This window comes from Gorilla gorilla, chromosome 20 (assembly GCF_029281585.2).
Source record: "Gorilla gorilla gorilla isolate KB3781 chromosome 20, NHGRI_mGorGor1-v2.1_pri, whole genome shotgun sequence".
Lineage (NCBI taxonomy): Eukaryota > Metazoa > Chordata > Mammalia > Primates > Hominidae > Gorilla > Gorilla gorilla.
Window position 1 is genome coordinate 75,822,841 of NC_073244.2, and position 144,179 is coordinate 75,967,019.

The following is a 144,179-nucleotide window of genomic DNA, read 5'->3' on the forward strand; positions in this document are numbered from 1 at the left end:
GGTGTAGATATTTCCAAGTTCATAAGATGGCAGTCTATGTATTTCAATCTTTATAGAGATGGCAGTGTAGATATTTCCATGATTATAGAGATAGCGGTGTAGATATTTCCATGTTTTTACAGATAGCAGTGTAGGTATTCCCATGTTTATACAGACGGCGGTGTAGATATTTGCATCTTTAGAGAGATCGCGGTGTAGATATTTCCATGCTCATAGTGATGATGGTTTAGATATTTCCCTGTTTATAGAGGTGACAGTGTAGATATTTCCATATTTATAGACATGGCGTTGTGGATATTTCCTTGTTTAAAGAGATATCGGTGTAGATATTTCCATGTTTATAGAGATAGTGGTGTAGATATTTTCATGTTCATACAGATGGCAGTGTACATATTTCCATGTTCATACAGATGGCAGTGTAGATATTTCCATCTTTATAGAGATAGCGGTTTAGATACTTGCAATTTTATACCGATGGTGCTGTAGATACTTTCATATTCATACACATAGCGGTGTAGATATTTCCATGTTTATACAGATGGCGGTGTAGATATTACCATCTTCATGCAGATAGCGTTGTAGATATTTACATGTTTATACAGATAGCACTGTAGATATTTCCATGTTTATGCAGATAGCGGTGTAGATATTTCCAAGTTTATACAGATAGCGGTGAAGATTTTTCCATGTTTATTGAGATAGCGGTGTAGATATTTCCATGTTTATACAGATAGCGGTGTAGCTATTTCCATGTTTGTACAGATAGCACTGTAGATATTTCCATGTTTATTCAGATAGCGGTGTAGATATTTCCATGTTTATACAGATAGCGCTGTAGATATTTCCATCTTTATACAGGTGGCGGTGTAGATATTTCCATGCTAATACAGAGGGTGCTGTAGACATTCCCATGTTTATAGAGATAGCGGTGTAGATATTTCCATGTTTATACAGATATCGGTGTAGATATTGCCATGTTTATAGAGATAGCGGTGTAGACATTTCCATGTCCATACAGATAGCGGTGTAGATGTTTCCATGTTCATACAGTGAGCGGTGTAGATATTTCCATCTTCATACGGTTGGCAGTGTAGATATTTCCATGTTCACACAGATATTGGTGTAGATATTTCCATGTTTATAGAGATTGCGGTGTAGATATTTCCATGTTTATGAAGATGGTGATGTAGATATTTACATGTTTATTCAGATAGCGGTGTAGATATTTCCATCATTATACAGATAGAGGTGTAGATATTTCCATGTTTATACAGATGTCGGTGTAGATGTTTCCATCTTTGTAGAGATGGCGGTGTAGATAATTCCATGTTCATACAGATGGCAGTTTAGGTATCTCCATGTTTATAGAGATGGTGGTGTAGATATTTCCATGTTTATAAAGATGGAGGTCTAGATATTTCCATGTTTATACACATAGCACTGTAGTTATTTCCATGTTTATGGAGATTGCGGTGTAGATATTTCCATGTTTATTCAGATAGTGGAGTAGATATTTCCATCTTTATACACATGGCGGTGTAGATATTTCCAAGTTCATAAGATGGCAGTCTATGTATTTCAATCTTTATAGAGATGGCAGTGTAGATATTTCCATGATTATAGAGATAGTGGTGTAGATATTTCCATCTTTTCAGAGATAGCGTTGTAGATATTTCCCTGTTTCACAGATAACTGTAGATATTTCCATGTTTATACAGAGAGTGGTGTAGATATTTCCGTGTTCATACAGATAGCGGTGTAGATATTTCATGTTCATACAGATGGCGTGAAGATATTTCAGTGTTCATACAGATGGCTGTGTAGATATTTCCATGTTCATACAGATGACGCTGTAGATATTTCCATGTTCATACAGATGGCTGTGTAGATATTTCCATGTTCATACCGATGGTGGTGTAGATATTTCCATGTTCATACTGATGGCGTTGTAGCTATTTCCATGTTTATACAGATGGCAGTGTAGATATTTCCATGTTTATAGATTTAGTGGTGTAGATATTTCCATGTTTATAGAGTTAGTGGTGTAGATATTTGCATGTTTATACCGATAGCGGTGTAGATATTTCCGTGTTCATACAGATGGCGGTGTAGATATTTCCATGTTTATAGAGATAGTGGTGTAGATATTTCCACATTTATACCGATTGCGGTGTAGATATTTCCATGTTTAAAGAGATGGCGGTGTAGATATTTCCGTGTTTATACAGATAGCGGTGAAGGAATTTCCATATTTATACAGATAGCAGTGTAGATATTTCCATGTTTATACAGATAGCGGTGTTGATATTTCCATGTTTATACAGATGGCAGTGTAGATAATTCCATGTTTATAGATATAGCGGTGTACATATTTCCATGTTTATACAGATAGCGGCGTAGATATTTCCATGTTTTTGCAGATAGCGGTGTAGATATTTCCATGTTTATACAGAGAGCACTGTAGATATTTAGATGTTTATAGAGATAGCGGTGTAGATATTTCCCGTTTTACAGATAGCAATGTAGATATTTCCATGTTTATACAGATAGCGGTGCAGATATTTCCATGTTTATAGAGATAGCAGTGTATTTATTTCCAAGTTTATACAGATAACGGTGTAGATATTTCCATGTTTATACAGATAGCAGTGTAGATATTTCTGTGTTTATACAGATAGCGGAGTAGGTATTTCCATGTTTACCCAGATAGCGGCGTAGACATTTCCATGTTTACACAGATAGAATTGTAGATATATTCATGTTTATAGAGATGGCCGTGTAGACATTTCCATGTTTATACAGATAGTGGTGAAGATTTTTCCATGTTTATACAGAGAGCGGTGTAGATATATCCATCTTTATATGGTTGGCGGTGTAGATATTTCCATGTTCATACAGATGGCGTTGTAGATATTTCCATGTTTATGGAGATGGCGATCTAGATATTTCCATGTTCACAGAGATAGCAGTGTACTTATTTACATGTTTATAGAGATAGCGGTGTGGATACTTCCATGTTTATACAGATAATGGTGTAGATATTTCCATGTTTATACAGATCGCGGTGTAGATATTTCCATGTTTATACAGATAGCAGTGTAAATATTTTCATGTTTATACAGATAGCGGTGTAGATATTTCCATGTTTATACAGATAGCGCTGTAGATATTTCCATCTTTATACAGATGGCGGTGTAGATATTTCCATGTTTGTACAGAAGGCCGTGTAGATATTTCCATGCTTATACAGATGGCAGTGTAGATATTTCCATTTTTTTAGAGATGAAGGTCTAGATATTTCCATGTTTATACAGATAGCGTTGTAGTTATTTCCATGTTTATTGAGATAACATTGTAGATATTTCCATGTTTATACAGATAGTGGGGTAGATATTTCCATGTTCAAATGGATAGCGGTGTAGATATTTCCATGTTCATACAGATAGCAGTGTAGATATTTCCATGTTCATACAGATAGCGGTGTAGATTTTTCCATTTTCATACAGATGGCAGTACAGATATTTCCAGGTTCATACAGATGGCGGTGAAGATATTTCCATGTTGATACAGAAGGCGGTGTATATATTTCCATGTTGATACAGATGGCGGTGTTGATAATTCCATGTTCTTACAGATGGCGGTGTAGATATTTACATGTTTATAAAGATATCAGTGAAGATATTTCCATGTTTATACGGAGAGCAGTGTAGTCATTTCCAAGTTTTTACCAATAGCGGTGTAGATATTTCCATGTTTATAGAGATAGCAGTCTAGTTATTTCCATGTGTAAACAGATAACAGTGTAGATATTTCCATGTTTATGCAGATAGAGGTGTAGATATTTCTTTGTTTATACAGATAACATTGTAGATATTTCCATGATCATACAGATGGCGGTGTAGATAATTCCATTTTGATACAGATGGCGGTGTAGATATTTCCATGTTTATACAGATGGCGGTGTAGATATTTCCATGTTTATAGAGATAGCGGTGTAGATATTTCCATGTTTACACAGATAGCGGTGTAGATATTTCCATGTTTATACAGATAGCGGTGTAGATATTTCCATGTTTATTCAGATAGCGGTGTAGATATTTCCATGTTTATATAGATAGCGGTGAAGATATTTCCCTGTTTTACAGATAGCATTGTAGATATTTCCATGTTCATACAGATAGAGGTGTAGATTTTTCCATGCTCCTACAGATGTCGGTGAAGATATTTCCATGTTGATACAGATGGCGATGTAGATAATTCCATCTTCTTACAGATGGCTGTGTAGTTATTTCCATGTTCTTGCAGATGGCGGTGTAGATATTTCCATGTTTATACAGATAGCGGTGTATATATTTAAATGTTCAAACAGAAAGCGGTGTAGATATTTCCATGTTTACAGAGATGGCGGTGTAGATATTTCCTTCTTTATAGAGATATTGTTGTAGATATTTCCATGTTTATACTGATAGCGGAGTAGATATTGCCATGCTTGTACAGATAGCGGTGTAGATAGTTCCATGTTTATACAGATGGCAGTGTGGATATTTCCATGTTTATAGATATAGCGGGGTAGATATTTCAGTGTTTATAGAGATAGCGGTGTAGATATTTCCATGTTTTTACAGATAGCGGTGCAGATATTTCCATGTTTATACAGAGAGCAGTGTAGATATTTCCATGTTTATAGAGATAGCGGTGTCAATATTTCCATGTTTACACAGATAGCAGCGAAGATATTTACAAGTTTATACAGATAGCGGTGTAGGTATTTCCATCTTTATACAGATAGCGGTGTAGATATTTCCATGTTTATACAGATAGCGTTATAGATATTTCCATGTTTGTAGAGATAGCAGGGCATTTACTTCCATGTTTATACAGATATCGGTGTAGATATTTCCATGTTTATACAGATAGCAGTGCAGATATTTCTGTGTTTATACAGATAGCCGTGTAGATATTTCCATCATCATTCAGCTGGCGGTGTAGATATTTGCAAGCTGATACAGATGGCGGTGTAGATATTTCCAAGTTTATAGAGATGGCGTACAGATATTTCCATGTTCTCACCGACGGCGGTGTAGATATTTCCATGTTTATAGAGATGGCGGTGTAGATATTTCCATGTTTATACACATATCGCTGTAGATATTTCCATGTTTATTCAGATAGCAGTGTTGATATTTCCATGTTTATACAAATAGCGGTGTAGATATTTCCATGTTTATAGAGATAGCGGTGTAGATATTTCCATGTTTATAGAGATAGTGGTGTAGATATTTCCATGATTATAGAGATAGTGGTGTAGTTATTTCCATGTTTATAGAGATAGCAGTGTAGATATTTCCCTGTTTCACAGAAAGCACTGTAGATATTTCCATGTTTATACAGATAGCGGTGTAGATATTTCCATGTTTATACAGATGGCAGTGTAGATATTTCCATGTTTATAGAGATGGCGGTGTAGATATTTCCTTGTTTATACAGATAGCGGTGTAAATATTTCGATGTTTATAGAGATAGGTTTGTAGGTATTTCCATGTTCATACAGATAGCGGTGTAGATATTTCCATGTTCATGCAGAAGGCGGTGTAAGTATTTCCATCTTCATACAGATGGCGGTGAAGTTATTTGCATGTTTATACAGATGGCGGTGTAGATATTTTCATGTTCATACAGATGTCGGTGTAGATATTTCCATGTTCACACAGATATCTGTGTAGTTATTTCCATGTTCATACAGATGACGTTGTTGATATTTCCATTTTCATACCGAGGGCGGTGTAGATATTTCCATGTTTATAGAGATGGCGGTGTAGATATTTCCAAGTTTATACAGATGGCAGTGTAGATATTTCCATGTTCATACAGATATCGGTGTAGATATTTCCATGTTTATGGAGATATCGGTGTAGATATTTCCATGTTTATACAAATAGCGGTGTAGATATTTCCATGATTACACAGATAGCGGTGTAGATATTTCCATGTTTATATAGATAGCGGTATAGATATTTACATGTTTATACAGATAGCGGTGAAGATATTTCCATGTTTATACAGACAGCGGTGTAGATATTTCCATGTTTATACAGAGAGCATTGTAGTTATTTCCATGTTTATAGAGTTAGCGTTGTAGATATTTCCCAGTTTTACAGATAGCAGAGTAGATATTTCCATGTTTATACAGATAGCAGTGTAGACATTTCCATGTTTATACCGATAGCGGTGTAGATATTTCTGTGTTTATACATATAACGGTGTAGATATTTCCATGATCATACAGATGGCGGTGTGGATATTTCCATTTTGATACAGATTGGGTGTAGATATTTTCATGTTTATACAGATGACGGTGTAGATATTTACATGTTTATAGACATGGCGGTGTAGATATTTCCATGTTTTTACACATAGCAGTGTCGATATTTCCATGTTTATGGAGATATCGGTGTAGGTATTTCCATGTTTATAGAGAGAGCGTTGTAGATATTTCCATGTTTATACAAATAGCGTTGTAGATATTTCCCTGTTTTACAGATAGCAGTGTAGATATTTCCATGTTTATACAGATAGCGGTGTAGATATTTCCATGTACATACAGATAGCGGTGTAGATATTCCCATGTTTATTCAGATGGTAATGTAGATATTTACATGTTTATAGGGATGGCAGTGTAGATATTTCCTTGTATTGACAGATAGCTTTGTAGATATTTCCATTTTTATACAGATAGCGCTGAAGATATTTCCATGATTATACAGATAGTGGTGTAGATATTTCCATGTTTATACAGACAGCAGTGTAGATATTTCCATGTTTATACAGATAGCGGTGTAGATATTTCCATGTTTATGGAGATGGCATTATAGTTATTTACTTGTTTATACAGATGGCGGTGTCGATATTTCCATGTTCATACAGATAGTGGTGTAGATATTTCCATATTTATACACATGGCGGTGTAGATATTTCCATGTGCATACAGATGCCGGTGTAGATATTTCAATGTTTATAGAGATGACGGTGTAGATATTTCCATGTTTATACAGATGGCGGTGTAGATATTTCCATGTTTATACCCATAGCGGTGTAGATATTTCCATGTTTATACACATAGCGGTATAGATATTTCTATGTTTACAGAGATATTGGTGTAGATATTTCCATGTTTATAAAGATAGTCGTGTAGATATTTCCATGTTTATAGAGATAGCGGTGTAGATAATTCCCTGTTTCACAGACAGCAGTGTAGATATTGCCATGTTTATTCAGATTTCGGTGTAGATATATCCATGTTTATAGAGATAGCGGTGTAATTATTTCCATGTTTATAGAGATGGCAGTGGAGATATTTCCATGTTTATAGAGATGGCGGTGTAGATATTTCCATGTTTATACAGATGGCGGTGTAGGTATTTCCATGTTTATACAGATAGCGGTGTAGGTATTTCCATGCTTATACAGATAGCGGTGTAGATATTTCCATGTTCATACAGATAGCATTGTAAATATTTCCATGTTTATACAGATAGCGGTGTAGATATTTCCATGTTTATAGAGATAGCGTTTTAGATATTTCCATGTTTATACATATAGCGGTATAGATATTTCCATGTTTAAACAGATGGCGGTGTAGATATTTCCATGTTTATACAGGTGGCGGTGTAGTTATTTCCATATTCATACAGATGGCGTTGTAGATATTTCAATGTTTATAGAGATTGCGGTGTAGATATTTCCATGTTTATACAGATGGCGGTGTAGGTATTTCCATGTTTATACAGATAGCGGTGTAGGTATTTCCATGCTTATACAGATAGCGGTGTAGATATTTCCATGTTCATACAGATAGCGTTGTAAATATTTCCATGTTTATACAGATAGCGTTGTAGATATTTCCATGTTTATAGAGATAGCGGTATAGATATTTCCATGTTGATACACATAGCGGTGTAGATATTTCCATGTTTATAGAGATAGCGGTGTAGATATTTCCAAGTTTATAGAGATGGCGGCTTGGATATTTCCATGTTTATATATGTGGCGGTGTATATATTTCCATGTTTATGCAGATGGCGGTGTGGATATTTCCATGTTTATACAGATGGCGGTGTAGATATTTCCATGTTTATACGGATGGCGGTGTATATACTTCCATATTTATACAGTTGGGGCTGTGGATATTTCCTTGTTTATACACATAGCGGTGTAGATATTTCCATGTTTAAAGAGATGGTGGTGTAGATATTTCCATGTTTGTACAGGTAGCGGTGAAGATATTTCCATATTTATACATTTAGCGGTACAGATATGTGAATTCATTAAACCTCTTTTTCTTTATAAATTACCCAGTCTTGGGTATGTCTTTATCAGCAGCATGAAAATTGACTAATACACTCACTGTCCATGAATGATACTCTGTTAGCCCTTTTGCATTGTTATAAAGAAATACCTGAGGCTGGGTTATTTATAAAGAAATGAGGTTTATTTGGCTCCTTGTTGTGAAGGCTGTACATGAAGCATAGTACTGGCACCTGCTTCCAGGGAGGGCATCAGGAACCTTCCAATCATGGTGGAAGGTGAAGGGAAACCAGCATATCACATGGTGAGAGAGGAAGCAAGAGAGACAGGGAAGAGGTGTCAGTCTCTTTTAAACAACCAGATATCGCATGAACTCACAGGGTAAGAACTCATTCATTACCAAGAGGACAGCACCAAGCCATTCAGGAGGCATCTATCTCCAACATTGGGGATCACATTTTAACGTGAGATTTGAAGGGGACAAACATCCAAACTATGTCAGATACCAAAGCTGACAATGCTTAGGATCTTTAGCTGTTCCAGGTTCTGGGAAAAGGGAGAGAGTTAGCTTCCCTCGTCTATGCTGTGCTACTCCATATTATATTAGTAATTATTGTTCTCTAAAGGTTCTTAAAAGCAAATAAACAAATGCAAGGCAAAATATACGAAATGCAAGGCAAAACATACGAAATGCAAGGCAAATGCATTAAAAACTTTTGAGTGTTAATATATAGATTTTATTTTATCTTTTTAATTTCTTTTGCTTAACCAAATAGATTATGTAGTTTTGATTAACTGGCCATGAAATAGCTCTGCCTACATAGAATTTCCCATGAATAATTGGTTGTGGAGACTTTTATGTGTGACCCAAATCCTCCCTCAAAACTGAAGTTTGCCCAGCTATTGGGAGTGTTGGCAAATCATGCCTCTCAGCTGATTCTCTCTAGAATTTATTCTCAGGAGATCTAATTAATAACTTGTCAAGCTGATGTCCATCCTTGGGGACAACTCGTATCTGAAGAATGGCCAGTGAAAGGTATTAGAACTCCATACTCCTGCCTCAATTTAGGGCAACTCTGAAGGGTCACCCCAGCTTCTCAGCTCCCCCTTGAGATTAGCTGAGGTATTTGTTGTGACTGCCTCACATCTCAACTCCCTTTGTCCAATTCAGCTTTTTCGCCACAGTTGTTGGCTCCTAGGATTTTACCCAGGTAAATGTTCTCTACACAAATCTCTATCTCAAATCTGCTTTACAGGGAATGTGGCCTCAGACAGGTTTTCATTAGGTTCTGGACATAACTCTCATTAGTCATTGATATGATTCGGCTGTGTCTCCACCCGAACCTCACCTTGATTGTAATTATCCCCGCATGTCAAGGATGGAGTCAGGTGGAGATCATTGAATCATAGGGGCGGGTTCCCCCTACTGTTCTCCTGGTAGCGAATAAGTCTCACGAGATCTGATGCTTTTAAAATGGGAGTTTCCCTACACAAGCTTTCTTCTCTGCTACCATTTAAGATGTGCCTTTGCTTCTTTTTTGCCTTCTGCCGTGACTGTGAGGCCTCCCCAGCCATGTGGAATTGTGAGTTCATTAAACCTCTTTCCTTTCTAAATTACCCGGTCTTGGGTATGACTTTATTAGCAGCATGAGAACAAACTAGTGCAGTCTGTTCTATAAGCCCAAGTCGGATCACAGAGTCCCGCTTTCCGTTTTTTTTTTCTAGCCCATATTTCTACTAAAACTTGACTCATATAGACTTAAAACAAAATAATTAAGCATGGCTAGTATTTATTTAATATTTTATACGTGTCAGGTACTGTATTTTGTAACTTATCTTTTAATAATCTTTCCAAATCTCTAAAAGGAGAATTCTGCTCTTTTATAGAGAAAATAAGGATGGCTCAATCTTTTGATTTTTATTACAAGCTTTATTTTGTATAACATATAATAAACTAAAAATATTGAAAGTTTAGAAACCATCAGCACGCAATCGAGGTGATGGAATTATACTTCACCTCCAGTTTCCTGATGCCTCTTTATAATACATTTCTCTGGCCCCTCATTCCTGGCCCTTAAAAACCACCAAACTGCTTTCTGTCACTGGACAGTAATTTATACAGTCAAAAAATATATATAAATAAAATTTTACACTATGCACTTTTTTGTCTGACATTTTATGTTTTTTTCTCTGCATGTTTTACCTCTAGAGTCTGCCTTGTTTCACTTAGTATAGTTATTTTGAGATTCATTCATGTTATAGTATGTATCCATAATTAATTCGGAGAAAGCAAGTTAATTCATTAATGTATTGATTGATATTTAGACTGTTTCTAGTTTGGGCTATTATGAATACATGTGCTATGAACATTTGTGTTGATATCATTATATGAACACCTACTTTTATCTCTCTTGGGTAAATACCCAGGAGTGCAATGGCTGAGTCTTACGGCAGAAGTATGTTTAACTTTTTAAGGGACTCTTAAACTGTTTTTCAAAGGTTACACTTTTTTGTATTCCCATCAGCAGTGTATGAGAGTTTCAGCTTCTCCACATCCAAGCCAGTGCTTGGCTGTTATCAGTCATGCTAATCTTAGCTATTTAAAAATAGATAGTGGCGTCTCATTTTGGTTTTAATTTGCATTGCCCTAAGCATTCATTATGTTGAGCATATGTGCTTATTTACCAAACAAATGTCTACTTTGTAATGTCTGTTCCAGTCTTTCACCCAAGTTTTAAATGGGGTTGTTTGTTTTTCATTATTAAATTTTGAGCTTTTAAAATATATTTTTGATGCAAGCCTTTCATCAGATATATGAATTGCAAATATTTTCTCCCAGCCTGCAGCTTGTCTTTTCAGTCTCTTAATAGATTCTTTTGAAGAGCAGATTCTTTTTTTTAAATTGGATGAGTTCTTCTTATCAATATATTATTATATAAATCATGCTGTGGGGTCATATCAAAGAAAGCTTTGCCTGACTCAAAGTCCCAAATGTTTTCACATCTTCCCTCTCCTCTCCTTTGGGAACTGAGATTACACGTAAATTCAGTTACTTGAAATTTACTGTCTACTATTGCTCTGTTCATGTTTTTTAAAAGTTTATTTTCTCTCTCTATTTTATTTTGAGAGGTGTCTATCTTTTCTTCTTTAATGACTAATGTGCTATCAGCCTACCATGTAGCTGGGACTACAGCCGCATGCTACTATGCCCCGCTAATTTTTGTATTTTTAGTAGAGATGGGATTTCACCATATTGGTCAGGCTGGTCCTGAACTCCTGACTTCGTGATCCACCTGCCTCGGCCTCGCAAAATGCTGAGATTACAGGCGTGAGCCACTGCGCCCAGCCTCCTTTAGTGTATCTTGCATGTCTCTATTTTAGAACATATAGAATACTGTTTCAATAAGCATTTGAATGTTCTTAACTGATAACTCTGGCACCTTGATTTACTCTGGATCAGTTCTGACTCAGTGATTTTTCTCCTTATTATGAGCCACGTTCTTCTGTCTTTTGTTGTTACTGTTGTGTCTCTGCTAAACTGTGTCTGGATGTCAGATATGGTGACTTTTATCTTATTGAGTGCTGGAAGTATATATAAATATTCTTGATCTTTGTATTGGTATGTATTTAAGTTTAGTTGGAAAGAGTTTGACTCTTTTTGGTCTTGCTTTAAAAATTCATTAGGTGGGATCAGACCAGTTCTCATTTTAGAGCTAATCACTCCCAACTAGTGAGGCAAGATCCTTCTGGGTATCCCTGGGAATCTTGAGGTGTTTCTGGTTTGGCTGATAAAATAAGCACTATTACTGGACCTTGGTGAGCATGTGTACTGTTACTTTTCATCTTATCTGTGTGTTGTTTCCCCAACCGTAGGTACTTTTCTCTAGGCCTGTCCTAACAATTACTTAGCTATGTACTTTAGGGGGACCCTTTGCAGAGCTCTGGAGTTCTCTTTCTGTGCAGCCCCTTCTTCTCGGAAACCTTGTCCTGAGAGCTCATGTCAACATGGTTTCTGTGGACTCTCAGCTCTGTCCCCTCAGCTCAGGGAGAACGATGGGCTCCTCTTGGGCTTTTCTTCTGGAGTAGTGTGCTTGAAAACTTTCTCCAGGCATAAATTAGGGCAGTTGATAGGCTCACCTTGTTTGAGACTGACTTTACAGGGTCTTGCAAACTTTTGTGGCATACATTTTGGCCATTTTTTTGGTTGTTTCAGGAGGGAGAGAAAGTCTAGTTCTTGTTACTCCATCATGGTCATTGCAGAAGTCAACCTAACTGATATTTATCAATACAGTCTGTTGCTACACATTGAACTTGCTTAAGATAATTTTTAGATGGCACAGAACTTTCTGTCCATTGAATGAGACTCTCTGCTTATTTTGCAAGTGCTCATTTGTATGGAGACATTTGTATGGAGAAACTTCAAAAAGTTTGTGGAAAAATGAAGTTAAAAGATAAACATTGAAAATGTGATCTTCGGTTTTCATCCCTAAAGAGCTGATGGTCCTGGGAACTTAACAATGTCAATGCAGTCTCTTATACATTATTAACTTAAGAAAAATGGGTGCCCTTTCCACATTTGTTGAGATTGGGAAACAAAAAGAAGTCAGAAGGAGCCAAATCAGAGCTGTAAGGTGGATGCCTGACAATTTCCCATTGAGACTCTCACAAAATTGCCTTTGCTTGATGACAGGAATGAGCAGAAACATTGTGGTGTTAGAGGACTGTCTGCTAAAGCTTTCCCAGGTATTTTGCCCTAAAACTTTGGCTAACTTATTCAAAACACTCTCATGATATGCAGATATTATTGTTCTTTGACCTTCCACAAAGTCAACAAGCAAAATGCCTGGAATGTCCCCAAAAAACTGTTGCCGTGACCTTTGCTCTTGAGTGATCCCCTTTAGCTTTGACTGGACCACTTCCACCTTTGGTAGCCATTGCTTTGATTGTGTTTTGCCCTCAGGATCATACTGGGAAAGCCATGTTTTATCTTCTGTTACAATTCTTCAAAGAAATCCTTCAGGATCTTGACCCTAGTTCTTTAAAATTTCCATTGAGAGCTCTCCTCTTGTCTGCAGCTGATCTGAGCACAACACTTTTGGCACCCATGCAGTGGAAAGTTGGTTCAACTTTAATTTTTTAGTCAGAACTGTGTAAGCTGAACCAATTAAGATGTCTACGATGTTGGCTATTGTTTGTGCTGTTGATTATCAGTCCTCTTCAATTAGGGCACAAACAAGATTAATTTTTTTCCTTGCAAATTGATATGGATGATCTGTCCCTGTGGACTTCATCTTCCACATCATCTCGTTTCTTCTTTAAAAAAGCTGTCCGCTTGTGAACTACTGATTTCTTTGGTGCAGTGTCCCCTCAAGCTTCTTGTAAAGCATCAGTGATTTCACCATTCTTTCACTCAAGCTTCATCATAATCTAATGTTTGTTCTTGCTTCAATTTTAGCAGAATTTACATTGCTCTGCTAGGGGCTCTTTTCAAACTAATGTCTACTCCTTCTTACTGTCTCAAACTAGATCCTGTTCAAACATGCTATAATAAATTAGTATGAGTTTATTTTGCTGCCAAAATTGAAACCTTTGCATAGTTTTTTTCATAATATACATTTTCCATGAACTTTTTAAGGCCTCTCATGTATCCACAGGTAGAGTGCCTTACCTATTCTGACTTCAGTCAATTATTCAAGACCTTTCCTTGTCAGTGATACATTAGAAAGGTAGAGTATTGAAAAATAAGAGTAGCTTCTGCTGATTAAGAAATACTATATCTTTTTCTACTTCTTTCTTTTTTTTGAGACAGCATCTTTCTCTGTCACCCAGGCTGGAGTGCAGTGGTGTGATCTCAGCTCACTGCAACCTCTGCCTCCCAGGGTCAAGTGATTCTCCTGCCTCAGCCTCCCGAGTAGCTGGGACTATAGGTGCCTGCCACCACACCCAGCTAATTTTTGTATTTTTAGTGGAGACAAGGTTTTACCATATTGGCCAGGCTGGTCTTGAACTCCTGACCTTGTGATCTGCCTGACTCGGCCTCCCAAAGCGCTGGGATTACAGTCATGAGCCACCGTACCTAGCTTTCTACTTCTTTCTTATTATTTTCCTCCTCTCTCATTCCTATATTCTCTCCTTTCTCCTACTTTCCTCCCCACTCCCTGTTTCCTTCCTTTCATCTTTCCTATTTTCAAGACTTAATATTTCTTGAACCTCCGATGTTATCATAGTATGTTATTTGTTTAATTTTCACATAACAATAATAGTTTAAATACAAATAATATTTATTTTCATCCCCATGTTATCAGTATAACAGTAAAGATGTGGAGAGGCCAGCTGGGCATGGTGGCTCAAGCCTGTAATCCCAGCACATTGGGAGGCTGAGGTGGGTGGATCATGAGGTCAGGAGATCGAGACCATCCTGGCTAACACGGTGAAACCCCATCTCTACTAAAAAATAGAAAAAAATAGCTGGGCGTGGTGGCGCGTGCCTGTAGTCCCAGCTATTCGGGAGGCTGAGGCAGGAGAATAGTGTGAACCCGGGAGGCAGAACTTGCAGTGAGCCAAGATCACACCACTGCACTCCAGCCTGGGTGACAGAGCGAGACTCTGTCTCAAAAAAATAAATAAATAAATAAATGAAAATAAAATTAAAAAAATGATGTGGAGAGGCCAAACCAATGGCTCTTATATCCACGTTATTTCTTCTAAATGATTTCACCTTAGTTTTGGTCTGCATCTCTAACCATAGCTAGTTGCAGTAGGACCTTCTATCTGGCCTTGCTGCTCTCATTTTTGGACCTCCTCACTGAAATCAAATTGATCTTTCTAAAATGCAAACCTGGTCTTAGTATTTTATTACTTAAAACCCATTGGTGGCTTTCCATGATTTATGGAATAAAGTCAAAATTCCTGTTTTTGCCCATGTTTCTGTGTGCCTCTCATCCCTACATTTACTGATTCCTGTGTGCCATAAATTGCCAGTTGTCCAGAGTTCATTCTCTTTTTGTACTTGGGAGGACTTCTGCATCCTGCAACTTTTCCCCTGAAACGTGCTTGGAAAATACCTACTCATTTTTTTCAGATTCAGGTTAGTTTTTTACTTCAGTTTCTTTTCCTGAAGCTTATACTGACTGCTCCATATGGCTTTGGGGATTAGCTACTCATTCCTTTGTGCCCTTTGTAGATACACATTTATCATGGAGTCTTTTTTTTTTTTTTTTTTTGAGACAGAGTCTCACTCTGTCACCAGGCTGGAGTGCAGTGGTGTGATCTCAGCTCACTGCAACCTTTACCTTCCAGGTTCAACTGATTCTCTTGCCTCAGCCTCCCAAGTAACTACAGGCGTGCACCACCGTGCCCAGCTAATTTTTGTATTTTTAGTAGAGACGGGGTTTCACTATGTTGGCCAGGATGGTCTCGATCTCTTGACCTCGTGATCTGCCCACGTTGGCCTCCCAAAGTGCTGGGATTACAGGCATGAACCACCGCTCCCAGTCAGTCATGCAGTCTTTATACTTACTTGTTTACTTGCCTGTGAGCTCACTGAATGCAGGGACTATTTCCTTGTTGCTCTAGCACCTACACCAGTACCTGGTATCCAGAAGCTGTATGCTAAATGTTTGTTGAGTGGCTGTTTGACTGAATGATTGTACTCCTAATTAGTAGATAGAAAGCCATGAACTTCCCAGTTCATCATTCTTTGTGCTCAATTCTGGTTTCTTTATTGTGTTCAAAAGAGTTCCTTAGTGACATAAAACTATGGAGCTAGTATGTCAGCTCATTTAAGCAATGATTGGTTTATGTATATAAGAGACTTCAATAATTATATATTTTTATTTCAGTTTCAATAAATGATCAATTTATTAATTTTCTCTGTTTTGGCTTATTGTTCACATTTAATATCAAATAAAAGTGTTTTACTTAAAATTATTCATGCCAATTATGACAGTTAGGTGAATATTACTTTGATTTACATTCCAGTAGTAGTTTTGGTTGAACCCTGAATATGCTAAGACGTCCCTTTTCTTTTTTCTTATGAACAGGCTACTGTGTTTACATATATTATTAAAATCTTCTTTGAAAATACGAAGAATGTTACATTTCTTATATTTAGTTCTCTGTGCTTCAGAATTCCTGTGATACTTGCACTTAAGTCCTTCTGAGCAGTTGATGTTGATATTTATGTGGTTAATTTCATGAAACGTGGTGGTTTTCATTTCTATCATTAATTTATACAGGAGATAGACTGTTTTCCAGGTGTAAGCTCAGTCATATAATTAGAAAATTTATAAGCAGAAAGGAGTTACTTGGTCTAACCCATTTATTCTACAGATAGAGAAATTAGAGTCCAGAAACTCTGTCTTCTTTAAAGTCTTACAGGTATTTAAGAAAAAAGAATAGACTTGAGGTTTCTGTGCTCTGAACCCAGTGATCTTGACACTGTAATGATCTTCATCCACATTATTCACAGAAGTAAATATAATCACATATTAAATAAGAAACAAAAATACTAAGGAGATATTATACTGAAAAATGAAATAATATTATCTTAATTATTTTGATCAGATTCAATCTATAGCAGCTTGAAGGCTAATAATTCCAATGATTCTCTGAATGAACCATTTTTCTAATAAGATTACAGGTTTTAGTAATCTAATTATTTTGACTGATGCAAATGTTACCCCGCCAGTCTGAAAAATGTGTTTATTTATATGTCATAAAGAATAATTTATTCCAAAAAGGCTAATTTTCAAAATATATGTATCTTCTGAAACTGTATCTATTTTTTCCACACGTTTTCTAAATATATTTTAGAGGGCATTTGTAGATTTTCATGGTGCTGAAAAATTAAGGTATAATGGTCTCATGAAGGAGAATAATGTCATTTAGACATTGTAATTTTGGAGGATCACAATACTTTTTGGAATGTGGTTGTTGCAGCACTGGTCACTTATACTAATTATATAATAACATTCTATACTAATGCAATAATATACCATATGAAATTATTCAGTGGTAAATTTGTCTTAAATCCTCTAGAATACTGCAAAGAAATAGTTTATATAAGAAAGAGTACCATAGCATATGTGAACACAATATTTCCTATTTTTTTCTTCTTTTTTATTTTTTTGAAGACAAGTTCTCACTCTGTTGCCCAGACTGGAGTTCAGTGCCATGTTCATAGTTCACTGCAACCTCAAACTCCCAAGCTCAAGTGATCCTCTTGATTCAGCCTCTGAAGTAGCTGTGCCTATAGGTGTGCACCACCACACCGGCTAATTTTTAAAATTTTTTATAGATATGTTGCCCAAGCTGGTCTCAAATTCTTGAGCTCAAGAGATCTTCTCACCTTGGCCTCCCAGAGTGTTGGGATTACAGGCATGAGCCACCATACTCAGCCAATATTTCTTTTGTAAAAGACATTTTCTAACATACTTCTCATTTTAACTAACATAATATTCAAAGTGTAGATCTGAGAAAGAGATAGTGCCTGCAGATCTGGGATCCTACATGCTAATATTATGGGATGCATTCAGATTTGATCAGCAGATATTCCATTTATTCTAGAACACCACCAGCAGAAGAATGTAATTACGTCTATCACTAAAACTTTGTGTCAATACAGACTACTGTATTTGTTATCATAGATGGTCCTTGGATGGCAGCCTTAAGCAATTTTAAACCTAGACAGGTGATGTACTTTTTCTTCTTGGATAATTTTCATGGTTTTATCTAATTTGGTTGTAACTAATGTGTTTAATATGGCTTGCTTGTTTTTCAAAAAGTTGTTCAGTATCCTTAGAACTCAGTGCTGATTTCTTTTTCTAGCAGGCCTTTTATATAGGACATCTCACTTTCTCCTGGCTCTCTACTACTAGCATGAGGTCTCTGAAAAATCAAGACAGCAAAATAATTTGTTATAGAATAGCCTATGTAGAGGGACAGGGGAGGAGTTATATTCCAAGAGGGAAAGACCTTTGAGCCAGGCTCAATTTGTAGAGGCTGTTGAATGAAAATGAGAGAGAGAGAATGCACACTTTATTGCACTATTAAAGCAAAATTCTGACAATAACTTCTAAAAATGATTCAACTCTTATACACTGAGAATATGACAGACCTTCCAAAAGTATAATTTCCTACATGAACGTCCAGGTATATAAGGAAAAATAGCTATTTCATACCAATATCTCCAGCCGCCTTTATTGTTGGTTCACCACATAGGTTTTTATCAGAATCGCAGAACATTAATTTTTTAAAGTAGCTACCATTACAACTAGCTTGAGAAGAACTTTCTTTTTAATAATTCGACCCAGATGCATTCTAGATACTCCAGTGTTATGAATCGATGGCTTCATGAGGAGCCGCTGTTGACTCATGCTATCTCTGGACACACTGACAGGAAATGTTTTCTTACACCTGTTTTCCTCCTGCTTTTCCTTGGTAGGACTTAGTTCCTTGGCATAGTTCAGTATCAATGGCAGTCATAGAGAAGTGTTACAGAAACCCAGCTTATTCCAACTTGTGAATTATTTGGCACCCAGGAACCAGGTCTTACAATCTTCAACCCACTTTTTCCTAACATGGCCCCTTTTCTGAAATGTTTATTTATATATGATGTAGGCCTGGGGAAAGGACATGGACTTTCAAAGAAAATATTCTCCAATAGATCTCTCAACTCCAGAGAACCTTCTGACTAAATCTGAAAGAATTCCACTGTGCTCTGATAACATCCTTTAATAATGAAGGAAAAGATATTTTTCCCCCAGGAGGATTTTGTAGTGAAAGAGATGGCATAATTTTTTTAAAAAATGTTGTTTATAATCTCATTTGTTTTTTCATTTGTGGGGTGTGTCTTAAATCCTAAATGGTACATCCTTTTTAAAATACTTCTAGTAATAAAATGTTTCTGAAGTTATGTTGTAAGTATCATTGGACTATGTTTAATAATGTTAAGTTGATCCCACTTCCCCTGAAATTATATACATAAATGCTGAAAGTATAAATTTACATATACAACTTCATGGAACATTTTTCTTCCAAGTGTGCATTTGCTAGAATTTGCATTGAAAGGTTTTGGAAGGAGCCTGTTGGTATGAATCCTGTGTGAGCAACACTCAGATTTGTTGCATACTGAACAGCATGCTAAATCTCACTTCACAATCTTAGATTTCTCATCTACCATCTTGAGCTGAATTTAAAATGTAACTGCAGTTTATTATGCCACCTGTTCGTCAAACACTGATGCAAAGCTTAGTTTTCAGTGTGAAGAACCCATGACTAGAGAAGGGAAGAAGAAAGGGTCAAGCAGACCTCATTAAAGAGTGTATGGGCAAGAAAACACATCAGATGTCTTGATAGGTTTTTTAAAGTCCTGTTAGACTTGTCATGATTTCCAAAACACTAAATGCCATCTAGTATTTTGGACCCTCCAAAATTACAGTAGAATATTATTATGGGTCATCTTAATTGGAAATATACAGGGAAATCCTGATGATTAATGTAGACTAGTGATAGCTCTCACACATTTATATAACCTATGTTGAAAAGAAAGAAGAAAGGCAGGAACGAAAGAAGGAAAAAGAGCGGAGAGAGAGGAACAAGAAAACACGTGGATTTGTGGAAATGAAAATTTTTAAATTACTAACTTGCAAGAATGGGTAAGAAAAATACCGAGTATGAACATAAATGCTTTCAATTCCGTTTGTCTCTTAATCCTTCTCAGTCCGTGGCCAGTTTTGAAACTTGGTGTAACTTCCTTCCTTTATTCCTCCCTCCCTTGCTCCCTCCATCCCTTCTTGCCAGCCTCCTTCCCTTCCTCTCTCCTTGAGTTTCCTTCTTCTTTCTTGTTCCCTCCCTCCCTCCCTCTCTCTTTTTTTCCCTTAGTTTCCCCGGAAGCACATATACCAGCCATTTGAATGCTTTCTGCTCATAGATACTGCCAAGCCCCCTCACCCAGACTGCTGAATAGATTTGGTAGAATGGAATGAGAAACATAGACTTTGTGTCTGTGACGGCCACCTCTGATGTTGCAGACTTTTGCCGTGATTATGCACTCCAGCCGAGGGACGCTAGAGAGGTTGAAATTTCAACTGTGGGATTTGCCATTTTGGAATTTGCAGAAATGTACTGGATATGCTAACAGCAGCCTGGCTAGCCTCCACTTCACAAGGAAGTATTTAAATATACACGTGTAATATGAAGAGAATTGCATTAGATCATAAGGGATGAATTATTTTGTAAATGACTATACCATCAAATACCATACCTGATATCAATCATCTTCATCAGACAGTATCTGTGTATGTAAGTAGATAAACAAAAAAGCAGGAGTTTATTTCTCTCTAATGTATCCTTGACTCTCTAGCAGTGACCTCTGAAATGTCTCTTCTGATCCAGACTTGTTTGAATCATGTGCAACATTTTAGATTTGTCTTTTCTCTGCAAGTTTTTTTTCGTTAAGTACCATAACATATTGAACCAAATAGTTTTGCTTGCTTTCTATTGATGACACATGATTTTGGCTTTTATCTTCAGTGGAAAATCAATGTGTCACACGGAGTTCACTAAGAAAAAGGTATGGGGCCTCTTTGTAATTCTTTGTCAGATGATTGCTTTATCTTGATTTATGTCTTCAAACTTTTTCCCATTCAGCAGAAAATATTGTGTCGCTATCTGTGAGAGCAAAGCGATCTATACCAATTTATGCTCTAAGTGTAGCCTCCTTCCAGAACTGCTTATGGAACATATCAACTCACTATAGATTAGGGACATAATGGATTCTTCTTTCTTAAAAGTGGCAGATTGACAATTTTAGTTCATATACAAGCTTTTATATTAACATTAAAACAATATTTCTATGTAAAGTAAAATATTGTAGTTGATTATTATTCGAGGGCCTCCCAGAATTTCAAGGTCTGAAAATAAATTCAGTGTTCCTGGTGGTAACAAAATTGCCCCTACTTCCTTGTATCAGGACTGCCATTTGGAACTGCTGGGGAAGCTCTTTTCAGAAATTATTTTCAAAACAGCATTGTTGCCTTTTGCCAAACTGAAATTTGGTTGTAAACTTTTGAAAACTAGTTCCTTGGAATGGAATTCAAGTTGTCTTCTAAGCAATTTTTTTTAACTCAAACATACATTCTATCTTGCTTTATTATGTCGCTATTTGTGTAGGAAACATATTTCTATTTTTACCATTTTCAATTTATTTACATTTACATTTACATTTGCGTGTATATATATACACACATACATACACTTTAAGTTCTGGGATACATATGCAGAACTTGCAGTTTTGTGAAACAGGTATACATGTGCTGTCGTGGTTTGCTGCACCCATCAACCCGTCATCTACATTAAGTATTTCTCCTAATGCTATCCCTCCTCTTTCCTTCCTACCCACTGACAGGCCCCAGTGTGTGATGTTCCCCTCCCTGTGTCTATGTGTTCTCATTGTTCAACTCCCACTTATGAGTGAGAACATGTGGTGTTTGGTTTTCTGTTCTTGTGATAGTTTGCTGAGAATGATGGTTTCCAGCTTCATCCATGTCTCTGCAAAAGACATTAATCCATCCTTTTTTATAGCTGCATAGTATTCCATGGTTTATATGTGCCACATATTCTTTATCCAGTCTATCATTGATGGGCATTTGGGTTGGTTCCTAGTCTTTGCTATTGTGAATAGTGCTGCAATAAACATATGTGTGAATGTGTCTTTATAGTAGAATGATTTATAATCCTTTGGATGTGTACCTAGTAATGAGACTGTTAGGTCAAATGATATTTCTAGTTCTGGATCCTTGAGGAATTGCTACACTGTCTTCCACAATGGTTGAACTAACTTACACTCCCACCAACAGTGTAAAAGCATTCCTATTTCTCCACATCCTCTCTAGCACCTGTTGTTTCCTGACTTTTTAATGATTGCCGTTCTAACTGGCGCGAGATGGTATCTCACTGGACCAGGGGTGATGAGCTTTTTTTTTTTTTTCTTCGAGACAGCCTCACTCTGTCACCCAGGGTGGAGTGCAGTGGCACAATTTCGGCTCACTGCAACCTCCACCTAATGGGTTCAAGCAATTCTCCTGCCTTAGCCTCTTGAGTAGCTGGGATTACAGATATATACCACCACGCCTGGCTAAAGTTTTTTTGTGTGTTTTTGGTAGAGACAGAGTTTCACCATAGTGGCCAGGCAAGTCTCAAACTCCTGACCTTGTGATCCACTCGCCTTGGCCTCCCAAAGTGATGGGATTACAGGCGTGAGAGACCACGCCCAGCCTATGATGAGCTTTTTTTCATGTGTTTATTGGCCACATAAATGTCTTCTTTTGAGAAGTGTCTGTTCATATCCTTTTCCCACTTTTTGATGGGGTTGTTTTTTTCTTGTAAATTTGTTTAAGTTCCTTGTAGATTCTGGATATTAGCCCTTTGTTAGATGGATAGATTGCAAAAATTTTCTCCCACTCTGTAGGTTGTGTGTTCACTCCGATGATAGTGTCTTTTGCTGTGCAGAAGCTATCTTTAGTTTAATTAGATCCCATTTCTCAATTTTGGCTTTTGTTGCCACTGCTTTTGGTGTTTTAGTCGTGAAGTCTTTGCCTATGCCTATGTTCTGAATGGTATTGGCTAGGTTGTCTTCTAGAGTTTTTATGGTTTTAGATCTTATGTTTAAGTCTTTAAACCATCTTGAGTTAATTATTTTATAAGGTGTAAGGAAGGGGTCCACTTTCAGCTTTCTTCATATGGCTAGCCAGTTTTCCCATCACCATTTATTAAATAGTCAATCTTTCCCCATTGTTTGTTTTCGTCAGGTGTGTCAGAGATATGTTGTATATTTCATGGTACAATGCCTTCTGTCAATGGGGAAAAATAACAAGCATATATGGGATGAATGAAGTCTGCTATGGTTAAGGTTAAGAATATTTACTGATCCTTGAGTTCAGTCTCCAGGAATGTTGGAAATAGAGAATGGAGATAATGGAGATAAAGAAAAGTTCTGAAAATGACACTTCCCATAGTGTCAAAATTGTGATCTATTGGAGAATTCTGTGATACATCAAAATCTCTGTTTATACTGAGGTTTGTTATTGTGTATGAGCATATCTTTATCAGGTGTAGGCTATTTCTATACTTTCATGTCTTTAAATCAATGTTTCTATTCACATATGTATATGTGCAAATAGAAGCATGTTAATATTATATATATATTTTCTGTCATTACCATGATTGCTATGATTATCATTAGCATGTATTATTAGTGTGACCGAAGTATCATCAGTATCAGTTTCTTTCTAACTGCAGTGCTCCTGTAATGCTTCATTTCTACAGAGCCAACCTACGCCCACCGTTTCCCTGACTATAACTTTACCTAAAGTATAAGCCCTTATAAAGCCATGAAAGCCTACCAAGAATTGTCATGTGCAGTACTTAACTACTTGTTTTAACCTCTAAGATTTTGCTCTCCTATATTTCTATCCCCTGGCTTTCTGATATTTCATGTGATTATATTTGAAATTTTAACTTTGCTTTTCTTTTTGGAATCTCTGATATCTCTGCTGCCACAGGTAATGACAGGTTCCTCTCTAACTGTTGGTGTTATCCCTGGTCAGATTATTACTGATGACAGAAGTAGATGTTTTACGTGGATTCTCTCAATATCAGAAACAAATACAGATATCACAACTCAAAAATGACAGACTGATAACCATTATGAACTTAGATGCAACATTCTTAATACAATATTAGCAAATTGAGTCTAGGAATATTTAAAAATGATAATGTGTTTTAACCAAGTGGGATTTATCTCAAGTTGGTTTCAACAACTGAAAATCTACCATGCTGACAGAAAAAAGAAAAATCACGTGACACTCTCAATAGATGCAAAAAAGGAATTTACAAAATGTAACACATTTTTTAAATTAAAAACTCCCAGCAAACTGAGGATAGAAAAGTACATTTTCAAACTGATTATGTGTTTACAAAAAATCTATAGCAAACATCTTACTTAAAATGGTGAAAGCCTTAATACTTTCTACATAAGATTATGAAAAATGCAATGATGTCCTCTCTCCCTAGTTCTTTAAAGTATTGCATTCAATATTAAATAAGTGGAAATATATACCAAGTTCATTGATAAATATTCAATACTTATGAGATGATAATTCTCCTGAAATTGATCTCTAGATTCAGTGGAATTCCCATGAAACCTTATAGGTCCTTTTGGATAAATTACAAAACTGATTCTAAAACAGGGAGAAAGAAAGAAGGGAAGGAAGGAGGAATGGACAGAAAGAAGAAATAAATAAAGAGAAAAGAAAAGAAAATAAGAAATAAGTGACACCCAAGTTGGGAAGAAAGAAAAATACTATTCTCACGTGATGTAAACATATACATAGAAAATCCTTAGGCATCTGCAGAAGTGTGCTAGAGGTATGAAGTGAATTTAACAAAGTTGTAGGATGAAAGATCAATAAATAAAATCAATTGTGTTTCTATACACAATCAACACCAATTAGAAAATAAAATTATGTAAGCAATTTAACTTATAATAGCCTCAAAAATAATAAAATAATTCAGAGTAAATTTAATAAAAGGTATGCTGATCCAAAATTTCTAAATCACTAATACGAGAGATTGAATAGGTAGAAATATGTATCAAGTTCATTGGTAAATATACATGTCATACTTATTAGATGATAATTCTTCTGAAACTGATCTCCAGATTTGGCACAATCCCAATCAAACCTATAGGCCTTTTTGGAGAAATTACAAAGCTGATTCTAATTTTTTTTTTTAAATGCGGAAGTCCTAGAATAGCCAGAGCATGTTTTAGAAAGAAGAATAAAGTTGAAAAACTTTCCAAATGTCAAGACATATTGTAAAGCTACACTAACCAGTACAGTAAACTTACTGGCATGAAGAAGACATATATATCAGTGAAACAGAATAAATAATTTAGAAATATATCCTGCCTTACATGGCCAAAGTTGCCAAAATAATTCAATAAGGAAATCAATGTCTTTATAAAGATGGTACTATTAAAATTGGATATTAAATGGAGAATATGAACTTCAGAATTACCTCACACCATATCCTCAAATTAACTCAACATGTATTTTATACATAATGTAAATATAAAATGTATAAAGCTTACTGAATAGGAAAAATTTTTAATAATCTTACTATAGCTAAAAATTTTTTAGATAAGAAAAGGATGGATGAAAATGGAAAAAAATAGTAAGTTGGACTTCATGAAATTAAGACTTTTGCAATTTAAAACATAGCATCAAAAAATGAAAAGGCAAACCACAGATTGGGACAGAATAATTTTAAATATGTCTGATAAAGAACTTTCATCTAGAATGTACACATAACTAAAAAACTAAATAACAAAACACAAATAACTCATTTAACATAATATTTTGACCTAAATGGGCCAAATATTTGTACAGATATTTTAATTTAAAAAGAGATGATGTCCAATACACAAATGAAAAGATACTTAACATTACCCGTCATCAGGGAAATGCAAGTTAAAACCACATTGAGGTACCACTGTACACCCACTGGAGTGGCTGACACGAGCAGAACTGACCATACCACATGATGTGAAGAATTGCTATTCACACCTGGCTAGTGGGACTTCAAAATGGTACAGACATTTTGGAAAGCAGTTTGGCAGTTTCTTTTAATGTTAAACTTAGTACTGATCATATAGCCAAATAATTCCACTGCGACTCAAAATAAATAAAAACATATCCGTACCAAGCCTCATCCTTGAAGTTCATAGCAGATGTGTCCATCAACTTGTAAATGGATAAACCACTTGTAGATGGAGTACCACTCAACAATAAAAAGGAGCAAACTGATACAACAGCAATATAAATGAATATCAAAAGCATTATGCTCAGTGAAAGAAGCTAGACATGAAAGACACCAATGTATCATTCCACTAATAGGATACTCTAGAAAATGCAAACTGTAGAAACAGAAGCAGATTAGTGGTTGCCTGTGTTCAGGAATGGAGAAAAGATCAAATGCAAAACAGCAAAAGAAAACGTTTTGTGATGATGCAGATTTTCTGTATCTTGATCATGATTGTGGTCAAATGATGATATTCATCTGCCATAACCCATTAAATTGCACATTGAAAAGGGTGAATTTTACTGTGTGTACATTATACTTAAATGGAGCTGTAAATATGTTTGGAGCTTATCTGTGAACATTAGTTGCAGAGCAGGAGTTACTTTTATAGAGTGGAAATCTGCTGAGTGCCAACTTGAGAAGGGTTGAAAAAAATTAGAACCTTCTTCCAACACATTTCAGTTAGAACACTCTTAGGATGTCGTTACAGCTGCGTTCTCTATTGGAGTCTCTGATGAAATCACATGTCTGACGATCTCAGCATGCCTTTAATCAACAGAATATACACGTGTTTTCTTTTTTTACTATAAAGGATATACCAAACAACTTTTTCAAGACTTTACTTCAAAAAGGCACGTAGTTTTGCAACATTTTTGGTAAGTCTTTAATTATTTCAAAATGAAAAATTGAAAATAAAATGCAATTATTTACTCAGGCCCCCCCAAAAAAGGTCTGTACGGGGAATGCATGTGGTGTGTGTGTGTGTGTGTGTAAGTGTGTGATTTGAAGAATTGAAAAAATTTTAGTGGGGTTTTGTAGCATCACTTTGATAGCATCCTGTAATTTTGTATTGTGTTTGAAATAAAAATAAAGTGAATACACTGATAAAAGAATTTGAAAAGAATTTGCATTATTGCCTAAATTATGTGTGGTTTCCACAGTGGCATGAATCGAGCATCTTTAACCTACATAACAATATATCAGAAGTATTAGGTAAAAAATAAGTAAACTAGTATAACAAAGTTAAATATTTCTAAAGTAAAATTATAGCTATATTTTTTTTTCCTGAAATGTTTTGAGGAGATATTTACACCAAAAGATATTATCACTGATCAATGAAACTTTTTCAGAATTTGCTTGTGTCCCACCAATATTTGATTACATAGTGCTTCTGTGAGTTCCATTTCATTAATTTAGCTTTGACAGGAGAGAAGGCAATGGCTCTGCAGCCTCTCTCGGTGTGGCATGATCCTGGTTCCGCTGGCTGATCTCTATTAGAACCATGGCCTTAATCATGCCTTTCATGCTTCTAACTTGATTTGCATTTGTTGTGTGATCCAAATTTATTCTCTCGTTTAGTCGCTTCCACCCATAGAAAAGCAGGTCTTTTTCATTTCTCCTTCACCATTGCCCCCATTTTTTCTTTTTGTCCTCCCATGATGAAAAACAAGACAGAAAACAAACTATAACAACAACAGACACCTTTTGTCTGTGGTCACCAATGCATTGTAGCACTAAACTTTGTTCAAAATCTCTAGATCTGACCTCTATATCTGCTGTTCCCAGAGTTTTTCAATGTGTTCTCTAGACTGCTGTGACCCACTGACAGAAAGTCTAGCTATATTTAATTGAAAGTTATTACTGTCTGATATGGTTTGGCTGTGTCCCCACTGAAATCTCATCTTGCACTGTAGCTCCCATAATTCACATGTTGTGGGAGGGACCCAGTGAGAGGTAAGTGGATCATGGGGGCAGTTTTCCCCACACTGTTCTAGTGGTAGTGAATAAGTCTCATGAGATCTGATGGTTTTATAAGGGGAAACCCCTTTCGCCTTTCACTTGGTTCTCATTTGCTGTTTGCCTGCTGCCATGTAAGATGCGCCTTTCGCGTTCTGCCGTAACTGTGAGGCCTCCTCAGCCATGTGGAACTGTGAATTCATTAAACCTCTTTTTCTTTATAAATGAAGCAGTCTTGGGTATGTCTTTATCAGCAGCATGAAAATTGACTAATACACTCACTGTCCATGAATGATACTCTGTTAGCCCATTTGCATTGTTATAAAGAAATACCTGAGGCTGGGTAATTTATAAAGAAATGCGGTTTATTTGGCTCCTTGTTGTGAAGGCTGTACATGAAGCATAGTACTGGCACCTGCTTCCAGGGAGGGCCTCAGGAACCTTCCAATCATGGTGGAAGGTGAAGGGAAACCAGCATATCACATGGTGAGAGAGGAAGCAAGAGAGACAGGGAGGAGGTGTCAGTCTCTTTTAAACAACCAGATATCGCATGAACTCACAGGGTAAGAACTCATTCATTACCAAGAGGACAGCACCAAGCCATTCAGGAGGCATCTCTCTCCAACATTGGGGATCACATTTTAACGTGAGATTTGAAGGGGACAAACATCCAAACTATGTCAGATACCAAAGCTGACAATGCTTAGGATCTTTAGCTGTTCCAGGTTCTGGGAAAAGGGAGAGAGTTAGCTTCCCTCGTCTATGCTGTGCTACTCCATATTATATTAGTAATTATTGTTCTCTAAAGGTTCTTAAAAGCAAATAAACAAATGCAAGGCAAAACATATAAAAGGCAAGGCAAAACATACGAAATGCAAGGCAAATGCATTAAAAAACTTTTGAGTGTTAATACATAGATTTTATTTTATCTTTTTAATTTCTTTTGCTTAACCAAATAGATTATGTAGTTTTGATTAACTGGCCATGAAATAGCTCTGCCTACATAGAATTTCCCATGAATAATTGGTTGTGGAGACTTTTGTGTGTGACCCAAATCCTCCCTCAAAACTGAAGTTTGCCCAGCTATTGGGAGTGTTGGCAAATCATGCCTCTCAGCTGATTCTCTCTAGAATTTATTCTCAGGAGATCTAATTAATAACTTGTCAAGCTGATGTCCATCCTTGGGGACAACTCGTATCTGAAGAATGGCCAGTGAAAGGTATTAAAACTCCATACTCCTGCCTCAATTTAGGGCAACTCTGAAGGGTCGCCCCAGCTTCTCAGCTCCCCCTTGAGATTAGCTGAGGTATTTGTTGTGACTGCCTCACATCTCAACTCCCTTTATCCAATTCAGCTTTTTCGCCACAGTTGTTGGTTCCTAGGATTTTACCCAGTTAAATGTTCTCTACACAAATCTCTATCTCAAATCTGCTTTACAGGGAATGTGGCCTCAGACAGGTTTTCATTAGGTTCTGGACGTAACTCTCATTAGTCATTGATATGATTCGGCTGTGTCTCCATCCCAATCTCACCTTGATTGTAATTATCCCCGCATGTCAAGGATGGAGTCAGGTGGAGATCATTGAATCATAGGGGCGGGTTCCCCCTACTGTTCTCCTGGTAGCGAATAAGTCTCACGAGATCTGATGCTTTTAAAATGGGAGCTTCCCTACACAAGCTTTCTTCTCTGCTACCATTTAAGATGCGCCTTTGCTTCTTTTTTGCCTTCTGCCGTGACTGTGAGGCCTCCCCAGCCATGTGGAATTGTGAGTTCATTAAACCTCTTTCCTTTATAAATTACCCGGTCTTGGGTATGACTTTATTAGCAGCATGAGAACAAACTAGTGCAGTCTGTTCTATAAGCCCAAGTCGGATCACAGAGTCCCGCTTTCCGTTTTTTTTTTCTAGCCCATATTTCTACTAAAACTTGACTCATATAGACTCAAAACAAAATAATTAAGCATGGCTAGTATTTATTTAATATTTTATACGTGTCAGGTACTGTATTTTGTAACTTATCTTTTAATAATCTTTCCAAATCTCTAAAAGGAGAATTCTGCTCTTTTATAGAGAAAATAAGGATGGCTCTGAAAATGTTAGCATTAGGGGAAGTAGGGTGAGGGACATAGGGGGCACTTTGTGTTATTTGTGCATTTTACTATCAATCTAAAATCAGGTCAAAATAAAAATTAAAAAAATGGGTAGTAGAAGCAGGTTGTTAAGATTTTCAGTGTGACTCTAGAATTTTTTTGTTTGTTGTTTGTTTTGGAGTGTAGTGGTAAGATCTCTGCTCACTGCAACCTCCACTTCCCAGGCTCAAGCAATTCTCCTGCCTCAGTCTCCCAAGTAGCTGGGATTATAGGTGCCCACCACCACACCCAGCTAAGTTTTCTATTTTTTTTTTTTTTTAGTAGAGATGGGGTTTCAGCATGTTGGCCAGGCCAGTCTCCTACTCCTGACTTCAAGTCATCCACCGCCTCAGGCTCCCGAAGTGCTGGGATTATAGGCATGAGCCACCACTCCTGGCCCAAAGTTCATATTTTAACTACTAACCTAAATTATTTTAAAAACAAAAGCCTCCTTGGACTCAAACCAGGTCAGAGTGACATGATCATGTGCCTGTTTTGTGCAGGGTGAAGTGAGATTATTATCTAGGAAATAGCTGAAATGTCTTGTTGTGGGCATACATATTTCATATAAATTCTAAGCTTCATATTAGCACTTAGATTATAATTATCTAAAGAATAGAGAACAATATCATATAATTTTCAGTGTATCAGGCGAATCAAAAGTATACATACAAGCATGCAGATGAATTTCAGTGAATATAGTGGTGACAATGCTCAACAGAATATGTGTCCCCCACCCAACCCTGCTTCTTGCTCTTTCACTGTCCTAAAGATAGAACAAAATGGTTCAGGCATCCAGCTTGTCCCCTCCACACTTCACACTTTTACTTAATAGCAGCTTATCTTTAACACTTTGTCATCTTTAAGATGTTGCTAATTCTTCCTGGTAGATCCCAGGACTGAGGATGAGGAAGAATGATTTTATTTAAATAAAGTTGCTTAATTAAAAAACACTTTTTTTAGTTTTAAAATATTTTCATTATTTTATAAAATTTTTGTGGGTACATAGGAGGTTTATATATTTGTGGGGTACATGAGATGTTTTGATACAGGCATGCAGTGTGAAATAATCACGTCATGAGGAATGGGCTTTCCATCCCCTCAAGCATTTATCCTCTGAGTTAAAAACTATTCAATTGGCTGGGCGCGGTGGCTCACGCCTGTAGTCCCAGCTCTTTGGGAGGCCGAGGTTGGCGGATCGCTTGAGGTCAGGAGTTTGAGACCAGCCTGGCCAACATGATGAAACCCCATCTCTACTAAAAATACAAAAATTAGCCGGGTGTGGTGGCGAGTGCCTGTCATCCCAGCTACTCGGGAGGCTGAGACAGGAGAATCATTTGAACCTGGGAGGTGGAGGTTACAGTGAGCCGAGATCATGCCATTGTACTCCAGCCTGAGTGACAAGAGTGAAACTCCATGTCAAAAACAAACAAAAATCAATTACATTCTTTAAGTTATTAAAATTAAACATTGTAAATGATTTTTTTTCCCAAAGCTTTTTCAAAGAAAAAAAAGTAGAAACAAAGACACTTTCTACTGATTTCCAATATGGTGACTCTGTATTTCTAGCATGTGTTAAGGTGAAAAATTGATTTTATGTTTAATACAAAACATAGCATAATGTAATGAAAAGCAAGATTGTAATGATAAAGGAAAATAACACTAGTGCTAATTTTTTTCAATTTGAAGCATTGGATTAAAATGAATTAGGTTATATTCCAACATGTTTATATTGAATTTCTTTTTTCTCCAATTGGTTTCTTTTTATTAATGGGGGAGTGTTGCATTTGTATAAGGTTTCCCTATTATATTCAATTGTTTTGAGATGCTTTTAATTTGAAGTTTTTATGTTTTCTTTTTGATGTATACATGTTATGCTTTTATGCTGAATTTGATAATTGGTGCTGTATATGCAAAGCAAATGTAATTTCCCAGCTTTTATTTTTTAAAGCCCTGGGAAGCAACATAATAAAGTAGAAATAGTATCAAGACAGGAGTTAGAATACCTGGATTCTAAAATTTAAATTAAATTAGGATCTAGTGACATTATAGGTGTTCCTTGATCTTCTGATGACCTGATTCCTCAAAAGAAAAATAAAATAATCTATAAATTGTTTCTAATTCTAAAACTCTATAAATCCTATTTTTAAAATTATAATTAGTTGAACTCTATAAGGTCACAAAAATCCCTATTAAGAAACTAAAATAAAATTTTATCATATCTTAATAATACTCTGATCTTTTTTTATATGCTGACATGAATTCTAATTATTTTTGAGCCCCTAAAAAACATTTAAGATCACAGTTTATGTTTTATTATTGACTTTCAGATAATTAACATTTTACTGATAGATATGAACAAATCTACTCTAACAGAGATAGTCATTAGTTTATTTCTCTCTTTTCAGTATCAATAAAAAGTATCGATTTACCAATAACAATGAATTAATTGCCTGAAATAAATGAAACGTAAGCAGCAAAAGTGAACTGTTTAGTATAACTCTTCTTGTAAACATTGACTTAGTTCAAAGGGAGCTTATCTTTAAAAAAAAAAGCGCTAATTCATGTCTATTGGTATAGATATAATCTTTTGTTCCTTGAAAATAGATCCTACTATACTCCAGACACTATGCCACTAGGTGCAGATATTAACACAAATAGCAGGTGATCATTGTCCTTATGGAGTTTATTTTAAAGAGAACAAAGTGAGACAAAGGCACACAAGCAAAGAACTACAATACAAAGGGGATGGCATCTGACTCAGCATGGAGGTGTCACGGAAGGTGTTGTTTTGCTTAGGTTTTGAAGTGTGGGTAGGAGATGGCCCATGTTGAGAGTGGGAACTGGGAATTAAAAAGATGAGGAGGTCTCTGCAAATCTACATGGATGGGAAGTAGCATGCTGATGTGGGAAACAACTAAAAAGTTCCAGAATGCATGGTTTATAAAGCGTGAGTCAGAGAGGGCTAGACCAGTAGCCAGATCAAGGATATCTCAGATGTTATAGTCATGAATTAGTGCATTGATCTGCAGGCCATGGGAGTCACTGAAGGTTTCAGTCAGGTAAGTGAGCTGATCAGAACAGTCCTTTAGATAGGCCGCTCTTTTGGCTGTAATGGGGACACGTTTGAAGTAGGGCTATAGCTAAAAATATACAGACACTTCCTCTTGTCTACAGCCCTGCTGGCATCTGTTATATTTTGACTTTTTAATAATAGCCATTCCAACCGGTATGAAATGGTATCTCATTGTGTTTTGATTTGCATTTTTCTGATGATTAGTGATTCTAAGCATTTTTTTTTCGTGTATTTGTTGGCCATTTGTATGTGTTCTTTTGAGAAGTGTTTGTTCATGTCCTTTGCCCATTTTTTAATTGGGTTATTTTTTTTTCTAATTGATTTAAGTTCCCTGTAGATTCTGGATACTAAAAAACAAACAAAAACCAGAAGTAAATAAATTCTCAGGACACACACACCCACACCCACACCCACAGAGAGAGAGAGAGAGAGAGAGAGCGCGCGCCTAGGTAAGAGGCCACCAACCACCAGGGTCTAAACTGGGAACACTTTCTAGTACAGAATGAATGGAAAGGATTCATGAAATATCTAGAAAGTAACGTTAATGAGATTTACATGTATGGAGTGAATGAGGAGAAACAGGGATCATTCAGGATTCTGGTGGGAATAACAGGGGGAGCCATTAGTTGAAATTTTGAAGTGGGAGAAGGAGAGGGAGTTTTAGGGAGAAAGATGAGTTGTTTTTTTAGGTATTTCAAACCCTTGAAGCTTCTATGGGACATCGAAGTGGAAATAACAGTCTGTGGGTTGGGACAATAAAGAAAGAAATTGGTTGAAGACTAGGGGAAGAGTATAGAGCAAAGAAATATTTAAGATAATAAACATATAGAGATAGCTGAAAATGTGGGACTGGATTACAAAGGAAGAATGATTTAGTTATGAAGCCCAAGGGCTGACAGGAATGGGTGACTAGTCGAGGAGTTCATATGCATCTGTTATTGTATGAATAAAAAAAATTATCTGTTCCTTCCTAAAGATATCTTCAACCTGTTTTTGGATACATATGGGCACTGCTTTTCACTCTCTTAGCCCCATTTCTTATTTTAGCCTCTGCTGTAGCGATCAGTTCTGCACAGGCTTTGACCCAGGCTTTGACTAGTTGGTGCAGGTGTGATATGACACTTACCTGGAATGGCCCACAGTTTGTGGCTGCTCTTACTTAAGCAGGTGGGATGCTCATGTAGGTGTAACCTAGCAGCTTGGTAGAGTTTATGCCCATGGGGCAACCTGTGACCACTCAAAAATAAAGCCCTTTCCTCCTCCCAGATTGAGGAGTCTTGCATTATGTAATAAAACTCCTTAGAAGGCCTATTAGGTTCCAATACAGCATTAGGCAACTTGATAAGGTATCCCATCATCAGCCTTCCTTTCTTCCCTCATTCCTCTGCCTCTCACTCTTTCTTCCTAAGTTAACTTCTTAGATAAAATGCCAACTTTCTATATTGTGTCTCACATCAGGGAAAATAATTGTATACCCCATTTCAAAAGCACATAAAAAGGTTACTGTATAGAAAATTTGTCTTTAAGAGATTAAGCTGTAATTTTCCAAATACTTTAAAATTTTATTTCAGATACGTTTTTCATTTTTATAAGCTTCATCTAAAAGCAGAGTTCACCTAAGAATATACCTAAGAGCATATTACATAGAATATATTTTATATTTCAGTAGTTTAGCTAGGATTCTTTCAAAATTGAGAGGATCTACAAATATTTCTAACACATTAGTTTTCAGTCTTAAGGCTGAGTCAAGAACAAAGCTCCTAAACTTTGCATTGGTGATTGAGAACATTTTAAAATTGTTATTTAATTCATCAATTTATTTTTAAAAAATTTTCACATTGTAATTATATAGATTTATAGGATACAATTTGATGTTTCAATGAATATGTATGTTGTCTAATGATCCAATAAGGATAGTTAGTGTATTAATTACCTCATGCATTCATCATTTCTTTTTAATAAGAAATTTCAAAATCCTTTCTTCTAGATACTTTGTAATATACAATACTTTACTTTTAACTATAGTCACCCTGCTTTGCAAAGAACACTACAACTTATTCTTCCTATATAATTGTGATTTCATAACTGTTAACCAATCTATCTCCATTTTGCCCTCCCCACTTCTTCCTCACTGTTTGGTAACCACTATTCTACTCTACTTCTCTATTAACATTTTTTTTTCTAAGATTCCACATATGAGCGAGATCATGCGGTATTTGCTTTCTGTGTCTGGCTTATTTCACTTAACATTGTATCCTACAGGGTCATCCATGTGGTTGCAACTGGCAGAATTTCATTCTTTTTTTATGGCTGAATAGTATTTCATTGTGTGTGTGTCCATATATATATATATATATATATATACATATATAATTTTATGTATAATTATAATTACACATAAAATTATATATAATTATAATTAATTTTATGCATAATTATAATTACACATAAAATTATATATAATTATAATTATAATTATATATAATTATATATAATAATAATATATATTATATGTAATATATAATATACATAACATACATAATGTATATTATATATAATATACATAACGTATATTATATACATTATACATTATATATATTATAATATACATAATATATATTATGTATATAATATACATAATATGTATTATATATAAAATATACATAATATGTATTATATATAAAATATACATAATATATAATGTATATTATACATATAATATATATTATATATTAATAATATATTAATATTAATATTAATTATTATTAATTATTAATAATTATTAATAAATAATTATTTATTATTAATATTATTAATATTAATATATAATATAAATATTAATAATATATTAATATATAATATATTATATTATATATAATATACATATGTATTATATATAATATACATAATATGTATTATATATATATAATTCACTTGTTTGTTTTTATACACATAGGTTGATTCCATATCTGATTATTAGAAATAGTGCTACAGTAAACATAAGAGTGCAGATATTTTTCAAACACAATGATTTCATTTCCTATGGATATATACCCAGTAGTGGGATTGCTGGGTTATGTGATCGAATGATTGTTTTTTTTTTTATTTTTTATTTTTTAGCGAACTTCCATAAAGTTTTGCTTAATGGTTGTACTAGTTTACAACCCCATCAACAGTGCGTAAGTGTTCCGTTTTCTCCACTTCCTTGCCAACTCTTGTTATCTTTTACCTTTTTGCTAATAGCCATTCTAATGGGTGAACTGGTATCTCATTGCGGTTTTGATTTGCATTTCCCTGATGGTTAGTGATGTTGAACATGATTTTATTATATATTCGTCTTGACCCTTTCTATATTTTCTCTTGTGGCATTTCTTTTAGTTTATTTTGTCCTTTTTTTTTTTTTTTTTTTTGCGAAGGAGTCTTGCTCTGTTGCCCAAGCTGGAGTGCAGTGGTGCAATCGGGGCTCACGGCAACCTCCATCTCCCTGGTTCAAGCAATTCCCCTGCCTCAGCCTGCTGAGTAGCTGGGGTTACAGGCACACGCCATCATGTTTGGCTAAATTTTTGTATTTTTAGTAGAGAAATGATTTCACCATATTGGTCAGGCTGGTCTCAAACTCCTGACCTCAGGCAATCCGCCTGCCTCAGCCTCCCAGTTTTGCCCATTTTTAAATAAGTTATTTATGTTTTTGCTGTTGAGTTGTTTAAGTTTGTTATATAATCTGGGCATTAACTCCTTAGCAGATGTATAGTTTGCAAATATTGTATCCCATTCTGTAAGTTGTTTTTTCACTCTGTTAAGTTTCCTTTGCTGTGCAAAAGCATTTTAGTTTGATGAAACCCCATTTATCTATTTTTGCTTTTGTTGCCTGTGCTTTTGACGTCTCATTTAAAAAATCCTTGTAGAACCCAAAGTTATAGAGAATTTCCCACATGTTATCTTCTAGTAGTTTTTCATAGTTTTCAATCTTACCTTTAGGTCTTTAATCGCATTTGAGTTGATTTTTGTATAAGGTAAAAGATAGGGGTCTAATTTCATTATCCCACATGTAGATATCCAATCTTCTCAGTACCATTTAATGAAGAGACTGTCTTTACCCCTGTGTGTGCTCTTGACTCCTTTTTGGAAAATCAGTTGACTTTAGGTATGAGAATTTATTTCTGAGCTGTATATTCTCTTCCATTGGTCTATGTGTTTGCTTTATGGCAGTGCCATGCTGTTTTGCTTACTATGGCTTTGTAGTATATTTTGAAGTCAGGTAGTGTGGTGCCTCCAGCTTTGTTATTTTTGCACAGGATTGCTTTGGTTATTTGGGGTCTTTTCTGGTTTCATACAAATTTTAGGGTATTTTTTTCTATTTCTGTGAAGAATTTCATTGGTATTTTGATAGGGATTGCATTGAATCTGTAGGACATTTTGTTAGTATGGTCATTTCAATAGTATCAGTTCTTCCATTCCATGAGTATATAGTGTCCATTTTTTGTGGATCGTAAATTTTTCCATCAGTGTGTTATAGTTTTCATTGTAGAGATCTTTCACGACCTTGATTAAATTTATCTGCAGATTTCTTGGTAGCTATTGTAAATGGAATTCCTTTCTTGATGACTTTTTCAGATAGTTCACTATTAGTGTATAGAAACACCACTGAATTTTCTGTGTTGATTTTGTATACTACAACTTTACTGAATTTATTTATGATTTCTAGTAGTTTTTGGTCAAGTCTTTAGGGTTCTCACTCTATATAAGTATATATAGAAAGAACCCTAAAGAGAGAGAGATCATATATATCTATATGATCATATATATAGATGTATACATATGTATGTGAGATCACATTTTCTACAAACAGAAACAATCTGACTTCCTTCTTTCCAGTTTGGATCCCTCTTATTTATTTCTTTTGTCTAATTGCTCTGGCTCTGACCTCCAGTACTATGCTAAATAGAAGTGGTAGAAGTTGACATCCTTGTCTTCCTCCATATCAAAGAGGAAAAGCATTTAACTATTCACCATAAATAAGATGTTAGCTGTGGGTTTGTCACCTATGGCCTTTACTGCGTTGAGGTACACTCCTATACCTACTTTCTTGACAGTTTTTATCATAAAGGAATGTTGACTTTTGTCAAGTGTTCTTTTTGCATCTGTTGAAATGATCACATGGTTTTTGTTCTTCTTTCTATTGTGGTGGTGTATCATATTTACTGATTTGTGCATGTTAAGCCATCCTTTCATCCCTGGGATGAACCCCACTTGATTATAGTGAATACTCTTTTTAGTGTGCTGTCGAAGTCAGTTCACTTGTATCTTGTTGAGAATTTTTGTATCTATGTTCTTCAGGAATATTGGCCTGTTATTTTCATTTTGTGCGTGTCTTTGTCTGGTTTTAGAATCAGGATATTGCGAGCCTCATGAGATGTGTATGGAAGTATTCCTTCCTCATTACTTTTGTGGAAAAGTTTGTGGAGAATTGGTAGTTATTCTTTAACTGTTTGGTAGAATTCAGCAGTGAAGACATCAGGTCCTGGGTGTTGGTTGTTGTTGTTGTTGTTTTGATGGAAGATGTTTTATTATTGATTCAATTTCCAAACTCATTATTGATGTGTTCAGATGTTATATTTCCTCACAATTTAATCTGGGTAGTTGTATGTGTGCAGAAATTTATTCATTTTATTCTACATTATCAAATTTGTTGGCATATAGTTATGAGTAATGTCTTACAATCCCTTCTATTTCTGTGGTGTATCAGTTGTAATGTCTCCTTTTTCATCTTTTATTTATTTGAATTTTCTCTCCTTTTGTCTTAGTTTAGCTAAAGGTTTGTCAGTTTTACCTTTACACTTTGTCTTATTTATCTTTTGAAATATTTTTTAGTGTCTGTTTCATTTATATCTGCTGTGAGCTTTATTATTTCCTTCCTTCTACCAATTTTGGGTTTAGTTTGTTTTTGATGTTCTAGTTACTTGAAGTGTATAATTTTGCTTTGTGATTTGAAAATCTTTCTTCTTTTTTGGTGTAGGCTTTTATTGCTATAAATTTCCCTCTTAGAACTGCTTTTGCTACGTTCCATAGGTTTGGGTATGTTGGATTTTCATTCTTACTTGTCTCAGTGACTTTTGAAATTTTCCTATTAATGTCTTAATGAGACCTATTGATTTCTTGGGTGCGTGCTATTTAATTTCCATTTTTTTATAAAATTTCCAAGGGCTTTCCTGTTGTTGATTTCTGGCTTTATATCCCTGTAATCAGAAAAGATACTTCATATGATATCTGTCTTCTTAAGTTTGTTAAGACTTATTATGTGTCATAATGTATGATTGGTCCTAGAGAATGTTTGGTGTACAGTTGAGAATAATTTGTATTCTGCAGCTGTTGGATGATGTATTAGTCTGTTTTCATACTGCTGATAAAGACATACCCGAGACTGGGTAATTTACAGAGAAAAAGAGGTTTAGTGGACTCATAGTTCCACGTGGCTGGGGAGGTCTCCCAATCATGATGGAAGGCGAAAGACACATCTTACATGGTAGCAAACAAAATAGAATTGAGAACCAAGTGAAAGGGTTCCCCCTTATAAAACCATCAGATCTTGTTAGACGTATTCACTACCACAAGAACAGTATGGGGGAACCGCCCCCATGATTCAATTATCTCCCACTGGTTCCCTCCCACAACATGTATGAATTATGGGAGCTATAATCAAGATGAGATTTGGGTGGGGATATACAGCCAAACCATATCAGGTGAGATCTTCTTTACCTGCTAGGTCCATTTGGTCTATGGTATAGTTTGAGTCTGTCATTTTTTGGTTGATTTTCTCTTCATAGAATCTGTCCATTTTTAAAGTGGAGTGTTGAAATTTCCTACTAATATTGTATTGCAGTCTATCTCTACCTTTAAATCTAATATTTGCTTTATATATCTGGTTGTTCTGGTGTTGGGTACATATATAGTTACACCTAAGTAATATATATGTTATGTCCTCTTATTGAATTGGGCCTTTTATCATTTCATTATACAGTGACATTCTTTTTTTATATAGTTTTTTTTATTTAAAGCCTTTTAAAATATGACATGACTGTGGCTACTCCTGCTTGCTTTTCATTTGTTTGCATAAAATATATTTTCCATCTCTTCACTTTCAGTCTATTTGTATTTAATAGTGAGGTAAGTATCATGTAGGCAGCATATAGGTGGGTTTTGCTATCCGAATCCATTCATCCACTTTATATCTTTTAAGTAGAGTTTAATCCACTTCTATTGAAGTTTATTATTGATAAATTAGGACTTCCTTCTACCATTTTATTAGTTGTTTTTTAGATTACTTGTTCACTTCTTCCTTTCTTATTGTTTATCCCTCTAGTTTGGTGGTTTTCTGTGGTGCTAAGCTTTGTTTCTTTTCCCTTTTTTGGTGTGTGTGTGTGTATCTGCTGTAATTTCTTTCTTTCTGGTTAGTGAAACTAACATACAGAGTCCTGTATTTGTAACAGACTATTTTACACTGATAACAACTTAACTTCTGTCACATAAAAATACTCTTGACTTCTCCTCCCCACACACACAATTTATATTTTTGTTACCTTACATTGCATCTTTATGAATGGTAGACTCCATGGAACATAGGATCTATGTCACAACTAAATCAATTATTTAATGGCAGCATTAAAGCAGCCCAAAGAATGTGAAAAACTGGTGTGGGTGTATTTAACTTTTTAAAAACTATGTTTCATAATGTTTTCATTAAAAAGTCTTTATCAGTTTGCTAATGCCTAATTTTTACAACCAGCCACCATAGATTTTACAGGATAAATATATTATTTCAGTGGTAATTGAAGCAGAATTTTTGTTGCTCTTCTTACCCTTAGAGATTGTGTATTATCCTCAGACGTAATTCTTTGATTTTTTTTTCTTTTCATGTTGTTACACATAGTTACCAACAATCAACGTGAGAATAACCTTTGAATATTTTCAAGCATTAAGATTTGTTTATACAGCTGCACAATTAGACAACCAACACTCTTGGGTCTTTACCTCTCAGCATACACCTGATTATTAACTTAAAGGTATGATGGGAAAAGTATCAATTTTTGTTGGTCACCTAGATTTGGAAATATGTAATAATTATAAGCTTGGGTCTGCTTCTTCAGAAGACTAGGAATTGGAGTGATGGTTCTCTGAAGAGGCTGGAAACAAAGTATGTGTTTCCAGAAGGCTTAATAGAATATGTTGAGACATAGGCCATTAACACAAAAGTGAAAGAAATGCAAAAAAGTATAAAAGTAAGGATTTGAGAAGGGAAATTTTATTTTTAAGTCTAAGATTCCTATGAATTATATGAAAGTAAATGTCCTATCCTTAAAATTAGCCAAAGGAAGCACTTTACTTATCAATATGATATGACTTTTCATACTCTTATCTAAAGATATCCTAAACTAAGATCCAGTTTTCTAAGTAAAGACCTTTTACTCATGCTTTAAAGCATGTTAGATGATTCCTACCACATCACATCATGTTGTTTACATGTATGATTTAAACTGCATTTATTCTTCAACTCACTGGTTCCTTAGGCTTCTTATCTTTCCTTGCACGCTTAGATAATTTTATGTAAAATTGATTTTTAGAAGTTTAGTTGCTGGGCGTAGTGGCTGTCGCCTGTAAACCCAGTACTTTGGGAATTCAAGGCAGGTGTATTGCTTGAGTCTTGGAGTTTGAGGCCTGCCTGGGAAAGATGACAAACCCCATTTGTACAAAAATAAAAATATAAGCTGGATATGGTGGCACATGCCTGTGGTCCCAGCTACTCCAAGGCTGAGGTGGGAGGATGGCTTGAGTCTGAGAGGCAGAGGTGTGAGCCAAGATCATGCCCTGCTCTTCAGCCTGGGCAACCAAGCCAGACCCTGTTTCAAAAAAAAAATCTAGTGAGATTTGATTTCTATTTCTATGTGATTCAAAACTAGGAGAGCTTCAAGGCTAATGACTATTAAAAAATGGCCATTGCTACTTGCATTTTCTATGAAGCCAGCATACACAGCAACGTGCAACCTAAAAACCAAGCTATTTAATATGTAGCTTAGATTTCAGGTTTGATTGTCTTTGAGGTTTGATTATTGCAGAGATAAATTGCCAGACCAAATATAGTCTATTTCTGTATTTGGTCTTTTTATCATATGAAACAACCCAGCCTTGGGTATAAATTAAGAGCAAATACAGACATTTATACCGATAGCGGTGTAGATATTTCCATGTTTATACAGTTACCGGTGTAGATACTTCCATGTCTATACAGATAGCGGTGTGGATATTTCCATGTTCATACAGATAGTGGTGTAGATATTTCCATGTTTATAGAGATAGCGGTGTAGATATATCCATGTTTATAGAGATAGCGGTGTAGATATTTCCATGTTTATACAGATAGCGGTGTAGATATTTCCATGTTTATACAGATAGCATTGTAGATATTTCCATGTTTATAGAGACAGAGGTGTATATATTTCTATATTTATAGAGATAGCGGCGCACATATTTCAATGTTTATAGAGACAGCGGTGTAGATATTTCCATGTTTATACAGATAGCGGTGTAGATATTTCCATGTTAATACAGGTAGCGGTGTACATATTGCCATGTTCATACAGATAGCGGTGTAGATATTTCCACATTTATACAGATGGCGGTGTACATATTTCCATGTTCATACAGATGGCGGTGTAGATATTTCTATGTTTATAGAGATGGCGGTGTAGATATTTAAATGTTTATACAGATAGCTGTGTAGATATTTCCATGTTTATAGAGATGGCGGTGTAGATATTTCCATGTTTCTACAGATGGCGGTGTAGATATTTCCATGTTTATACAGATGGAGGTGTAGATATTTCCATGTTTTTACAGATAGCGTTGTAGATATTTCCATGTTCACACAGATAGCGGTGTAGATATTTCCACCTTTATACAGATGGTGGTGTAGATTTTTCCATTTCCATACAGACGGCGGTTTAGATATTTCCATTGTTATAGAGATGGCGGTGCAGATATTTCCATTGTGATACAGATGGCGGTGTAGGTATTTTCATGTTGATACAGATGGTGGTGTACATAGTTCCCTGTTCATACAGATGGCGGTGTAGATATTTTCATTTTCCTACCGATGGCGGTGTAGATATTTCCATGTTTATACAGATAGAGGTGTAGATATATCCATGTTCATACAGATGGCAGTGTAGATAATTCCATGTTCATACAGATGGAGTTGAAGATATTTCCATGTTTATAGATATGGCGGTGTAGATATTTCCATGTTTACACAGAAGGTGGTGTAGATATTTCCATGTTTACACAGATAGCGGTGTAGATATTTCCATGTTTATACAGATAGCGGTGTAGATATTTCAATGTTTATAGAGTTGGCGGTGTAGATATTTTCATGTTCCTACAGTTGGTGGTGTAGATATTTCCATGTGTACACAGATAGCGGTGTAGGTATTTCCAAGTTTATGCAGATAGCGGTGTAGATATTTCCACTTTTAGGCAGATAGCGGTGTAGATATTTCAATGTTTAAACAGATAGCGTTGTAGATATTTCCATGTTCCTACAGAGGGCGGAGTAGATATTTACATGTTTATAGAGATGGCGGTTTAGACATTTCCACGTTCATACAGATGGTGGTGTAGATATTTCCATGTTTATACAGATAGCGGTGTAGATATTTCCGTCTTTATACACATAATGGTGTAGATCTTTCCATGTTTTTAGAGATAGCGGTGTAGATATTTCCATGTTTACACAGATAGCGGTGTAGATATTTCCATGTTTATACAGATGACTCTGTAGATATTTCCATGTTTACAGAGATAGTGGTGTAGATATTTCCATGTTTACAGAGATATAGGTGTAGATAATTCCATGTTTACACAGATAGCGGTGTACATATTTGCATGTATATAGAGATAGCGGTGTAGATATTTCCATGTTTACGCAGATAGCATTGTAGATATTTCCATGTTTATACAGATAGCGGTGTAGATAATTCCATGTGTACACAGAAAACGGTGTAGATATTTCCATGTTTATACAGATGGCGGTGTAGATATTTCCATACCCATACAGATGGCGGTGTTGATATTTCCATGTTTATAGATATAGAGGTGTAGGTATTTTCATTTTTACACAGACAGCGGTGTAGATATTTCCATGTTTACACAGATAGCGGTGTAGATATTTCCATGTTTATAGAGATAACGGTGTAGATGTTTCCATGTTCATAGAGATATCAGTGTAGATATTTCCAGGTTTATACAGAGCGTAGTGTAGATATTTCCATGTTCATACAGATAGCGGTGTAGCTATTTCCATGTTCATACAGATAGCGGTGTAGATATTTAAATGTTCATCCAGATGGCTGTGTAGACATATCCATGTTCATACAGATGGCGGTGAAGATAATTCCATGTTCATACAGATAGCGGTGTAGATATTTCCATGTTCATACAGATAGTGGTGTAGATATTTCCAGGTTCATACAGATAGAGGGGCTGATATTTCCATGTTCATACAGATAGCGGTGAAGATGTATGCATGTCTACACAGATAGCCGTGTAGATATTTCCATGTTCATACAGATAGCGGTGTAGATATTTCCATGTTCATCCAGATGGCTGTGTAGATATATCCATGTTCATACAGATAGCGGTGTAGATATTTCCATGTTCATACAGATAGTGGTGTAGATATTTCCATGTTCATACAGATAGCGGTGTAGCTATTTCCATGTTCATACAGATAGCGGTGTAGATATTTGCATGTTCATACAGATAGCGGTGTAGATATTTCCATGTTCATACAGATAGCGGTGCTGATATTTCCATGTTGATACAGGTAGCGGTGTGGGTATTTCCATGTTTATACAGATAGCGGTGTGGATATTTCCATGTTTATACAGATAGCGGTGTAGATATTTCCAGGTTTATACAGATAGCAGTGTAGATATCTCCATCTTAATACAGATGGCGGTGTATATATTAATATGTTCATACAGATGGCGGTGCAGATATTTCCATGTTCATACAGATGGCGGTGTAGCTATTTCCATGTTCATACAGATAGCGGTGTAGCTATTTCCATGTTCATGTAGATAGCGGTGTAGATAATTCCATGTTCATCCATATGGCTGTGTAGATATATCCATGTTCATACCAATGGCGGTGAAGATATTTCCATGTTCATACAGATAGCGGTGTAGATATTTCCATGTTCATACAGCTAGTGGTGTAGATATTTCCATGTTCATACAGATAGCGGTGTAGCTATTTCCATGTTCATACAGATAGCGGTGTAGATATTTCCATGTTCATCCAGATGGCTGTGTAGATATATCCATGTTCATACAGATGGCGTTGAAGTTATTACCATGCTCATACAGATAGCGGTGTAGATATTTCCATGTTCATACAGATAGTGGTGTAGATATTTCCATGTTAATACAGAAAAAGGGGCTGATATTTCCATGTTCATACAGATAGCGGTGCTGATATTTCCACATTTATACAGGTAGCGGTGTAGATATTTCCATGTTTATACAGATAGCGGTGTAGATATTTCCATGTTTATACAGATAGCGGTGTAGATATTTCCATGTTTATACAGATAGCGGTGTAGATTTCTCCATCTGAATACAGATGGCGGTGTAGATATTTACATGTTCATACAGATGGCCGTGCAGATATTTCCATGTTCATACAGATAGCGGTGTACTTATTTCCATGTGTAAAGAGATAGCTGTGTAGATATTTCCATGTATATGCAGATAGCTGTGAAGATATTTCCATTTTCATGCAGATTGCGGTTTAGATATTTCCATGTTCAAACAGATAGCGGTGTAGATATTTCCATGTTCATACAGATAGCGGTGTAGATATTTCCATGTTTATACAGATAGGGGTGAAGATGTATGCATGTTTACACAGATAGCGGTGTAGATATTTCCATGTTCATTCAGATAGCGGTGTAGATATTTCCATGTTCATCCAGATGGCTGTGTAGATATATCCATGTTCATACAGATAGCGGTGTAGATATTTCCATGTTCATACAGATAGTGCTGTAGATATTTCCATGTTCATACAGATAGCGGTGTAGCTATTTCCATGTTCATACAGATAGCGGTGTAGGTATTTGCATGTTCGTACAGATAGCGGTGTAGATATTTCCATGTTCATACAGATAGCGGTGCTGATATTTCCATGTTTATACAGGTAGCGGTGTGGGTATTTCCATGTTTATACAGATAGCGGTGTAGATATTTCCAGGTTTATACAGATAGCGGTGTAGATACCTCCATCTTAATACAGATGGCGGTGTAGATATTTATATGTTCATACAGATGGCGGTGCAGATATTTCCATGTTCATACAGATGGCGGTGTAGCTATTTCCATGTTCATACAGATAGCGGTGTAGCTATTTCCATGTTCATGTAGATAGGGGTGTAGATATTTCCATGTTCATCCATATGGCTGTGTAGATATATCCATGTTCATACAGATGGCGGTGAAGATATTTCCATGTTCATAGAGATAGCGGTGTAGATATTTCCATGTTCATACAGATAGTGGTGTAGATATTTCCATGTTCATACAGATAGCGGTGTAGCTATTTCCATGTTCATGCAGATAGCGGTGTAGATATTTCCATGTTCATCCAGATGGCTGTGTAGATATATCCATGTTCATACAGATGGCGGTGAAGATATTTCCATGCTCATACAGATAGCGGTGTAGATATTTCTATGTTCATACAGATAGTGGTGTAGATTATTCCATGTTCATACAGATAGCGGTGCTGATATTTCCATGTTTATACAGGTAGCAGTGTAGATATTTCCATGTTTATACAGATAGCGGTGTAGATATTTCCATGTTTATACAGATAGCGGTGTAGATATTTCCATTTTCATACAGATAGCGGTGTAGATATTTAAATGTTCATCCAGATGGCTGTGTAGATATATCCATGTTCATACAGATAGCGGTGTAGATATTTCCATGTTCATACAGATAGTGGTGTAGATATTTCCATGTTCATACAGATAGCGGTGTAGCTATTTCCATGTTCATACAGATAGCGGTGTAGATATTTCCATGTTCGTACAGATAGCGGTGTAGACATTTCCATGATCATACAGATATCGGTGCTGATATTTCCATGTTTATATAGGTAGCGGATTGGATATTTCCATGTTTATACAGATAGCGGTGTAGATATTTCCATGTTTATACAGATAGCGGTGTAGGTATTTCCAGGTTTATACAGATAGCGGTGTAGTTATCTCGATCTTAATACTGATGGCGGTGTAGATATTTATAAGTTCATACAGATGGCGGTGAAGATATTTCCATGTCCATACGGATAGCGTTGTAGATATTTCCATGTTCATACAGATAGTGGTGTAGATATTTCCATGTTCATACAGATAGAGGGGCTGGTATTTCCATGTTGATACAGAGAGCGGTGCTGATATTTCCATGTTTATGCAGGTAGCGGTGTAGATATTTCCATGTTTATACAGATAGCGGTGTAGATATTTCCATGTTTATACAGGTAACGGTGTAGATATTTCCATGTTTATACAGATAGCGATGTAGATATCTCCATGTTAATACAGATGGCGGGGTAGATATTTATATGTTCCTACAGATGGCCGTGCAGATATATCCATGTTCATACAGAAGGCCGTGTAGATATTTCCATGTTCATACAGATAGCAGTGTAGTTATTTCCATGTGTAAAGGGATAGCTGTGTAGATATTTCCATGTATATGCAGATAGCTGTGTAGATATTTCCATTTTCATGCAGATAGCGGTTTAGATATTTCCATGTTCAAACAGATAGCGGTGTAGATATTTCCATGTTCATACAGATAGCAGTGTAGATATTTCCATGTTTATACAGATAGCGGTGAAGATGTATGCAAGTTTACACAGATAGCGGTGAAGATATTTCCATGTTCATACAGATAGCGGTGTAGATATTTAAGTGTTCATACAAATGGCTGTGTAGATATATCCATGTTCATACAGATAGCGGTGTAGATATTTCCATGTTCATACAGATAGAAGGTGTAGATATTTCCGTGTTCGTACAGATAGCGGTGTGGATATTTCCATGTTTATACAGATAGCGGTGTGGATATTTCCATGTTTATGCAGATAGCGGTGTAGATATTTCCAGGTTTATACAGATAGCGGTGTAGATATCTCCATCTTAATACAGATGGCGGTGTAGATATTTGTATGTTCATACAGATGGCGGTGCAGATATTTCCATGTACATACAGATGGTGACGTAGCAATTTCCATGTTCATACAGATAGCGGTGTAGATATTTCCATGTTCATACAGATAGCGGTGTAGATATTTCCATGTTCATCCAGAGGGCTGTGTATCTATTTCCATGTTCATACAGATAGCGGTGCTGATATTTCCATGTTGATACAGGTAGCGGTGTGGGTATTTCCATGTTTATACAGATAGCGGTGTGGATATTTCCATGTTTATACAGATAGCGGTGTAGATATTTCCAGGTTTATACAGATAGCAGTGTAGATATCTCCATCTTAATACAGATGGCGGTGTATATATTAATATGTTCATACAGATGGCGGTGCAGATATTTCCATGTTCATACAGATGGCGGTGTAGCTATTTCCATGTTCATACAGATAGCGGTGTAGCTATTTCCATGTTCATGTAGATAGCGGTGTAGATAATTCCATGTTCATCCATATGGCTGTGTAGATATATCCATGTTCATACCAATGGCGGTGAAGATATTTCCATGTTCATACAGATAGCGGTGTAGATATTTCCATGTTCATACAGCTAGTGGTGTAGATATTTCCATGTTCATACAGATAGCGGTGTAGCTATTTCCATGTTCATACAGATAGCGGTGTAGATATTTCCATGTTCATCCAGATGGCTGTGTAGATATATCCATGTTCATACAGATGGCGTTGAAGTTATTACCATGCTCATACAGATAGCGGTGTAGATATTTCCATGTTCATACAGATAGTGGTGTAGATATTTCCATGTTAATACAGAAAAAGGGGCTGATATTTCCATGTTCATACAGATAGCGGTGCTGATATTTCCACATTTATACAGGTAGCGGTGTAGATATTTCCATGTTTATACAGATAGCGGTGTAGATATTTCCATGTTTATACAGATAGCGGTGTAGATATTTCCATGTTTATACAGATAGCGGTGTAGATTTCTCCATCTGAATACAGATGGCGGTGTAGATATTTACATGTTCATACAGATGGCCGTGCAGATATTTCCATGTTCATACAGATAGCGGTGTACTTATTTCCATGTGTAAAGAGATAGCTGTGTAGATATTTCCATGTATATGCAGATAGCTGTGAAGATATTTCCATTTTCATGCAGATTGCGGTTTAGATATTTCCATGTTCAAACAGATAGCGGTGTAGATATTTCCATGTTCATACAGATAGCGGTGTAGATATTTCCATGTTTATACAGATAGGGGTGAAGATGTATGCATGTTTACACAGATAGCGGTGTAGATATTTCCATGTTCATTCAGATAGCGGTGTAGATATTTCCATGTTCATCCAGATGGCTGTGTAGATATATCCATGTTCATACAGATAGCGGTGTAGATATTTCCATGTTCATACAGATAGTGCTGTAGATATTTCCATGTTCATACAGATAGCGGTGTAGCTATTTCCATGTTCATACAGATAGCGGTGTAGGTATTTGCATGTTCGTACAGATAGCGGTGTAGATATTTCCATGTTCATACAGATAGCGGTGCTGATATTTCCATGTTTATACAGGTAGCGGTGTGGGTATTTCCATGTTTATACAGATAGCGGTGTAGATATTTCCAGGTTTATACAGATAGCGGTGTAGATACCTCCATCTTAATACAGATGGCGGTGTAGATATTTATATGTTCATACAGATGGCGGTGCAGATATTTCCATGTTCATACAGATGGCGGTGTAGCTATTTCCATGTTCATACAGATAGCGGTGTAGCTATTTCCATGTTCATGTAGATAGGGGTGTAGATATTTCCATGTTCATCCATATGGCTGTGTAGATATATCCATGTTCATACAGATGGCGGTGAAGATATTTCCATGTTCATAGAGATAGCGGTGTAGATATTTCCATGTTCATACAGATAGTGGTGTAGATATTTCCATGTTCATACAGATAGCGGTGTAGCTATTTCCATGTTCATGCAGATAGCGGTGTAGATATTTCCATGTTCATCCAGATGGCTGTGTAGATATATCCATGTTCATACAGATGGCGGTGAAGATATTTCCATGCTCATACAGATAGCGGTGTAGATATTTCTATGTTCATACAGATAGTGGTGTAGATTATTCCATGTTCATACAGATAGCGGTGCTGATATTTCCATGTTTATACAGGTAGCAGTGTAGATATTTCCATGTTTATACAGATAGCGGTGTAGATATTTCCATGTTTATACAGATAGCGGTGTAGATATTTCCATTTTCATACAGATAGCGGTGTAGATATTTAAATGTTCATCCAGATGGCTGTGTAGATATATCCATGTTCATACAGATAGCGGTGTAGATATTTCCATGTTCATACAGATAGTGGTGTAGATATTTCCATGTTCATACAGATAGCGGTGTAGCTATTTCCATGTTCATACAGATAGCGGTGTAGATATTTCCATGTTCGTACAGATAGCGGTGTAGACATTTCCATGATCATACAGATATCGGTGCTGATATTTCCATGTTTATATAGGTAGCGGATTGGATATTTCCATGTTTATACAGATAGCGGTGTAGATATTTCCATGTTTATACAGATAGCGGTGTAGGTATTTCCAGGTTTATACAGATAGCGGTGTAGTTATCTCGATCTTAATACTGATGGCGGTGTAGATATTTATAAGTTCATACAGATGGCGGTGAAGATATTTCCATGTCCATACGGATAGCGTTGTAGATATTTCCATGTTCATACAGATAGTGGTGTAGATATTTCCATGTTCATACAGATAGAGGGGCTGGTATTTCCATGTTGATACAGAGAGCGGTGCTGATATTTCCATGTTTATGCAGGTAGCGGTGTAGATATTTCCATGTTTATACAGATAGCGGTGTAGATATTTCCATGTTTATACAGGTAACGGTGTAGATATTTCCATGTTTATACAGATAGCGATGTAGATATCTCCATGTTAATACAGATGGCGGGGTAGATATTTATATGTTCCTACAGATGGCCGTGCAGATATATCCATGTTCATACAGAAGGCCGTGTAGATATTTCCATGTTCATACAGATAGCAGTGTAGTTATTTCCATGTGTAAAGGGATAGCTGTGTAGATATTTCCATGTATATGCAGATAGCTGTGTAGATATTTCCATTTTCATGCAGATAGCGGTTTAGATATTTCCATGTTCAAACAGATAGCGGTGTAGATATTTCCATGTTCATACAGATAGCAGTGTAGATATTTCCATGTTTATACAGATAGCGGTGAAGATGTATGCAAGTTTACACAGATAGCGGTGAAGATATTTCCATGTTCATACAGATAGCGGTGTAGATATTTAAGTGTTCATACAAATGGCTGTGTAGATATATCCATGTTCATACAGATAGCGGTGTAGATATTTCCATGTTCATACAGATAGAAGGTGTAGATATTTCCGTGTTCGTACAGATAGCGGTGTGGATATTTCCATGTTTATACAGATAGCGGTGTGGATATTTCCATGTTTATGCAGATAGCGGTGTAGATATTTCCAGGTTTATACAGATAGCGGTGTAGATATCTCCATCTTAATACAGATGGCGGTGTAGATATTTGTATGTTCATACAGATGGCGGTGCAGATATTTCCATGTACATACAGATGGTGACGTAGCAATTTCCATGTTCATACAGATAGCGGTGTAGATATTTCCATGTTCATACAGATAGCGGTGTAGATATTTCCATGTTCATCCAGAGGGCTGTGTATCTATTTCCATGTTCATACAGATAGCGGTGTAGATATTTGCATGTTCATACAGATAGCGGTGTAGATATTTCCATGTTCATACAGATAGCGGTGCTGATATTTCCATGTTTATACAGGTAGCGGTGTGGGTATTTCCATGTTTATACAGATAGCGGTGTGGATATTTCAATGTTTATACAGATAGCGGTGTAGATATTTCCAGGTTTATACAGATAGCGGTGTAGATATCTCCATCTTAATACAGATGGCGGTGTAGATATTTATATGTTCATACAGATGGCGGTGCAGATATTTCCATGTTCATACAGATGGCGGTGTAGCTATTTCCATGTTCATACAGATAGCGGTGTAGCTATTTCCATGTTCATGTAGATAGGGGTGTAGATATTTCCATGTTCATCCATATGGCTGTGTAGATATATCCATGTTCATACAGATGGCGGTGAAGATATTTCCATGTTCATAGAGATAGCGGTGTAGATATTTCCATGTTCATACAGATAGTGGTGTAGATATTTCCATGTTCATACAGATAGCGGTGTAGCTATTTCCATGTTCATACAGATAGCGGTGTAGATATTTCCATGTTCATCCAGATGGCTGTGTAGATATATCCATGTTCATACAGATGGCGGTGAAGATATTTCCATGCTCATACAGATAGCGGTGTAGATATTTCCATGTTCATACAGATAGTGGTGTAGATTTTTCCATGTTCATACAGATAGAGGCTCTGATATTTCCATGTTCATACAGATAGCGGTGCTGATATTTCCATGTTTATACAGGTAGCAGTGTAGATATTTCCATGTTTATACAGATAGCGGTGAAGATATTTCCATGTTTATACAGATAGCGGTGTAGATATTTCCATGTTTATACAGATAGCGGTGTAGATTTCTTCATCTTAATACAGATGGCGGTGTAGATATTTATATGTTAATACAGATGGCCGTGCAGATATTTCCATGTTCATACAGATGGTGGTGTAGATATTTCCATGTTCATACAGATAGCGGTGTAGTTATTTCCATGTGTAAAGAGATAGCTGTGTAGATATTTCCATGTATATGCAGATAGCTGTGAAGATATTTCCATTTTCATGCAGATTGCGGTTTAGATATTTCCATGTTCAAACAGATAGCGGTGTAGGTATTTCCATGTTCATACAGATAGCGGTGTAGATATTTCCATGTTTATACAGATAGCGGTGAAGATGTATGCATGTTTTCACAGATAGCGGTGTAGATATTTCCATGTTCATACAGATAGCGGTGTAGATATTTCCATGTTTATACAGATAGTGGTGTAGATACTTCCATGTTCATACAGATAGCGGTGTAGCTATTTCCATGTTCATACAGATGGCTGTGTAGACATATCCATGTTCATACAGATGGCGGTTAAGATAATTCCATGTTCATACAGATAGCGTTGTAGATATTTCCATGTTCATACAGATAGTGATGTTGATATTTCCATGTTCATACAGATAGAGGGGCTGATATTTCCATGTTCATACAGATAGCGGTGCTGATATTTCCATGTTTATACTGGTAGCGGTGTAGATATTTCCATGTTCATGCAGATAGCGGTGTGGATATTTCCATGTTTATACAGATAGCGGTGTAGATATCTCCATCTTAATACAGATGGCGGTGTAGATATTTATATGTTCATACAGATGTCCATGCAGATATTTCCATTTTCATACAGAGGGCGGTGTAGATATTTCCATGTTGATACAGATAGCGGTGTAGTTATTTCCATGTGTAAAGAGATAGCGGTGTAGATATTTCCATGTATATGCAGATAGCTGTGTAGATATCTCCATTTTCATGCAGATAGCGGTTTAGATATTTCCATGTTCAAACAGATAGCGGTGTAGATATTTCCATGTTCATACAGGTAGCGGTGTACATATTTCCATGATTATACAGATAGCGGTGAAGATGTATGCAAGTTTACACAGATAGCGGTGAAGATATTTCCATGTTCATACAGATAGCGGTGTAGATATTTAAATGTTCATCCAGATGGCTGTGTAGATATATCCATGTTCATACAGATAGCGGTGTAGATATTTCCATGTTCATACAGATAGTGGTGTAGATATTTCCATGTTCATACAGATAGCGGTGTAGCTATTTCCAAGTTCATACAGATAGCGGTGTAGATATTTCCATGTTCGTACAGATAGCGGTGTAGATATTTCCATGATCATACAGATAGCGGTGCTGATATTTCCATGTTTATATAAGTAGCGGTTTGGATATTTCCATGTTTATACAGATAGCGGTGTAGATATTTCCATGTTTATACAGATAGCGTTGTAGGTATTTCCAGGTTTATACAGATGGCGGTGTAGATATCTCGATCTTAATACAGATGGCGGTGTAGATATTTATAAGTTCATACAGATGGCGGTGAAGATATTTCCATGTCCATACGGATAGCGTTGTAGATATTTCCATGTTCATACAGATAGTGGTGTAGATATTTCCATGTTTATACAGATAGCCGTGTAGATATTGCCATCTTCATACCGATAGCGGTGCTGATACTTCCATGTTTACACAGGTAGGGGTGTACATATTTCCGTGTTTATACAGATAGCGGTGTAGATATTTCCATGTTCATACAGATAGCGGTGTAGATATTTCCATCTTTATTCAGATAGCGGTGTAGATATCTCCTTCTTAATATAAATGGTGGTGTAGACATTTATATGTTCATACAGATGGCGGTGCAGATATTTCCATGTTCATACAGATGGCGGTGTAGATATTTCCATGTTTATAGAGATAGCGGTGTAGTTATTTCCATGTTTAAAGAGATAGCTGTGTAGATATTTCCATGAATATGCAGATAGCTGTGTAGATATTTCCATTTTCATGCAGATAGCGGTGTAGATATTTCCATGTTCAAACAGATAGCGGTGTAGATATTTCCATGCTCATACAGATAGCGGTGTAGATATTTCCATGTTTATACAGATGGCTGTGTAGATATATCCATGTTCATACAGATGGCGGTGTAGATATTTCCATGTTCATACTGATAGCGGTGTAGATATTTCCATGTTCATCCAGATGGCTGTGTAGATATATCCATGTTCATACATACAGGTGGCGGAGAAGATATTTCCATGTTGATACAGATGGCGGTGTAGATATTTCCATGTTCATACAGATAGCGGTGTAGATGTTTCCATGTTCATCTAGATGGCTGTGTAGATATATCCGTGTTCATACAGATGGCGGAACAGATATTTCCATGTTCATACAGATAGCGGTGTAGATATTTCCATGTTCATACAGATAGCGGTGTAGATATTTCCATGTTCATACAGATGGCGGTGCAGATATTTCAGTGTTCATACAGATGGTGGTGTAGGTATTTCCATGTTCATACAGATAGCGGTGTAGTTATTTCCATGTTTAAAGAGATAGCTGTGTAGATATTTCCATGTATAAGCAGATAGCTGTGTAGATATTTCCATTTTCATGCAGATAGCGGTGTAGATATTTCCATGTTCAAACAGATAGTGGTGTATGTATTTCCATGTTCATACAGATAGCGGTGTAGATATTTCTATTTTCAAGCAGATAGCGGTGTATATATTTCCATGTTCAAACAGTTAGCGGTGTAGATATTTCCATTTTCATAAAGATAGCGGTGTGGATATCTCCATGTTTATACAGATAGCGGTGAAAATGTATGCATGTTTAAACAGATAGCGGTGTAGATATTTCCATGTTCATCCAGATGGCTGTGTAGATATATCCATGTTCATACAGCTGGCGGTGAAGATATTTCCATGTTCATACAGATAGCGGTGTAGATATTTCCATGTTCATACAGATAGCGGTGTAGATATTTCCATGTTCATCCAGATGGCTGTGTAGATATTTCCATGTTCATAGAGATAGCGGTGTTGATATTTCCATGTTCATCCAGATGGCTGTGTAGATATATCCATGTTCATGTAGATGGCGGAGAAGATATTTCCATGTTCATACAGATAGCGGTGTAGATATTTCCATGTTCATACAGATAACCGTGTAGATATTGCCATGTTCATACCGATAGCGGTGCTGATACTTCCATGTTTATACAGGTAGCGGTGTACATATTTCCGTGTTTATACAGATAGCGGTGTAGATGTTTCCATGTTCATACAGATAGCGGTGTAGATATTTCCATGATTATACAGATAGCGGTGTAGATATTTCCATGTTTATACAGATAGCGGTGTAGATATCTCCTTCTTCATACAGATGGTGGTGTAGATATTATATGTTCACACAGATGGCGGTGCAGATATTTCCATGTTTTACAGATGGCGGTGTAGATATTTCCATGTTTATAGAGATAGCGGTGTAGTTATTTCCATGTGTAAAGAGATAGCTGTGTAGATATTTCCATGTATATGCAGATAGCTCGGTAGATATTTCCATTTTCATGCAGACAGCGGTGTAGATATTTCCATGTTCAAACAGGTAGCGCTGTAGATATTTCCATGTTCATACAGATAGCGGTGTAGATATTTCCATGTTTATACAGATAGCGGTGAAGATGTATGCATGTTTACGCAGATAGCGGTGTAGATGTTTCCATGTTCATACAGATAGCGGTGTAGATATTTCCATGTTCATCCAGATGGCTGTGTAGACATATCTATGTTCATACAGATGGCGGTGAAGATATTTCCATGTTCATACAGATAGCGGTGTAGATATTTCCATGTTCATACAGATAGCGGTGTAGATATTTCCATGTTCATACAGATGTCTGTGTAGATATATCCATGTTCATACAGATGGCGGTGAAGGAATTTCCATGTTCGTACAGATGGCGGTGTAGATATTTCCATCTTCATACCGATAGCGGTGCTGATATTTCCATGTTTATACAGGTAGCGGTGCAGATATTTCCATGTTTATACAGATAGCGGTGTAGATATTTCCATGTTTATACACATAGCGGTGTAGATATTTCCATGTTTATACACATAGCGGTGTGGATATTTCCATGTTTATGCAGATAGTGGTGTAGATTTCTCCATCTTAATAGAGATGGCGGTGTAGATATTTATATGTTCACACAGATGGCGGTGCAGATATTTCCATGTTCATACAGATGGCGGTGTAGATATTTCCATGTTCATACAGATAGCGGTGTAGTTATTTCCATGTGTAAAGAGATAGCTGTGTAGATATTTCCATGTATAAGCAGATAGCTGTTTAGATATTTCCATTTTCATGCAGATAGCGGTGTATATATTTCCCTGTTCAGTTAGCGGTGTAGATATTTCCATGTTCAGAAAGATAGCGGTGTAGATATTTCCATGTTTGTACAGATAGCGGTGAAGATGTATGCATTTTTACACAGATAGCGGTGTAGATATTTCCATGTTCATCCAGATGGCTGTGTAGATATATCCATGTTAATACAGATAGCGGTGTAGATATTTCCATGTTCATACAGATAGCGGTGCAGATATTTCCATGTTCATCCAGATGGCTGTGTAGATATATCCATGTTCATACAGATGGTGGTGAAGATATTTTCATGTTCATACAGATAGCGGTGTAGCTATTTCCATGTTCATACAGAAAGCAGTGTAGATATTTCCATGTTCAAACAGATAGTGGTGAATGTATTTCCATGTTCATACAGATAGCGGTGTAGATATTTCCATTTTCATGCAGATAGCGGTGTATATATTTCCCTGTTCAAACAGTTAGCGGTTTAGATATTTCCATGTTCATAAAGATAGCGGTGTAGATATTTCCATGTTTATACAGATAGCGGTGAAGATGTATGCATGTTTACACAGATAGCGGTGTAGATATTTCCATGTTCATCCAGATGGCTGTGTAGATATATCCATGTTCATACAGATGGCGGAGAAGATATTTCCATGTTCATACAGATAGCGGTGTAGATATTTCCATGTTCATACAGATAATCGTGCAGAAATTGCCATGTTCATAACGATAGCGGTGCTGATACTTCCATGTTTATACAGGTAGCGGTGAACATATTTCCGTGTTTATACAGATAGCGGTGTAGATATTTCCATGTTCATACAGATAGCGGTGTAGATATTTCCATGTTTATACAGATAGCGGTGTAGATATCTCCTTCTTAATACAGATTGCGGTGTAGATATTTATATGTTCATACAGATGGCGGTGCAGATATTTCCATGTTCATACAGATGGCGGTGTAGTTATTTCCATGTTTATAGAGATAGCGGTGTAGTTATTTCCATGTGTAAAGAGATAGCTGGGTGGATATTTCCATGAATATGCAGATAGCTGTGTAGATATTTCCATTTTCATGCAGATAGCGGTGTAGATATTTCCATGTTCAAACAGATAGCGGTGCAGATATTTCCATGTTCATACAGATAGCGGTGTGGATATTTCCATGTTTATACAGATGGCTGTGTAGATATCTCCATGTTCATACAGATGGCGGTGTAGATATTTCCATGTTCATACAGATAGCGGTTTAGATATTTCCATGTTCATCCAGATGGCTGTGTAGATATATCCATGTTCATACAGATGGCGGAGAAGATATTTCCATGTTCATACAGATGGCCGTGTAGATATTTCCATGTTCATGCAGATAGCAGTGTTGATATTTCCATGTTCGTACAGAAAGCGGTGTAGATATTTCCATGTTCATACAGATAGTGGTGTATGTATTTCCATGTTAATACAGATAGCGGTGTAGATATTTCCATTTTCATGCAGATAGCGGTGTATATATTTCCCTGTTCAAACAGTTAGCGGTTTAGATATTTCCATGCTCATAAAGATAGCGGTGTAGATATTTCCATGTTTATACAGATAGCGGTGAAGATGTATGCATGTTTACACAGATAGCGGTGTAGATATTTCCATGTTCATCCAGATGGCTGTGTAGATATACCCATGTTCATACAGATGGCGGTGTAGATATTTCCATGTTCATACAGATAGCGGTGTAGATATTTCCATGTTCATACAGATAGCGGTGTACATATTTCCATGTTCATACAGATAGTGGTGTATATATTTCCATGTTCATACAGATAGCGGTGTAGATATTTCCATGTTTATACAGATAGCGGTGAAGATGTATGCATGTTTACACAGATAGCGGTGTAGATATTTCCATGTTCATACAGATAGCGGTGTAGGTATTTCCATGTTTATCCAGATGGCTGTGTAGATATATCCATGTTCATACAGATGGCGGTGAAGATATTTCCATGTTCATCCAGATGGCTGTGTAGATATATCCATGTTCATACAGATGGCGGAGAAGATATTTCCATGTTCATACAGATAGCGGTGTAGATATTTCCATGTTCATACAGATAACCGTGTAGATATTGCCATGTTCATAACGATAGCGGTGCTGATACTTCCATGTTTATACAGGTAGCGGTGAACATATTTCCGTGTTTATACAGATAGCGGTGTAGATATTTCCATGTTTATACAGATAGCGGTGAAGATCTATGCATGTCCAAACAGACAGCGGTGTAGATATTTCCATGTTCATACAGTTAGCGGTGTAGATATTTCCATGGTTATACAGATAGCGGTGAAGGTGTATGCATGTTTACACAGATAGCGGTGTAGATATATCCATGTTCATACAGATCGCGGTGTAGATATTTCCATGTTCATCCAGATGGCTGTGTAGCCATATCCATTTTCATTCCGATGGCGGTGTAGATATTTCCATGTTCATACAGATAGCGGTGTAGATATTTCCATGTTCATGCAGATAGCGGTGTAGATATTTCCATGTTCATACAGATGGCTGTGTAGATATATCCATGTTCATACAGATTGCGGTAAAGGTATTTCCATGTTCATACAGATAGCGGTGTAGATATATCCATGTTCATACAGATAGCGGTGTAGATATTTCCACGTTCATACCGATAGCGGTGCAGCTATTTCCATGTTCATACAGATAGCGGTGTAGCTATTTCCATGTTCATACAGATAGCGGTGTAGATATTTAAATGTTCATCCAGATGGCTGTGTAGACATATCCATGTTCATACAGATGGCGGTGAAGATATTTCCATGTTCATACAGACAGCGGTGTAGATATTTCCATGTTCATACAGATAGCGGTGTAGCTATTTCCATGTTCATACATATAGCGGTGTAGGTATTTCCATGTTCATCCAGATGGCTGCGTAGATATATCCATTTTCATACAGATGGCGGTGAAGATATTTCCATGTTCATACAGATAGTGGTGTAGATATTTCCATGTTCATGCAGATAGTGGTGTAGATAATTCCATGTTCATACAGATAGCGGTGTAGCTATTTCCATGTTCATACAGATAGCGGTGTAGATATTTCCATGTTCATCCAGATGGCTATGTAGATATTTCCATGTTCATACAGATAGCGGTGCTGATATTTCCATGTTTATACAGGTAGCGGTGTAGATATTTCCATGTTTATACAGATAGCGGTGTAGATATTTCCAGGTTTATACAGATAGCGGTGTACATATCTCCATCTTAATACAGATGGCGGTGTAGATATTTATATGTTCATACAGATGGCGGTGCAGATATTTCCATGTTCATACAGATGGCGGTGTAGATATTTCCATGTTTATAGAGATAGCGGTGTAGTTATTTCCACGTGTAAAGAAATAGCTTTGTAGATATTTCCATGTATATGCAGATAGCTATGTAGATATTTCCATTTTCAAGCAGATAGCGGTGTAGATATTTCCATGTTCAAACAGATAGCGGTGTAGATATTTCCATGTTCATACAGATAGCAGTGTAGATATTTCCATGTTTATACTGATAGCGGTGAAGATGTATGCATGTTTACACAGATAGCGGTGTGGATATTTCCATGTTCATACAGATAGCGGTGTAGATAATTCCATGTTCATACAGATAGCGGTGTAGATATTTCCATGTTCATACAGATAGCGGTGTAGCTATTTCCATGTTCATTCAGATAGCGGTGTAGATATTTCCATGTTCATCCAGATGGCTGTGTAGATATTTCCATGTTCATACAGATAGCGGTGTAGATATCTCCATGTTTATACAGGTAGCGGTGTAGATATTTCCATGTTGATACAGATAGCGGTGTAGATATTTCCATGTTTATACAGATAGAGGTGTAGATATCTCCATCTTAATACAGATGGCGGTGTAGATATTTATAAGTTCATACAGATGGCGAAGCAGATATTTCCATGTTCATACAGATGGCGGTGTAGATATTTCCATGTTTATAGAGATTGCGGTGTAGATATTTTCATGTGTAAAGAAATAGCTTTGTAGATATTTCCATGTATATGCAGATAGCTGTGTAGATGTTTACATTTTCATGCAGATAGTGGTGTAGATATTTCCATGTTCAAACAGATAGCGGTGTAGATATTTCCATGTTCATACAGATAGCGGTGTAGATATTTCCATGTTCAAACAGTTAGCTGTGTAGATATTTCCATGTTCATACAGATAGCAGTTTAGATATTTCCATGTTTATACAGATAGCGGTGAAGATGTATTCAAGTTAACACAGATAGCGATGTAGATATTTCCATGTTCATACATATAGCGGTGTAGATATTTCCAAGTTCATACAGATAGCGGTGTAGATATTTCTATGTTCATCCAGATGGCAGTGTTGCTATTTCCATGTTCATACAGATAGTGGTGTAGATATTTCCATGTTCATACAGATAGCGGTGTAGATATTTCCATGTTCATACAGATTGCGGTGCTGATATTTCCATGTTTATACAGGTACCGGTGTAGATATTTCCATGTTTATACAGATAGCGGTGTAGATATTTCCATGTTTATACAGATAGCAGTGTAGATATTTCCATGTTTATACAGATAGCGGTTTAGATATCTCCATCTTAATACAGATGGCGGTGTAGATATTTATATGTTCATACAGATGGCGGTGCAGATATTTCCATGTTTATACGGATAGCGGTGTAGATATTTCCATGTTTATAGAGATAGCGGTGTAGTTATTTCCATGTGTAAAGAGATAGCTTTGTAGATATTTCCATGTATATGCAGATAGCTGTGTAGATATTTCCATTTTCATGCAGATAGCGGTGTAGATATTTCCATGTTCAAACAGATAATGGTGTAGATATTTCCATGTTCATACAGATAGCGGTGTAGATATTTCCATGTTTGTACAGATAGCGGTGAAGATGTATGCATGTTTACACAGATAGCGGTGTAGATATTTCCATGTTCATACAGATAGCGGTGTAGATATTTCCATGTTTATCCAGATGGCTGTGTAGATATATCCATGTTCATACAGATGGCGGTGAAGATATTTCCATGTTCATACAGATAGCGGTGTAGATATTTCCATGTTCATACAGATAGCAGTGTAGATATTTCCATGTTCATACAGATCGCGGTGTAGTATTTCCATGTTCATACATATAGCGGTGTAGATATTTCCATGTTCATCCAGATGGCTGTGTAGATATATCCATGTTCATACAGATGGCGGTGAAGATATTTCCATGTTTATACAGGTACCGGTGTAGATATTTCCATGTTTATACAGGTAGCGGTGTATATATTTCCATGTTTATACAGATAGCGGTGTAGATATTTCCATGTTTATACAGATAGCGGTGTAGATATCTCCATCTTAATACAGATGGCGGTGTAGATATTTATATGTTCATACAGATGGCGGTGCAGATATTTCCATGTTCATACAGATGGCGGTGTAGATATTTCCATGTTTATAGAGATAGCGGTGTAGTTATTTCCACGTGTAAAGAAATAGCTTTGTAGATATTTCCATGTATATGCAGATAGCTGTGTAGATATTTCCATTTTCATGCAGATAGCGGTGTAGATATTTCCATGTTCAAACAGATAGCGGTGTAGATATCTCCATGTTCATACAGATAGCAGTGTAGATATTTCCATGTTTATACAGATAGCGGTGAAGATGTATGCATGTTTACACAGATAGTGGTGTAGATATTTCCATATTCATACAGATAGCGGTGTAGATATTTCCATGTTCATACAGATGGCGGTGAAGATATTTCCATGTTCATACAGATAGTGGTGTAGATATATCCATTTTCATACAGATGGCGGTGAAGATATTTCCATGTTCATACAGATAGTGGTGTAGATATTTCCATGTTCATGCAGATAGTGGTGTAGATATTTCCATGTTCATACAGATAGCGGTGTAGCTATTTCCATGTTCATTCAGATAGCGGTGTAGATATTTACATGTTCATCCAGATGGCTATGTAGATATTTCCATGTTCATACAGATAGCGGTGCTGATATTTCCATGTTTATACAGGTAGCGGTGTAGATATTTCCATGTTTATACAGATAGCGGTGTAGATATTTCCATGTTTATACAGATAGCGGTGTAGATATCTCCATCTTAATACAGATGGCGGTGTAGATATTTATATGTTCATACAGATGGCGGTGCAGATATTTCCATGTTCATACAGATGGCGGTGTAGATATTTCCATGTTTATAGAGATAGCGGTGTAGTTATTTCCACGTGTAAAGAAATAGCTTTGTAGATATTTCCATGTATATGCAGATAGCTATGTAGATATTTCCATTTTCAAGCAGATAGCGGTGTAGATATTTCCATGTTCAAACAGATAGCGGTGTAGATATTTCCATGTTCATACAGATAGCAGTGTAGATATTTCCATGTTTATACTGATAGCGGTGAAGATGTATGCATGTTTACACAGATAGCGGTGTGGATATTTCCATGTTCATACAGATAGCGGTGTAGATAATTCCATGTTCATACAGATAGCGGTGTAGATATTTCCATGTTCATACAGATAGCAGTGTAGCTATTTCCATGTTCATTCAGATAGCGGTGTAGATATTTCCATGTTCATCCAGATGGCTGTGTAGATATTTCCATGTTCATACAGATAGCGGTGTAGATATCTCCATGTTTATACAGGTAGCGGTGTAGATATTTCCATGTTGATACAGATAGCGGTGTAGATATTTCCATGTTTATACAGATAGAGGTGTAGATATCTCCATCTTAATACAGATGGCGGTGTAGATATTTATAAGTTCATACAGATGGCGAAGCAGATATTTCCATGTTCATACAGATGGCGGTGTAGATATTTCCATGTTTATAGAGATTGCGGTGTAGATATTTTCATGTGTAAAGAAATAGCTTTGTAGATATTTCCATGTATATGCAGATAGCTGTGTAGATGTTTACATTTTCATGCAGATAGTGGTGTAGATATTTCCATGTTCAAACAGATAGCGGTGTAGATATTTCCATGTTCATACAGATAGCGGTGTAGATATTTCCATGTTCAAACAGTTAGCTGTGTAGATATTTCCATGTTCATACAGATAGCAGTTTAGATATTTCCATGTTTATACAGATAGCGGTGAAGATGTATTCAAGTTAACACAGATAGCGATGTAGATATTTCCATGTTCATACATATAGCGGTGTAGATATTTCCAAGTTCATACAGATAGCGGTGTAGATATTTCTATGTTCATCCAGATGGCAGTGTTGCTATTTCCATGTTCATACAGATAGTGGTGTAGATATTTCCATGTTCATACAGATAGCGGTGTAGATATTTCCATGTTCATACAGATTGCGGTGCTGATATTTCCATGTTTATACAGGTACCGGTGTAGATATTTCCATGTTTATACAGATAGCGGTGTAGATATTTCCATGTTTATACAGATAGCAGTGTAGATATTTCCATGTTTATACAGATAGCGGTTTAGACATCTCCATCTTAATACAGATGGCGGTGTAGATATTTATATGTTCATACAGATGGCGGTGCAGATATTTCCATGTTTATACGGATAGCGGTGTAGATATTTCCATGTTTATAGAGATAGCGGTGTAGTTATTTCCATGTGTAAAGAGATAGCTTTGTAGATATTTCCATGTATATGCAGATAGCGGTGTAGATATTTCCATTTTCATGCAGATAGCGGTGTAGATATTTCCATGTTCAAACAGATAATGGTGTAGATATTTCCATGTTCATACAGATAGCGGTGTAGATATTTCCATGTTTGTACAGATAGCGGTGAAGATGTATGCATGTTTACACAGATAGCGGTGTAGATATTTCCATGTTCATACAGATAGCGGTGTAGATATTTCCATGTTTATCCAGATGGCTGTGTAGATATATCCATGTTCATACAGATGGCGGTGAAGATATTTCCATGTTCATACAGATAGCGGTGTAGATATTTCCATGTTCATACAGATAGCAGTGTAGATATTTCCATGTTCATACAGATAGCGGTGTAGTATTTCCATGTTCATACATATAGCGGTGTAGATATTTCCATGTTCATCCAGATGGCTGTGTAGATATATCCATGTTCATACAGATGGCGGTGAAGATATTTCCATGTTTATACAGGTACCGGTGTAGATATTTCCATGTTTATACAGGTAGCGGTGTATATATTTCCATGTTTATACAGATAGCGGTGTAGATATTTCCATGTTTATACAGATAGCGGTGTAGATATCTCAATCTTAATACAGATGGCGGTGTAGATATTTATATGTTCATACAGATGGCGGTGCAGATATTTCCATGTTCATACAGATGGCGGTGTAGATATTTCCATGTTTATAGAGATAGCGGTGTAGTTATTTCCACGTGTAAAGAAATAGCTTTGTAGATATTTCCATGTATATGCAGATAGCTGTGTAGATATTTCCATTTTCATGCAGATAGCGGTGTAGATATTTCCATGTTCAAACAGATAGCGGTGTAGATATCTCCATGTTCATACAGATAGCAGTGTAGATATTTCCATGTTTATACAGATAGCGGTGAAGATGTATGCATGTTTACACAGATAGTGGTGTAGATATTTCCATATTCATACAGATAGCGGTGTAGATATTTCCATGTTCATACAGATAGTGGTGTAGATATTTCCATGTTCATACAGATAGCGGTGTAGCTATTTCCATGTACATACAGATAGCAGTGTAGATATTTCCTTGTTCATACAGATAGCGGTGTAGATATTTCCATGTTGATACAGATAGCGGCGTAGCTATTTCCATGTTCATACATATAGTGGTGTAGATATTTCCATGTTCATACAGATAGCGGTGTTGATATATCCATGTTCATACAGATAGCGGTGAAGATATTTCCATGTTCATACAGACAGTGGTGTAGATATTTCCATGTTCATGCAGATAGTGGTGTAGATATTTCCATGTTCATACAGATAGCGGTGTAGATATTTCCATGTTCATACAGACAGCGGTGCTGATATTTCCATGTTCATTCAGATGGCTGTGTAGATATGTCCATGTTCATACAGATGTCGGTGAAGATGTTTCCATGTTGATACAGATATCGGTGTAGATATTTCCATGTTCATACAGATAGCGGTGTAGATATTTCCATGTTCATACAGATAGCGGTGCTGATATTTCCATGTTTATACAGGTAGCGGTGTAGATATTTCCATGTTTATACAGATAGCGGTGTAGATATCTCCATTTTTATACAGATAGCGGTGTAGATATTTTCATGTTTAGACAGATAGACGTGTAGATATCTCCATCTTAATACAGATGGCGGTGTAGATATTTATATGTTCATACAGATGGCGGTGCAGATATTTCCATGTTCATACTGATGGCGGTGTAGATATTTCCATGTTTATAGAGATAGCGGTTTAGTTATTTCCATGTGTAAAGAAATAGCTTTGTCGATATTTCCATGTATATGCAGATAGCTATGTAGATATTTCCATTTTCATGCTGATAGCGGTTTAGATATTTCCATGTTCAAACACATAGCGGTGTAGATATTTCCATGTTCATACAGATAGCGGTGTAGATATTTCCATGTTTATACAGATAGCGGTGAAGATGTATGCATGTTTACACAGATAGCGGTGTAGATATTTCCATGTTCATACAGATAGTGGTGTAGATATTTCCATGTTCATACAGATAGCGGTGTAGCTATTTCCATGTTCATCCAGATGACTGTGTTGATATTTCCATGTTCATATAGATAGCGGTGCTGATATTTCCATGTTTATACAGGTAGCGGTGTAGATATTTCCATGTTTCTACAGATAGCGGTGTAGATATTTCCATGTTTATACAGCTAGAGGTGTAGATATCTCCATCTTAATACAGATGGAGGTGTAGATATTTATATGTTCATACAGATGGCGGTGCAGTTATTTCCATGTTCGTACAGATGGCTGTGTAGATATTTCCATGTTCATACAGATAGCAGTGCTGATATTTCCATGTTTATACAGGTAGCGGTGTAGATATTTCCATGTTTATACAGGTAGCGGAGTAGATATTTCCATGTTTATGAAGATAGAGGTGTAGATATCTCCATCTTAATACAGATGGCGGTGTAGATATTTATATGTTCATACAGATGGCGGTGCAGATATTTCCATGTTCATACAGACGGCGGTGTAGATATTTCCATGTTTATAGAGATTACGGGATAGATATTTTCATGTGTGAAGAAATAGCTTTGTAGATATTTCCATGTATATGCAGATAGCTGTGTAGATATTTCCATTTTCATGCAGATAGCGGTGTAGATATTTCCATGTTCATCCAGATGGCTGTGTAGATATTTCCATGTACATACAGATAGCGGTGTTGATATTTCCATGTTTATACAGATAGCGGTGTAGATATTTCCATGTTTATACAGATAGCGGTGAAGATGTATGCATGTTTACAAAGATAGCGGTGTAGATATTTCCATGTTCATACAGATAGCGGTGTAGATATTTCCATGTTTATACAGATAGCGGTGAAGGTGTATGCATGTTTAAACAGATAGCGGTGTAGATATTTCCATGTTCACACAGATAGCGGTGTAGATATTTACATGTTCATACAGATAGTGGTGTAGATATTTCCATGTTCATACAGATAGCGGTGTAGCTATTTCCATGTTCATACAGATAACGGTGTAGATATTTCCATGTTCATCGAGATGACTGTGTTGATATTTCCATGTTCATATAGATAGCGGTGCTGATATTTCCATGTTTATACAGGTAGCGGTGTAGATATTTCCATGTTTATACAGGTAGCGGTGTAGATATTTCCATGTTTATACAGATAGCGGTGTAGATATTTCCATGTTTATACAGATAGACGTGTAGATATCTCCATCTTAATACAGATGGCGGTGTAGATATTTATATGTTCGTACAGATGGCGGTGCAGATATTTCCATGTTCATACAGATGGCGGTGTAGATATTTCCATGTTTATAGAGATTGCGGTGTAGATATTTCCATGTGTAAAGAAATAGCTTTGTAGATATTTCTATGTATATGCAGATAGCTGTGTAGATATTTACATTTTCATGCAGATAGCGGTGTAGATATTTCCATGTTCAAACAGATAGCGGTGTAGACATTTCCATGTTCATACAGATAGCGGTGTAGAGATTTCCATGTTCAAACAGATAGCTATGTAGATATTTCCATGTTCATACAGATAGCGGTGTAGATATTTCCATGTTTATACAGATAGCGGTGAAGATGTATGCATGTTAACACAGATAGCGGTATAGATATTTCCATGTTCATACATATAGCGGTGTAGATATTTCCATGTTCATACAGATAGCGGTGTAGATATTTCCATGTTCATACAGATAGCGGGGTAGATATTTCCATGTTCACCCAGATAGCGGTGTAGATATTTCTATGTTCATCCAGATGGCTGTGTAGCTATTTCCATGTTCATACAGATAGTGGTGTAGATATTTCCATGTTCTTACAGATAGCGGTGTAGATATTTCCATGTGCATACAAATAGCGGTGTAGATATTTCCATGTTCATACAGATAACAGTGTAGATATTTCCATGTTCATCCCGATGACTGTGTTGATATTTCCATGTATATATAGATAGCGGTGCTGATATTTCCATGTTTATACAGGTAGCGGTGTAGATATTTCCATGTTTATACAGGTAACGGTGTAGATATTTCCATGTTTCTACAGATAGCGGTGTAGATATTTCCATGTTTATACACCTAGCGGTGTAGATATCTCCATGTTAATACAGATGGCGGTGTAGATATTTATATGTTCATACAGATGGCTGTGCAGATATTTCCATGTTCATACTGATGGCGGTGTAGATATTTCCATGTTTATAGAGATAGCGGTTTAGTGTACTCCATGTGTAAAGAAATAGCTTTGTAGATATTTCCATGTATATGCAGATAGCTATGTAGATATTTCCATTTTCATGCAGATAGCGGTGTAGATATTTCCATGTTCAAACAGATAGCGGTGTAGATATTTCCATGTTCATACAGATAGCGGTGTAGATATTTCCATGTTTATACAGATAGCGGTGAAGATGTATGCATGTTTACACAGATAGCGGTGTAGATATTTCCATGTTCATACAGATAGCGGTGTAGATATTTCCATGTTCATACAGATAGTGGTGTAGATATTTCCATGTTCATATAGATAGCGGTGTAGCTATTTCCATGTTCATACAGATAATGGTGTAGATATTTCCATGTTCATCCAGATGACTGTGTTGATATTTCCATGTTCATATAGATAGCGGTGCTGATATTTCCATGTTTATACAGGTATCGGTGTAGATATTTCCATGTTTATACAGGTAGCGGTGTAGATATTTCCATGTTTATACAGATAGCGGTGTAGATATTTCCATGTTTATACAGATAGACGTGTAGATATCTCCATCTTAATACAGATGGCGGTGCAGATACTTATATGTTCGTACAGATGGCGGTGCAGATATTTCCATGTTCATACAGATGGCGGTGTAGATATTTCCATGTTTATAGAGATTGCGGTGTAGATATTTCCATGTGTAAAGAAATAGCTTTGTAGATATTTCCATGTATATGCAGATAGCTGTGTAGATATTTCCATTTTCATGCAGATAGCGGTGTAGATATTTCCATGTTCAAACAGATAGCGGTGTAGACATTTCCATGTTCATACAGATAGCGGTGTAGAGATTTCCATGTTCAAACAGATAGCTGTGTAGATATTTCCATGTTCATACAGATAGCGGTGTAGATATTTCCATTTTTATACAGATAGCGGTGAAGATGTATGCATGTTAACACAGATAGCGGTGTAGATATTTCCATGTTCATACATATAGCGGTGTAGTTATTTCCATGTTCATACAGATAGCGGTGTAGATATTTCCATGTTTATACAGGTAGCGGTGAAGATGTATGCATGTTAAAACAGATAGCGGTGTAGGTATTTCCATGTTCATACATATAGCGGTGTAGGTGTTTCCATGTTCATACAGATAGCGGGGTAGATATTTCCATGTTCATACAGATAGCGGTGTAGATATTTCTATGTTCATCCAGATGTCTGTGTAGCTATTTCCATGTTCATACAGATAGTGGTGTAGATATTTCCATGTTCACACAGATAGCGTTGTAGATATTTCCATGTTCATCCATTTGGCTGTGTAGATATATCCATGTTCATACAGATGGCGGTGAAGATATTTCCATGTTCATACAGATAGTGGTGTAGATATTTCCATGTTCATGCAGATAGTGGTGTAGATATTTCCATGTTCATACAGATAGCAGTGTAGCTATTTCGATGTTCATCCAGATAGCGGTGTAGATATTTTCATGTTCATCCAGATATCTGTGTAGATATTTCCATGTTCATACACATAGCGGTGCTGATATTTCCATGTTTATACAGGTAGTGGTGTAGATATTTCCATGTTTATACAGATATCGGTGAAGATGTATGCATGTTTACAAAGATAGCGGTGTAGATATTTCCATGTTCATACAGATAGTGTAGCAGATATTTCCATGTTCATCCAGATGTCTGTGTAGATATACCCATGTTCATACAGATGGTGGTGAAGATATTTCCATGTTCATACAGATAGCGGTGTAGATAATTCCATGTTCATACAGATAGCGGTGCAGATATTTCCATGTTTTCTACAGACAGCGGTGCTGATATTTCCATGTTCATCCAGATGGCTGTTGAGATATATCCATGTCCATACTGATGGCGGTGAAGATGTTTCCATGTTCATACAGATATCGTTGTAGATATTTCCATGTTCATACAGATAGCGGTGCTGATATTTCCATGTTTATACAGGTAGTGGTGTAGATATTTCCATGTTTATACAGATAGCGGTGTAGATATTTCCATGTTTATACAGATAGCGGTGTAGATATTTCCAAGTTTATACAGATAGCGGTGTAGATATCTAAATCTTAATACAGATGGCAGTGTAGATATTTATATGTTCATACAGATGGCGGTGCAGATATTTCCATGTTCATATAGATGGCGGTGTAGATATTTCCATGTTGATAGAGATAGCGGTGTAGTTATTTCCATGTGTAAAGAAATATCTTTGTAGATATTTCCATGTATATGCAGATAGCTATGTAGATATTTCTATTTTCATGCAGATAGCTGTGTAGATATTTCCATGTTCAAACAGATAGCGGTGTAGATATTTCCATGTTCATACAGATAGTAGTGTAGATATTTCCATGTTTATACTGATAGCGGTGAAGATGTATGCATGTTTACACAGATAGCAGTGTAGATATTTCCATGTTCATACAGATAGCGGTGTAGCTATTTCCATGTTCGTAGAGATAGCGGTGTAGATATTTCCATGTTCATCCAGATGGCTGTGTAGATATTTCCATGTTCATATAGATAGCGGTGCTGATATTTCCATGTTTATACAGGTAGCGGTGTAGATATTTCCATGTTTATACAGGTAGCGGTGTAGATATTTCCATGTTTATACAGATAGACGTGTAGATATCTCCATCATAATACAGATGGTGGTGTAGATATTTATATGTTCATACAGATGGCGGTGCAGATATTTCCATGTTAATACAGATGGCGGTGTAGATATTTCCATGTTTATAGAGATTGCGGTGTAGATATTTCCATGTGTAAAGAAATAGCTTTGTAGATATTTCCATGTATATGCAGATAGCTGTGTAGATATTTCCTTTTTCATGCAGATAGCGGTGTAGATATTTCCATGTTCAAACAGATAGCGGTGTAGATATTTCCATGTTCATACGGATAGCGGTGTAGATATTTCCATGTTCAAACAGATAGCTGTGTAGATATTTCCATGGTCATACAGATAGCGTTGTAGATATTTCCATGTTTATACAGATAGCGTTGAAGATGTATGCATGTTAACACAGATAGCGGTGTAGATATTTCCATGTTCATACAGATAGCGGTGTAGCTATTTCCATGTTCATACAGATAGCGGTGTAGATATTTCCATGTTCATCCAGATGTCTGTGTAGATATTTCCATGTTCATGCAGATAGTGGTGTAGATATTTCCATGTTCATACAGATAGCAGTGTAGCTATTTCCATGTTCATCCAGATAGCGGTGTAGATATTTCCATGTTCATCCAGATGGCTGTGTAGATATTTCCATGTTCATACAGATAGCGGTGCTGATATTTCCATGTTTATACAGGTAGCGGTGTAGATATTTCCATGTTTATACAGATAGCGGTGAAGATGTATGCATTTTTACAAAGATAGCGGTTTAGATATTTCCATGTTCATACAGATAGCGGTGTAGATATTTCCATGTTCATACAGATAGGGTTGTAGATATTTCCATGTTCATCCAGATGTCTGTGTAGATATATCCATGTTCATAAAGATGGTGGTGAAGATAATTCTATGTTCATACAGATAGTGGTGTAGATAATTCCATGTTCATACAGATAGTGGTGTAGATATTTCCATGTTCATACAGACAGCGGTGCTGATATTTCCATGTTCATCCAGATGGCTGTGTAGATATATCCATGTTCATACAGATGGCGGTGAAGATGTTTCCATGTTCATACAGATGGCGGAGAAGATATTTCTATGTTCATACAGATAGCGGTATAGATATTTCCCTGTTCATACAGATAGCGGTGCTGATATTTCCATGTTTATACAGGTAGCGGTGTAGATATTTCCATGTTTATACAGATAGCGGTGTAGATATTTCCATGTTTATACAGATAGCGGTGTAGATCTTTCCATGTTTATACAGATAGCGGTGTAGGTATCTCCATCTTAATAAAGATGGCGGTGTAGATATTTATATGTTCATACAGATGGCGGTGCAGATATTTCCATGTTAATACAGATGGCGGTGTAGATATTTCCATGTTTATAGAGATAGCGGTGTAGTTATTTCCATGTGTAAAGAAATAACTTTGTAGATATTTCCATGTATATGCAGATAGCTGTGTAGATATTTCCATTTTCATGCAGATAGCGGTGTAGATATTTCCATGTTCAAACAGATAGCGGTGTTGATATTTCCATGTTCATACAGATAGCGGTGTAGGTATTTCCATGTTTATACAGATAGCGGTGAAGATGTATGCATATTTACACAGATAGCGGTGTAGATATTTCCATGTTCATACAGATAGCGGTGTAGATATTTCCATGTTCATACAGATAGCGGTGTAGATATTTCCATGTTCATACAGATAGCGGTGTAGCAATTTCCATGTTCATACAGATAGCGGTGTAGATATTTCCGTGTTCATCCAGATAGCTGTGTAGATATTTCCATGTTCATACAGATAGCGGTGCTGATATTTCCATGTTTATACAGGTAGCGGTATAGATATTTCCATGTTTATACCAATAGCGGTGTAGATATTTCCATGTTTATACAGATAGCGGTGAAGATGTATGCATGTTTACAAAGATAGCGGTGTAGATATTTCCATGTTCATACAGATAGCGGTGTAGATATTTCCATGTTCATACAGATGGTGGTGTAGATATTTACATGTTCATACAGATAGCGGTGTAGATATTTCCATGTTCGTACAGATAGCGGTGTAGATATTTCCAAGTTCATACAGATATCGGTGCTTATATTTCCATGTTTATACAGATAGCGGTGTAGATATTTCCATGTTTATACAGATAGCGGTGTAGATATTTCCATGTTTATACAGATAGCGGTGTAGATATTTCCAAGTTTATACAGATAGCGGTGTAGATATCTCCATCTTAATACAGATGGGGGTGTAGATATTTATATGTTCATACAGATGTCGGTGCAGATATTTCCATGTTCATACAGATGGCGGTGTAGATGTTTCCACGTTTACAGAGATGGTGTTGTATTTATTTCCATGTGTAAAGGGATAGCTTTGTAGATATTTCCATGTATATGCAGATAGCTGTGTAGATATTTCCATTTCCATGCAGATAGCGGTGTAGATATTTCCATGTTCAAACAGATAGCGGTGTAGATATTTCCATGTTCATACAGATAGCGGTGTAGGTATTTCCATGTTCATACAGATAGCGGTGTAGCTATTTCCATGTTCATACAGATAGCGGTGTAGATATTTCCATGTTCATCCAGATGGCTGTGTAGATATATCCATGTTCATACAGATGGCGGTGAAGATATTTCCATGTTCATACAGATAGCATTGTAGATATTTCCATGTTCATAAAGACAGTCGTGTAGATATTTCCATGTTCATACAGATAGAGGGGCTGATATTTCCATGTTCATACAGATAGCGGTGCTGATATTTCCATGTTTATACAGGTAGCGGTGTAGATATTTCCAAGTTTATACATATAGCGGTGTAGACATTTCCATGTTTATACAGACAGCGGTGTAGATATTTCCATGTTTTTACAGATAGCGGTGTAGATATCTCCATCTTAATACAGATGGCGGTGTAGTTATTTCCATGTTTATAGAGATAGTGGTGTAGTTATTTCCATGTGTAAAGAGATAGCTTTGTAGATATTTCCATGTATATGCAGAGAGCTGTGTAAATATTTAAATTTTCATGCAGATAGCGGTGTAGATATTTCCATGTCCAAACAGATAGCGGTGTAGATATTTCCATGTTCATACAGATATTGGTGCAGATATTTCCATGTTCATACAGATAGCGGTATAGGTATTTCCATATTCATGCAGATAGCGGTGTAGATATTTCCATGTTCATCCAGATGGCTGTGTAGATATATCCATGTTCATACAGATGGCGGTGAAGATACTTCCATGTTCATACAGATAGTGGTGTAGATATTTCCATGCTCATACAGATAGAGGGGCTGATATTTCCATGTTCATACAGATAGCGGTGCTGATACTTTCGTGTTTATGCAGGTAGCGGTGTAGATATTTATATGTTCATACAGATAGCGGTGTAGATATTTCCATGTTTATACAGATAGCGGTGTAGATATCTCCATCTTAATACAGATGGCAGTGTAGATATTTATATGTTCATAGAGATGGCCGTGCAGATATTTCCATGTTCATACAGATGGCGGTGTAGATATTTCCATGTTGATACAGATAGCAGTGTAGATATTTCCATGTGTAAAGAGATAGCGGTGGAGATATTTCCATGTATATGCAGATAGCTGTGTAGATATTTCCATTTTCATGCAGATAGCGGTTTAGATATTTCCATGTTCAAACAGATAGCGGTGTAGATATTTCCATGTTCATACAGATAGCGGTGTAGATATTTCCATGTTTATACAGATAGCGGTGAAGTTGTATGCATGTTTACACAGATAGCAGTGCAGCTATTTCCATGTTCATGCAGATAGTGGTGTAGATATTTCCATGTTCATACAGATAGCGGTGTAGATATTTCCATGTTTATACAGATAGCGGTGAAGATGTATGCATGTTTACACAGATAGCAGTGTAGATATTTCCATGTTCATACAGATATCGGTGTAGATATTTCCATGTGTAAAGAGATAGCTGTGTAGATATTTCCATGTTCATACAGATAGCGGTGTAGTTATTTCCATGTGTAAAGTGATAGCTGTGTAGATATTTCCATGTTCACACAGATAGCGGTGTAGCTATTTCCATGTTCATACAGATAGCGGTGTAGATATTTCCATGTTCATCCACATGGCTGTGTAGATATTTCCCTGTTCATACAGATAGCGGTGCTTATATTTCCATGTTTATACAGGTAGCGGTGTAAATATTTCCATGTTTATACAGATAGCTGTGTAGATATTTCCATGTTTATACAGATAGCGGTGTAGATATTTCCATGTTCATCCAGACGGTTGTGTAGATATATCCATGTTCATACAGATGGCGGTGAAGATATTTCCATGTTCATACAGATATCGGTGTAGATATTTCCATGTTCATACTGATAGTGGTGTAGATATTTCCATGTTCATACAGATAGTGGTGTAGCTATTTCCATGTTCATACAGATAGCGTAGTATATATTTCCATGTTCTTCCAGATGGCTCTGTAGACATATCCGTGTTCATACAGATGGTGGTGAAGATAATTCCATGTTCATGCAGATAGCGGTGCAGATATTTCCATGTTCATACAGATAGTGTTGTAGATATTTCCATGTTGCTACAGATAGAGGGGCTGTTATTTCCATGTTCATACAGATAGCGGTGCAGATATTTCCATGTTTATACAGGTAGCGGTGTAGATATTTCCATGTTTATACAGATAGCAGTGTAGATATTTCCATGTTTAACCAGATAGTGGTGTAGATATCTCCATCTTAATACAGATGGCGGTGTAGATATTTATATGTTCATACAGATGGCAGTGCAGATATTTCCATGTTCATACAGATGGCGGTGTGGATATTTCCATGTTCATACAGATAGCGGTGTACTTATTTCCATGTGTAAAGAGATAGCTGTGCAGATATTTCCATGTATACGCAGATAGCTGTGTAGATATTTCCATTTTCATGCAGATAGCGGTTTAGATATTTCCATGTTCAAACAGATAGCGGTGTAGATATTTCCATGTTCATACAGATAGCTTTGTAGATATATCCATGTTTATACAGATAGCGCTGAAGATGTATGCATGTTTACACAGATAGCGGTGTAGATATTTCCATGTTCATACAGATAGCGGTGTAGATATTTCCATGTTCATGCAGATAGCGGTGCTTATATTTCCATGTTTATACAGGTAGCGGTGTAGATATTTCCATGTTTATACAGATAGCGGTGTAGATATTTCCAAGTTTATACAGATAGCGGTGTAGATATCTCCATCTTAATACAGATGGCGGTGTAGATATTTATATGTTCATATAGATGGCGGTGCAGATATTTCCATGTTCATACAGATGGCGGTGTAGATATTTTCACGTTTATAGAGATAGTGGTGTAGTTATTTCCATGTGTAAAGAGATAGCTTTGTAGATTTTTCCATGTATATGCAGATATCTGTGTAGACATTTCCATTTTCATGCAGATAGCGGTGTAGATATTTCCATGTTCATACAGATAGCGGTGTAGCTATTTCCATGTTCATACAGATGGCGGTGAAGATATTTCCATGTTCATTCAGATAGTGGTGTAGCTATTTCCATGTTCATACAGATAGATGGGCTGATGTTTCCATGTTCATACAGATAGCTGTGCTGATATTTCCATGTTTATACAGGTAGCGGTGTAGATATTTCCAAGTTTATACAGATAGCGGTGTAGACATTTCCATGTTTATATAGATAGCGGTGTAGATATTTCCATGTTTATACAGATAGCGGTGTAGATATCTCCATATTAATACAGATGGCGGTGTAGATATTTATATGTTCATACAGATGGCCGTGCTGTTATTTCCATGTTCATCCAGATGGCGGTGTAGATATTTCCATGTTCATACAGATAGCGGTGTAGTTATTTCCATGTGTAAAGAGATAGCTGTGTAGATATTTCCATGTTCATACAGATAGCGGTGTAGATATTTCCATGTTCGTACAGATAGCGGTGTAGATATTTCCATGTTCATACAGATAGCGGTGCTTATATTTCCATGTTTATACAGGTAGCGGTGTAGATATTTCCATGTTTATACAGATAGCGGTGTAGATATTTCCAAGTTTATACAGATAGCGGTGTAGATATCTCCATCTTAATACAGATGGCGGTGTAGATATTTATAAGTTCATACAGATGGCAGTGCAGATATTTCCATGTTCATACAGATGGCGGTGTAGATATTTTCATGTTTATAGAGATAGTGGTGTAGTTATTTCCATGTGTAAAGATATAGCTTTGTAGATATTTCCATGTGTATGCAGATAGCTGTGTTGATATTTCCATTTTCATACAGATAGCGGTGTAGATATTTCCATGTTCATACAGATAGCGGTGTAGCTATTTCCATGTTCATACAGATAGCGGTGTAGATATTTCCATGTTCATCCAGATGGCTGTGTAGACATATCAATGTTCATACAGATGGCGGTGAAGATATTTCCATGTTCATGCAGATAGCGGTGTAGATAATTCCATGTTCATTCAGATAGTGGTGTAGCTATTTCCATGTTCATACAGATAGATGGGCTGATATTTCCATGTTCATACAGATAGCTGTGCTGATATTTCCATGTTTATACAGGTAGCAGTGTAGATATTTCCAAGTTTTTACAGATAGCGGTGTAGACAATTCCATGTTTATACAGATAGCGGTGTAGACATTTCCATGTTCATACAGATAGCGGTGTAGATATCTCCATCTTAATACAGATGGCGGTGTAGATATTTATATGTTCATACAGATGGCCGTGCAGTTATTTCCATGTTCATACAGATGGCGGTGTAGATATTTCCATGTTCATACAGATAGCGGTGTAATTATTTCCATGTGTAAAGAGATAGCTGTGTAGATATTTCCATGTATATGCAGATAGCTGTGTAGATATTTCCATTTTCACGCAGGTAGCGGTTTAGATATTTCCATGTTCAAACAGATAGCGGAGTAGATATTTCCATGTTCATCCAGATGGCTGTGTAGATATATCCATGTTCATACAGATGGCGGTGAAGATATTTCCATGCTCATACAGATAGCAGTGTAGATATTTCCATGTTCACACAGATAGTGGTGTAGATATTTCCATGTTCATACAGATAGGGGGGCTGATATTTCAATGTTCATACAGATAGCGGTGCTGATATTTCCATGTTTATAGAGGTAGCGGTGTAGATATTTCCATGTTTATAAAGATAGCAGTGTAGATTTTTCCATGTTTATACAGATAGCGATGTAGATATTTCCAAGTTTATACAGATAGCGTTGTAGATATTTCCATCTTAATACACATGGTGGTGTAGATATTTATATGTTCATACATATGGCCTTGCAGATATTTCCATGTTCATACAGATGCCGGTGTAGATATTTCCATGTTCATACAGATAGCGGTGTAGTTATTTCCATGTGTAAAGAGATAGCTGTGTAGATATTTCCATGTATATGCAGATAGCTGTGTAGATATTTCCATTTTCATGCAGATAGCGGTTTAGATATTTCCATGTTCAAACAGATAGAGGTGTAGATATTTCCATGTTCATACAGATAGCGGTGTAGTTATTTCCATGTTTATACAGATAGCGGTGAAGATGTATGCATGTTTACACAGATAGTGGTGTAGATATTTCCACGTTCATACAGATAGTAGAGTAGATATTTCCATGTTCATCCAGATGGCTGTGTAGATATATCCATGTTCATTCAGATGGCGGTGTAGATATTTCCATGTTCATACAGATAGTGCTATAGATATTTCCATGTTCATACAGATAGCGGTGTAGATATTTCCAGGTTCATACAGATAGCGGTGTAGATATTTCCAGGTTCGTACAGATAGCGGTGTAGATATTTCCATGTTCATACTGATAGCGGTGCTTATATTTCCATGTGTATACAGGTAGCGGTGTAGATATTTCCATGTTTATACAGATAGCTGTGTAGATATTTCCATGTTTATACAGATAGCGGTGTAGATATTTCCATGTTCATCCAGATGGTTGTGTAGATATATCCATGTTCATACAGATGGCGGTGAAGATATTTCCATGTTCATACAGATATCGGTGTAGATATTTCCATGTTCATACTGATAGTGGTGTAGATATTTCCATGTTCATACAGATAGTGGTGTAGCTATTTCCATGTTCATACAGATAGCGGTGTAGATATTTCCATGTTCATCCAGATGGCTGTGTAGACATATCCGTGTTCATACAGTTGGTGGTGAAGATAATTCCATGTTCATACTGATAGCGGTGTAGATATTTCCATGTTCATAAAGATAGTGGTGTAGATATTTCCGTGTTCCTACAGATAGAGGGGCTGTTATTTCCATGTTTATACAGATGGCGGTGCGTATATTTCCATGTTTATACAGGTAGCGGTGTAGATATTTCCATGTTTATACAGATAGCGGTGTAGATATTTCCATGTTTAAGCAGATAGTGGTGTAGATATATCCATCTTAATACAGATGGCGGTGTAGATATTTATATGTTCATACAGATGGCCGTGCAGATATTTCCATGTTCATACAGATGGCGGTGTGGATATTTCCATGTTCATACAGATAGTGGTGCACTTATTTCCATGTGTAAAGAGATAGCTGTGTAGATATTTCCATGTATATGCAGATAGCTGTGTAGGTATTTCCATTTTCATGCAGTTAGCGGTTTAGATATTTCCATGTTCAAACAGATAGCGGTGTAGATATTTCCATGTTCATACAGATAGCTTTGTAGATATATCCATGTTTATACACATAGCGCTGAAGATGTATGCATGTTTACACAGATAGCGGTGTAGATATTTCCATGTTCATACAGATAGCGGTGTAGATATTTCCATGTTCATACAGATGGCTGTGTAGATATATCCATGTTCATACAGATAGCGGTGTAGATATTTCCATGTTCATACAGATAGCGGTGCAGCTATTTCCATGTTCATACAGATAGCGGTGTAGATATTTCCATGTTCGTACAGATAGCGGTGTAGATATTTCCATGTTCATACAGATAGCGGTGTAGATATTTCCAAGTTTATACAGATAGCGGTGTAGATATCTCCATCTTAATACAGATGGCGGTGTAGATATTTATAAGTTCATACAGATGGCAGTGCAGATATTTCCATGTTCATACAGATGGCGGTGTAGATATTTTCATGTTTATAGAGATAGTGGTGTAGTTATTTCCATGTGTAAAGATATAGCTTTGTAGATATTTCCATGTGTATGCAGATAGCTGTGTTGATATTTCCATTTTCATACAGATAGCGGTGTAAATATTTCCATGTTCATACAGATAGCGGTGTAGCTATTTCCATGTTCATACAGATAGCGGTGTAGATATTTCCATGTTCATCCAGATGGCTGTGTAGACATATCCATGTTCATACAGATGGCGGTGAAGATATTTCCATGTTCATGCAGATAGCGGTGTAGATAATTCCATGTTCATTCAGATAGTGGTGTAGCTATTTCCATGTTCATACAGATAGATGGGCTGATATTTCCATGTTCATACAGATAGCTGTGCTGATATTTCCATGTTTATACAGGTAGCAGTGTAGATATTTCCAAGTTTATAAAGATAGCGGTGTAGATATTTCCATGTTTATACAGATAGCGGTGTATATATTTCCATGTTTATACAGATAGCGGTGTAGATATCTCCATCTTAATACAGATGGTGGTGTAGATATTTATATGTTCATACAGATGGCCTTGCAGATATTTCCATGTTCATACAGATGCCGGTGTAGATATTTCCATGTTCATACAGATAGCGTTGTAGTTATTTCCATGTGTAAAGAGATAGCTGTGTAGACATTTCCATGTATATGCAAATAGATGTGTAGATATTTCCATTTTCATGCAGATAGCGGTTTAGATATTTCCATGTTCAAACACATAGCAGTGTATATATTTCCATGTTTATACACATAGCGGTGTAGATATTTCCATGTTCAAACAGATAGCGGTGTAGATATTTCCATGTTCATACAGATAGCAGTGTATATAATTCCATGTTTATACAGATAGCGGTGTAGATATTTCCATGTTCATACAGATAGTGCTGTAGATATTTCCATGTTCATACAGATAGCGGTGTAGCTATTTCCATGTTCATACAGATAGCAGTGTATATAATTCCATGTTCATACAGATAGCGGTGAAGATATTTCCATGTTCATACAGATAGCGGTGCTTATATTTCCATGTTTATACAGGTAGCGGTGTAGATATTTCCATGTTTATACAGATAGCTGTGTAGATATTTCCATCTTTATACAGATAGCGGTGTAGATATTTCCATGTTCATCCAGATGGCTGTGTAGATATATCCAGGTTCATACAGATGGCGGTGAAGATATTTCCATGTTCATACAGATAGCGGTGTAGATATTTCCATGTTCATACAGATAGTGGTGTAGATATTTCCATGTTCATACAGATAGCGGTGTAGCTATTTCCATGTTCATACAGATAGCGGTGTAGATATTTCCATGTTCATCCAGAGGGCTGTGTAGACATATCCATGTTCATACAGAGGGCATTGAAGATAATTCCATGTTCATACAGATAGCGGTGTAGATGTTTCCATGTTCATACAGATAGCGGTGTCGTTATTTCCATGTGCAAAGAGATAGCTGTGTAGATATTTCCATGTATTTGCAGATAGCTGTGTAGATATTTCCATTTTCATGCAGATTGCGGTTTAGATATTTCCATGTTCAAACAGATAGCACTGTAGATATTTCCATGTTCATACAGACAGTGGTGTAGATATTTCCATGTTCATACAGGTAGCGGTGTAGCTATTTCCATGTTCATACAGATAGCGGTGTAGATATTTCCATGTTCGTACAGATAGTGGTGTAGATATTTCCATGTTCATACAGATAGCGGTGCTGATATTTCCATGTTGATAAAGGTAGCGCTGTGGATATTTCCATGTTTATACAGATAGCGGTGTAGATATTTCCATTTTTATACAGATAGTGGTGTAGATATTTCCAAGTTTATACAGATAGCGGTGTACATATCTCCATCTTAATGCAGATGGCGGTGTAGATATTTATATGTTCATACAGATGGCGGTGCAGATATTTCCATGTTCATACAGATGGCGGTGTAGCTATTTCCATGTTCATACAGATAGCAGTGTAGCTATTTCCATGTTCATACAGATGACGGTGAAGATATTTCCATTTTCATACAGATAGCGGTGTAGATATTTCCATGTTCATCCAGATGGCTGTGTAGATATATCCATGTTTATACAGATGGCGGTGAAGATATTTCCATGCTCATACAGATAGCAGTGTAGATATTTCCATGTTGACACAGATAGTGGTGTGGATATTTCCATGTTCATACAGATAGGGGGGCTGATATTTCAATGTTCATACAGATAGCGGTGTAGATATTTCCATGTTTAAGCAGATAGTGGTGTAGATATATCCATCTTAATACAGATGGCGGTGTAGATATTTATATGTTCATACAGATGGCCGTGCAGATATTTCCATGTTCATACAGATGGCGGTGTGGATATTTCCATGTTCATACAGATAGCGGTGCACTTATTTCCATGTGTAAAGAGATAGCTGTGTAGATATTTCCATGTATATGCAGATAGCTGTGTAGGTATTTCCATTTTCATGCAGTTAGCGGTTTAGATATTTCCATGTTCAAACAGATAGCGGTGTAGATATTTCCATGTTCATACAGATAGCTTTGTAGATATATCCATGTTTATACAGATAGCGCTGAAGATGTATGCATGTTTACACAGATAGCGGTGTAGATATTTCCATGTTCATACAGATAGCGGTGTACATATTTCCATGTTCATACAGATGGCTGTGTAGATATATCCATGTTCATACAGATAGCGGTGTAGATATTTCCATGTTCATACAGATAGCGGTGTACATATTTCCATGTTCATACAGATGGCTGTGTAGTTATATCCATGTTCATACAGATAGCGGTGCAGCTATTTCCATGTTCATACAGATTGCGGTGTAGATATTTCCATGTTCGTACAGATAGCGGTGTAGACATTTCCATGTTCATACAGATAGCGGTGCTTATATTTCCATGTTTATACAGGTAGCGGTGTAGATATTTCCATGTTTATACAGATAGCGGTGTAGATATTTCCAAGTTTATACAGATAGCGGTGTAGATATCTCCATCTTAATACAGATGGCGGTGTAGATATTTATATGTTCATACAGATGGCAGTGCAGATATTTCCATGTTCATACAGATGGCGGTGTAGATATTTTCATGTTTATAGAGATAGTGGTGTAGTTATTTCCATGTGTAAAGAGATAGCTTTATAGATATTTCCATGTGTATGCAGATAGCTGTGTAGATATTTCCATTTTCATACAGATAGCGGTGTAGATATTTCCATGTTCATACAGATAGCGGTGTAGCTATTTCCATGTTCATACAGATAGCGGTGTAGATATTTCCATGTTCATCCAGATGGCTGTGTAGACATATCCATGTTCATACAGATGGCGGTGAAGATATTTCCATGTTCATGCAGATAGCGGTGTAGATAATTCCATGTTCATTCAGATAGTGGTGTAGCTATTTCCATGTTCATGCAGATAGATGGGCTGATATTTCCATGTTCATACAGATAGCTGTTCTGATATTTCCATGTTTATACAGGTAGCGGTGTAGATATTTCCAAGTTTTTACAGATAGCGGTGTAGATATTTCCATGTTTATACAGATAGCGGTGTAGACATTTCCATGTTTATACAGATAGCGGTGTAGATATCTCCATCTTAATACAGATGGCGGTGTAGATATTTATATGTTCATACGGATGGCCGTGCAGTTATTTCCATGTTCATACAGATGGCGGTGTAGATATTTCCATGTTCATACAGATAGCGGTGTAGTTATTTCCATGTGTAAAGAGATAGCTGTGTAGATATTTCCATGTATATGCAGATAGCTGTGTAGATATTTCCATTTTCATGCAGGTAGCGGTTTAGATATTTCCATGTTCAAACAGATAGCGGAGTAGATATTTCCATGTTCATACAGATAGCTGTGTAGATATATCCATGTTTATACAGATAGCGGTGAAGATGTATGCATGTTTACACAGATAGCGGTGTAGATATTTCCATGTTCATACAGATACCAGTGCAGATATTTCCATGTTCATCCAGATGGCTGTGTAGATATATCCATGTTCATACAGATAGCGGTGTAGATATTTCCATGTAGATACAGATAGTGCTGTAGATATTTCCATGTTCATACAGATAGCTTTGTAGCTATTTCCATATTCATACAGATAGCAGTGTAGATATTTCCATGTTCGTACAGATAGCGGTGTAGATATTTCCATGTTCATACAGATAGCGGTGCTTATATTTCCATGTTTATACAGGTAGCGGTGTTGATATTTCCATGTTTATACAGATAGCTGTGTAGATATTTGCATGTTCATACAGATGGCGGTGCAGATATTTCCATGTTCATACAGATGGCAGTGTAGATATTTGCATGTTCATACAGATGGCGGTGTAGCTATTTCCATGTTCATGGAGATAGCGGTGTAGATAATTCCATGTTCATCCAGATGGCTGTGTAGAGATATCCATGTTCATACAGATGGCGGTGAAGATATTTCCATGTTCATACAGATAGCGGTGTAGATATTTCCATGTTCATACAGATAGTGGTGTAGATATTTCCATGTTCATACAGATAGGGGGGCTGATATTTCCATCTTCATACAGATAGCGGTGCTGATATTTCCATGTTTATACAGGTAGCGGTGTAGATATTTCCAGGTTTATACAGATAGCGGTGTAGACATTTCCATGTTTATACAGGTAGCGGTGTAGATATTTCCAGGTTTATACAGATAGCGGTGTAGACATTTCCATGTTTATACAGATAGCGGTGTAGATATTTCCATGTTTATACATATAGCGGTGTAGATATCTCCATCTTAATACAGATGGCGGTGTAGATATTTATATGTTCATACAGATGGCCGTGCAGATATTTCCATGTTCATACAGATGGCGGTGTAGATATATCCATGTTCATACAGATAGCGGTGTAGTTATTTCCATGTGTAAACAGATAGCTGTGTAGATATTTCCATGTATATGCAGATAGCTGTGTAGATATTTCCATTTTCATGCAGATAGCGGTTTAGATATTTCCATGTTCAAACAGATAGCGGTGTAGATATTTCCATGTTCATACAGATAGCTTTGTAGATATATCCATGTTTATACAGATAGCGCTGAATATTTATGCATGTTTACACAGATAGCGGTGTAGATATTTCCATGTTTATACTGATAGCGGTGTAGATATTTCCATGTTCATCCAGATGGCTGTGTAGATATATCCATGTTCATACAGATAGCGTAGTAGATATTTCCAGGTTCATACAGATAGTGCTGTAGATATTTCCATGTTCATACAGATAGCGGTGCAGCTATTTCCATGTTCATACAGATAGCGGTGTAGATATTTCCATGTTCGTACAGATAGCGGTGTAGATATTTCCATGTTCGTACAGATAGCGGTGCTTATATTTCCATGTTTATACAGATAGCGGTGTAGATATTTCCATGTTTATACAGATAGCGGTGTAGATATTTCCAAGTTTATACAGATAGCGGTGTAGATATCTCCATCTTAATACAGATGACGGTGTAGATATTTATATGTTCATACAGATGGCGGTGCAGATATTTCCATGTTCATACAGATGGCGGTGTAGATATTTCCATGTTTATAGAGATAGTGGTGTAGTTATTTCCATGTGTAAAGAGATAGCTTTGTAGATATTTCCATGTATATGCAGATAGCTGTGTAGATATTTCCATTTTCATGCAGATAGCGGTGTAGATATTTCCATGTTCAAACAGATAGCGGTGTAGATATTTCCATGTTCATACAGATAGTGTTGGAGATATTTCCATGTTCATACAGATAGCGGTGTAGCTATTTCCATGTTCATACAGATAGCGGTGTAGATATTTCCATGTTCATCCAGATGGCTGTGTAGATATATCCATCTTCATACAGATGGCGGTTAAGATATTTCCATGTTCATACAGATAGCGGTGTAGATATTTCCATGTTCATACAGATAGTGGTGTAAATATTTCCATGTTCATACAGATAGAGGGGATGTTATTTCCATTTTCATACAGATAGCGGTGCTGATATTTCCATGTTTATACAGGTAGCGGTGTAGATATTTCCAAGTTTATGCAGATAGCGGTGTAGACATTTCCATGTTTATACAGATAGCAGTGTAGATATTTCCATGTTTATACAGATAGCGGTGTAGATATCTCCATCTTAATACAGAAGGCGGTGTAGATATTTATATGTTCATTCAAATGGCCGTGCAGATATTTCCATGTTCATACAGATGGCGGTGAAGATATTTCCATGTTTATACCGATAGCGGTGTAGTTATTTCCGTGTGTAAAGAGATAGCTGTGTAGATATTTCCATGTATATGCAGATATCTGTGTAGATATTTCCATTTTCATGCAGATAGAGGTTTAGATATTTCCATGTTCAAACAGATAGCGGTGTAGATATTTCCTTGTTCATACAGATAGCGGTGTAGATATATCCATGTTTATACAGATAGCGGTGAAGATGTATGCATGTTTACACAGATAGCGGTGTAGATATTTCCATGTTCATCCAGATGGCTGTGTAGATATATCCATGTTCATACAGATAGCGGTGTAGATATTTCCATGTTCATACAGATAGTGCTGTAGATACTTCCATGTTCATACAGATAACGTTGCAGCTATTTCCATGTTCATACAGACAGCGGTGTAGATATTTCCATGTTCGTACAGATAGCGGTGTAGATATTTCCATGTTCATAAAGATAGCGGTGCTTATATTTCCATGTTTATACAGGTAGCGGTGTAGATATTTCCATGTTTATACAGATAGCGGTGTAGATATTTCCATGTTTATACAGATAGCGGTGTAGATATTTCCAAGTTTATACAGATAGCGGTGTAGATATCTCCATCTTAATACAGATGGCGGTGTAGATATTTATATGTTCTTACAGATGGCGGTGCAGATATTTCCATGTTCATACAGATGGCGGTGCAGATATTTCCATGTTTATACAGATGGCGGTGTAGATATTTCCATGTTTATACGGATGGCGGTGTATATACTTCCATATTTATACAGATGGCGCTGTGGATATTTCCTTGTTTATACACATAGCGGTGTAGATATTTCCATGTTTATACAGGTAGCGGTGTAGATATTTCCATGTTTATACAGATAGCTGTGTAGATATTTCCATCTTTATACAGATAGCGGTGTAGATATTTCCATGTTCATCCAGATGGCTGTGTAGATATATCCAGGTTCATACAGATGGCGGTGAAGATATTTCCATGTTCATACAGATAGCGGTGTAGATATTTCCATGTTCATACAGATAGTGGTGTAGATATTTCCATGTTCATACAGATAGCGGTGTAGCTATTTCCATGTTCATACAGATAGCGGTGTAGATATTTCCATGTTCATCCAGAGGGCTGTGTAGACATATCCATGTTCATACAGAGGGCATTGAAGATAATTCCATGTTCATACAGATAGCGGTGTAGATGTTTCCATGTTCATACAGATAGCGGTGTCGTTATTTCCATGTGCAAAGAGATAGCTGTGTAGATATTTCCATGTATTTGCAGATAGCTGTGTAGATATTTCCATTTTCATGCAGATTGCGGTTTAGATATTTCCATGTTCAAACAGATAGCACTGTAGATATTTCCATGTTCATACAGACAGTGGTGTAGATATTTCCATGTTCATACAGGTAGCGGTGTAGCTATTTCCATGTTCATACAGATAGCGGTGTAGATATTTCCATGTTCGTACAGATAGTGGTGTAGATATTTCCATGTTCATACAGATAGCGGTGCTGATATTTCCATGTTGATACAGGTAGCGCTGTGGATATTTCCATGTTTATACAGATAGCGGTGTAGATATTTCCATTTTTATACAGATAGTGGTGTAGATATTTCCAAGTTTATACAGATAGCGGTGTACATATCTCCATCTTAATGCAGATGGCGGTGTAGATATTTATATGTTCATACAGATGGCGGTGCAGATATTTCCATGTTCATACAGATGGCGGTGTAGCTATTTCCATGTTCATACAGATAGCAGTGTAGCTATTTCCATGTTCATACAGATGACGGTGAAGATATTTCCATTTTCATACAGATAGCGGTGTAGATATTTCCATGTTCATCCAGATGGCTGTGTAGATATATCCATGTTTATACAGATGGCGGTGAAGATATTTCCATGCTCATACAGATAGCAGTGTAGATATTTCCATGTTGACACAGATAGTGGTGTGGATATTTCCATGTTCATACAGATAGGGGGGCTGATATTTCAATGTTCATACAGATAGCGGTGTAGATATTTCCATGTTTAAGCAGATAGTGGTGTAGATATATCCATCTTAATACAGATGGCGGTGTAGATATTTATATGTTCATACAGATGGCCGTGCAGATATTTCCATGTTCATACAGATGGCGGTGTGGATATTTCCATGTTCATACAGATAGCGGTGCACTTATTTCCATGTGTAAAGAGATAGCTGTGTAGATATTTCCATGTATATGCAGATAGCTGTGTAGGTATTTCCATTTTCATGCAGTTAGCGGTTTAGATATTTCCATGTTCAAACAGATAGCGGTGTAGATATTTCCATGTTCATACAGATAGCTTTGTAGATATATCCATGTTTATACAGATAGCGCTGAAGATGTATGCATGTTTACACAGATAGCGGTGTAGATATTTCCATGTTCATACAGATAGCGGTGTACATATTTCCATGTTCATACAGATGGCTGTGTAGATATATCCATGTTCATACAGATAGCGGTGTAGATATTTCCATGTTCATACAGATAGCGGTGTACATATTTCCATGTTCATACAGATGGCTGTGTAGTTATATCCATGTTCATACAGATAGCGGTGCAGCTATTTCCATGTTCATACAGATTGCGGTGTAGATATTTCCATGTTCGTACAGATAGCGGTGTAGACATTTCCATGTTCATACAGATAGCGGTGCTTATATTTCCATGTTTATACAGGTAGCGGTGTAGATATTTCCATGTTTATACAGATAGCGGTGTAGATATTTCCAAGTTTATACAGATAGCGGTGTAGATATCTCCATCTTAATACAGATGGCGGTGTAGATATTTATATGTTCATACAGATGGCAGTGCAGATATTTCCATGTTCATACAGATGGCGGTGTAGATATTTTCATGTTTATAGAGATAGTGGTGTAGTTATTTCCATGTGTAAAGAGATAGCTTTATAGATATTTCCATGTGTATGCAGATAGCTGTGTAGATATTTCCATTTTCATACAGATAGCGGTGTAGATATTTCCATGTTCATACAGATAGCGGTGTAGCTATTTCCATGTTCATACAGATAGCGGTGTAGATATTTCCATGTTCATCCAGATGGCTGTGTAGACATATCCATGTTCATACAGATGGCGGTGAAGATATTTCCATGTTCATGCAGATAGCGGTGTAGATAATTCCATGTTCATTCAGATAGTGGTGTAGCTATTTCCATGTTCATGCAGATAGATGGGCTGATATTTCCATGTTCATACAGATAGCTGTTCTGATATTTCCATGTTTATACAGGTAGCGGTGTAGATATTTCCAAGTTTTTACAGATAGCGGTGTAGATATTTCCATGTTTATACAGATAGCGGTGTAGACATTTCCATGTTTATACAGATAGCGGTGTAGATATCTCCATCTTAATACAGATGGCGGTGTAGATATTTATATGTTCATACGGATGGCCGTGCAGTTATTTCCATGTTCATACAGATGGCGGTGTAGATATTTCCATGTTCATACAGATAGCGGTGTAGTTATTTCCATGTGTAAAGAGATAGCTGTGTAGATATTTCCATGTATATGCAGATAGCTGTGTAGATATTTCCATTTTCATGCAGGTAGCGGTTTAGATATTTCCATGTTCAAACAGATAGCGGAGTAGATATTTCCATGTTCATACAGATAGCTGTGTAGATATATCCATGTTTATACAGATAGCGGTGAAGATGTATGCATGTTTACACAGATAGCGGTGTAGATATTTCCATGTTCATACAGATACCAGTGCAGATATTTCCATGTTCATCCAGATGGCTGTGTAGATATATCCATGTTCATACAGATAGCGGTGTAGATATTTCCATGTAGATACAGATAGTGCTGTAGATATTTCCATGTTCATACAGATAGCTTTGTAGCTATTTCCATATTCATACAGATAGCAGTGTAGATATTTCCATGTTCGTACAGATAGCGGTGTAGATATTTCCATGTTCATACAGATAGCGGTGCTTATATTTCCATGTTTATACAGGTAGCGGTGTTGATATTTCCATGTTTATACAGATAGCTGTGTAGATATTTGCATGTTCATACAGATGGCGGTGCAGATATTTCCATGTTCATACAGATGGCAGTGTAGATATTTGCATGTTCATACAGATGGCGGTGTAGCTATTTCCATGTTCATGGAGATAGCGGTGTAGATAATTCCATGTTCATCCAGATGGCTGTGTAGAGATATCCATGTTCATACAGATGGCGGTGAAGATATTTCCATGTTCATACAGATAGCGGTGTAGATATTTCCATGTTCATACAGATAGTGGTGTAGATATTTCCATGTTCATACAGATAGGGGGGCTGATATTTCCATCTTCATACAGATAGCGGTGCTGATATTTCCATGTTTATACAGGTAGCGGTGTAGATATTTCCAGGTTTATACAGATAGCGGTGTAGACATTTCCATGTTTATACAGGTAGCGGTGTAGATATTTCCAGGTTTATACAGATAGCGGTGTAGACATTTCCATGTTTATACAGATAGCGGTGTAGATATTTCCATGTTTATACATATAGCGGTGTAGATATCTCCATCTTAATACAGATGGCGGTGTAGATATTTATATGTTCATACAGATGGCCGTGCAGATATTTCCATGTTCATACAGATGGCGGTGTAGATATATCCATGTTCATACAGATAGCGGTGTAGTTATTTCCATGTGTAAACAGATAGCTGTGTAGATATTTCCATGTATATGCAGATAGCTGTGTAGATATTTCCATTTTCATGCAGATAGCGGTTTAGATATTTCCATGTTCAAACAGATAGCGGTGTAGATATTTCCATGTTCATACAGATAGCTTTGTAGATATATCCATGTTTATACAGATAGCGCTGAATATTTATGCATGTTTACACAGATAGCGGTGTAGATATTTCCATGTTTATACTGATAGCGGTGTAGATATTTCCATGTTCATCCAGATGGCTGTGTAGATATATCCATGTTCATACAGATAGCGTAGTAGATATTTCCAGGTTCATACAGATAGTGCTGTAGATATTTCCATGTTCATACAGATAGCGGTGCAGCTATTTCCATGTTCATACAGATAGCGGTGTAGATATTTCCATGTTCGTACAGATAGCGGTGTAGATATTTCCATGTTCGTACAGATAGCGGTGCTTATATTTCCATGTTTATACAGATAGCGGTGTAGATATTTCCATGTTTATACAGATAGCGGTGTAGATATTTCCAAGTTTATACAGATAGCGGTGTAGATATCTCCATCTTAATACAGATGACGGTGTAGATATTTATATGTTCATACAGATGGCGGTGCAGATATTTCCATGTTCATACAGATGGCGGTGTAGATATTTCCATGTTTATAGAGATAGTGGTGTAGTTATTTCCATGTGTAAAGAGATAGCTTTGTAGATATTTCCATGTATATGCAGATAGCTGTGTAGATATTTCCATTTTCATGCAGATAGCGGTGTAGATATTTCCATGTTCAAACAGATAGCGGTGTAGATATTTCCATGTTCATACAGATAGTGTTGGAGATATTTCCATGTTCATACAGATAGCGGTGTAGCTATTTCCATGTTCATACAGATAGCGGTGTAGATATTTCCATGTTCATCCAGATGGCTGTGTAGATATATCCATCTTCATACAGATGGCGGTTAAGATATTTCCATGTTCATACAGATAGCGGTGTAGATATTTCCATGTTCATACAGATAGTGGTGTAAATATTTCCATGTTCATACAGATAGAGGGGATGTTATTTCCATTTTCATACAGATAGCGGTGCTGATATTTCCATGTTTATACAGGTAGCGGTGTAGATATTTCCAAGTTTATGCAGATAGCGGTGTAGACATTTCCATGTTTATACAGATAGCAGTGTAGATATTTCCATGTTTATACAGATAGCGGTGTAGATATCTCCATCTTAATACAGAAGGCGGTGTAGATATTTATATGTTCATTCAAATGGCCGTGCAGATATTTCCATGTTCATACAGATGGCGGTGAAGATATTTCCATGTTTATACCGATAGCGGTGTAGTTATTTCCGTGTGTAAAGAGATAGCTGTGTAGATATTTCCATGTATATGCAGATATCTGTGTAGATATTTCCATTTTCATGCAGATAGAGGTTTAGATATTTCCATGTTCAAACAGATAGCGGTGTAGATATTTCCTTGTTCATACAGATAGCGGTGTAGATATATCCATGTTTATACAGATAGCGGTGAAGATGTATGCATGTTTACACAGATAGCGGTGTAGATATTTCCATGTTCATCCAGATGGCTGTGTAGATATATCCATGTTCATACAGATAGCGGTGTAGATATTTCCATGTTCATACAGATAGTGCTGTAGATACTTCCATGTTCATACAGATAACGTTGCAGCTATTTCCATGTTCATACAGACAGCGGTGTAGATATTTCCATGTTCGTACAGATAGCGGTGTAGATATTTCCATGTTCATAAAGATAGCGGTGCTTATATTTCCATGTTTATACAGGTAGCGGTGTAGATATTTCCATGTTTATACAGATAGCGGTGTAGATATTTCCATGTTTATACAGATAGCGGTGTAGATATTTCCAAGTTTATACAGATAGCGGTGTAGATATCTCCATCTTAATACAGATGGCGGTGTAGATATTTATATGTTCTTACAGATGGCGGTGCAGATATTTCCATGTTCATACAGATGGCGGTGCAGATATTTCCATGTTTATACAGATGGCGGTGTAGATATTTCCATGTTTATACGGATGTCGGTGTATATACTTCCATATTTATACAGATGGCGCTGTGGATATTTCCTTGTTTATACACATAGCGGTGTAGATATTTCCATGTTTAAAGAGATGGCGGTGTAGATATTTCCATGTTTGTACAGGTAGCGGTGAGTATATTTCCATATTTATACAGGTAGCAGTACAGATATGTGAATTCATTAAACCTCTTTTTCTTTATAAATGACCCAGTCTTGGGTATGTCTTTATCAGCAGCATGAAAATTGACTAATACACTCACTGTCCATGAATGATACTCTGTTAGCCCTTTTGCATTGTTATAAAGAAATACCTGAGGCTGGGTTATTTATAAAGAAATGAGGTTTATTTGGCTCCTTGTTGTGAAGGCTGTACATGAAGCATAGTACTGGCACCTGCTTCCAGGGAGGGCATCAGGAACCTTCCAATCATGGTGGAAGGTGAAGGGAAACCAGCATATCACATGGTGAGAGCGGAAGCAAGAGAGACAGGGAAGAGGTGTCAGTCTCTTTTAAACAACCAGATATCGCATGAACTCACAGGGTAAGAACTCATTCATTACCAAGAGGACAGCACCAAGCCATTCAGGAGGCATCTATCTCCAACATTGGGGATCACATTTTAACGTGAGATTTGAAGGGGACAAACATCCAAACTATGTCAGATACCAAAGCTGACAATGCTTAGGATCTTTAGCTGTTCCAGGTTCTGGGAAAAGGGAGAGAGTTAGCTTCCCTCGTCTATGCTGTGCTACTCCATATTATATTAGTAATTATTGTTCTCTAAAGGTTTTTGAAAGCAAATAAACAAATGCAAGGCAAAATATACGAAATGCAAGGCAAAACATACGAAATGCAAGGCAAATGCATTAAAAACTTTTGAGTGTTAATATATAGATTTTATTTTATCTTTTTAATTTCTTTTGCTTAACCAAATAGATTATGTAGTTTTGATTAACTGGCCATGAAATAGCTCTGCCTACATAGAATTTCCCATGAATAATTGGTTGTGGAGACTTTTATGTGTAACCCAAATCCTCCCTCAAAACTGAAGTTTGCCCAGCTATTGGGAGTGTTGGCAAATCATGCCTCTCAGCTGATTCTCTCTAGAATTTATTCTCAGGAGATCTAATTAATAACTTGTCAAGCTGATGTCCATCCTTGGGGACAACTCGTATCTGAAGAATGGCCAGTGAAAGGTATTAAAACTCCATACTCCTGCCTCAATTTAGGGCAACTCTGAAGGGTCGCCCCAGCTTCTCAGCTCCCCCTTGAGATTAGCTGAGGTATTTGTTGTGACTGCCTCACATCTCAACTCCCTTTGTCCAATTCAGCTTTTTCGCCACGGTTGTTGGCTCCTAGGATTTTACCCAGGTAAATGTTCTCTACACAAATCTCTATCTCAAATCTGCTTTACAGGGAATGTGGCCTCAGACAGGTTTTCATTAGGTTCTGGACATAACTCTCATTAGTCATTGATATGATTCGGCTGTGTCTCCACCCGAATCTCACCTTGATTGTAATTATCCCCGCATGTCAAGGATGGAGTCAGGTGGAGATCATTGAATCATAGGGGCGGGTTCCCCCTACTGTTCTCCTGGTAGCGAATAAGTCTCACGAGATCTGATGCTTTTAAAATGGGAGTTTCCCTACACAAGCTTTCTTCTCTGCTACCATTTAAGATGTGCCTTTGCTTCTTTTTTGCCTTCTGCCGTGACTGTGAGGCCTCCCCAGCCATGTGGAATTGTGAGTTCATTAAACCTCTTTCCTTTCTAAATTACCCGGTCTTGGGTATGACTTTATTAGCAGCATGAGAACAAACTAGTGCAGTCTGTTCTATAAGCCCAAGTCGGATCACAGAGTCCCGCTTTCCGTTTTTTTTTTCTAGCCCATATTTCTACTAAAACTTGACTCATATAGACTTAAAACAAAATAATTAAGCATGGCTAGTATTTATTTAATATTTTATACGTGTCAGGTACTGTATTTTGTAACTTATCTTTTAATAATCTTTCCAAATCTCTAAAAGGAGAATTCTGCTCTTTTATAGAGAAAATAAGGATGGCTCAATCTTTTGATTTTTATTACAAGCTTTATTTTGTATAACATATAATAAACTAAAAATATTGAAAGTTTAGAAACCATCAGCACGCAATCGAGGTGATGGAAATATACTTCACCTCCAGTTTCCTGATGCCTCTTTATAATACATTTCTCTGGCCCCTCATTCCTGGCCCTTAAAAACCACCAAACTGCTTTCTGTCACTGGACAGTAATTTATACAGTCAAAAAATGTATATAAATAAAATTTTACACTATGCACTTTTTTGTCTGACATTTTATGTTTTTTTCTCTGCATGTTTTACCTCTAGAGTCTGCCTTGTTTCACTTAGTATAGTTATTTTGAGATTCATTCATGTTATAGTATGTATCCATAATTAATTCGGATAAAGCAAGTTAATTCATTAATGTATTGATTGATATTTAGACTGTTTCTAGTTTGGGCTATTATGAATACATGTGCTATGAACATTTGTGTTGATATCATTATATGAACACCTACTTTTATCTCTCTTGGGTAAATACCCAGGAGTGCAATGGCTGAGTCTTACGGCAGAAGTATGTTTAACTTTTTAAGGGACTCTTAAACTGTTTTTCAAAGGTTACACTTTTTTGTATTCCCATCAGCAGTGTATGAGAGTTTCAGCTTCTCCACATCCAAGCCAGTGCTTGGCTGTTATCAGTCATGCTAATCTTAGCTATTTAAAAATAGATAGTGGCGTCTCATTTTGGTTTTAATTTGCATTGCCCTAAGCATTAATTATGTTGAGCATATGTGTTTATTTACCAAACAAATGTCTACTTTGTAATGTCTGTTCCAGTCTTTCACCCAAGTTTTAAATGGGGTTGTTTGTTTTTCATTATTAAATTTTGAGCTTTTAAAATATATTTTTGATGCAAGCCTTTCATCAGATATATGAATTGCAAATATTTTCTCCCAGCCTGCAGCTTGTCTTTTCAGTCTCTTAATAGATTCTTTTGAAGAGCAGATTCTTTTTTTTAAATTTGATGAGTTCTTCTTATCAATATATTATTATATAAATCATGCTGTGGGGTCATATCAAAGAAAGCTTTGCCTGACTCAAAGTCCCAAATGTTTTCACATCTTCCCTCTCCTCTCCTTTGGGAACTGAGATTACACGTAAATTCAGTTACTTGAAATTTACTGTCTACTATTGCTCTGTTCATGTTTTTTAAAAATTTATTTTCTCTCTCTATTTTATTTTGAGAGGTGTCTATCTTTTCTTCTTTAATGACTAACGTGTTATCAGCCTACCATGTAGCTGGGACTACAGCCGCATGCTACTATGCCCCGCTAATTTTTGTATTTTTAGTAGAGATGGGATTTCACCATATTGGTCAGGCTGGTCCTGAACTCCTGACTTCGTGATCCACCTGCCTCGGCCTCGCAAAATGCTGAGATTACAGGCATGAGCCACTGCGCCCAGCCTCCTTTAGTGTATCTTGCATGTCTCTATTTTAGAACATATAGAATACTGTTTCAATAAGCATTTGAATGTTCTTAACTGATAACTCTGGCACCTTGATTTACTCTGGATCAGTTCTGACTCAGTGATTTTTCTCCTTATTATGAGCCACGTTCTTCTGTCTTTTGTTGTTACTGTTGTGTCTCTGCTAAACTGTGTCTGGATGTCAGATATGGTGACTTTTATCTTATTGAGTGCTGGAAGTATATATAAATATTCTTGATCTTTGTATTGGTATGTATTTAAGTTTAGTTGGAAAGAGTTTGACTCTTTTTGGTCTTGCTTTAAAAATTCATTAGGTGGGATCAGACCAGTTCTCATTTTAGAGCTAATCACTCCCAACTAGTGAGGCAAGATCCTTCTGGGTATCCCTGGGAATCTTGAGGTGTTTCTGGTTTGGCTGATAAAATAAGCACTATTACTGGACCTTGGTGAGCATGTGTACTGTTACTTTTCATCTTATCTGGGTGTTGTTTCCCCAATCGTAGGTACTTTTCTCTAGGCCTGTCCTAACAATTACTTAGCTATGTACTTTAGGGGGACCCTTTGCAGAGCTCTGGAGTTCTCTTTCTGTGCAGCCCCTTCTTCTCGGAAACCTTGTCCTGAGAGCTCATGTCAACATGGTTTCTGTGGACTCTCAGCTCTGTCCCCTCAGCTCAGGGAGAACGATGGGCTCCTCTTGGGCTTTTCTCCTGGAGTAGTGTGCTGGAAAACTTTCTCCAGGCATAAATTAGGGCAGTTGATAGGCTCACCTTGTTTGAGACTGACTTTACAGGGTCTTGCAAACTTTTGTGGCATACATTTTGGCCATTTTTTTGGTTGTTTCAGGAGGGAGAGAAAGTCTAGTTCTTGTTACTCCATCATGGTCATTGCAGAAGTCAACCTAACTGATATTTATCAATACAGTCTGTTGCTACACATTGAACTTGCTTAAGATAATTTTTAGATGGCACAGAACTTTCTGTCCATTGAATGAGACTCTCTGCTTATTTTGCAAGTGCTCATTTGTATGGAGACATTTGTATGGAGAAACTTCAAAAAGTTTGTGGAAAAATGAAGTTAAAAGATAAACATTGAAAATGTGATCTTCGGTTTTCATCCCTAAAGAGCTGATGGTCCTGGGAACTTAACAATGTCAATGCAGTCTCTTATACATTATTAACTTAAGAAAAATGGGTGCCCTTTCCACATTTGTTGAGATTGGGAAACAAAAAGAAGTCAGAAGGAGCCAAATCAGAGCTGTAAGGTGGATGCCTGACAATTTCCCATTGAGACTCTCACAAAATTGCCTTTGCTTGATGACAGGAATGAGCAGAAACATTGTGGTGTTAGAGGACTGTCTGCTAAAGCTTTCCCAGGTATTTTGCCCTAAAACTTTGGCTAACTTATTCAAAACACTCTCATGATATGCAGATATTATTGTTCTTTGACCTTCCACAAAGTCAACAAGCAAAATGCCTGGAATGTCCCCAAAAAACTGTTGCCGTGACCTTTGCTCTTGAGTGATCCCCTTTAGCTTTGACTGGACCACTTCCACCTTTGGTAGCCATTGCTTTGATTGTGTTTTGCCCTCAGGATCATACTGGGAAAGCCATGTTTTATCTTCTGTTACAATTCTTCAAAGAAATCCTTCAGGATCTTGACCCTAGTTCTTTAAAATTTCCATTGAGAGCTCTCCTCTTGTCTGCAGCTGATCTGAGCACAACACTTTTGGCACCCATGCAGTGGAAAGTTGGTTCAACTTTAATTTTTTAGTCAGAACTGTGTAAGCTGAACCAATTAAGATGTCTACGATGTTGGCTATTGTTTGTGCTGTTGATTATCAGTCCTCTTCAATTAGGGCACAAACAAGATTAATTTTTTTCCTTGCAAATTGATATGGATGATCTGTCCCTGTGGACTTCATCTTCCACATCATCTCGTTTCTTCTTTAAAAAAGCTGTCCGCTTGTGAACTACTGATTTCTTTGGTGCAGTGTCCCCTCAAGCTTCTTGTAAAGCATCAGTGATTTCACCATTCTTTCACTCAAGCTTCATCATAATCTAATGTTTGTTCTTGCTTCAATTTTAGCAGAATTTACATTGCTCTGCTAGGGGCTCTTTTCAAACTAATGTCTACTCCTTCTTACTGTCTCAAACTAGATCCTGTTCAAACATGCTATAATAAATTAGTATGAGTTTATTTTGCTGCCAAAATTGAAACCTTTGCATAGTTTTTTTCATAATATACATTTTCCATGAACTTTTTAAGGCCTCTCATGTATCCACAGGTAGAGTGCCTTACCTATTCTGACTTCAGTCAATTATTCAAGACCTTTCCTTGTCAGTGATACATTAGAAAGGTAGAGTATTGAAAAATAAGAGTAGCTTCTGCTGATTAAGAAATACTATATCTTTTTCTACTTCTTTCTTTTTTTTGAGACAGCATCTTTCTCTGTCACCCAGGCTGGAGTGCAGTGGTGTGATCTCAGCTCACTGCAACCTCTGCCTCCCAGGGTCAAGTGATTCTCCTGCCTCAGCCTCCCGAGTAGCTGGGACTATAGGTGCCTGCCACCACACCCAGCTAATTTTTGTATTTTTAGTGGAGACAAGGTTTTACCATATTGGCCAGGCTGGTCTTGAACTCCTGACCTTGTGATCTGCCTGACTCGGCCTCCCAAAGCGCTGGGATTACAGTCATGAGCCACCGTACCTAGCTTTCTACTTCTTTCTTATTATTTTCCTCCTCTCTCATTCCTATATTCTCTCCTTTCTCCTACTTTCCTCCCCACTCCCTGTTTCCTTCCTTTCATCTTTCCTATTTTCAAGACTTAATATTTCTTGAACCTCCGATGTTATCATAGTATGTTATTTGTTTAATTTTCACATAACAATAATAGTTTAAATACAAATAATATTTATTTTCATCCCCATGTTATCAGTATAACAGTAAAGATGTGGAGAGGCCAGCTGGGCATGGTGGCTCAAGCCTGTAATCCCAGCACATTGGGAGGCTGAGGTGGGTGGATCATGAGGTCAGGAGATCGAGACCATCCTGGCTAACACGGTGAAACCCCATCTCTACTAAAAAATAGAAAAAAATAGCTGGGCGTGGTGGCGCGTGCCTGTAGTCCCAGCTATTCGGGAGGCTGAGGCAGGAGAATAGTGTGAACCCGGGAGGCAGAACTTGCAGTGAGCCAAGATCACACCACTGCACTCCAGCCTGGGTGACAGAGCGAGACTCTGTCTCAAAAAAATAAATAAATAAATAAATGAAAATAAAATTAAAAAAATGATGTGGAGAGGCCAAACCAATGGCTCTTATATCCACGTTATTTCTTCTAAATGATTTCACCTTAGTTTTGGTCTGCATCTCTAACCATAGCTAGTTGCAGTAGGACCTTCTATCTGGCCTTGCTGCTCTCATTTTTGGACCTCCTCACTGAAATCAAATTGATCTTTCTAAAATGCAAACCTGGTCTTAGTATTTTATTACTTAAAACCCATTGGTGGCTTTCCATGATTTATGGAATAAAGTCAAAATTCCTGTTTTTGCCCATGTTTCTGTGTGCCTCTCATCCCTACATTTACTGATTCCTGTGTGCCATAAATTGCCAGTTGTCCAGAGTTCATTCTCTTTTTGTACTTGGGAGGACTTCTGCATCCTGCAACTTTTCCCCTGAAACGTGCTTGGAAAATACCTACTCATTTTTTTCAGATTCAGGTTAGTTTTTTACTTCAGTTTCTTTTCCTGAAGCTTATACTGACTGCTCCATATGGCTTTGGGGATTAGCTACTCATTCCTTTGTGCCCTTTGTAGATACACATTTATCATGGAGTCTTTTTTTTTTTTTTTTTTTGAGACAGAGTCTCACTCTGTCACCAGGCTGGAGTGCAGTGGTGTGATCTCAGCTCACTGCAACCTTTACCTTCCAGGTTCAACTGATTCTCTTGCCTCAGCCTCCCAAGTAACTACAGGCGTGCACCACCGTGCCCAGCTAATTTTTGTATTTTTAGTAGAGACGGGGTTTCACTATGTTGGCCAGGATGGTCTCGATCTCTTGACCTCGTGATCTGCCCACGTTGGCCTCCCAAAGTGCTGGGATTACAGGCATGAACCACCGCTCCCAGTCAGTCATGCAGTCTTTATACTTACTTGTTTACTTGCCTGTGAGCTCACTGAATGCAGGGACTATTTCCTTGTTGCTCTAGCACCTACACCAGTACCTGGTATCCAGAAGCTGTATGCTAAATGTTTGTTGAGTGGCTGTTTGACTGAATGATTGTACTCCTAATTAGTAGATAGAAAGCCATGAACTTCCCAGTTCATCATTCTTTGTGCTCAATTCTGGTTTCTTTATTGTGTTCAAAAGAGTTCCTTAGTGACATAAAACTATGGAGCTAGTATGTCAGCTCATTTAAGCAATGATTGGTTTATGTATATAAGAGACTTCAATAATTATATATTTTTATTTCAGTTTCAATAAATGATCAATTTATTAATTTTCTCTGTTTTGGCTTATTGTTCACATTTAATATCAAATAAAAGTGTTTTACTTAAAATTATTCATGCCAATTATGACAGTTAGGTGAATATTACTTTGATTTACATTCCAGTAGTAGTTTTGGTTGAACCCTGAATATGCTAAGACGTCCCTTTTCTTTTTTCTTATGAACAGGCTACTGTGTTTACATATATTATTAAAATCTTCTTTGAAAATACGAAGAATGTTACATTTCTTATATTTAGTTCTCTGTGCTTCAGAATTCCTGTGATACTTGCACTTAAGTCCTTCTGAGCAGTTGATGTTGATATTTATGTGGTTAATTTCATGAAACGTGGTGGTTTTCATTTCTATCATTAATTTATACAGGAGATAGACTGTTTTCCAGGTGTAAGCTCAGTCATATAATTAGAAAATTTATAAGCAGAAAGGAGTTACTTGGTCTAACCCATTTATTCTACAGATAGAGAAATTAGAGTCCAGAAACTCTGTCTTCTTTAAAGTCTTACAGGTATTTAAGAAAAAAGAATAGACTTGAGGTTTCTGTGCTCTGAACCCAGTGATCTTGACACTGTAATGATCTTCATCCACATTATTCACAGAAGTAAATATAATCACATATTAAATAAGAAACAAAAATACTAAGGAGATATTATACTGAAAAATGAAATAATATTATCTTAATTATTTTGATCAGATTCAATCTATAGCAGCTTGAAGGCTAATAATTCCAATGATTCTCTGAATGAACCATTTTTCTAATAAGATTACAGGTTTTAGTAATCTAATTATTTTGACTGATGCAAATGTTACCCCGCCAGTCTGAAAAATGTGTTTATTTATATGTCATAAAGAATAATTTATTCCAAAAAGGCTAATTTTCAAAATATATGTATCTTCTGAAACTGTATCTATTTTTTCCACACGTTTTCTAAATATATTTTAGAGGGCATTTGTAGATTTTCATGGTGCTGAAAAATTAAGGTATAATGGTCTCATGAAGGAGAATAATGTCATTTAGACATTGTAATTTTGGAGGATCACAATACTTTTTGGAATGTGGTTGTTGCAGCACTGGTCACTTATACTAATTATATAATAACATTCTATACTAATGCAATAATATACCATATGAAATTATTCAGTGGTAAATTTGTCTTAAATCCTCTAGAATACTGCAAAGAAATAGTTTATATAAGAAAGAGTACCATAGCATATGTGAACACAATATTTCCTATTTTTTTCTTCTTTTTTATTTTTTTGAAGACAAGTTCTCACTCTGTTGCCCAGACTGGAGTTCAGTGCCATGTTCATAGTTCACTGCAACCTCAAACTCCCAAGCTCAAGTGATCCTCTTGATTCAGCCTCTGAAGTAGCTGTGCCTATAGGTGTGCACCACCACACCGGCTAATTTTTAAAATTTTTTATAGATATGTTGCCCAAGCTGGTCTCAAATTCTTGAGCTCAAGAGATCTTCTCACCTTGGCCTCCCAGAGTGTTGGGATTACAGGCATGAGCCACCATACTCAGCCAATATTTCTTTTGTAAAAGACATTTTCTAACATACTTCTCATTTTAACTAACATAATATTCAAAGTGTAGATCTGAGAAAGAGATAGTGCCTGCAGATCTGGGATCCTACATGCTAATATTATGGGATGCATTCAGATTTGATCAGCAGATATTCCATTTATTCTAGAACACCACCAGCAGAAGAATGTAATTACGTCTATCACTAAAACTTTGTGTCAATACAGACTACTGTATTTGTTATCATAGATGGTCCTTGGATGGCAGCCTTAAGCAATTTTAAACCTAGACAGGTGATGTACTTTTTCTTCTTGGATAATTTTCATGGTTTTATCTAATTTGGTTGTAACTAATGTGTTTAATATGGCTTGCTTGTTTTTCAAAAAGTTGTTCAGTATCCTTAGAACTCAGTGCTGATTTCTTTTTCTAGCAGGCCTTTTATATAGGACATCTCACTTTCTCCTGGCTCTCTACTACTAGCATGAGGTCTCTGAAAAATCAAGACAGCAAAATAATTTGTTATAGAATAGCCTATGTAGAGGGACAGGGGAGGAGTTATATTCCAAGAGGGAAAGACCTTTGAGCCAGGCTCAATTTGTAGAGGCTGTTGAATGAAAATGAGAGAGAGAGAATGCACACTTTATTGCACTATTAAAGCAAAATTCTGACAATAACTTCTAAAAATGATTCAACTCTTATACACTGAGAATATGACAGACCTTCCAAAAGTATAATTTCCTACATGAACGTCCAGGTATATAAGGAAAAATAGCTATTTCATACCAATATCTCCAGCCGCCTTTATTGTTGGTTCACCACATAGGTTTTTATCAGAATCGCAGAACATTAATTTTTTAAAGTAGCTACCATTACAACTAGCTTGAGAAGAACTTTCTTTTTAATAATTCGACCCAGATGCATTCTAGATACTCCAGTGTTATGAATCGATGGCTTCATGAGGAGCCGCTGTTGACTCATGCTATCTCTGGACACACTGACAGGAAATGTTTTCTTACACCTGTTTTCCTCCTGCTTTTCCTTGGTAGGACTTAGTTCCTTGGCATAGTTCAGTATCAATGGCAGTCATAGAGAAGTGTTACAGAAACCCAGCTTATTCCAACTTGTGAATTATTTGGCACCCAGGAACCAGGTCTTACAATCTTCAACCCACTTTTTCCTAACATGGCCCCTTTTCTGAAATGTTTATTTATATATGATGTAGGCCTGGGGAAAGGACATGGACTTTCAAAGAAAATATTCTCCAATAGATCTCTCAACTCCAGAGAACCTTCTGACTAAATCTGAAAGAATTCCACTGTGCTCTGATAACATCCTTTAATAATGAAGGAAAAGATATTTTTCCCCCAGGAGGATTTTGTAGTGAAAGAGATGGCATAATTTTTTTAAAAAATGTTGTTTATAATCTCATTTGTTTTTTCATTTGTGGGGTGTGTCTTAAATCCTAAATGGTACATCCTTTTTAAAATACTTCTAGTAATAAAATGTTTCTGAAGTTATGTTGTAAGTATCATTGGACTATGTTTAATAATGTTAAGTTGATCCCACTTCCCCTGAAATTATATACATAAATGCTGAAAGTATAAATTTACATATACAACTTCATGGAACATTTTTCTTCCAAGTGTGCATTTGCTAGAATTTGCATTGAAAGGTTTTGGAAGGAGCCTGTTGGTATGAATCCTGTGTGAGCAACACTCAGATTTGTTGCATACTGAACAGCATGCTAAATCTCACTTCACAATCTTAGATTTCTCATCTACCATCTTGAGCTGAATTTAAAATGTAACTGCAGTTTATTATGCCACCTGTTCGTCAAACACTGATGCAAAGCTTAGTTTTCAGTGTGAAGAACCCATGACTAGAGAAGGGAAGAAGAAAGGGTCAAGCAGACCTCATTAAAGAGTGTATGGGCAAGAAAACACATCAGATGTCTTGATAGGTTTTTTAAAGTCCTGTTAGACTTGTCATGATTTCCAAAACACTAAATGCCATCTAGTATTTTGGACCCTCCAAAATTACAGTAGAATATTATTATGGGTCATCTTAATTGGAAATATACAGGGAAATCCTGATGATTAATGTAGACTAGTGATAGCTCTCACACATTTATATAACCTATGTTGAAAAGAAAGAAGAAAGGCAGGAACGAAAGAAGGAAAAAGAGCGGAGAGAGAGGAACAAGAAAACACGTGGATTTGTGGAAATGAAAATTTTTAAATTACTAACTTGCAAGAATGGGTAAGAAAAATACCGAGTATGAACATAAATGCTTTCAATTCCGTTTGTCTCTTAATCCTTCTCAGTCCGTGGCCAGTTTTGAAACTTGGTGTAACTTCCTTCCTTTATTCCTCCCTCCCTTGCTCCCTCCATCCCTTCTTGCCAGCCTCCTTCCCTTCCTCTCTCCTTGAGTTTCCTTCTTCTTTCTTGTTCCCTCCCTCCCTCCCTCTCTCTTTTTTTCCCTTAGTTTCCCCGGAAGCACATATACCAGCCATTTGAATGCTTTCTGCTCATAGATACTGCCAAGCCCCCTCACCCAGACTGCTGAATAGATTTGGTAGAATGGAATGAGAAACATAGACTTTGTGTCTGTGACGGCCACCTCTGATGTTGCAGACTTTTGCCGTGATTATGCACTCCAGCCGAGGGACGCTAGAGAGGTTGAAATTTCAACTGTGGGATTTGCCATTTTGGAATTTGCAGAAATGTACTGGATATGCTAACAGCAGCCTGGCTAGCCTCCACTTCACAAGGAAGTATTTAAATATACACGTGTAATATGAAGAGAATTGCATTAGATCATAAGGGATGAATTATTTTGTAAATGACTATACCATCAAATACCATACCTGATATCAATCATCTTCATCAGACAGTATCTGTGTATGTAAGTAGATAAACAAAAAAGCAGGAGTTTATTTCTCTCTAATGTATCCTTGACTCTCTAGCAGTGACCTCTGAAATGTCTCTTCTGATCCAGACTTGTTTGAATCATGTGCAACATTTTAGATTTGTCTTTTCTCTGCAAGTTTTTTTTCGTTAAGTACCATAACATATTGAACCAAATAGTTTTGCTTGCTTTCTATTGATGACACATGATTTTGGCTTTTATCTTCAGTGGAAAATCAATGTGTCACACGGAGTTCACTAAGAAAAAGGTATGGGGCCTCTTTGTAATTCTTTGTCAGATGATTGCTTTATCTTGATTTATGTCTTCAAACTTTTTCCCATTCAGCAGAAAATATTGTGTCGCTATCTGTGAGAGCAAAGCGATCTATACCAATTTATGCTCTAAGTGTAGCCTCCTTCCAGAACTGCTTATGGAACATATCAACTCACTATAGATTAGGGACATAATGGATTCTTCTTTCTTAAAAGTGGCAGATTGACAATTTTAGTTCATATACAAGCTTTTATATTAACATTAAAACAATATTTCTATGTAAAGTAAAATATTGTAGTTGATTATTATTCGAGGGCCTCCCAGAATTTCAAGGTCTGAAAATAAATTCAGTGTTCCTGGTGGTAACAAAATTGCCCCTACTTCCTTGTATCAGGACTGCCATTTGGAACTGCTGGGGAAGCTCTTTTCAGAAATTATTTTCAAAACAGCATTGTTGCCTTTTGCCAAACTGAAATTTGGTTGTAAACTTTTGAAAACTAGTTCCTTGGAATGGAATTCAAGTTGTCTTCTAAGCAATTTTTTTTAACTCAAACATACATTCTATCTTGCTTTATTATGTCGCTATTTGTGTAGGAAACATATTTCTATTTTTACCATTTTCAATTTATTTACATTTACATTTACATTTGCGTGTATATATATACACACATACATACACTTTAAGTTCTGGGATACATATGCAGAACTTGCAGTTTTGTGAAACAGGTATACATGTGCTGTCGTGGTTTGCTGCACCCATCAACCCGTCATCTACATTAAGTATTTCTCCTAATGCTATCCCTCCTCTTTCCTTCCTACCCACTGACAGGCCCCAGTGTGTGATGTTCCCCTCCCTGTGTCTATGTGTTCTCATTGTTCAACTCCCACTTATGAGTGAGAACATGTGGTGTTTGGTTTTCTGTTCTTGTGATAGTTTGCTGAGAATGATGGTTTCCAGCTTCATCCATGTCTCTGCAAAAGACATTAATCCATCCTTTTTTATAGCTGCATAGTATTCCATGGTGTATATGTGCCACATATTCTTTATCCAGTCTATCATTGATGGGCATTTGGGTTGGTTCCTAGTCTTTGCTATTGTGAATAGTGCTGCAATAAACATATGTGTGAATGTGTCTTTATAGTAGAATGATTTATAATCCTTTGGATGTGTACCTAGTAATGAGACTGTTAGGTCAAATGATATTTCTAGTTCTGGATCCTTGAGGAATTGCTACACTGTCTTCCACAATGGTTGAACTAATTTACACTCCCACCAACAGTGTAAAAGCATTCCTATTTCTCCACATCCTCTCTAGCACCTGTTGTTTCCTGACTTTTTAATGATTGCCATTCTAACTGGCGCGAGATGGTATCTCACTGGACCAGGGGTGATGAGCTTTTTTTTTTTTTTCTTCGAGACAGCCTCACTCTGTCACCCAGGGTGGAGTGCAGTGGCACAATTTCGGCTCACTGCAACCTCCACCTAATGGGTTCAAGCAATTCTCCTGCCTTAGCCTCTTGAGTAGCTGGGATTACAGATATATACCACCACGCCTGGCTAAAGTTTTTTTGTGTGTTTTTGGTAGAGACAGAGTTTCACCATAGTGGCCAGGCAAGTCTCAAACTCCTGACCTTGTGATCCACTCGCCTTGGCCTCCCAAAGTGATGGGATTACAGGCGTGAGCCACCACGCCCAGCCTATGATGAGCTTTTTTTCATGTGTTTATTGGCCACATAAATGTCTTCTTTTGAGAAGTGTCTGTTCATATCCTTTTCCCACTTTTTGATGGGGTTGTTTTTTTCTTGTAAATTTGTTTAAGTTCCTTGTAGATTCTGGATATTAGCCCTTTGTTAGATGGATAGATTGCAAAAATTTTCTCCCACTCTGTAGGTTGTGTGTTCACTCCGATGATAGTGTCTTTTGCTGTGCAGAAGCTATCTTTAGTTTAATTAGATCCCATTTCTCAATTTTGGCTTTTGTTGCCACTGCTTTTGGTGTTTTAGTCGTGAAGTCTTTGCCTATGCCTATGTTCTGAATGGTATTGGCTAGGTTGTCTTCTAGAGTTTTTATGGTTTTAGATCTTATGTTTAAGTCTTTAAACCATCTTGAGTTAATTATTTTATAAGGTGTAAGGAAGGGGTCCACTTTCAGCTTTCTTCATATGGCTAGCCAGTTTTCCCATCACCATTTATTAAATAGTCAATCTTTCCCCATTGTTTGTTTTCGTCAGGTGTGTCAGAGATATGTTGTATATTTCATGGTACAATGCCTTCTGTCAATGGGGAAAAATAACAAGCATATATGGGATGAATGAAGTCTGCTATGGTTAAGGTTAAGAATATTTACTGATCCTTGAGTTCAGTCTCCAGGAATGTTGGAAATAGAGAATGGAGATAATGGAGATAAAGAAAAGTTCTGAAAATGACACTTCCCATAGTGTCAAAATTGTGATCTATTGGAGAATTCTGTGATACATCAAAATCTCTGTTTATACTGAGGTTTGTTATTGTGTATGAGCATATCTTTATCAGGTGTAGGCTATTTCTATACTTTCATGTCTTTAAATCAATGTTTCTATTCACATATGTATATGTGCAAATAGAAGCATGTTAATATTATATATATATTTTCTGTCATTACCATGATTGCTATGATTATCATTAGCATGTATTATTAGTGTGACCGAAGTATCATCAGTATCAGTTTCTTTCTAACTGCAGTGCTCCTGTAATGCTTCATTTCTACAGAGCCAACCTACACCCACCGTTTCCCTGACTATAACTTTACCTAAAGTATAAGCCCTTATAAAGCCATGAAAGCCTACCAAGAATTGTCATGTGCAGTACTTAACTACTTGTTTTAACCTCTAAGATTTTGCTCTCCTATATTTCTATCCCCTGGCTTTCTGATATTTCATGTGATTATATTTGAAATTTTAACTTTGCTTTTCTTTTTGGAATCTCTGATATCTCTGCTGCCACAGGTAATGACAGGTTCCTCTCTAACTGTTGGTGTTATCCCTGGTCAGATTATTACTGATGACAGAAGTAGATGTTTTACGTGGATTCTCTCAATATCAGAAACAAATACAGATATCACAACTCAAAAATGACAGACTGATAACCATTATGAACTTAGATGCAACATTCTTAATACAATATTAGCAAAGTGAGTCTAGGAATATTTAAAAATGATAATGTGTTTTAACCAAGTGGGATTTATCTCAAGTTGGTTTCAACAACTGAAAATCTACCATGCTGACAGAAAAAAGAAAAATCACGTGACACTCTCAATAGATGCAAAAAAGGAATTTACAAAATGTAACACATTTTTTAAATTAAAAACTCCCAGCAAACTGAGGATAGAAAAGTACATTTTCAAACTGATTATGTTTACAAAAAATCTATAGCAAACATCTTACTTAAAATGGTGAAAGCCTTAATACTTTCTGCATAAGATTATGAAAAATGCAATGATGTCCTCTCTCCCTAGTTCTTTAAAGTATTGCATTCAATATTAAATAAGTGGAAATATATACCAAGTTCATTGATAAATATTCAATACTTATGAGATGATAATTCTCCTGAAATTGATCTCTAGATTCAGTGGAATTCCCATGAAACCTTATAGGTCCTTTTGGATAAATTACAAAACTGATTCTAAAACAGGGAGAAAGAAAGAAGGGAAGGAAGGAGGAATGGACAGAAAGAAGAAAGAAATAAAGAGAAAAGAAAAGAAAATAAGAAATAAGTGACACCCAAGTTGGGAAGAAAGAAAAATACTATTCTCACGTGATGTAAACATATACATAGAAAATCCTTAGGCATCTGCAGAAGTGTGCTAGAGGTATGAAGTGAATTTAACAAAGTTGTAGGATGAAAGATCAATAAATAAAATCAATTGTGTTTCTATACACAATCAACACCAATTAGAAAATAAAATTATGTAAGCAATTTAACTTATAATAGCCTCAAAAATAATAAAATAATTCAGAATAAATTTAATAAAAGGTATGCTGATCCAAAATTTCTAAATCACTAATACGAGAGATTGAATAGGTAGAAATATGTATCAAGTTCATTGGTAAATATACATGTCATACTTATTAGATGATAATTCTTCTGAAACTGATCTCCAGATTTGGCACAATCCCAATCAAACCTATAGGCCTTTTTGGAGAAATTACAAAGCTGATTCTAATTTTTTTTTTAAATGCGGAAGTCCTAGAATAGCCAGAGCATGTTTTAGAAAGAAGAATAAAGTTGAAAAACTTTCCAAATGTCAAGACATATTGTAAAGCTACACTAACCAGTACAGTAAACTTACTGGCATGAAGAAGACATATATATCAGTGAAACAGAATAAATAATTTAGAAATATATCCTGCCTTACATGGCCAAAGTTGCCAAAATAATTCAATAAGGAAATCAATGTCTTTATAAAGATGGTACTATTAAAATTGGATATTAAATGGAGAATATGAACTTCAGAATTACCTCACACCATATCCTCAAATTAACTCAACATGTATTTTATACATAATGTAAATATAAAATGTATAAAGCTTACTGAATAGGAAAAATTTTTAATAATCTTACTATAGCTAAAAATTTTTTAGATAAGAAAAGGATGGATGAAAATGGAAAAAAATAGTAAGTTGGACTTCATGAAATTAAGACTTTTGCAATTTAAAACATAGCATCAAAAAATGAAAAGGCAAACCACAGATTGGGACAGAATAATTTTAAATATGTCTGATAAAGAACTTTCATCTAGAATGTACACATAACTAAAAAACTAAATAACAAAACACAAATAACTCATTTAACATAATATTTTGACCTAAATGGGCCAAATATTTGTACAGATATTTTAATTTAAAAAGAGATGATGTCCAATACACAAATGAAAAGATACTTAACATTACCCGTCATCAGGGAAATGCAAGTTAAAACCACATTGAGGTACCACTGTACACCCACTGGAGTGGCTGACACGAGCAGAACTGACCATACCACATGATGTGAAGAATTGCTATTCACACCTGGCTAGTGGGACTTCAAAATGGTACAGACATTTTGGAAAGCAGTTTGGCAGTTTCTTTTAATGTTAAACTTAGTACTGATCATATAGCCAAATAATTCCACTGCGACTCAAAATAAATAAAAACATATCCGTACCAAGCCTCATCCTTGAAGTTCATAGCAGATGTGTCCATCAACTTGTAAATGGATAAACCACTTGTAGATGGAGTACCACTCAACAATAAAAAGGAGCAAACTGATACAACAGCAATATAAATGAATATCAAAAGCATTATGCTCAGTGAAAGAAGCTAGACATGAAAGACACCAATGTATCATTCCACTAATAGGATACTCTAGAAAATGCAAACTGTAGAAACAGAAGCAGATTAGTGGTTGCCTGTGTTCAGGAATGGAGAAAAGATCAAATGCAAAACAGCAAAAGAAAACGTTTTGTGATGATGCAGATTTTCTGTATCTTGATCATGATTGTGGTCAAATGATGATATTCATCTGCCATAACCCATTAAATTGCACATTGAAAAGGGTGAATTTTACTGTGTGTACATTATACTTAAATGGAGCTGTAAATATGTTTGGAGCTTATCTGTGAACATTAGTTGCAGAGCAGGAGTTACTTTTATAGAGTGGAAATCTGCTGAGTGCCAACTTGAGAAGGGTTGAAAAAAATTAGAACCTTCTTCCAACACATTTCAGTTAGAACACTCTTAGGATGTCGTTACAGCTGCGTTCTCTATTGGAGTCTCTGATGAAATCACATGTCTGACGATCTCAGCATGCCTTTAATCAACAGAATATACACGTGTTTTCTTTTTTTACTATAAAGGATATACCAAACAACTTTTTCAAGACTTTACTTCAAAAAGGCACGTAGTTTTGCAACATTTTTGGTAAGTCTTTAATTATTTCAAAATGAAAAATTGAAAATAAAATGCAATTATTTACTCAGGCCCCCCCAAAAAAGGTCTGTACGGGGAATGCATGTGGTGTGTGTGTGTGTGTGTGTAAGTGTGTGATTTGAAGAATTGAAAAAATTTTAGTGGGGTTTTGTAGCATCACTTTGATAGCATCCTGTAATTTTGTATTGTGTTTGAAATAAAAATAAAGTGAATACACTGATAAAAGAATTTGAAAAGAATTTGCATTATTGCCTAAATTATGTGTGGTTTCCACAGTGGCATGAATCGAGCATCTTTAACCTACATAACAATATATCAGAAGTATTAGGTAAAAAATAAGTAAACTAGTATAACAAAGTTAAATATTTCTAAAGTAAAATTATAGCTATATTTTTTTTTCCTGAAATGTTTTGAGGAGATATTTACACCAAAAGATATTATCACTGATCAATGAAACTTTTTCAGAATTTGCTTGTGTCCCACCAATATTTGATTACATAGTGCTTCTGTGAGTTCCATTTCATTAATTTAGCTTTGACAGGAGAGAAGGCAATGGCTCTGCAGCCTCTCTCGGTGTGGCATGATCCTGGTTCCGCTGGCTGATCTCTATTAGAACCATGGCCTTAATCATGCCTTTCATGCTTCTAACTTGATTTGCATTTGTTGTGTGATCCAAATTTATTCTCTCGTTTAGTCGCTTCCACCCATAGAAAAGCAGGTCTTTTTCATTTCTCCTTCACCATTGCCCCCATTTTTTCTTTTTGTCCTCCCATGATGAAAAACAAGACAGAAAACAAACTATAACAACAACAGACACCTTTTGTCTGTGGTCACCAATGCATTGTAGCACTAAACTTTGTTCAAAATCTCTAGATCTGACCTCTATATCTGCTGTTCCCAGAGTTTTTCAATGTGTTCTCTAGACTGCTGTGACCCACTGACAGAAAGTCTAGCTATATTTAATTGAAAGTTATTACTGTCTGATATGGTTTGGCTGTGTCCCCACTGAAATCTCATCTTGCACTGTAGCTCCCATAATTCACATGTTGTGGGAGGGACCCAGTGAGAGGTAAGTGGATCATGGGGGCAGTTTTCCCCACACTGTTCTAGTGGTAGTGAATAAGTCTCATGAGATCTGATGGTTTTATAAGGGGAAACCCCTTTCGCCTTTCACTTGGTTCTCATTTGCTGTTTGCCTGCTGCCATGTAAGATGCGCCTTTCGCGTTCTGCCGTAACTGTGAGGCCTCCTCAGCCATGTGGAACTGTGAATTCATTAAACCTCTTTTTCTTTATAAATGACGCAGTCTTGGGTATGTCTTTATCAGCAGCATGAAAATTGACTAATACACTCACTGTCCATGAATGATACTCTGTTAGCCCATTTGCATTGTTATAAAGAAATACCTGAGGCTGGGTAATTTATAAAGAAATGAGGTTTATTTGGCTCCTTGTTGTGAAGGCTGTACATGAAGCATAGTACTGGCACCTGCTTCCAGGGAGGGCCTCAGGAACCTTCCAATCATGGTGGAAGGTGAAGGGAAACCAGCATATCACATGGTGAGAGAGGAAGCAAGAGAGACAGGGAGGAGGTGTCAGTCTCTTTTAAACAACCAGATATCGCATGAACTCACAGGGTAAGAACTCATTCATTACCAAGAGGACAGCACCAAGCCATTCAGGAGGCATCTCTCTCCAACATTGGGGATCACATTTTAACGTGAGATTTGAAGGGGACAAACATCCAAACTATGTCAGATACCAAAGCTGACAATGCTTAGGATCTTTAGCTGTTCCAGGTTCTGGGAAAAGGGAGAGAGTTAGCTTCCCTCGTCTATGCTGTGCTACTCCATATTATATTAGTAATTATTGTTCTCTAAAGGTTCTTAAAAGCAAATAAACAAATGCAAGGCAAAACATATAAAAGGCAAGGCAAAACATACGAAATGCAAGGCAAATGCATTAAAAAACTTTTGAGTGTTAATACATAGATTTTATTTTATCTTTTTAATTTCTTTTGCTTAACCAAATAGATTATGTAGTTTTGATTAACTGGCCATGAAATAGCTCTGCCTACATAGAATTTCCCATGAATAATTGGTTGTGGAGACTTTTGTGTGTGACCCAAATCCTCCCTCAAAACTGAAGTTTGCCCAGCTATTGGGAGTGTTGGCAAATCATGCCTCTCAGCTGATTCTCTCTAGAATTTATTCTCAGGAGATCTAATTAATAACTTGTCAAGCTGATGTCCATCCTTGGGGACAACTCGTATCTGAAGAATGGCCAGTGAAAGGTATTAAAACTCCATACTCCTGCCTCAATTTAGGGCAACTCTGAAGGGTCGCCCCAGCTTCTCAGCTCCCCCTTGAGATTAGCTGAGGTATTTGTTGTGACTGCCTCACATCTCAACTCCCTTTATCCAATTCAGCTTTTTCGCCACAGTTGTTGGTTCCTAGGATTTTACCCAGTTAAATGTTCTCTACACAAATCTCTATCTCAAATCTGCTTTACAGGGAATGTGGCCTCAGACAGGTTTTCATTAGGTTCTGGACGTAACTCTCATTAGTCATTGATATGATTCGGCTGTGTCTCCATCCCAATCTCACCTTGATTGTAATTATCCCCGCATGTCAAGGATGGAGTCAGGTGGAGATCATTGAATCATAGGGGCGGGTTCCCCCTACTGTTCTCCTGGTAGCGAATAAGTCTCACGAGATCTGATGCTTTTAAAATGGGAGCTTCCCTACACAAGCTTTCTTCTCTGCTGCCATTTAAGATGCGCCTTTGCTTCTTTTTGCCTTCTGCCGTGACTGTGAGGCCTCCCCAGCCATGTGGAATTGTGAGTTCATTAAACCTCTTTCCTTTATAAATTACCCGGTCTTGGGTATGACTTTATTAGCAGCATGAGAACAAACTAGTGCAGTCTGTTCTATAAGCCCAAGTCGGATCACAGAGTCCCGCTTTCCGTTTTTTTTTTCTAGCCCATATTTCTACTAAAACTTGACTCATATAGACTCAAAACAAAATAATTAAGCATGGCTAATATTTATTTAATATTTTATACGTGTCAGATACTGTATTTTGTAACTTATCTTTTAATAATCTTTCCAAATCTCTAAAAGGAGAATTCTGCTCTTTTATAGAGAAAATAAGGATGGCTCTGAAAATGTTAGCATTAGGGGAAGTAGGGTGAGGGACATAGGGGGCACTTTGTGTTATTTGTGCATTTTACTATCAATCTAAAATCAGGTCAAAATAAAAATTAAAAAAATGGGTAGTAGAAGCAGGTTGTTAAGATTTTCAGTGTGACTCTAGAATTTTTTTGTTTGTTGTTTGTTTTGGAGTGTAGTGGTAAGATCTCTGCTCACTGCAACCTCCACTTCCCAGGCTCAAGCAATTCTCCTGCCTCAGTCTCCCAAGTAGCTGGGATTATAGGTGCCCACCACCACACCCAGCTAAGTTTTCTATTTTTTTTTTTTTTTAGTAGAGATGGGGTTTCAGCATGTTGGCCAGGCCAGTCTCCTACTCCTGACTTCAAGTCATCCACCGCCTCAGGCTCCCGAAGTGCTGGGATTATAGGCATGAGCCACCACTCCTGGCCCAAAGTTCATATTTTAACTACTAACCTAAATTATTTTAAAAACAAAAGCCTCCTTGGACTCAAACCAGGTCAGAGTGACATGATCATGTGCCTGTTTTGTGCAGGGTGAAGTGAGATTATTATCTAGGAAATAGCTGAAATGTCTTGTTGTGGGCATACATATTTCATATAAATTCTAAGCTTCATATTAGCACTTAGATTATAATTATCTAAAGAATAGAGAACAATTTCATATAATTTTCAGTGTATCAGGCGAATCAAAAGTATACATACAAGCATGCAGATGAATTTCAGTGAATATAGTGGTGACAATGCTCAACAGAATATGTGTCCCCCACCCAACCCTGCTTCTTGCTCTTTCACTGTCCTAAAGATAGAACAAAATGGTTCAGGCATCCAGCTTGTCCCCTCCACACTTCACACTTTTACTTAATAGCAGCTTATCTTTAACACTTTGTCATCTTTAAGATGTTGCTAATTCTTCCTGGTAGATCCCAGGACTGAGGATGAGGAAGAATGATTTTATTTAAATAAAGTTGCTTAATTAAAAAACACTTTTTTTAGTTTTAAAATATTTTCATTATTTTATAAAATTTTTGTGGGTACATAGGAGGTTTATATATTTGTGGGGTACATGAGATGTTTTGATACAGGCATGCAGTGTGAAATAATCACGTCATGAGGAATGGGCTTTCCATCCCCTCAAGCATTTATCCTCTGAGTTAAAAACTATTCAATTGGCTGGGCACGGTGGCTCACGCCTGTAGTCCCAGCTCTTTTAGAGGCCAAGGGGGGCGGATCGCCTGAGGTCAGGAGTTTGAGACCAGCCTGGCCAACATGATGAAACCCCATCTCTACTAAAAATACAAAAATTAGCCGGGTGTGGTGGCGAGTGCCTGTCATCCCAGCTACTCGGGAGGCTGAGACAGGAGAATCATTTGAACCTGGGAGGTGGAGGTTACAGTGAGCCGAGATCATGCCATTGTACTCCAGCCTGAGTGACAAGAGTGAAACTCCATGTCAAAAACAAACAAAAATCAATTACATTCTTTAAGTTATTAAAATTAAACATTGTAAATGATTTTTTTTCCCAAAGCTTTTTCAAAGAAAAAAAAGTAGAAACAAAGACACTTTCTACTGATTTCCAATATGGTGACTCTGTATTTCTAGCATGTGTTAAGGTGAAAAATTGATTTTATGTTTAATACAAAACATAGCATAATGTAATGAAAAGCAAGATTGTAATGATAAAGGAAAATAACACTAGTGCTAATTTTTTTCAATTTGAAGCATTGGATTAAAATGAATTAGGTTATATTCCAACATGTTTATATTGAATTTCTTTTTTCTCCAATTGGTTTCTTTTATTAATGGGGGAGTGTTGCATTTGTATAAGGTTTCCCTATTATATTCAATTGTTTTGAGATGCTTTTAATTTGAAGTTTTTATGTTTTCTTTTTGATGTATACATGTTATGCTTTTATGCTGAATTTGATAATTGGTGCTGTATATGCAAAGCAAATGTAATTTCCCAGCTTTTATTTTTTAAAGCCCTGGGAAGCAACATAATAAAGTAGAAATAGTATCAAGACAGGAGTTAGAATACCTGGATTCTAAAATTTAAATTAAATTAGGATCTAGTGACATTATAGGTGTTCCTTGATCTTCTGATGACCTGATTCCTCAAAAGAAAAATAAAATAATCTATAAATTGTTTCTAATTCTAAAACTCTATCAATCCTATTTTTAAAATTATAATTAGTTGAACTCTATAAGGTCACAAAAATCCCTATTAAGAAACTAAAATAAAATTTTATCATATCTTAAAAATACTCTGATCTTTTTTTATATGCTGACATGAATTCTAATTATTTTTGAGCCCCTAAAAAACATTTAAGATCACAGTTTATGTTTTATTATTGACTTTCAGATAATTAACATTTTACTGATAGATATGAACAAATCTACTCTAACAGAGATAGTCATTAGTTTATTTCTCTCTTTTCAGTATCAATAAAAAGTATCGATTTACCAATAACAATGAATTAATTGCCTGAAATAAATGAAACGTAAGCAGCAAAAGTGAACTTTTTAGTATAACTCTTCTTGTAAACATTGACTTAGTTCAAAGGGAGCTTATCTTTAAAAAAAAGCGCTAATTCATGTCTATTGGTATAGATATAATCTTTTTTTCCTTGAAAATAGATCCTACTATACTCCAGACACTATGCCACTAGGTGCAGATATTAACACAAATAGCAGGTGATCATTGTCCTCATGGAGTTTATTTTAAAGAGAACAAAGTGAGACAAAGGCACACAAGCAAAGAACTACAATACAAAGGGGATGGCATCTGACTCAGCATGGAGGTGTCACGGAAGGTGTTGTTTTGCTTAGGTTTTGAAGTGTGGGTAGGAGATGGCCCATGTTGAGAGTGGGAACTGGGAATTAAAAAGATGAGGAGGTCTCTGCAAATCTACATGGATGGGAAGTAGCATGCTGATGTGGGAAACAACTAAAAAGTTCCAGAATGCATGGTTTATAAAGCGTGAGTCAGAGAGGGCTAGACCAGTAGCCAGATCAAGGATATCTCAGATGTTATAGTCGTGAATTAGTGCATTGACCTGCAGGCCATGGGAGTCACTGAAGGTTTCAGTCAGGTAAGTGAGCTGATCAGAACAGTCCTTTAGATAGGCCGCTCTTTTGGCTGTAATGGGGACACGTTTGAAGTAGGGCTATAGCTAAAAATATACAGACACTTCCTCTTGTCTACAGCCCTGCTGGCATCTGTTGTATTTTGACTTTTTAATAATAGCCATTCCAACCGGTATGAAATGGTATCTCATTGTGTTTTGATTTGCATTTTTCTGATGATTAGTGATTCTAAGCATTTTTTTTCGTGTATTTGTTGGCCATTTGTATGTGTTCTTTTGAGAAGTGTTTGTTCATGTCCTTTGCCCATTTTTTAATTAGGTTATTTTTTTTCTAATTGATTTAAGTTCCCTGTAGATTCTGGATACTAAAAAACAAACAAAAACCAGAAGTAAATAAATTCTCAGGACACACACACCCACACCCACACCCACAGAGAGAGAGAGAGAGAGAGAGAGAGAGAGCGCCTAGGTAAGAGGCCACCAACCACCAGAGTCTAAACTGGGAACACTTTCTAGTACAGAATGAATGGAAAGGATTCATGAAATATCTAGAAAGTAACGTTAATGAGATTTACATGTATGGAGTGAATGAGGAGAAACAGGGATCATTCAGGATTCTGGTGGGAATAACAGGGGGAGCCATTAGTTGAAATTTTGAAGTGGGAGAAGGAGAGGGAGTTTTAGGGAGAAAGATGAGTTGTTTTTTTAGGTATTTCAAACCCTTGAAGCTTCTATGGGACATCGAAGTGGAAATAACAGTCTGTGGGTTGGGACAATAAAGAAAGAAATTGGTTGAAGACTAGGGGAAGAGTATAGAGCAAAGAAATATTTAAGATAATAAACATATAGAGATAGCTGAAAATGTGGGACTGGATTACAAAGGAAGAATGATTTAGTTATGAAGCCCAAGGGCTGACAGGAATGGGTGACTAGTCGAGGAGTTCATATGCATCTGTTATTGTATGAATAAAAAAAATTATCTGTTCCTTCCTAAAGATATCTTCAACCTGTTTTTGGATACATATGGGCACTGCTTTTCACTCTCTTAGCCCCATTTCTTATTTTAGCCTCTGCTGTAGCGATCAGTTCTGCACAGGCTTTGACCCAGGCTTTGACTAGTTGGTGCAGGTGTGATATGACACTTACCTGGAATGGCCCACAGTTTGTGGCTGCTCTTACTTAAGCAGGTGGGATGCTCATGTAGGTGTAACCTAGCAGCTTGGTAGAGTTTATGCCCATGGGGCAACCTGTGACCACTCAAAAATAAAGCCCTTTCCTCCTCCCAGATTGAGGAGTCTTGCATTATGTAATAAAACTCCTTAGAAGGCCTATTAGGTTCCAATACAGCATTAGGCAACTTGATAAGGTATCCCATCATCAGCCTTCCTTTCTTCCCTCATTCCTCTGCCTCTCACTCTTTCTTCCTAAGTTAACTTCTTAGATAAAATGCCAACTTTCTATATTTTGTCTCACATCAGGGAAAATAATTGTATACCCCATTTCAAAAGCACATAAAAAGGTTACTGTATAGAAAATTTGTCTTTAAGAGATTAAGCTGTAATTTTCCAAATACTTTAAAATTTTATTTCAGATACGTTTTTCATTTTTATAAGCTTCATCTAAAAGCAGAGTTCACCTAAGAATATACCTAAGAGCATATTACATAGAATATATTTTATATTTCAGTAGTTTAGCTAGGATTCTTTCAAAATTGAGAGGATCTACAAATATTTCTAACACATTAGTTTTCAGTCTTAAGGCTGAGTCAAGAACAAAGCTCCTAAACTTTGCATTGGTGATTGAGAACATTTTAAAATTGTTATTTAATTCATTAATTTATTTTTAAAAAATTTTCACATTGTAATTATATAGATTTATAGGATACAATTTGATATTTCAATGAATATGTATGTTGTCTAATGATCCAATAAGGATAGTTAGTGTATTAATTACCTCATGCATTCATCATTTCTTTTTAATAAGAAATTTCAAAATCCTTTCTTCTAGATACTTTGTAATATACAATACTTTACTTTAACTATAGTCACCCTGCTTTGCAAAGAACACTACAACTTATTCTTCCTATATAATTGTGATTTCATAACTGTTAACCAATCTATCTCCATTTTGCCCTCCCCACTTCTTCCTCACTGTTTGGTAACCACTATTCTACTCTACTTCTCTATTAACATTTTTTTTTTTAAGATTCCACATATGAGCGAGATCATGCGGTATTTGCTTTCTGTGTCTGGCTTATTTCACTTAACATTGTATCCTACAGGGTCATCCATGTTGTTGCAACTGGCAGAATTTCATTCTTTTTTTATGGCTGAATAGTATTTCATTGTGTGTGTGTCCATATATATATATATATATATATATATATATATATACATATATAATTTTATGTATAATTATAATTACACATAAAATTATATATAATTATAATTAATTTTATGCATAATTATAATTACACATAAAATTATAAATAATTATAATCATAATTATATATAATTATATATAATAATAATATATATTATATGTAATATATAATATACATAACATACATAATGTATATTACATATAATATACATAACGTATATTATATACATTATACATTATATATATTATAATATACATAATATATATTATGTATATAATATACATAATATGTATTATATATAAAATATACATAATATATAATGTATATTATACATATAATATATATTATATATTAATAATATATTAATATTAATATTAATTATTATTAATTATTAATAATTATTAATAAATAATTATTTATTATTAATATTAATATATAAGATATTAATATTAATAATATATTAATATATAATATATTATATATTATACATAATATATTATATATAATATACATAATATGTATTATATATAATATACATAATATATATTATATATATATAATTCACTTGTTTGTTTTTATACACATAGGTTGATTCCATATCTGATTATTAGAAATAGTGCTACAGTAAACATAAGAGTGCAGATATTTTTCAAACACAATGATTTCATTTCCTATGGATATATACCCAGTAGTGGGATTGCTGGGTTATGTGATCGAATGATTGTTTTTTTTTTTTATTTTTTATTTTTTAGCGAACTTCCATAAAGTTTTGCTTAATGGTTGTACTAGTTTACAACCCCATCAACAGTGCGTAAGTGTTCCGTTTTCTCCACTTCCTTGCCAACTCTTGTTATCTTTTACCTTTTTGCTAATAGCCATTCTAATGGGTGAACTGGTATCTCATTGCGGTTTTGATTTGCATTTCCCTGATGGTTAGTGATGTTGAACATGATTTTATTATATATTCGTCTTGACCCTTTCTATATTTTCTCTTGTGGCATTTCTTTTAGTTTATTTTGTCCTTTTTTTTTTTTTTTTTTTTTGCGAAGGAGTCTTGCTCTGTTGCCCAAGCTGGAGTGCAGTGGTGCAATCGGGGCTCATGGCAACCTCCATCTCCCTGGTTCAAGCAATTCCCCTGCCTCAGCCTGCTGAGTAGCTGGGGTTACAGGCACACGCCATCATGTTTGGCTAAATTTTTGTATTTTTAGTAGAGAAATGATTTCACCATATTGGTCAGGCTGGTCTCAAACTCCTGACCTCAGGCAATCCGCCTGCCTCAGCCTCCCAGTTTTGCCCATTTTTAAATAAGTTATTTATGTTTTTGCTGTTGAGTTGTTTAAGTTTGTTATATAATCTGGGCATTAACTCCTTAGCAGATGTATAGTTTGCAAATATTGTATCCCATTCTGTAAGTTGTTTTTTCACTCTGTTAAGTTTCCTTTGCTGTGCAAAAGCATTTTAGTTTGATGAAACCCCATTTATCTATTTTTGCTTTTGTTGCCTGTGCTTTTGACGTCTCATTTAAAAAATCCTTGTAGAACCCAAAGTTATAGAGAATTTCCCACATGTTATCTTCTAGTAGTTTTTCATAGTTTTCAATCTTACCTTTAGGTCTTTAATCGCATTTGAGTTGATTTTTGTATAAGGTAAAAGATAGGGGTCTAATTTCATTATCCCACATGTAGATATCCAATCTTCTCAGTACCATTTAATGAAGAGACTGTCTTTACCCCTGTGTGTGCTCTTGACTCCTTTTTTGAAAATCAGTTGACTTTAGGTATGAGAATTTATTTCTGAGCTGTATATTCTCTTCCATTGGTCTATGTGTTTGCTTTATGGCAGTGCCATGCTGTTTTGCTTACTATGGCTTTGTAGTATATTTTGAAGTCAGGTAGTGTGGTGCCTCCAGCTTTGTTATTTTTGCACAGGATTGCTTTGGTTATTTGGGGTCTTTTCTGGTTTCATACAAATTTTAGGGTATTTTTTTCTATTTCTGTGAAGAATTTCATTGGTATTTTGATAGGGATTGCATTGAATCTGTAGGACATTTTGTTAGTATGGTCATTTCAATAGTATCAGTCCTTCCATTCCATGAGTATATAGTGTCCATTTTTTGTGGATCGTAAATTTTTCCATCAGTGTGTTATAGTTTTCATTGTAGAGATCTTTCACGACCTTGATTAAATTTATCTGCAGATTTCTTGGTAGCTATTGTAAATGGAATTCCTTTCTTGATGACTTTTTCAGATAGTTCACTATTAGTGTATAGAAACACCACTGAATTTTCTGTGTTGATTTTGTATACTACAACTTTACTGAATTTATTTATGATTTCTAGTAGTTTTTGGTCAAGTCTTTAGGGTTCTCACTCTATATAAGTATATATAGAAAGAACCCTAAAGAGAGAGAGATCATATATATCTATATGATCATATATATAGATGTATACATATGTATGTGAGATCACATTTTCTACAAACAGAAACAATCTGACTTCCTTCTTTCCAGTTTGGATCCCTCTTATTTATTTCTTTTGTCTAATTGCTCTGGCTCTGACCTCCAGTACTATGCTAAATAGAAGTGGTAGAAGTTGACATCCTTGTCTTCCTCCATATCAAAGAGGAAAAGCATTTAACTATTCACCATAAATAAGATGTTAGCTGTGGGTTTGTCACATATGGCCTTTACTGCGTTGAGGTACACTCCTATACCTACTTTCTTGACAGTTTTTATCATAAAGGAATGTTGACTTTTGTCAAGTGTTCTTTTTGCATCTGTTGAAATGATCACATGGTTTTTGTTCTTCTTTCTATTGTGGTGGTGTATCATATTTACTGATTTGTGCATGTTAAGCCATCCTTTCATCCCTGGGATGAACCCCACTTGATTATAGTGAATACTCTTTTTAGTGTGCTGTCGAAGTCAGTTCACTTGTATCTTGTTGAGAATTTTTGTATCTATGTTCTTCAGGAATATTGGCCTGTTATTTTCATTTTGTGCGTGTCTTTGTCTGGTTTTAGAATCAGGATATTGCGAGCCTCATGAGATGTGTATGGAAGTATTCCTTCCTCATTACTTTTGTGGAAAAGTTTGTGGAGAATTGGTAGTTATTCTTTAACTGTTTGGTAGAATTCAGCAGTGAAGACATCAGGTCCTGGGTGTTGGTTGTTGTTGTTGTTGTTTTGATGGAAGATGTTTTATTATTGATTCAATTTCCAAACTCATTATTGATGTGTTCAGATGTTATATTTCCTCACAATTTAATCTGGGTAGTTGTATGTGTGCAGAAATTTATTCATTTTATTCTACATTATCAAATTTGTTGGCATATAGTTATGAGTAATGTCTTACAATCCCTTCTATTTCTGTGGTGTATCAGTTGTAATGTCTCCTTTTTCATCTTTTATTTATTTGAATTTTCTCTCCTTTTGTCTTAGTTTAGCTAAAGGTTTGTCAGTTTTACCTTTACACTTTGTCTTATTTATCTTTTGAAATATTTTTTAGTGTCTGTTTCATTTATATCTGCTGTGAGCTTTATTATTTCCTTCCTTCTACCAATTTTGGGTTTAGTTTGTTTTTGATGTTCTAGTTACTTGAAGTGTATAATTTTGCTTTGTGATTTGAAAATCTTTCTTCTTTTTTGGTGTAGGCTTTTATTGCTATAAATTTCCCTCTTAGAACTGCTTTTGCTACGTTCCATAGGTTTGGGTATGTTGGATTTTCATTCTTACTTGTCTCAGTGACTTTTGAAATTTTCCTATTAATGTCTTAATGAGACCTATTGATTTCTTGGGTGCGTGCTATTTAATTTCCATTTTTTTATAAAATTTCCAAGGGCTTTCCTGTTGTTGATTTCTGGCTTTATATCCCTGTAATCAGAAAAGATACTTCATATGATATCTGTCTTCTTAAGTTTGTTAAGACTTATTATGTGTCATAATGTATGATTGGTCCTAGAGAATGTTTGGTGTACAGTTGAGAATAATTTGTATTCTGCAGCTGTTGGATGATGTATTAGTCTGTTTTCATACTGCTGATAAAGACATACCCGAGACTGGGTAATTTACAGAGAAAAAGAGGTTTAGTGGACTCATAGTTCCACGTGGCTGGGGAGGTCTCCCAATCATGATGGAAGGCGAAAGACACATCTTACATGGTAGCAAACAAAATAGAATTGAGAACCAAGTGAAAGGGTTCCCCCTTATAAAACCATCAGATCTTGTTAGACGTATTCACTACCACAAGAACAGTATGGGGGAACCGCCCCCATGATTCAATTATCTCCCACTGGTTCCCTCCCACAACATGTATGAATTATGGGAGCTATAATCAAGATGAGATTTGGGTGGGGATATACAGCCAAACCATATCAGGTGAGATCTTCTTTACCTGCTAGGTCCATTTGGTCTATGGTATAGTTTGAGTCTGTCATTTTTTGGTTGATTTTCTCTTCATAGAATCTGTCCATTTTTAAAGTGGAGTGTTGAAATTTCCTACTAATATTGTATTGCAGTCTATCTCTACCTTTAAATCTAATATTTGCTTTATATATCTGGTTGTTCTGGTGTTGGGTACATATATAGTTACACCTAAGTAATATATATGTTATGTCCTCTTATTGAATTGGGCCTTTTATCATTTCATTATACAGTGACATTCTTTTTTTATATAGTTTTTTTTATTTAAAGCCTTTTAAAATATGACATGACTGTGGCTACTCCTGCTTGCTTTTCATTTGTTTGCATAAAATATATTTTCCATCTCTTCACTTTCAGTCTATTTGTATTTAATAGTGAGGTAAGTATCATGTAGGCAGCATATAGGTGGGTTTTGCTATCCGAATCCATTCATCCACTTTATATCTTTTAAGTAGAGTTTAATCCACTTCTATTGAAGTTTATTATTGATAAATTAGGACTTCCTTCTACCATTTTATTAGTTGTTTTTTAGATTACTTGTTCACTTCTTCCTTTCTTATTGTTTATCCCTCTAGTTTGGTGGTTTTCTGTGGTGCTAAGCTTTGTTTCTTTTCCCTTTTTTGGTGTGTGTGTGTGTATCTGCTGTAATTTCTTTCTTTCTGGTTAGTGAAACTAACATACAGAGTCCTGTATTTGTAACAGACTATTTTACACTGATAACAACTTAACTTCTGTCACATAAAAATACTCTTGACTTCTCCTCCCCACACACACAATTTATATTTTTGTTACCTTACATTGCATCTTTATGAATGGTAGACTCCATGGAACATAGGATCTATGTCACAACTAAATCAATTATTTAATGGCAGCATTAAAGCAGCCCAAAGAATGTGAAAAACTGGTGTGGGTGTATTTAACTTTTTAAAAACTATGTTTCATAATGTTTTCATTAAAAAGTCTTTATCAGTTTGCTAATGCCTAATTTTTACAACCAGCCACCATAGATTTTACAGGATAAATATATTATTTCAGTGGTAATTGAAGCAGAATTTTTGTTGCTCTTCTTACCCTTAGAGATTGTGTATTATCCTCAGACGTAATTCTTTGATTTTTTTTTCTTTTCATGTTGTTACACATAGTTACCAACAATCAACGTGAGAATAACCTTTGAATATTTTCAAGCATTAAGATTTGTTTATACAGCTGCACAATTAGACAACCAACACTCTTGGGTCTTTACCTCTCAGCATACACCTGATTATTAACTTAAAGGTATGATGGGAAAAGTATCAATTTTTGTTGGTCACCTAGATTTGGAAATATGTAATAATTATAAGCTTGGGTCTGCTTCTTCAGAAGACTAGGAATTGGAGTGATGGTTCTCTGAAGAGGCTGGAAACAAAGTATGTGTTTCCAGAAGGCTTAATAGAATATGTTGAGACATAGGCCATTAACACAAAAGTGAAAGAAATGCAAAAAAGTATAAAAGTAAGGATTTGAGAAGGGAAATTTTATTTTTAAGTCTAAGATTCCTATGAATTATATGAAAGTAAATGTCCTATCCTTAAAATTAGCCAAAGGAAGCACTTTACTTATCAATATGATATGACTTTTCATACTCTTATCTAAAGATATCCTAAACTAAGATCCAGTTTTCTAAGTAAAGACCTTTTACTCATGCTTTAAAGCATGTTAGATGATTCCTACCACATCACATCATGTTGTTTACATGTATGATTTAAACTGCATTTATTCTTCAACTCACTGGTTCCTTAGGCTTCTTATCTTTCCTTGCACGCTTAGATAATTTTATGTAAAATTGATTTTTAGAAGTTTAGTTGCTGGGCGTAGTGGCTGTCGCCTGTAAACCCAGTACTTTGGGAATTCAAGGCAGGTGTATTGCTTGAGTCTTGGAGTTTGAGGCCTGCCTGGGAAAGATGACAAACCCCATTTGTACAAAAATAAAAATATAAGCTGGATATGGTGGCACATGCCTGTGGTCCCAGCTACTCCAAGGCTGAGGTGGGAGGATGGCTTGAGTCTGAGAGGCAGAGGTGTGAGCCAAGATCATGCCCTGCTCTTCAGCCTGGGCAACCAAGCCAGACCCTGTTTCAAAAAAAAAATCTAGTGAGATTTGATTTCTATTTCTATGTGATTCAAAACTAGGAGAGCTTCAAGGCTAATGACTATTAAAAAATGGCCATTGCTACTTGCATTTTCTATGAAGCCAGCATACACAGCAACGTGCAACCTAAAAACCAAGCTATTTAATATGTAGCTTAGATTTCAGGTTTGATTGTCTTTGAGGTTTGATTATTGCAGAGATAAATTGCCAGACCAAATATAGTCTATTTCTGTATTTGGTCTTTTTATCATATGAAACAACCCAGCCTTGGGTATAAATTAAGAGCAAATACAGACATTTATACCGATAGCGGTGTAGATATTTCCATGTTTATACAGTTACCGGTGTAGATACTTCCATGTCTATACAGATAGCGGTGTGGATATTTCCATGTTCATACAGATAGTGGTGTAGATATTTCCATGTTTATAGAGATAGCGGTGTAGATATATCCATGTTTATAGAGATAGCGGTGTAGATATTTCCATGTTTATACAGATAGCGGTGTAGATATTTCCATGTTTATACAGATAGCATTGTAGATATTTCCATGTTTATAGAGACAGAGGTGTATATATTTCTATATTTATAGAGATAGCGGCGCACATATTTCAATGTTTATAGAGACAGCGGTGTAGATATTTCCATGTTTATACAGATAGCGGTGTAGATATTTCCATGTTAATACAGGTAGCGGTGTACATATTGCCATGTTCATACAGATAGCGGTGTAGATATTTCCACATTTATACAGATGGCGGTGTACATATTTCCATGTTCATACAGATGGCGGTGTAGATATTTCTATGTTTATAGAGATGGCGGTGTAGATATTTAAATGTTTATACAGATAGCTGTGTAGATATTTCCATGTTTATAGAGATGGCGGTGTAGATATTTCCATGTTTCTACAGATGGCGGTGTAGATATTTCCATGTTTATACAGATGGAGGTGTAGATATTTCCATGTTTTTACAGATAGCGTTGTAGATATTTCCATGTTCACACAGATAGCGGTGTAGATATTTCCACCTTTATACAGATGGTGGTGTAGATTTTTCCATTTCCATACAGACGGCGGTTTAGATATTTCCATTGTTATAGAGATGGCGGTGCAGATATTTCCATTGTGATACAGATGGCGGTGTAGGTATTTTCATGTTGATACAGATGGTGGTGTACATAGTTCCCTGTTCATACAGATGGCGGTGTAGATATTTTCATTTTCCTACCGATGGCGGTGTAGATATTTCCATGTTTATACAGATAGAGGTGTAGATATATCCATGTTCATACAGATGGCAGTGTAGATAATTCCATGTTCATACAGATGGAGTTGAAGATATTTCCATGTTTATAGATATGGCGGTGTAGATATTTCCATGTTTACACAGAAGGCGGTGTAGATATTTCCATGTTTACACAGATAGCGGTGTAGATATTTCCATGTTTATACAGATAGCGGTGTAGATATTTCAATGTTTATAGAGTTGGCGGTGTAGATATTTTCATGTTCCTACAGTTGGTGGTGTAGATATTTCCATGTGTACACAGATAGCGGTGTAGGTATTTCCAAGTTTATGCAGATAGCGGTGTAGATATTTCCACTTTTAGGCAGATAGCGGTGTAGATATTTCAATGTTTAAACAGATAGCGTTGTAGATATTTCCATGTTCCTACAGAGGGCGGAGTAGATATTTACATGTTTATAGAGATGGCGGTTTAGACATTTCCACGTTCATACAGATGGTGGTGTAGATATTTCCATGTTTATACAGATAGCGGTGTAGATATTTCCGTCTTTATACACATAATGGTGTAGATCTTTCCATGTTTTTAGAGATAGCGGTGTAGATATTTCCATGTTTACACAGATAGCGGTGTAGATATTTCCATGTTTATACAGATGACTCTGTAGATATTTCCATGTTTACAGAGATAGTGGTGTAGATATTTCCATGTTTACAGAGATATAGGTGTAGATAATTCCATGTTTACACAGATAGCGGTGTACATATTTGCATGTATATAGAGATAGCGGTGTAGATATTTCCATGTTTACGCAGATAGCATTGTAGATATTTCCATGTTTATACAGATAGCGGTGTAGATAATTCCATGTGTACACAGAAAACGGTGTAGATATTTCCATGTTTATACAGATGGCGGTGTAGATATTTCCATACCCATACAGATGGCGGTGTTGATATTTCCATGTTTATAGATATAGAGGTGTAGGTATTTTCATTTTTACACAGACAGCGGTGTAGATATTTCCATGTTTACACAGATAGCGGTGTAGATATTTCCATGTTTATAGAGATAGCGGTGTAGATGTTTCCATGTTTATAGAGATATCAGTGTAGATATTTCCAGGTTTATACAGAGCGTAGTGTAGATATTTCCATGTTCATACAGATAGCGGTGTAGCTATTTCCATGTTCATACAGATAGCGGTGTAGATATTTAAATGTTCATCCAGATGGCTGTGTAGACATATCCATGTTCATACAGATGGCGGTGAAGATAATTCCATGTTCATACAGATAGCGGTGTAGATATTTCCATGTTCATACAGATAGTGGTGTAGATATTTCCAGGTTCATACAGATAGAGGGGCTGATATTTCCATGTTCATACAGATAGCGGTGAAGATGTATGCATGTCTACACAGATAGCCGTGTAGATATTTCCATGTTCATACAGATAGCGGTGTAGATATTTCCATGTTCATCCAGATGGCTGTGTAGATATATCCATGTTCATACAGATAGCGGTGTAGATATTTCCATGTTCATACAGATAGTGGTGTAGATATTTCCATGTTCATACAGATAGCGGTGTAGCTATTTCCATGTTCATACAGATAGCGGTGTAGATATTTGCATGTTCATACAGATAGCGGTGTAGATATTTCCATGTTCATACAGATAGCGGTGCTGATATTTCCATGTTGATACAGGTAGCGGTGTGGGTATTTCCATGTTTATACAGATAGCGGTGTGGATATTTCCATGTTTATACAGATAGCGGTGTAGATATTTCCAGGTTTATACAGATAGCAGTGTAGATATCTCCATCTTAATACAGATGGCGGTGTATATATTAATATGTTCATACAGATGGCGGTGCAGATATTTCCATGTTCATACAGATGGCGGTGTAGCTATTTCCATGTTCATACAGATAGCGGTGTAGCTATTTCCATGTTCATGTAGATAGCGGTGTAGATAATTCCATGTTCATCCATATGGCTGTGTAGATATATCCATGTTCATACCAATGGCGGTGAAGATATTTCCATGTTCATACAGATAGCGGTGTAGATATTTCCATGTTCATACAGCTAGTGGTGTAGATATTTCCATGTTCATACAGATAGCGGTGTAGCTATTTCCATGTTCATACAGATAGCGGTGTAGATATTTCCATGTTCATCCAGATGGCTGTGTAGATATATCCATGTTCATACAGATGGCGTTGAAGTTATTACCATGCTCATACAGATAGCGGTGTAGATATTTCCATGTTCATACAGATAGTGGTGTAGATATTTCCATGTTAATACAGAAAAAGGGGCTGATATTTCCATGTTCATACAGATAGCGGTGCTGATATTTCCACATTTATACAGGTAGCGGTGTAGATATTTCCATGTTTATACAGATAGCGGTGTAGATATTTCCATGTTTATACAGATAGCGGTGTAGATATTTCCATGTTTATACAGATAGCGGTGTAGATTTCTCCATCTGAATACAGATGGCGGTGTAGATATTTACATGTTCATACAGATGGCCGTGCAGATATTTCCATGTTCATACAGATAGCGGTGTACTTATTTCCATGTGTAAAGAGATAGCTGTGTAGATATTTCCATGTATATGCAGATAGCTGTGAAGATATTTCCATTTTCATGCAGATAGCGGTTTAGATATTTCCATGTTCAAACAGATAGCGGTGTAGATATTTCCATGTTCATACAGATAGCGGTGTAGATATTTCCATGTTTATACAGATAGGGATGAAAATGTATGCATGTTTACACAGATAGCGGTGTAGATATTTCCATGTTTATTCAGATTGCGGTGTAGATATTTCCATGTTCATCCAGATGGCTGTGTAGATATATCCATGTTCATACAGATAGCGGTGTAGATATTTCCATGTTCATACAGATAGTGCTGTAGATATTTCCATGTTCATACAGATAGCGATGTAGCTATTTCCGTGTTCATACAGATAGCGGTGTAGATATTTGCATGTTCGTACAGATAGCGGTGTAGATATTTCCATGTTCATACAGATAGCGGTGCTGATATTTCCATGTTTATACAGGTAGCGGTGTGGGTATTTCCATGTTTATACAGATAGCGGTGTGGACATTTCAATGTTTATACAGATAGCGGTGTAGATATTTCCAGGTTTATACAGATAGCGGTGTAGATATCTCCATCTTAATACAGATGGCGGTGTAGATATTTATATGTTCATACAGATGGCGGTGCAGATATTTCCATGTTCATACAGATGGCGGTGTAGCTATTTCCATGTTCATACAGATAGCGGTGTAGCTATTTCCATGTTCATGTAGATAGGGGTGTAGTTATTTCCATGTTCATCCATATCTCTGTTTAGATATATCCATGTTCATACAGATGGCGGTGAAGATATTTCCATGTTCATAGAGATAGCGGTGTAGATATTTCCATGTTCATACAGATAGTGGTGTAGATATTTCCATGTTCATACAGATAGCGGTGTAGCTATTTCCATGTTCATACAGATAGCGGTGTAGATATTTCCATGTTCATCCAGATGGCTGTGTAGATATATCCATGTTCATACAGATGGCGGTGAAGATATTTCCATGCTCATACAGATAGCGGTGTAGATATTTCCATGTTCATACAGATAGTGGTGTAGATTTTTCCATGTTCATACAGATAGAGGGTCTGATATTTCCATGTTCATACAGATAGCGGTGCTGATATTTCCATGTTTATACAGGTAGCAGTGTAGATATTTCCATGTTTATACAGATAGCGGTGTAGATATTTCCATGTTTATACAGATAGCGGTGTAGATATTTCCATGTTTATACAGATAGCGGTGTAGATTTCTCCATCTTAATACAGATGGCGGTGTAGATATTTATATGTTCATACAGATGGCCGTGCAGATATTTCCATGATCATACAGATAGCGGTGTAGATATTTCCATGTTCATACAGACAGCGGTGTAGTTATTTCCATGTTTAAAGAGATAGCTGTGTAGATATTTCCATGTCTATGCAGATAGCTGTGAAGATATTTCCATTTTCATGCAGATTGCGGTTTAGATAATTCCATGTTCAAACAGATAGCGGTGTAGATATTTCCATGTTCATACAGATAGCGGTGTAGATATTTCCATGTTTATACAGATAGCGGTGAAGATGTATGCATGTTTTCACAGATAGCGGTGTAGATATTTCCATGTTCATACAGATAGCGGTGTAGATATTTCCATGTTTATACAGATAGTGGTGTAGATACTTCCATGTTCATACAGATAGCGGTGTAGCTATTTCCATGATCATACAGATAGCGGTGCTGATATTTCCATGTTTATATAGGTAGCGGTGTGGATATTTCCTTGTTTATACAGATAGCGGTGTAGATATTTCCATGTTTATACAGATAGCGGTGTAGGTATTTGCAGGTTTATACAGATAGCGGTGTAGATATCTCGATCTTAATACAGATGGCGGTGTAGATATTTATAAGTTCATACAGATGGCGGTGAAGATATTTCCATGTCCATACGGATAGCATTGTAGATATTTCCATGTTCATACAGATAGTGGTGTAGATATTTCCATGTTCATACAGAGAGCGGTGCTGATATTTCCATGTTTATACAGGTAGCGGTGTAGATATTTCCATGTTTATACAGATAGCGGTGTAGATATTTCCATGTTTATACAGGTAACGGTGTAGATATTTCCATGTTTATACAGATAGCGATGTAGATATCTCCATGTTAATACAGATGGCGGGGTAGATATTTATATGTTCCTACAGATGGCCGTGCAGATATATCCATGTTCATACAGAAGGCGGTGTAGATATTTCCATGTTCATTCAGATAGCAGTGTAGTTATTTCCATGTGTAAAGGGATAGCTGTGTAGATATTTCCATGTTCAAACAGACAGCGGTGTAGATATTTCCATGTTCATACAGATAGCAGTGTAGATATTTCCATGTTTATACAGATAGCGGTGAAGATGTATGCAAGTTTACACAGATAGCGGTGAAGATATTTCCATGTTCATACAGATAGCGGTGTAGATATTTAAATGTTCATCCAAATGGCTGTGTAGATATATCCATGTTCATACAGATAGCGGTGTAGATATTTCCATGTTCATACAGATAGAAGGTGTAGATATTTCCGTGTTCGTACAGATAGCGGTGTAGATATTTCCATGTTCATACAGATAGCGGGGCTGATATTTCCATGTTTATACAGGTAGCGGTGTGGATATTTCCATGTTTATACAGATAGCGGTGTGGATATTTCCATGTTTATACAGATAGCGGTGTAGATATTTCCAGGTTTATACAGATAGCGGTGTAGATATCTCCATCTTAATACAGATGGCGGTGTAGATATTTGTATGTTCATACAGATGGCGGTGCAGATATTTCCATGTACATACAGATGGTGTCGTAGCTATTTCCATGTTCATACAGATAGCGGTGTGGCTATTTCCATGTTCATTTAGATAGCGGTGTAGATATTTCCATGTTCATCCAGATGGCTGTGTAGATATATCCATGTTCTTACAGATGGCGGTGAAGATATTTCCATGTTCATACGGATAGCGGTGTAGATATTTCCATGTTCATACCAATAGAGGGGCTGATATTTCCATGTTCATACAGAGAGCGGTGCTGATATTTCCATGTTTATACAGGTAGCGGTGTAGATATTTCCATGTTTATACAGATAGCAGTGTAGATGTTTCCATGTTTATACAGATAGCGGTGTAGATATTTCCATGTTTATAAAGATAGCGGTGTAAATTTCTCCATCTTAATACAGATGGCGGTGTAGATATTTATATGTTCATACAGATGGCCGTGCAGATATTTCCATGTTCATACAGATGGCGGTGTAGATATTTCCATGTTCATACAGACAGCGGTGTAGTTATTTCCATGTGTAAAGAGATAGCTGTGTAGATATTTCCATGTATATGCAGATAGCTGTGAAGTTATTTCCATTTTCATGCAGATTGCGGTTTAGATATTTCCATGTTCAAACAGATAGCGGTGTAGATATTTCCATGTTCATACAGATAGCGGTGTAGATATTTCCATATTTATACAGATAGCGGTGAAGATGTATGCATGTTTACACAGATAGCGTTGTAGATATTTCCATGTTCATACAGATAGCGGTGTAGATATTTAAATGTTCATCCAAATGGCTGTGTAGATATATCCATGTTCATACAGATAGCGGTGTAGATATTTCCATGTTCATACAGATAGAAGGTGTAGATATTTCCGTGTTCGTACAGATAGCGGTGTAGATATTTCCATGTTCATACAGATAGCGGTGCTGATATTTCCATGTTTATACAGGTAGCGGTGTGGATATTTCCATGTTTATACAGATAGCGGTGTGGATATTCCCATGTTTATACAGATAGCGGTGTAGATATTTCCAGGTTTATACAGATAGCGGTGTAGATATCTCCATCTTAATACAGATGGCGGTGTAGATATTTGTATGTTCATACAGATGGCGGTGCAGATATTTCCATGTACATACAGATGGTGTCGTAGCTATTTCCATGTTCATACAGATAGCGGTGTGGCTATTTCCATGTTCATTTAGATAGCGGTGTAGATATTTCCATGTTCATCCAGATGGCTGTGTAGATATATCCATGTTCAAACAGATGGCGGTGAAGATATTTCCATGTTCATACGGAGAGCGGTGTAGATATTTCCATGTTCATACAGATAGTGGTGTAGATATTTCCATGTTCATACCGATAGAGGGGCTGATATTTCCATGTTCATACAGAGAGCGGTGCTGATATTTCCATGTTTATACAGGTAGCGGTGTAGATAGTTCCATGTTTATACAGATAGCAGTGTAGATGTTTCCATGTTTATACAGATAGCGGTGTAGATATTTCCATGTTTATAATGATAGCGCTGTAAATTTCTCCATCTTAATACAGATGGCGGTGTAGATATTTATATGTTCATACAGATGGCCGTGCAGATATTTCCATGTTCATACAGACAGCGGTGTAGATATTTCCATGTTCATACAGATAGCGGTGAAGATGTATGCATGTTTACACAGATAGCGTTGTGGATATTTCCATGTTCATACAGATAGCGGTGTAGATATTTCCATGTTCATCCAGATGGCTGTGTAGATATATGCATGTTCATACAGATAGCGGTGTAGATATTTCCATGTTCATACAGATAGTGGTGTAGATATTTCCATGTTCATACTGATAGCGGTGTAGCTATTTCCATGTTCATACACATAGCGGTGTAGATATTTCCATGTTCAAACAGATAGCGGTGTACATATTTCCATGTTCATACACATAGCGGTGCTTATATATCCATGTTTATAGAGGTAGCGGTGTAGATATTTCCATGTTTATACAGATAGCGGTGTAGCTATTTCCATGTTCATCCAGATGGCTGTGTAGATATATCCATGTTCATACAGATGGCGGTGAAGATATTTCCATGTTCATACAGATAGCGGTGTGGATATTTCCATGTTCATACAGATAGTGGTATAGATATTTCCATGTTCATACAGATAGCCGTGTAGCTATTTCCATGTTCATACAGATAGCGGTGTAGATATTTCCATGTTCATCCAGATGGCTGTGTAGACATATCCATGTTCATACAGATGGCGGTGAAGATAATTCCATGTTCATACAGATAGCGGTGTAGATATTTCCATGTTCATACAGATAGAGGGGCTGATATTTCCATGTTCACACAGATAGCGGTGCTGATATTTCCATGTTTATTCAGGTAGCGGTGTAGATATTTCCATGTTTATACAGATAGCGGTGTAGATATTTCCATGTTTATACAGATAGCGGTGTAGATATCTCCATCTTAATACAGATGGCAGTGTAGATATTTATATGTTTATACAGATGGCCGTGCAGATATTTCCATGTTCATACAGATGGCGGTGTAGATATTTCCATGTTCATACAGATAGCGGTGTAGTTATTTCCAAGTGCAAAGAGATAGCTGTGTAGATATTTCCATTTACATGCAGATAGCGGTTTAGATATTTCCATGTTCAAGCAGATAGCGGTGTAGATATTTCCATGTTCATACAGATAGCGTTGTAGATATTTCCATGTTTATACAGATAGCGGTGAAGATATATGCATGTTTTCACAGATAGCGGTGTAGATATTTCCATGTTCATACAGATAGCGGTGTAGATATTTCCATGTTCATCCAGATGGGTGTGTAGATATATCCATGTTCATACAGATAGCGGTGTAGATATTTCCATGTTCATACAGATAGTGGTGTAGATATTTCCATGTTCATACAGATAGCGGTGTAGCTATTTCCATGTTCATACAGATAGCGGTGTAGATATTTGCATGTTCGTACAGATAGCGGTGTAGATATTTCCATGTTCATACAGATAGCGGTGCTGATATTTCCATGTTTATACAGGTAGCGGTGTGGGTATTTCCATGTTTATGCAGATAACGGTGTGGATATTTCCATGTTTATACAGATAGCGGTGTAGATATTTCCATGTTCATCCAGATGGCTGTGTAGATATATCCATGTTCAAACAGATGGCGGTGAAGATATTTCCATGTTCATACGGAGAGCGGTGTAGATATTTCCATGTTCATACAGATAGTGGTGTAGATATTTCCATGTTCATACCGATAGAGGGGCTGATATTTCCATGTTCATACAGAGAGCGGTGCTGATATTTCCATGTTTATACAGGTAGCGGTGTAGATATTTCCATGTTTATACAGATAGCAGTGTAGATGTTTCCATGTTTATACAGATAGCGGTGTAGATATTTCCATGTTTATAATGATAGCGCTGTAAATTTCTCCATCTTAATACAGATGGCGGTGTAGATATTTATATGTTCATACAGATGGCCGTGCAGATATTTCCATGTTCATACAGACAGCGGTGTAGATATTTCCATGTTCATACAGATAGCGGTGAAGATGTATGCATGTTTACACAGATAGCGTTGTGGATATTTCCATGTTCATACAGATAGCGGTGTAGATATTTCCATGTTCATCCAGATGGCTGTGTAGATATATGCATGTTCATACAGATAGCGGTGTAGATATTTCCATGTTCATACAGATAGTGGTGTAGATATTTCCATGTTCATACTGATAGCGGTGTAGCTATTTCCATGTTCATACACATAGCGGTGTAGATATTTCCATGTTCAAACAGATAGCGGTGTACATATTTCCATGTTCATACACATAGCGGTGCTTATATATCCATGTTTATAGAGGTAGCGGTGTAGATATTTCCATGTTTATACAGATAGCGGTGTAGCTATTTCCATGTTCATCCAGATGGCTGTGTAGATATATCCATGTTCATACAGATGGCGGTGAAGATATTTCCATGTTCATACAGATAGCGGTGTGGATATTTCCATGTTCATACAGATAGTGGTATAGATATTTCCATGTTCATACAGATAGCCGTGTAGCTATTTCCATGTTCATACAGATAGCGGTGTAGATATTTCCATGTTCATCCAGATGGCTGTGTAGACATATCCATGTTCATACAGATGGCGGTGAAGATAATTCCATGTTCATACAGATAGCGGTGTAGATATTTCCATGTTCATACAGATAGAGGGGCTGATATTTCCATGTTCACACAGCTAGCGGTGCTGATATTTCCATGTTTATTCAGGTAGCGGTGTAGATATTTCCATGTTTATACAGATAGCGGTGTAGATATTTCCATGTTTATACAGATAGCGGTGTAGATATCTCCATCTTAATACAGATGGCAGTGTAGATATTTATATGTTTATACAGATGGCCGTGCAGATATTTCCATGTTCATACAGATGGCGGTGTAGATATTTCCATGTTCATACAGATAGCGGTGTAGTTATTTCCAAGTGCAAAGAGATAGCTGTGTAGATATTTCCATGTATATGCAGATAGCTGTGTAGATATTTCCATTTACATGCAGATAGCGGTTTAGATATTTCCATGTTCAAGCAGATAGCGGTGTAGATATTTCCATGTTCATACAGATAGCGTTGTAGATATTTCCATGTTTATACAGATAGCGGTGAAGATATATGCATGTTTACACAGATAGCGGTGTAGATATTTCCATGTTCATACAGATAGCGTTGTAGATATTTCCATGTTCATCCAGATGGGTGTGTAGATATATCCATGTTCATACAGATGGCGGTGAAGATATTTCCATGTTCATACAGATAGCGGTGTGGATATTTCCATGTTCATACAGATAGTGGTATAGATATTTCCATGTTCATACAGATAGCCGTGTAGCTATTTCCATGTTCATACAGATAGCGGTGTAGATATTTCCATGTTCATCCAGATGGCTGTGTAGACATATCCATGTTCATACAGATGGCGGTGAAGATAATTCCATGTTCATACAGATAGCGTTGTAGATATTTCCATGTTCATACAGATAGAGGGGCTGATATTTCCATGTTCACACAGCTAGCGGTGCTGATATTTCCATGTTTATTCAGGTAGCGGTGTAGATATTTCCATGTTTATACAGATAGCGGTGTAGATATTTCCATGTTTATACAGATAGCGGTGTAGATATCTCCATCTTAATACAGATGGCAGTGTAGATATTTATATGTTTATACAGATGGCCGTGCAGATATTTCCATGTTCATACAGATGGCGGTGTAGATATTTCCATGTTCATACAGATAGCGGTGTAGTTATTTCCAAGTGCAAAGAGATAGCTGTGTAGATATTTCCATGTATATGCAGATAGCTGTGTAGATATTTCCATTTACATGCAGATAGCGGTTTAGATATTTCCATGTTCAAGCAGATAGCGGTGTAGATATTTCCATGTTCATACAGATAGCGTTGTAGATATTTCCATGTTTATACAGATAGCGGTGAAGATATATGCATGTTTTCACAGATAGCGGTGTAGATATTTCCATGTTCATACAGATAGCGGTGTAGATATTTCCATGTTCATCCAGATGGGTGTGTAGATATATCCATGTTCATACAGATAGCGGTGTAGATATTTCCATGTTCATACAGATAGTGGTGTAGATATTTCCATGTTCATACAGATAGCGGTGTAGCTATTTCCATGTTCATACAGATAGCGGTGTAGATATTTGCATGTTCGTACAGATAGCGGTGTAGATATTTCCATGTTCATACAGATAGCGGTGCTGATATTTCCATGTTTATACAGGTAGCGGTGTGGGTATTTCCATGTTTATGCAGATAACGGTGTGGATATTTCCATGTTTATACAGATAGCGGTGTAGATATTTCCATGTTCATCCAGATGGCTGTGTAGATATATCCATGTTCAAACAGATGGCGGTGAAGATATTTCCATGTTCATACGGAGAGCGGTGTAGATATTTCCATGTTCATACAGATAGTGGTATAGATATTTCCATGTTCATACATATAGCCGTGTAGCTATTTCCATGTTCATACAGATAGCGGTGTAGATATTTCCATGTTCATCCAGATGGCTGTGTAGACATATCCATGTTCATACAGATGGCGGTGAAGATAATTCCATGTTCATACAGATAGCGGTGTAGATATTTCCATGTTCATACAGATAGAGGGGCTGATATTTCCATGTTCACACAGCTAGCGGTGCTGATATTTCCATGTTTATTCAGGTAGCGGTGTAGATATTTCCATGTTTATACAGATAGCGGTGTAGATATTTCCATGTTTATACAGATAGCGGTGTAGATATCTCCATCTTAATACAGATGGCAGTGTAGATATTTATATGTTTATACAGATGGCCGTGCAGATATTTCCATGTTCATACAGATGGCGGTGTAGATATTTCCATGTTCATACAGATAGCGGTGTAGTTATTTCCAAGTGCAAAGAGATAGCTGTGTAGATATTTCCATGTATATGCAGATAGCTGTGTAGATATTTCCATTTACATGCAGATAGCGGTTTAGATATTTCCATGTTCAAGCAGATAGCGGTGTAGATATTTCCATGTTCATACAGATAGCGTTGTAGATATTTCCATGTTTATACAGATAGCGGTGAAGATATATGCATGTTTTCACAGATAGCGGTGTAGATATTTCCATGTTCATACAGATAGCGGTGTAGATATTTCCATGTTCATCCAGATGGGTGTGTAGATATATCCATGTTCATACAGATAGCGGTGTAGATATTTCCATGTTCATACAGATAGTGGTGTAGATATTTCCATGTTCATACAGATAGCGGTGTAGCTATTTCCATGTTCATACAGATAGCGGTGTAGATATTTGCATGTTCGTACAGATAGCGGTGTAGATATTTCCATGTTCATACAGATAGCGGTGCTGATATTTCCATGTTTATACAGGTAGCGGTGTGGGTATTTCCATGTTTATGCAGATAACGGTGTGGATATTTCCATGTTTATACAGATAGCGGTGTAGATATTTCCATGTTCATCCAGATGGCTGTGTAGATATATCCATGTTCAAACAGATGGCGGTGAAGATATTTCCATGTTCATACGGAGAGCGGTGTAGATATTTCCATGTTCATACAGATAGTGGTGTAGATATTTCCATGTTCATACCGATAGAGGGGCTGATATTTCCATGTTCATACAGAGAGCGGTGCTGATATTTCCATGTTTATACAGGTAGCGGTGTAGATATTGCCATGTTTATACAGATAGCAGTGTAGATGTTTCCATGTTTATACAGATAGCGGTGTAGATATTTCCATGTTTATAATGATAGCGCTGTAAATTTCTCCATCTTAATACAGATGGCGGTGTAGATATTTATATGTTCATACAGATGGCCGTGCAGATATTTCCATGTTCATACAGACAGCGGTGTAGATATTTCCATGTTCATACAGATAGCGGTGAAGATGTATGCATGTTTACACAGATAGCGTTGTGGATATTTCCATGTTCATACAGATAGCGGTGTAGATATTTCCATGTTCATCCAGATGGCTGTGTAGATATATGCATGTTCATACAGATAGCGGTGTAGATATTTCCATGTTCATACAGATAGTGGTGTAGATATTTCCATGTTCATACTGATAGCGGTGTAGCTATTTCCATGTTCATACACATAGCGGTGTAGATATTTCCATGTTCAAACAGATAGCGGAGTACATATTTCCATGTTCATACACATAGCGGTGCTTATATATCCATGTTTATAGAGGTAGCGGTGTAGATATTTCCATGTTTATACAGATAGCGGTGTAGCTATTTCCATGTTCATCCAGATGGCTGTGTAGATATATCCATGTTCATACAGATGGCGGTGAAGATATTTCCATGTTCATACAGATAGCGGTGTGGATATTTCCATGTTCATACAGATAGTGGTATAGATATTTCCATGTTCATACAGATAGCCGTGTAGCTATTTCCATGTTGATACAGATAGCGGTGTAGATATTTCCATGTTCATCCAGATGGCTGTGTAGACATATCCATGTTCATACAGATGGCGGTGAAGATAATTCCATGTTCATACAGATAGCGGTGTAGATATTTCCATGTTCATACAGATAGAGGGGCTGATATTTCCATGTTCACACAGCTAGCGGTGCTGATATTTCCATGTTTATTCAGGTAGCGGTGTAGATATTTCCATGTTTATACAGATAGCGGTGTAGATATTTCCATGTTTATACAGATAGCGGTGTAGATATCTCCATCTTAATACAGATGGCAGTGTAGATATTTATATGTTTATACAGATGGCCGTGCAGATATTTCCATGTTCATACAGATGGCGGTGTAGATATTTCCATGTTCATACAGATAGCGGTGTAGTTATTTCCAAGTGCAAAGAGATAGCTGTGTAGATATTTCCATGTATATGCAGATAGCTGTGTAGATATTTCCATTTACATGCAGATAGCGGTTTAGATATTTCCATGTTCAAGCAGATAGCGGTGTAGATATTTCCATGTTCATACAGATAGCGTTGTAGATATTTCCATGTTTATACAGATAGCGGTGAAGATATATGCATGTTTTCACAGATAGCGGTGTAGATATTTCCATGTTCATACAGATAGCGGTGTAGATATTTCCATGTTCATCCAGATGGGTGTGTAGATATATCCATGTTCATACAGATAGCGGTGTAGATATTTCCATGTTCATACAGATAGTGGTGTAGATATTTCCATGTTCATACAGATAGCGGTGTAGCTATTTCCATGTTCATACAGATAGCGGTGTAGATATTTGCATGTTCGTACAGATAGCGGTGTAGATATTTCCATGTTCATACAGATAGCGGTGCTGATATTTCCATGTTTATACAGGTAGCGGTGTGGGTATTTCCATGTTTATGCAGATAACGGTGTGGATATTTCCATGTTTATACAGATAGCGGTGTAGATATTTCCATGTTCATCCAGATGGCTGTGTAGATATATCCATGTTCAAACAGATGGCGGTGAAGATATTTCCATGTTCATACGGAGAGCGGTGTAGATATTTCCATGTTCATACAGATAGTGGTGTAGATATTTCCATGTTC